Source organism: Ornithorhynchus anatinus, chromosome 19, assembly GCF_004115215.2.
Source record: "Ornithorhynchus anatinus isolate Pmale09 chromosome 19, mOrnAna1.pri.v4, whole genome shotgun sequence".
Classification (NCBI taxonomy): Eukaryota; Metazoa; Chordata; class Mammalia; order Monotremata; family Ornithorhynchidae; genus Ornithorhynchus; species Ornithorhynchus anatinus.
Genome location: NC_041746.1, coordinates 23,489,832 through 23,603,876, shown reverse-complemented (window position 1 = coordinate 23,603,876; position 114,045 = coordinate 23,489,832). Strand labels below are relative to the sequence as shown.

The following is a 114,045-nucleotide window of genomic DNA, read 5'->3' as shown; positions in this document are numbered from 1 at the left end:
AACAATAGATCCGGTACATACAAACCCCGCCCACAAAGAGCTTAGAGGAGAGAGACGTTTTCAGAAATTACTGATGGATTCATTCATTCACGCCATCGTATTTATTGAGCGCTCTGCACGTAGTGGCCGAGCAGAGCGCTTAGCACATACTACAGTGCTCTGCACCTAGTGGCCGAGCAGAGCGCTTAGCACATACTACAGTGCTCTGCACCTAGTGGCCGAGCAGAGCGCTTAGCACATACTACAGTGCTCTGCACAGAGTGACCGGGCAGAGCGCTTAGCACATACTACAGTGCTCTGCACAGAGTGACCGAGCAGAGCGCTTAGCACATACTACAGTGCTCTGCACCTAGTGGCCGAGCAGAGCGCTTAGCACATACTACAGTGCTCTGCACCTAGTAGCTGAGCAGAGCGCTTAGCACATACTCCAGTGCTCTGCACAGAGTGGCTGAGCAGAGCGCTCAGCACATAATCCAGCGCTCTGCACAGAGTGGCCGAGCAGAGCGCTTAGCACATAATACAGTGCTCCGCACCTAGTGGCTGAGCAGAGCGCTTAGCACATAACACAGCGCTCTGCACGTAGTGGCTGAGCAGAGCGCTCAGCACATAATCCAGTGCTCTGCAGAGAGTGGCCGAGCAGAGCGCTCAGCACAGAGTGGCCGAGCAGAGCGCTCAGCACATACTCCAGCGCTCCGCACAGATTAAGGGACTAGGTGGCAAGCGTGGCGCTTAGCACAGTGCTCTGCACAGAGTGAGCGCCTAAGACGGGCGCTTGGCACCCGGTGGCTGACTCTGTGCCAAGCAGCGCGCGGAGCACAGCGCTTGGCGCAGGGCGGTTGACTAGGTGCGGAGCGCGGCGGGAGGGGAGGGGCGGGGAGGGGCCCGGCCGAGGGGCGGGGCGGCGGCGCGGGGCCTTGTGGGAAGAGCGGGCGGAAGAAGGGCGGAAGGAGGGCGGAAGGAGGGCGGAAGTGGGCGGGGCGGGCGCGGGTTCGACTTCCGGGTGACCGGCCCCGTCGCTCCCGGCCGGCGGCGCCCCCCGAGCCTCCCCCCAGGACCGGCCGCGCCCGATGCCCGGTACCCGCTGCCCGCCTCCCTCCCTCCTTCCCTCCCTCCTCCTCCCGAACCCTCCTCCCACCCGCCCCCCCATCCTTCCCATCATCTCCATCCCCCCCCCCCTTGCCATCCTCCTTATCCATCCCCCCACTTGCCATCCTCCTTATTTATCCATCCCCCCCCTTGCCATCCTCCTTATTTATCCATCCCCCCCCCTTGCCATCCTCCTTATTTATCCATCCCCCCCCCTTGCCATCCTCCTTATTTATCCATCCCCCCCCTTGCCATCCTCCTTATTTATCCATCCCCCCTGCCATCCTCCTTATCCATCCCCCCCTTGCCATCCTCCTTATTTATCCATCCCCCCCCTTGCCATCCTCCTTATTTATCCATTCCCCCCCCTTGCCATCCTCCTTATCCATCCCCCCCCTTGCCCTCCTCCTTATTTATCCATCCCCCCTGCCATCCTCCTTATCCATCCCCCCCCCTTGCCATCCTCCTTATCCATCTCCCCCCCCCCCCACTTGCCCTCCTTATCTCCCCCGCCCCCCACTTGCCATCCTCCTTATTTATCTCCCCCCCCACTTGCCATCATCCCCATCTCCCCACACTTGCTATCCTCCTTATCTGTCTCCCCCCCCCCACTTGCCATCATCCTTATCTCTTTCCCCCCACCTTGCCATCCTCATCTATCTCCCCCCTCTTGCCATCATCCCTATCTGCCCCCACTTGCCCTCCTCCTTATCTCCCCCCACCTTGCCATCCTCCTTATTTATCTCCCCCCGCCTTGCCATCATCCCTATCTCCCCTCCACCCCTTGCCGTCATCCCTATCTCCCCCCCTTGCCATCATCCCTATTCCCTCCCCACTTGCCATCATCATCATCATAATAATAATGTTGGTATTTGTTCATTCATTCAATTGTATTTATTGAGCGCTTACTACGTGCAGAGCACCGTGGTGAGCGCTGGGGTAGATAGAGGGTCATCAGGTCGGCCCCCGTGAGGCTCACAGTTAATCCCCATTTTATAGATGGGGTCACTGAGGCCCAGAGAAGTGAAGTGACTTGCCCACAGACACCCAGCTGACAAGTGGCAGAGCCGGGATCCCTATCCCCTCCCCACTTGCCATCATCCTTATCTCCCCCCCGTCACTCGCCATCATCCCTACCTCCCCCCAGCCCCGGCTTTGCCCCCTTGCACACTTTCCTTGGGGCCTCCCCTCCCTTTCCCTGCTTTTTGGGGTATTTTCCCCCCCTCTCTCAAGCGTTTACTCTGGGCCAGCCACTGCATTCATATTTCATTCATTCGAGAGGGTTTATGGGGCCCTTACTATGTGCACACCACTGGGCTAAGCTTTCCTTGTGGCCTCCCCTCCCTTTCCCTGCTTTTTGGGTCCGTCCCCCCCCCCCCCCAACTCCTTAAGCGCTTACTACGTGCCAGGCACTGCGTTCATATTTCCTTCGAGGGGGTTTATGGGGTCGTTACCGCGTGCAGAGCACCGGACTAAGCGTTTGGAAGGTGCGATAATAATAACGTTGGGATTTGTTAAGCGCTTGCTATGTGCCGAGCACCGTCCTAAGCGCCGGGGGGATCCGGGGTCATCAGGTTGTCCCGCTTGGGGCTCACGGTCTTCATCCCCATTGTACAGATGAGGGAAGCGAGGCGGCCCCGAGAAGTCAAGTGACTTGCCCGGAGTCACGCAGCTGACAAGGGGTGGAGCCTGGATTCGAACCCGCGACCTCTGACTCCTAAACCCTGGCTCTTTCCACCGAGCCACGCTGCTTCTCACTAGAACAAGCGAGAGACCTGTCCCTGCCCACGACGGGCTCACAGTCTCAAGGGGGGGGGTGGGCGGATGTCATTCGTTCGTTCATTCAGTCGTATTTATGGAGCGCTTACTGCGTGCAGAGCACTGTGCTAAGCGCTTGGGAGAGTATAATACAGCAAGAGAGAGACAGTCCCTGCCCACAACGGGCTCACAGGCTCGGGGGTAGAGGGGAGAGAAGACACAGATATTCATAGGTTCATTCAGTCGTACTTATGGAGCGCTTACTGCGTGCAGAGCACTGTGCTAAGCGCTTGGGAGAGTACAGTACAGCAGGAGACAGACAATCCCTGCCCACCACGGGCTCACAGACTCGGGGGAGGGAGGCAGATATTCATTCGTATTTATAGTAACGTTGGTATTGGTTAAGCGCTCACTATGTGCAGGGCGCTGTTCTGAGCGCCGGGGTAGATACAGGGTCATCATGTTGTCCCACCTGAGGCTCACAGGCTTCATCCCCATTTTACAGATGAGGGAACTGAGGCCCAGGGAAGCGAAGCGACTCGCCCACGGTCACCCAGCCGACCAGCGGCGGAGCCGGGATTAGAACCCACGACCCGACTCCCAAGCCCGGGCTCTTTCCACTGAGCCAGGCGCTTATTGCGTACAGAGCACTGGGCTAAGCGCTAGCAAGTGAGAGACAGTCCCTGCCTACAACCTCGAGGGAGGGAGGCAGATATTCCTATTTATGGAGCACTTAGGGCGTGCAGAGCACTGGGCTAAGCGCTAGGAAGTACAATACAGTGAGAGAAACAGTCCCCGCCCACAACGGGCTCGCAGACTCAGTGGCCCGGGGGGAGACATAACATTCATTCGTATTTATGGAGCACTTATTGCGTGCGCAGCACTGGGCTAATCGCTTAGGAAATACAGTAAAGCATTAGAGAAGCAGCGTGGCTCAGTGGAAAGAACCCGGGCCTAATAATAATAATGTTGGTATCTGTTAAGCGCTCACTAGGTGCCGAGCACCGTTCTAAGCGCCGGGGTGGACACGGGGGAATCGGGTCGTCCCACGTGGGGCTCACGGTCTTCATCCCCATTTTACAGATGAGGGAACTGAGGCCCAGAGAGGTGAAGTGACTCGCCCACAGTCACACAGCTGACTGAGAGTCAGAGGTCGTGGGTTCTCATCCCGGCTCCGCTACCTGTCAGCTCTGTCACTTTAAGTCGCTTAACTTCTCTGGGCCTCCGTTACCTCATCTGTAAAATGGGGATGAAGACCGTGAGCCCCATGGGGGGACAGCCTGATTACCTTCTATGTCCCCCAGGGTGTAGAACAGTGCTCGGCACATAGAAAGCGCTTAACGGATACTATCGTCATCGTAAATAGACAATCCCTGCCCGTTAGGGGATACCAGTCTTGAGGAGAGGGAGACGTATTCATTCAATCATATTTATTGAGCACTTACTGTGTGCAGAGCACTGGGCTAAGCGCTTGGAAAGTACAACTGGGCAGTAGAGTGACTCTCTCTGCCCACCATGGGCTCTCTGTCTTGGGCTGGGGGGGGAGGAAGAAAAAAAAAGACATCATTTGTATTTGAGCACTTACTGCCTGCAGAGCACTGGACTAAGCGCTTGGAAATAATATAGCGATGGTAATCTGTTAAGCACTTACTGTGTGCCAAGCACTGTTTTAAGCGCTGGGGTAGATACAGGGTAATCGGGTCGTCCCACCTGGGGCTCCCACGTTTAATCCCCATTTTACAGATGAGGGAACTGAGGCCCGGAAAAGTGAAGCGACTCGCCCAGGGTCACAGCAGACCAGTGGTGGAGCAGATCGTGGACGTGATCCGTCCATGAGGCCCTGCTGCTTCCCACCGTACTAAGCACCGGGGTCCATTCCCCCCCCCCCCCCCCAGGTCCAAAGCACCCGTGGACGTATCTGTGATCTTGGTTGTCTTGATGTCTCTCCCCGACTCTCGACCGCGAGCTTGCAGTGGGCAGGGAATGTCATTGTTTATTGTTATATAAAATAAACAAATACGGTTGAAGGAATGAATGCAAGCGAATCAGGTCGGCCACCTTCCCTGTCCCCTACGGGGCTCAGAATCTCCGTTCCCACACAGATGAGGAAACTGAGGCACAGAGAAAGGCCCCGCCCACGGTTACCCAGCCAACGCGTGTCCAACGCGGCAAGGGACGCGTCTGTAAATCGTCGTGTCGGACTCTCCCGAGTGCTCGGCGCAGCGCTCGGTCCCAAGCCCCCCCACTCGTACCGACCAGGGGAAGCCTCGGGGTTCCCCAGAGAGCCAGAGCCCACCACCGAGGTTACGAGGGAAAGGTTTCCGGAGCTTTACCGACGGGCAAGGGAGCGACGCATCCTCACTCTCGCTCTTACTCCACAGTACCCGTCCGCTGGGCGAGGGAGCCCACCGTGCCAGTCCCGCGGCGGAGGGTCGAGAGAAGTTCCTGGCGATAAGGACGGCCGCAAGCCGCCTCCGCACGCTGCTCGTTCCCGCTCCCACGCTCTGCCGAACGACCGCCTTTTATCGGCCGTAGGCGTCACAGCTGTGGCCGGTCCAGGCCCCTTCCCCGGTGGGGCAGGGAGAGGAGGCTCCACCCCCGACAGGCCGGCAATCACCTGTCCTCAGGTACAGCCCGTCAGCGCCTTCGCCCATCTCTTCCTCCTCCTCCTCGTTCGCGGGATGACAGACGGTCACTAATCAGGCAGCCTTGTGCGGGCTGTCCGCACGATGATAATATCATCGGTATCTGTTAAGCGCTTACTACGTGCAGAGCGCTGTTCTAAGCGCTGGGTAGATACGGGGGCATCAGGTCGTCCCACGTGAGGCTCGCATTTCATCTCCATTTTACAGAGGAGGTCACCGAGGCCCAGAGAAGTGAAGTGACTTGCCCACAGGCACACAGCTGACAGCAGAGCGGGGATTCGAACCCATGACCTCTGGCTCCCAAGCCCGGGCTCTTTCCGCTGAGCCACGCTGCTTCTCACGTCCTCTGCGCACAGTAAGCGCTCAGTAAATACGACTGAATGAACCGAACGACTCGGGATGAGAGCCCCGGTCCTTCTGACTCCCAGGCCCGGCCTCTATCCGGTAATAATAATGATAATGGTATCTGTTCATTCAGTAGTATTTACTGAGCGCTTACTGTGAGCAGAGCACTGACCTAAGCGCTTGGAATTTAAGCGCTTACTATGTGCCAAGCCCTGTCGTACGTGCTGGGGTAGATGCAAGCCAATCAGGTTGTCCCACGTGGGGCTCCCGGTTTTTGCCCCCATTTTACGGATGAGGTCACCGAGGCACAGAGAAGTGACTTGCCCAAAGTGACACTGCTGACAAATGGCAGAGCGGGGATTCGAACCCACGATCTCTGACCCCCCCAAGCCCGGGCTCTTCCCATCGGGCCCCGCCGCTTCCACGCGGGATCCCGGCACGTCACGGGAACCCCTCTGTTGTTTTCTTTGACTCGTTTCATTTCCCACCATCCTAATAATAGTAATCGTGGGGTCGCGGCGCCGACAGGGTGCCAAGCGCTGTCCTAAGCACTGGGACAGATACCCGACAATCGAGTCAGGCCCGTGGGACTCAACGGTCTAAGGGGAAGAAAGAACAGGGTCAGCTGTGTGACCGTGGGCAAGTCACTTCACTTCTCGGTGCCTCAGTTCCCTCATCTGTAAAAGGGGGATGAAGACCGGGAGCCCCACGTGGGACGACCCGATTCCCCCGCGTCTCCCCCAGCGCTTAGAACGGTGCTCGGCACATAGTGAGCGCTTAACGGATACCAACATTATTATTATTATTATTATTACCTCTTCATTTTTACAGATGAGGAACTGAGACTCAGAAATTAAGTGACTGCCCCAGGTAGATCACTGAGTCGGTCCTATTTATTGAGCGCTTATCCTGTGCAGAGCACTCTGCTAAGCGCTTGGGAGAGTACCACGTAGCAAGCACTTGACGTACGTATCTTCAGTTTTATCTGTCTGTACTGATGTCTTTCTCCCCCTCTCTGGACTGTGAGTTAGTAGTGGGCAGGGAATGTCGCCGTTTATTACTGTATTGTACTCCTCCAAGTAAGCGCTCAATAAATACAACTGAAGAAATAGACGGAAACGTTCCCTGCCGACGGCGAGCCTACACTCTTTTCGTCCTCGTTAATGATAATAATAATGTTGGTAATAATAAGAATGTTGGTATTTGTTAAGCGCTCACTATGTGCAGAGCGCTGTTCTAAGCGCCGGGGTAGATACAGAGTAATCGGGTTGTCCCACGTGAGGCTCACACAGTCTTCATCCCCATTTTACAGATGAGGGAACTGAGGCCCAGAGAAGCGAAGTGACCCGCCCCCGGGCACACAGCTGACAAGCGGCGGAGCCATGATCTCTGACTCCAAAGCCCCTGCTCTTTCCACTGAGCCACGCTCCTTCTCTATTTGTTAAGCGCTTACTATGTGCCGAGCACTGAGCGCTGGGGTAGATACAGGGTAATCGGGTTGTCCCGTGTGGGGCTCACACACTTTTAATCCCCAGATGGGGTCACTGAGGCACCGAGAGGTGAAGCGACTTGCCCCGAGTCACACAGCTGACAGGTGGCGGAGCCGGGATTGGAACCCACGACCTCTGACTCCTAAGCCCGGGCTCTTTTCACTGAGCCACGCTGCCTCCTGTACCTACCCCGGCCCTTGGTACAGCGCTCGGTACATACCATTCCACTTGTCAGCTGTGTGACTTGGGGCGAGTCACTTCACTTCTCGGTGCCTCAGTGACCTCATCTGTAAAATGGGGATGAAGACCGTGAGCCCCACGTGGGACGACCCGATTCCCCTGCGCCTCCCCCGGCGCTTAGAACGGTGCTCGGCACATAGTGAGCGCTTAACGGATACCAACGTTATTATTATTATTACTATTGTAAGTAGGATTATTATTCAGCCTAGCTAATAGAGGCCTTACCGTTTCCTGGCATAGTTCTTTTTTCGCAGTTAGGTTGCAGTGCGACTAAGAAGATGATTATTGTCACACACGCTGACGGTATTACTCGATGTTCCCAGGGTGGTGCTAATAGATTATTAATTTTTAAAACGTTCCCTTTGTCCCAAGGTCCCGGGGTGCAATGTGCAATTAAAATTAATTAAAGCGTGTCAGTGATTAACATTTAACGGTCGATTCGATTCGCCTCAGTATAGGGTCATAAAACCCATCTAGGACCATTCGTGAAGATCGGAACCGTTAGAACGGGTCAGAAGGTGAATTCCAAAGATAGGCGTGCTACTGATTTGCAATTCTTCCCAAGTGCAAGTGAGAGGAAAGTTCGCCCTGAGGACCCCTAAAAATAGGCGCTCACCCTCTGCGCAACTGAATCTCGGAAACGGGCAAGTTGGTTTTACTCCCGGGTACGGTTTTAATGACGACTGTGGCATTTCGGCAGGACGGTGCACCGAACTAGGTACGATGATCATGTTGGTATCTGTTCAGCGCCCGCTATGTGCCGAGCCCCGTTCTGAGCGCCGGGGGAGATGCGGGGCCATCGGGTCGTCCCGCGGGAGGCTCAGGGTTAATCCCCGTTTTCCAGATGAGGGAACCGAGGCCCAGAGAAGTGAAGTTGACTCGCCCACAGTCACACTGCGGATAAGTGGCTGAGCAGGGAGTCGAACCCGTGACCTCTGACTCCGAAGCCCAAGCTCTTTCCACTGAGCCACGCTGCTTCTAGGTCGTACGCAGCTCCTGACCCACATTGGACTCAGTAGGAGGGAGAACCTATTTCATCCCCGTTTTACCCCTCATCATAACCGTGCTGATGATGATGGTGGTTGTTAAGCTCTTACTATGTGCCAAGCACTGTTCTAAGCGCAGCGGTAGATACGAGGTAATCAGGTTGTCCCCTGTGGAGCTCCCAGGCTTAATCCCCATTTTACAGGTGAGGTAACCGAGGCACAGAGAAGTGAAGTGACTCGCCCGAAGTCACACAGCTGACAAGTGATGGGGCCGGGATTAGAACCCAGGTCCTCCGATTCCCGGGCTCTTTCCACCAGGCCTCTCTCCTTCTCGATGTTGCCGTTTGGCTCAGAGGCTTAGTTCAGGACTAGCCGGGCAGAGGCTGCGCCCTTTTTCCACGCTCTCCCAACCTCCAATCTAGCCATCGATCAGTCGGTGGTATTTACTGAGCGCTTACTGTGTGCAGAGACTATACCGGACCCCTGGTAGAGTTGGTAGGCGGGATCCTTGCCCTTAAAGCAGCAGCAGCATGGCCTAACGAACAGAGCCCGGGCCTGGGAGTCAGAAGGACCTGGGTTCTAATCCTGACTCTGCCCCTTGTCTCCCGTGCGACGTCGGGCAAGTGATTTCACTCCTCTGGGACTCAGTTCCCTCATCTGTAAAATGGAGATGAAGACCCTGAGCCCGAGTGACCGTGGGACAGGGACCTGTGTCGAACCTGTTTAGCTTGTGTCCACCCCGGTGCTTAGTAATAATAATATTAGTGATGGTATTTGTTAATAATAATAATAATAATAATGTTGGTATTTGTTAAGCGCTTACTATGTGCACAGCACTGTTCTAAGCGCTGGAGGAGATACGGGGTCATCCGGTATTTTCCTATGAGGTAACTGAGACACAGAGAAGTTAAGCGGGTTGCCCAGGGTCGCCCAGCGCACGGATGGCGGAGCTGAGATTTGAAGCACGATCCTTCTCCCAGAATCTAAATCCTCTTCTAACGAGGGCCAAGCTCCTTCTCCATTTATCCTAGTTGAGGTCATAAAACTCTACAGACGCTGTCTGAATCCCAGCCTTTCGGACGAGGAGCCTTAAAATTGGGGTTGTCCCGATTTGTCCATTCCAAGCGCTTAGTACGGTGCTCCGCACACAGTAAGCGCTCAATACATACTATTGAATGAATGAATGAGTTTCTCTGTACCCTTCCACTGCCTCACGACGACAAGCGCTTGAAAAATTAAGGCCGTCCTATCTCGAATGAAAATCGAAGCGACTGACAAATGGATAAGATAGAAAACGCCGTTCCAATTACGAGAGCTAAAGCATTCCACGGCGAAACCTAAACGTCCGTCGATCTCTGTGTGATCTTCCATTCAATAAATGCTTCCTCCCCACAATTAGTCACTGCTTGCATTCGGTAAAGAGAAATGGTTCTCCTCTTTCCAGCAAAGGGGACACCGATTTTCGGTTGTTTCGCTGGTAAATTGAGACATTAAAGAGAGCCTTGTCGTTACTTGGGAACCCTCTTTCACAAAGTTAGAAAATTGTTCCTTTTTACGGGGTCGACCCGAGCTAAACCAGAGCGTTTTTATCAAATACCATTAGTAGTAGTAGTAGTAGTAGTAGTAGTAATAACCCACACAAATCTGCCTGGGTTTGTTTTGGTTTCGTTTCAACCTCGCCACTAATAAGCCGCTATTCCCCAGTCTCTGGGATGGGAGGGGAGTTTGGGGACAACTCTGGAGGTGCAGCCGGAAAAATATAGGAAAACCACAGGGATCAGAGAACAGGGGAGACCAGGTATGAAAAAATAATTGTTAAAAATTAACTAGACATGATTAACTAGACAAGCGTATGTAGGGTTACCAGATCCCGGCTCCGCCGCTCGTCAGCTGTGTGACTGTGGGCAAGTCACTTCACTTCTCTGGCCTCAGTTCCCTCATCTGTAAAATGGAGATGAAGACCGTGAGCCTCATGTGGGACAACCTGATGACCCTGTATCTCCCCCAGCGCTTAGAACAGCGCTCTGCACACAGTAAGCGCTTAACCAATACCGACATTAGTATTATTAATACTATTAGTGATAGTATTAACTGTGGCATTTGTTAACTCCTAAATAAATGTCAAGCACTGCACTGAACTCTGGGGTACATTACGAGATAGATCAGACGCAGTCTACGGGGGGTCTCAGTCTAAGCGAGGGAGAAGATGAATCGTACCCCCATTTCACAGGTAAACTGAGGAACAGAGAAGTGAGGTGACTCGTCCAAGGTCACGTGGCGGGCAAGTGGCGGAGTGCTTTTTTTTTTTTATGGTATTTGTTAAGCGATTGCTAGTGCCAGGCACTGTGCTCAGCGCCGGGGAAGATACGTGTTCTTCCCCTCGATTCTTATGTATTGCTATTGTTCTTGTCCGTGCGTCTCCCCCGATTAGACTGTAAGCCCGCCAGAGGGCAGGGACTGTCTCTATCTATTGCCAAACTGTCCATTCCAAGCGCTCAGTACAGTGCTCTGCGCACAGTAAGCGCTCAATAAATACTATTGAATGAATGAATGAACCTAAAGAGATGGGACACAGTCCCTGGCCCACATGGGGCTCACCGTCTTAATCCCCGTTTTACGGATGAGGTAACTGAGGCCCAGAGAAGTGAAGGGATTTGCCCAAGGTCCCACAGCAGACGAGTGGGGTAGCCGGAATTAGAACCCGGGCCCTTCTGACCCTCAGGCCCGGCCTCGGTCCGCTGGACGACGCTGCTTTAAGTTGTCTGTTAACAGAAATTAATCAAGGGAACTTTAAGCAGCAGCAAATGAGCTGCAGTGCTTGGTGAACTCCCGATACGGGGTCGCCACCGGATCCGCGACCGTGCAGAGCCTCAGCGCGGTACAGCAGTTTACGGCTCTTTCCCGGCAACGGCCTTCCCTTCTTTTTCTGTTCAGTTCTATCGAAATTGAGCTCTAAAACATCGTAGTGTGACAGGAATGTCCGCAGATGAGAATTGAAGATACTGAATTCAGGTAACATGCATCCCAAACGTTTGATTTTGTCCTGCGTGAAAAATATTATATATTTAATATGTTTTATATACTACTTATAAAGAAATGTAACATATATATCTCAGTCAAGCAAATTTATTTAGTGCTTACCGCGTGCAGAGCATTGCACCAAGCGCTTGGGAGCATGCGGTGTAACAATAAACAGACAGATTCCATACCCGCAATGAGTTTAGAGTGTGTCTGTCTCTCTCTTCTCTGTATGATGCCAGTTTCTCTCCGTAGAGTGCATGTCCTCTTGACCGAATATCTTTTGGTCAGTTACCGACTTTCACATCCAGGTAAAGAACTTCTGAACCTTAGCTGGCAACACGCCAGCCAGACAAGAAGCCCTAGCAGGGAAGAAAGGTTGAGTTATGAATTGAAAACGGGCTAGGGATCTGTGATGGGTTAAGGCAGTTCATTTGTGTAATCTGGATTAACTGTCAACTCCATGAGACACGGTTTCTTTTGTGTCTGGAAAGTCACGAGTTTCAACACAGTCGTGGAAACTCCGCAATTACTCTAAGACCGGAAACGTCTTGGGACTTGGATTCAAAAATAAATAAATAAATGCATATACAGCCGGGCCATGTTTTCTGCTAAATTATAATCACTCAGTGAATCAGTGGCATTTATTGAGCGGAAAAAATGTAAATGCATATACAGCCGGGCCATATTTTTTGCTAAATTGTAATCACTCAGTGAATCAGTGGCATTTATTGAGCGGTTACTCTATGCCTTGTTCTCAGCGCTTGGGAGAGTACAGTACAACAGTTGGCAAACCCGTTCCCCGCTCTTAACAAGTTTACAGCCTAGAGGACCATAAAATAATAATGCTTAAAAAATACATTTAGCCAAATACTGAAGAGGAGTCATTGGCTCACCGAGCTGCATGAATTCCAGTACATCCCTGTTTTCCTTCTACTTCCTAGGGCTGCAAAAATCTTTCCCTTTTTTCATTTTGAAAATATTAAAAGCTATTATATTGTCCTCTCCCAAGGATTTAGTACAGTGTTCTGCTCACAGTAAACACTCAATAAATACAATTGAGTGATTAAACAAAATGGCCGTTCATTTAGTACAGTACTAGTAGTTATCGCTTTCAAAAATAAAACTCCCTCTGTAAGCTCGTTGAGGGCGGGGACTGTGTCTGCCAACTCTGTTGTATGATAGTAATAATGATAAGGATTATTATGGATTTTTTTAAATGCTATGTGCCAGGCCCTGTTCTAAGCGCTGGGATAGGTACAAAATAATGGGTCGGACACAATCCCTGTCCCACATAGGTCTCACGGTCTGAATCCCCATTTTACAGTGAGGGAACTGAGACCCGGAGAAGTGATCTGTCCGAGGTCACACAGCGGACAAGTGGCGGAGCCGGGATTAGATCCTTCTGACTCCCGGGCCCGTGCTCCATCCACTGGGCCATGCCGTACACTCCCAAGAGCTTAGTACAGCGCTCTGCACGTAGTAAGCGCTCAGCGTATCACCGACTGATGACACTAGACTCCTCAGTCCCATTGCTCAGATGAGAGGGCTTTCGTATCCCACAAAGCAATTTCTGCGCTGTTATGTACATCTCTCTCATTTATCTCTATTAATACTTATCTCCCCCGTAGACCGTAAGCTGTTCGTGGGCAGGGAACGTGTCTGTCACTTGCTACCTTGTCCTCTCCCAAGCGCTTAGTAGAGTGCTGTGCACACAGCAAACGCTCAATTAATACGATGGAATGAACGACCGTCGAAATCCTTGTATCTCATTTAGCAGGAGCCATGTCTCAGAGCGTCCCGGAAAGAGTCCCGGCGCCTTACTGAGGACAGAGCCGTCGTGTCGAAGCGGCCCCCTCCCGCCGGCTGCTTCCGGCCTTCCCCATGTTCACGGTTCTGACCATGTTTTATTACATCTGCCTGCGGCGCCGGGCCCGGACCAGCCCCAGGGGAGAGACGCCCAACTGCCGTCGGACCGCGGACGCGAACCCCCGGCCCCCGCCCCGCAACGCGGAGGTGGTCCAGTACGCCAAGGAGGTCTTGGATTTCAGCTCCCATTACGGGAGCGAGAACAGCATGTCATACACCATGTGGAACCTGGCGGGGGTCCCCAACGTCTACCCCAACTGGGGGGACTTCACCCAGACGGCGGTTTTCCGCACCTACGGGTCTTGGTGGGAGCGCTGCCCCAGCGCCCCGGCCCCGTTCGCCCGGACGCCGCCGGCCTTCCGGAGCCAGGACTTCGTGGAGCTCGCCTTCCACGAGCCGGTCTATCCCACGGCCGTCCACGTCCTGGAGACCTACCACCCCGGGGCCGTCATCCGGATCCTGGCCTGCTCGGCCGACCCGTACGCCCCAAACCCTCCGGCCGAAGTAAGGTAAAATGACGACGACGACGACAACGATCGTGACGTTAGCTGAGCGCCTACGACGTCCCAGGCGCTGGACTCAGCGCCGGGGTGGAGACGAGCAAATCGGGGTGGGCACGGTCCCTGCCTCACGCGGGGCTCCCAGGCTTCATCCCCATTTTACAGATGAGGGAACTGAAGCCCAGAGACGTGAAGCGACTTGCCCGAGGTCACACAGCGGACGAGCGGCAGGGCCGGCATTAGAACTCATGACCTCTGACTCCCAAGCCCGGGCTCTTTCCACACAATCTTGATCCCCATTTTACAGATGAGGTAACTTGCCCACAGTCTCCAGCGGGACTCACCAGCAGGACGTAGGGAATTCATTCCGCGTGTTCACGGGTGGTACTGGGGAAATGTTACGTGCCTCGTGAGTACAGTGCCCGGCACAGAGTACGCGCTTAACAAATATCATTAAAAAAAAGAAATGCTTAAGGTGGAGGAAGAGCATTCTAGCTGTCCCGTTGGCCAAATATCAGCTTTTCCACCGTTACCCCTTTGACTAGATGTTACCACACAGAAAAGCCGGCAGAAAAAGGATCATTTGTCATCTTGAAGTCTTGAATAACTCAGAAGAGTAAACTAGACAGTAGCTCGTTGTGGGCAGGGAATGTGTCTATTGTTATTATTGACCTCTCCCAAGCACTTAGTACAGTGCTCTGCGCACAGTAAGCGCTCAATAAATACGATCAACTATTCCTGTGTCACGAGAACTCGGCCTAGTAATTTGGGTTGTGTTTGGGGAAAAAGTGAGTCCAAAAGTAATTTTAATCCACCTATAGGTCGTCTGCCAGGGAGTGAGGCTTTGCCTTTTAAACTAAAGAAGATCTAAAAGGGGAGAAAATGTTCACCTATCTTTTAAAATATTTAACAACAAATACTTTATGGTGTTTAGTAAAGCGAAGTTAATTAAGGTGAGTTTCTATGAGAGAAAATGGAACCAACCTCCAATCCTCCAGTGGTGATTTAATATAAATAATAAAGACTCTTAATGTAATCCATAGTGGCTTCTACCAAATGATTTATTAATTACAGCAGATTATGGCTTTAATATTGAAGGTTAAGGCTACAATTGTGGGAACTGTCCTAAATTTGAGATGAAATCCTATTGAGTTTGGCAACTCTCCCAGATTTATAGTGAACATCCAAGTTTGGGGTCTTTTACTAGCTCTTTAAAGTTAATGAATGTTTTAATAATGCAAGCATCCCGTACTGCCTTTATTTGAAGGTTGGCAATCCTTAAGAATAATTGTCCGCCTGGATCTCACAACTCATTTCTTCTTATGCTCTCATTTCTTCCATTTGCACTGGCAGCGTTTTCCTTCTACCGCCCCAGGAAAAGAGTTTCTACTTAAGCCTAGGACTGAGAATCCAAAACTTCCAAATTCTAATCTGTCTTTACCACCTAGTTTAATAAGCAAGAATAACATCTCTCTGCCTTTATTTTCTTCCTGTAAAATGGTTTTTTTTCCTCTTTATCCATATCTCCCAAGTGTTATAAGGCCTGGCAAGATCAGGGGGCTGGGAGTCAAGAGACCTGGGTTCAAATCACCGCTCTGCCTGCTCTGTGACCTTGGGCAATCATATAACTTTTCTCGGTCTCAGGTTCTTTGTCCTTAAAATGGGAATAGTAATTCCTTTCTCTCCCTACCTCATAAGGATGTTGAGAGGATAGGAAATAAAGAGTTGTTATCAACAATATTTGAATTACATTTCTTGTATCCACCCCTGTGCTTAGTACAGTGTCTGGCACATAACAGCCCTTAACAAATACCACAGTTATTATTAAAGATGATGGGGAATTCAGTAACATTTTGTTAATTCTCATTTAACTGGGGAAGTGATCATAAATAAATAGGAGGTTGGATATTATCTCTCTATAGCCAGGGTTAATCAGCTCATGGGCAGGGAATGTGTCATTCTTCTATTCTATTGTACTTGCACAAATGTACGTACATAAACGCACTCGAGTGATGGTGCAGGGCTTCCAAAGCCGATACTAATTCAATGGGTGGAAAAAAAAATCCTGCTTCCTAATTTTTTAATCTACATTATGCTAGGAAAACAACGCAGAAAATTTTGCAAAGCGTTTCTGTTCTACTAACTCTTACAAATGATTGAAAAAAGAATTTGGTGATTTTTCTCCTTAAGGTTTATACTCATGCAATCTTAATTAAATTACTGTTTCTTGAGATAGAAGGGGAAAAGAATCAAATGCTTTGATGCTTCTTTTTCTGTTGACTGCCGATAGCTGACAGTGAGGTTAAAAATTAGGGGGGATTTTGAGCTTTCATTCCTTCAGTCGTATTTATTGAGCACTTACTGTGTGCAAAGCACTGCACTAAGCACTTGGGAGAGTACAGGCTAATTTGGATTTGGGAGCTATCTTACCGGAGGGTGTAGCGGTGGTTTAACATTTTTGCATTCATGAATAAAGTATAAAACCCTCTGCCTCTTCTTTCGACACAACACATTCCTAACAGAGCCCGAATTTTAAACATTATGTTTATCTTTAATGCAAATGCAATGAAATACTGTTTTACCAGGAGTTAATTTCAAATGGCTAAAGGCCTATAAAATAATCTTGCTCTGCATCTTTCATTTTCCCCACTTAGAATTTCTTCATCTGTTGCAAAATAATATAAACAGTACTGTATTATTAATTAGTGCCGTATAATTTTTTTACTCTTCTGGTACGTAGCTGTCTATTAAAGTTCGCCATACTACTCTGTTTTCATAATCCGTAGACATTAGATGTATAATGTTCTTCAAGACAAAGGCATAGTGTTACATTAAAATGCAAAGTCGAGAAATATAGGCAAGGTTCTCAAAACAGCGCTTACCTTTCCATCCTGCATATTTTGAAGAGGTTGGAATTAAACCATTGCATTTGTGATAAGAATACAGCTCGATACTCCGTTAATTTACATTTGTAAACTTAACATCGCATTAACACAGGACTTGAATTAACTTCAGGATGTCCTAAAATTAATATAAAACACTAAGGCTGCAGTTGTGTAGAGTATATTTGTGCTATAATAATACAGTATTAAAGAAATGTGTTCAAATGGTTACATTATGCCAATGAACTTTTAATATGTATTGGCAGATATTATTTTTTTCCACTTTCGTTATTTTTAACTTTCCTCCTCAGTAAAATGATGTGAGAGATCATTTTTATGTATCTCGTAGGGCTTACTTTGGAAATCAATAAAAAATCAATCACTGAAAAACCCCTTGAGGGTAAAGAGTAGGATTTGAGCTAGGATGAGGGGCAGGGTTGAGATCTCGGGAAAGGTGTGATTGTGGAGTCTAGGCTTAATGCAGTTGAGAAAGTGGCTGTGTTTTTTGCCTATCCAGAGTCCCACGCCAACAATTTGACAGAATAAATTATGCTTTCTATATTATGATGTACAAATATCTAGTACAAATAAATGTTTTACCCGTCTGTGTAAAAGCCATTATTAAGTCCTCCTCTCCTTCCTGATCCACTCCCACTCTCCTCCTCTCCATTTTTCCCCTTTCTGAGCTACGCAAGCTTGGTTTCTTTAGTTTTTCTTCAAAGAAACCATTTCCCAACCCTATAAATGAACAGCACAGACGAATAGAACTTTAAAAGGATGGACTGATATTGGGAAGGGAAGAAGGAAGAAACACGGGGAGTCAGCTCCTGCCTCAATCATATTAATCGAGCGCTTACTGTGTGCAGAGCACTGAACTAAGTGCTTGGGATCGTACAGTATAACAGACACATTCCTTGCCCACGATGGGCTTTCGATGTAGAGGGGGAGACAGGAGTTAATATAAATGACATAAACGCCGTGGGGCTGGGAGAGGAGATGAGTAAAGGGACCAAGTCAGGGTGAAGCAGAAGGGAGTGGAAGAAAAGGAAAGGAGAGCATAGACAGGGAAGGCCTCTTGGAGGAGATGTGCCTTCAAAAAGGCTGTTGAAAGCGGGGGAGAGTCCCACATAGAGCTCACAGTCTTCATCCCCATTTTACAAAGGAGGTCGCTGAGGCCCAGAGAAGCAAAGTGACTTGCCCAAAGTCCCCGCTAGACGAGTGGCAGAGCCAGGATTAAAACCCAGGTCCTTCCGTCTCCCGGGCACTTGCTGTATCCGCTAGGCCACACTGCCCCCGCTTCAGTACGCACCGCCTAATCCCTCCGCTTGGGAGAAGCAACCCATCTGCAGCGCAACTTGTCTTTAAGATGATTTATTTTCTCTGCCGGACAGGTGGGAGATCCTCTGGTCCGAGGCACCTACCAAGATGGCCACACCCCAAGCTCGCCAGTTCTCTCCTTGCATCAAACAGATCGCGTTCCCCACCAACCTGATCCGCTTGGAGGTGAACAGTTCCCTCCTGGACTACTTCACCGAACTAGACGCCGTGGTACTGCACGGCGTGAAGGAAAGGCCTCTGCCGTCCCTTCAGGCGTCCCTAACCGACCGGAGCGATCCGGACGAAGGAGAGTACGAAGAGAAGGGTAAAAGTGGAATGGAGGGTCTGAACAAGCAGTTGAGCAAGGCCGTCCTCGGGGAATGGACAAATATCGGCTATTTCGATAAACTACCTTATGAGGTAAGTCAACCATCGTGGCCCGGCGGCGTGGGAGACAGGGGATCTGGGTTCCAATCCTGGCTCTGCCACTTACCTGCTGGGTGACCTTGGGGAAGTCCCTTCTCTGGGCCTCGGTTCCTCATCGGCGAAATGGGGATCCAGAGCCTGTGCTCTCTCTTGCTTAGACTGTTAGCCCCATTTGGGACCTGATTATCTTGTGTCTACCCCAGTGCTTAATTCAGTGCTTGGTGCATAGTAAACACTTAATAGATATGACTGTTTCTATTATTAGCATATCCGAAGCAAAATCAAACTTGACTTTTTAAAGGATTTCTTTATGAAAGCTTCCCAATTTCTGTATATCCGATGAATAGATTTCCTGTCCATAGAATATAGTTCTCTGTTTCCTGAGCACAAGAAAGTATCATCATCATCATCAGTGGTATTTATTGAGCACTTACTATATGCAGAACACTGTACCTCATACTGGGGATAGTACAACAGAATAATCAGACACATCCCTGCCCACAATGAGCTTACATTCTAGAGAGAGACATTAATATGACCTAATTTTTCATGTATAATGAATAGATAAGCTAGTTATTATCATCAAATGTCGGGTCGTTTCCCATTATGGCGACTTTATGGATGTATTTTCCTCAGAACGCCCTTCTGCCATAATTCATAACCTTGCTAATGGTTCTTCCATTATCACTGTTCGGGTTTCTATCCATCTAGCCGCCAGTCTGCCTCTTCCAAGTTTTCCCTGGATTTTTCCTACCATCAGTGTCTAAGAAAGCTGGTCGAGAAGCCTAAATCTTGTGTTTAGGTGTCATGACTAAATGGGGTGAAAAATGAGAAGTCACTGGGTATCGTTGAGAAGGAGAATACTGCGTTCTGAATAATGTTTTAAGAAAACGAAATGAGCAACTGTCTCCTAGAGCAGGCAAAAGTGGAGAGAAGTTTGAGGCGGAGAGATGATTGAAGAGGCATTTGCAGCTGTCCATTCACTTGTATTTACTGAGCGCTTGCTGTGTGCGGAACACTGCACTAAGCTCTTAGGAGAGTACAGTACAGACACAGCTCCAAATGACAAGCCTCGAGCCAAGCTAAGGTCCTGAGGAGCCATGAAATATTGTAAGGGAAGTAATCGGCAGAATTTAGCAAGCGATTGGATGTGGGAGATAAAAGACAAAAGATGTCAAAGATGAGACTAAGATTACAGGCTTCGGGGGAAGGGAGGATGGTGGGAGTGTCAACAGTGATGGGAAAATTAGGAGGAAGAGCAGGTTGAGGAGGAAAGATGAGTTCAGCTTTTGACATATTGAATTTAAAATGTTGGTAGGTCATCCCGGGAGAAATGTCACGGTTACAGGTGGAGAGACGAGATGGTGAAATAGGGGAGAAAGCAGGGCCGGGGTGGTCGAGTTGGGCGCCAGCCACGCAGAGTTGGTGGGAGAAATCACGTCAGCCAGGAGCTCCCAGGCAGAGTGAGTGGAGAGAGGGAAGAGTAAAATCCTCTTCTAGAGGCGCCCGCAGTTACAGAGTGAGGGAAGGATGAAGGTCCGATGAAGAAGGCTGAAACAGAGCAGTCAGAGGTAGTAAGAGCTAGGAGAGAACTGCACACAGAAAACGGAAGGTTTGGGAAAGTTTCTGGTGGAGAAACAGTGTGACTCAGTGGAAAGAGGCTTGGGAGTCAGAGGACGTGGGTTCTAATCCAGACTCCACCACTTGTCTGCCGTGTGACCTTGGGCCAGTCACCTCACTTCCCTCAACTGTCAAATGGGGATTAAGACCGTGAACCCCTTGTGGGACAGGGACTGCGACCAACCTAATTAGCTTGTATCTACCCCAGCGTTTAGTGCATTTAGCACTTACCGTGGTAAAACGCTGTACTAAGTACTTGTGCGGTGCCCGGCACATAGTCATCGCTTAAAAAAAAACCATAAATAAAACACACACAAACCGAGACGTTGTGCTAACACTTAGGCAACTTTCAAGCCCCACCCGAAGAAGGGAGTTTTCTATTCTGTGACTAACTCCTTTGCTTCAGGGGACAAAAAACACCTTATAAAGATGTCAACTGTCATAATGCTTCCTCAATAAACACCAACCTTCCATCAGATTTTTTTTTTTTTTAAGCCTTGCATGTTATGAGTAGATTAGTTTTCAAAGGCAGATAGCCCAACTGCATTTTTGGGAGTCATTTGCAACACATCACATCACATATTCATTATGGTATCAAATTGTGCTTTATGCTAGGATACCCACATATGAAAAGCAGGTTTCTGACAGATGCCAGACCTTGGACAAGCAGTGATTAATGGGTATTAGCCTGTAGTCGTGAAACCTGTTATCCACTCTGTCTACTCAAAGGCAAAAAAAAATAAGAACGAGAAAGTATTTCCCTAACATTTTAATGCTCTAATCTTAGTGACACTTCATTATACTTTTTTGTATTTTGGGGTTTCTATTTGGAAGTGGTATATCATAGGATGTATATCATAGGATGGTTTGTTTTTTTTCAGTCGGAGGGATGGATAAACAAACCGATTAGGGTCACCGGTTAGGATTCACGAAAAATATTTTAAACACGAACGGATAGCTCCGAGTTAAAGAAAAACTCACCGCTTAAATAAATGTGTTTTCCTTTATTGCCTGTAGTTTTTTGTTGCTGTTGCTGTCACTCCTTTTCATTTAGCGACCATAGGATTTTTCTGTATTTTGTTTTAGTTGGTATAAAGATAGCATTGCTTTGAAAAATACAGAAAATAGGGATGTAAGTTTCATTCGTTGTTCAGAAAAAAGGCCAACAAGGAAAACATTCCTTCAGAGGAAGCAAAAAACTTGAGAAGCAGCATGGCCCGATCGATAGATTACTGGCCTGGGAGTCAGGAGGGCCTGGGTTCTAATTCCGGCTTCGCAGTTTATCTGCTTTGTGACCTTGGGCAAGTCACTTGACTTCTAGGGGTCTCAGTTCCCTCATCTGTAAAATGGGGAGTAAGACTTTGAGCCCCATGTGGGACAGGGACTGTGTCCAACCTCGTATCTAACCCCAGCACTTAGAACGGTGCCTGGCACATAGTAAGTGCTTAACAAGTACCATAAAAAAAAAAAAAGGAAAACCCTTCAGATATTCTTTTTTGTTCCTAAGGTGGCAGCGTCTCTTTTTATTAATCCTTCTTTGATAACTCCGGACACGTTAAAAATATTTCAGTCACTTGCTTTGTGTGACTGGAATCCATTATGTCCTCTTAGGGTTTGAACTGTAACGTCTTTTTCGCTATTTCATTTCATGTTCATCTGTATGTTTCTGTGCTTAATTTAGCTCATCCAGCTGATTCTGAGTCACCTTCCCCTACCTGATCTGTGTCGATTAGCACAGACCTGTAAGCTACTGTTCCAGCACTGCAGCGATCCACTGCAGTATACCCACCTCAACTTGCAACCTTACTGGGCAAAGCTCAATGACGCGTCCCTGGAATATCTGCAGACCCGCTGCTCGCTTGTCCAGTGGCTGAATTTATCTTGGACCGGAAACAGGGGCTTCATATCGGTTGCGGGATTTGGCAGGTCAGTGTGCTAACACATCGTCATCAATGGTATTTGTTGAGCACTTATTATATGCCGAGAATTGGACTAAGCACTTGGGAAGGTAATAATAACAACTGTGGCATTTCTTAAGCACATACTATGCTCCGTACTAAGGGCTGAGATAGATACCAGATAATCAGGAACACAGTCCGTGTCCCACATGGGACTCACAGTCTCGATCCCCATTTTCTGGATGAGGTAACTGAAGCACAGAGACAAGGTCACACAGCAGACAAGTGGTGGAGCCGAGATTAGAACCCAGGTCCTTCTGACTCCCAGGCCTGTCTTCTAACCACCAGGCCGTGCTACTTCTCCGTTCGTGGTTGGCATGACCCATTCAAGGATTTATTTCCATTAAAATGAAATATCTTTGACCGTGCACTGAAAATCAAAGAAGAAGAAAAACGAGGAGAATGATCTTGACACACTGTCACTCCCAATGGCTTTTGACCCCGATTTTGAAACAGGTTATTTTTATTCCCATTCCCCAAGGAGAAAGTGATTTTTTTTTAAAAAAGTCTTTCCCGTATTATGTTGCATATATGAATAACGTATCTTCAAAACTATTTCCAAATCAACTCCATCCCCCAAATGTGATTTGTCAGAAATGGAAAACAATTTATTACAGAGCATTTTTAATTAAATCTTAATTACATGTGCAATGCATCGCCCAAATTTAGAAGCTCATTTAAACTAATTATATTGAAAATGCAATTGCACGCTTAAGTAGGCGACCACACTTTCAGACCTACCCAGGTGCTTCTTCCCCCATCTACTTAGACGCTTGGTTTCTTTGCTATTAAGTTTCACCTGTTCAATATTGAAAGGTTGCCCTAGTACACATTCATATGGGAATGTCGCCACCATTTTGTTTTCCCCCCTCCTATTACATACAGGTGTTTTTCACTGAACCTACTGATGTGTTTCTGGGTTCATTTGATAATGAAATCTTGTAATTTTCATTAAGGGAAATAAGGAAGGGTTACCGAGGTTAGAAAGTTTGGGAAAATTTCCTGGTTTGGGGATTTAAAGTATCGATAATAACAGCAATAATAATAATCGTGGCATTTGTCAGGCACCATACTGAGCGACGCTGGGATGGATACAAGCGAATCGGGTCGGACACAGTCCCTGTCCCTCGTGGGGCTCACAGTCTTAGTCCCCATTTTACAGATGAAAGAACAGAGGCCCGGAGAAGTGAAGTGACTTGTTACACAAGCAGACAAGTGACAGAGGTGGGATTAGAACCCGCATCCCAGGGTCGTACTCTAGCCCCTAAATTCCTTTTGAGCCAAATGCGAACTAATATATAGACTGTAAAATATGTGTATATATATGCATATAAATATATGTTTATAAACAGTATTTCATTCATTTAGATTATAATTTTCTCGAGTTTGAGGAGAGTGCTAGGTTTGGGCAGTTGTTTTCAGCACGTTTAAAGGCTTGGCAAAGGGTGCCTCGAGGAAGACTTAACCTCCCCAAACTATGTCGCTATTACTCAATTTCTAATCATTTCCCAGTAATAATAATAACTGTGGAATTTGTTAAGCGCTTACTGTGTGCCAGGCACTATGCTAAACACTGGGGTGGATACAGGCAAATCGGGTCAGACACAGTCCCTGCCCCCCCGAGGCTCACAATCTTAAATGTCTATTTTACCGCTGAAGTAATTGAACCACAGAGTAGTGAAGTGACTCGCCCAGGGTCACGCTGCAGACAAGTGGCAGAGGCGGGATTAGAACCCAGGTCCAGTAAATTAGTGAGGCCAGGGAGACCTAAGTGTGGGCCTCATGGGAACGTGAGTACAAACAGAGACCAGAGCCGGGATTAGCTGATTATCAGTTGCCAGAGTGATCTGAGGCAAACTGATTGAAATCCCATGGCTTCACTGGTATGTCCCATGATCTTTGCTGCAGCAACCCAAAACGTGCCCTGACTCCTGTTCTATCAATCGATTGTATTTATTGAGCGCTTACCTTGTGCAGAACACTGAACCAAGCGCTTGGGAGAATAAAATAAAACAGTGTCAGTAGACACGTTCCCTGCCCACAGCGAGTTTACGGACTAGAAGGGAAACCAGTCTCCCAACCTAAAACTGGCTGGGTTTGGGACTTTAAAGGCCTTTTTTCTTATAAAACAGTTTCCATGGACACTCAGTTTTTCCGTAATATATGTTTTCACTCGACGATTTGGAAAGAACGCTCTTAGAGAATTAGGATACATTGTTCTGACATTATATGTCCGTCTGAATAGAATGCAGTTATGAAGACAGGAGAAGCAGTTTTCTGAAGGAGCACAGATCAAACCAGGGGTGCATGTAAAATGTACCCCAGTTTTTCTTAGATGGGTTACATTAAGCTTGTGCCCCCCACATTATGAGAGCTAAATATATGTGCGAGGAGAAGATATTTTAGTAAATAATCTTCAGTACATTTTCAAGTGCTTTTATGGTTTTTGAAAGTTTTTACAACACTAGGTCTCCAAATCTCTATCCGACATTTTGTGGAAACATGCCTTTGCCGTAGATTATAAAAGTTGGGTTGTTGTTTAGTAAATGTGTGTCAATCGATGGTATTTACTGAGCGCTTACTGTGCTCAGAGCACTGTACTAAGCGCTTCAGATTGTACAAGACAACAGAGTTGGTCAACACGTTCCCTGCTCACAACAAGGTATCGAAAAGGTTCCAGGTTTTGAATGCAAATGCCTCTGAAATCTATTGGATTTACCAGACCCGTTGACATTCCTTCAACCATGAAGCCCCTGCCTTTAAAGCGAAATTAGAATTTTCTTTAAAAAAAAATCACTCAGAAAACATTTTTTGAAGGAACAGTTGTGCTTCCTGATTGCCGTTGGTCCTTTTTTCGTGACTACTCAACTGCTAGTTGGGATTTGTCGGCAGCATTCCCAGAATAAATAATAAATATGCAAAGCTTGATTATTAATGAATAATCTATGGGTAAGCCTGGTCTGCTTATGCTCATTACTGTGAACAAGATATATTTATAATAATTTTAAGAAAGAGGAGTACTTTTTCCCAACTGGAGGTATGTATTAGATGTTGTGTATTTCCTACAAGAGTGCTTGGCAAAGATTGGCGTAGCCTCTTTTTGTTAATGAGAATCCTTCGTTATGCAGCTAGAGTATGGTGTATTCACAGACTAGAACTCTTGAGAAGGGTATTCCTCCCTTTAACATCCCACTAATCCTAAAAATATATGAAGGAAACTTTCTGCTCTTTCTGATTTTGTATCCCCAGAAAAATTAGGTCAGTAATGTTTCATATAAATACTGGTTTAGTGACTTTAATGCTTCCCTTCCTGTGTCGGGATGGTGGGAAGCAGCATGGATTAGTGGATAGAGCATGGACCTGGGAGTCAGGAGGTCATGGGCTTTAATCCCGGCTCTGCCACTTGTCTGCTGTGTGTCCTTGAGTAAGACAGTTCACTTCTCTGTGCCTCAGTTGCCTCATCTGTAAAATGGGGATTAAGACTGTGAAAACTTTGCCCCGGATTTTGCTGAAGTCTGTTGCACCTAAGTGTCCACATCTCTACCACTCCCTTCTCCTTTTCCTATCCTGCCATTTTTGTTTTCTTTAAGTGGTTAAAAGCTTACTATGTGCCAGGCCCTGTACTATGTCCTGGGGTAGATTCATTCATTCAGTAGTATTTATTGAGCGCTTGCTATGTGCAGAGCACTGTATTAAGCGCTTGGAATGCAAGCTAGTCAGGTTGAACACAGTCCACGTCCCACATGGGGTTTATAGAATTAATCCGCATTTTACAGATGAGGGAACTGTGGCACAGAAAAGTGAAGTGACTTGCCCAGGTCACACAGCAGACAAGTGGTGGAGCCGGGACTAGAACCCGGGTCCTTCCGACTCCCAGGCCCGGGCTCTATCCACTAGCCAACTCTGCTTGCTCAATCTCACCTTCTGTCTCATTATACAGCTTCTCTGCTCTTGTATCTAGAAGATCTTCAGGTTTATTTAGGGCAGCCTCCGAATAAACTCTTCACTTCACCAATTCCCCATCTCATTTGAAATTTCATTTAATTTGGAAACCCTTTGGGGATACAGTTTGATTATAGATGTCGTGCCTAATATACAAGGCATCATCAAAAATAATATATGCTCGGAACAGGATGCACTGTGATCCGGAGATTGATTATATGTCACGGGCCTGGATCGCCTATCTGATTTCACCACTGGCTTCTTTAACCTTGATGAACTCTTATTCTTTGGAACTGTAAAGTTGTGACCTAGTGGATCGGTCACCGGCCTGGGTGTCAGAAGGACCAGGGTTCTAATCCGGCTCCGCCATTTGTGTGCTTTGGGACCTTGGCCAAGTCACGTCACTTTGCTGGGCCTCAGTTCCCTCATCTGTAAAATGGGGATTAAGACTGTGAGCTCCAAGTGGGCCAAGCGCTTAGTACAGTGCTCTGCACACGGTAAGCGCTCAATAAGTACGACTGAATGAATGACAGGGACGGTATCCCACTAAATTAGCTTGTATCTGTCCCAGTGCTTAGTACAGCGCCTGGTAGCGGGTCCACAGAGTTTTACGTTCAGGGAAATGGTATGAAAAAGTGTGGCTTAGTGGAAAGAGCATGGACCGGGGAATCAGAGGACTTGGGTTCTCAGCCTGGCTCTGCTACTTGCCTGCTGTACGACCTTGGGCAAGTCACTTAACTTTTGTCTGGGCCTCACTGTCCTCATCTGTAAAATGGGGATTAAATTTCTCTTCTCCATCGCTACTAGATTATGAACCCCATCTGGAAATGGGACTGTGTCCGAGCTGATTATCTTATCTCTAGCCCCGTGCTTGGTTTGGTGCTGAACACATAGTAAATACTTAGCACATAGCACGTGAAAATAATGATAATTTTATTATCGGTATTATTATCCTTTGGTGAACGCACTCTTATCTGAGACTGAATCGCTCCTATGAAGGGAATAACCCGGTACATTTAGTAAAATGACTTCTTCAGGTGCACTAATATTCTGAACAAATTCTAATTTCCTCTAATGTGTTTTCCATCCTAGAGACTTATTTAACGGAGCAAAAGCATCATTTTTAGCTTTATCGGAAGAAAGGTCTTCTGTAAATATCATCAAAATGAATATTTTATGAAAGGCAACACGATGCATAGCACTGTAGTACCTTCATTGTAGAAGTCAATATTTCCTGTAATCTGAAAGTTACGTTCCTGAAGAACGCCATGTTAAGGAAAATTCACATTTTATAACTCTTAAGAGCCTGATAATGATAATTATGGTATTTGTTAAGCTCTTACTGTGTGCTGGGCATACCATAAACATGCACACACTCATTTCTTCCAAAACCGGGTCACATTCTGTGCAGACGTAGTGTCAGCAGAATGTTCTCTGAACCTCCCTTCATGTCCTCTCCATAAGGTTTAGTTAAACGTATTTTTTTATGGTGTCTGTTAAGCACTTACTTTGTGCCAAGCACTGTACTAAGGCATTGTACGGCAGGTCCTGACCTGTTCAGAGGCTTGACCCAAAGGTTGCCTAATGACTTGTTCTGTGTTTAAGCGACACACAACACGTCTAGGCTGCGGACTGTAAGCTCTAGACTCTAAGCTCATCGTGGGCAGAGAACATGTCTGTTATTTGGTTAAATTGTACTCTCCCAGGTGCTTAGTACAGTGCTGTGCACACAGTAAGGGTTCAATAAATACGGTTGACTAGGAACCCCTAGTAGCTTCAGCAGAATAGAGTGGCTAAGTGCGTTTGCATCAGGACACTTCTCCACCAGTTTAAATGACGTAAGTTAGTGGAGTTTCTCAGATTTCGTTTCTAGAGGTTTGATTTAGTATTCTGTATCCTTTTGGTAAATATTATCTTCAGTATAGAATGTCATTTCCCAGGTGAATAGCAGTAGGAAAGGACATCTTCTAGATAATCATCAAAACATTATCTAACCAAGTAATGCTTACCTTCTAAGAGAAGATTGCTTCTTGCCTAGGAGAAAAGCGCCCCCCCCCTTTTTTTTGAGGGGGGGCATTTATGGTATTTTTTAAGCGCTTACTGTGTGTCGGGCACTGTACTAAACTCTGAATTAGATACAAGTTAATCAGGTTGGACACAGTCCCTGTCCCACATAGGGTTCCCAGTCTTAATCCCCCATTTTACAGATGAGGGAACTGTGGCACAGAGAAGGTAAGTGACTTGCCCAAGGTCATAGAGCAGACAAGCAGCAGAGCCGGGACTAGAACCCAGGTCCTTTTGAATCCCAGGCCCATGCTCTATCCGCTAGGCCACACTGCTCATCTGCTCAGTTCCAGCTTGCCGGTTTATAGAAGTGCAGGCATTAAATTTATTTCTTCAGGTCTATCAGACTGAACTTATTTTGGCCTAACTGGGCACATTTATAATATGTAGATAAATTCCAAGTTACTCATTTTCTCATATAAGAAATGCACACTTCTCCAGGCGTCTGCTTTAATTTGAGGATTCCCAAAGCCTTTACCCAAAACAGAAATGTATTTATCTTCATTAACATGGAAACTATTCCTGACAGATTCCTCAAAGTGTGTGGATCCGAACTCCTACGGCTCGAATTGGCTTGTGGCCATTTTCTCAATGAGACTTGCCTGGAGATCGTAGCTGAGATGTGCCCAAATCTTCAGGAATTAAATCTCTCCTCCTGCGATAAACTACCACCTCAGGCTTTCAACCATATTGCCAAAGTGCGCGCCCTTAAGCGTCTCATTCTTTATCGAACAAAAGTAGAGGTAAGAAGGCTGTTATTCACTTTTATAATTAATCTACTTAGCACGCTAGAGTAATAAAAATGTGCTTAACATTTGGCTCCCTGTCACTGCCTCTTTTTTTCCCATTTTTGGGTATGTAATTTCTTCTTTTAGTTAGCCATTCATTAAAACGTATCGTGCTGAATACAATTTTAGTGCTACTCCAAAATCTCGTTTGATCCAGAAATATTTATGCTGAATTGGTATAAACAATATGTTGCACTTTATTCATAACCTGATTTCCATAACAAAAGACAGTGTCACGGGATGGAGATATTATTTCTTTTTGCATGCGCATGAATTTTTTATGGTGTCACTCATGACACAGTTCAAGGGGTGTCAATTTTTCTGTTTTAAAAATCCCAGGGTAATGATATATCGTTAAAGCATTCAAACACATTGTGGAATTAGTCAGTGCAGAATTCCTCCAACTAGTGGACCTTTTTCTTCACCCTTCTGAAGTACTGAAGGAGTTTTAAAGGTGCTGAAAAATTATTTGAAACTATTTGGTAGTAAATGAAGACCCCCAAGTTTTGTGACACTTATATACCGTAATTTTTGGTGTGTTTAAAAACAACCCAATTAAGAAACTGTCCCTTTTCTAGAATCAAAAAAACATTTGATGGAAGTGTTTTTGCTGTTTATTTAGTGCCTCTAGTATGACTACAGAAAATTCACAAACTACCATCCTGCTATATTTCAATCGCAAGTTTGCAAGGTCTAGCAAAGCAGGATTTTACTTTTGAAATTAGGGAAAATAAATAAAAATAATTTAAAACGGGAGTTGCACCTATCTGCAGTGTGACCTTGAACAAGTCACTGAACTTCTCGGCACCTCGGTGACCTCATCCGTAAAATGGGGATTAAGACTGTGAGCTCCACATGGGACAGGGACTGTGACCAACCTGATTAGCTTGTTCCTGCCCCAGAGCTTAGTGTCCGGCACAGGTACCATTAACGAGCTCATCGGGTTGGGGACAGTCTGCGTCCCACAAGGGGCTCACAGTCGTAATCCCCATTTTACAGACGAGGGAACTGAGGCACAGAGAGGTGAAGTGACTTGCCCAAGGTCACACAGCAAAGTGGCAGAACGGGGATCAGAACCCAGGCTCTATCCCCTAGGCCACGCTGCTTCTCCAGGCACGTCCCGGTGCTCCCGTAGGAGAGAGAAGACTGAGGTAGGTGAACCGCTCATCTGCCGAGGAGTGGACATTCACCCGTCACCATTTATTTTTATTTATCACCCCCTTTTACCTATGCTCTTCTTGGAGTGCTTCAGCCCCTTTTGGGTGCCTAGGTTTCTCTCTTATGGAACCGCCTCTCGCCCCAAACCCTGTGGCCAGTGGAAGGTCTCCCTTTGTCATCCCAGCCTGATTCTGCTCCCGCAGACGAGCTCCGGCTGGAAATGGTGCCCGAGATCCAGTCAGCCACTGAAGCCGTGGCTGCCAATTAGCAAGTCCGGTGCGGGGGAGGCGCTTTCTGTTTGGAGTTGCTTTGCAAGCGAAAATTCCAGACTTAGGATCGACGTTTGGCAGACGTGTAAAACGGTCCTCAGTTTGATAGAGGGTGCTTCAAGTGATTGAAAGCGGGGGGATTTTTTTTTTCTCTGAGCAAGTATGTCAGAGAAAAGTGGTTTCAATGGGTTCAGAAAAATTATTTTCATGTCTAAATGAATGTCTAATAAAGGCTTTATAGATCATTTCCAATCTCTTTAGAGTGTAAAGCACCTTGAGGCCAGGCTACTAACTTTATTGTACTTTCTCAACTGCTTAGTGTAGTGCTCTGCACAGAGTAAGCCCTCAATAAATACTATTGATTGATTATATTTACCTTACCCTGGTACTGATAGATCCATTCTGAGAGAAATCATTAATGAAATCAGCATTTGGGAGCTATTATTATAATGGGAAATAGTAATAGTAACTGTGCTATTCGTTGAATGCTTAGTATATGTTGTGCTAAGCACTGAGGTAGATGATGCAATCAGGTAGAGGCACTGTCCCACTTAAGGCTCCCAGCCTAAGGAGGAGGGAGAACAGGTATTTAGCCTTCATTTCACAGTTGAGGAAATTGAGACCCAGAGAAGTGAAGCGACCTGCCCAAGTTGGCAAACCATGCAAGTGGCAGAGCCGTGATTCAGATCCCCTGCTCTAGACTATCAGCTTGTTATGGGCAGGGTTCGTGTCCGTTAATTCCGTTGTATCAAAACTCTCCCAAGCGCGTCATACAGTGCTCTGCAATGGTAAGCACTCAATAAATGCAATTGTTTGGGATTAATTTCCTGCCTGATAGGCCCATGCTGCTTTCATTCCGGGAAGTGAGAGGATGTTTTTCGACCCATTTCAATAATAATAGTAGTTATTATTGTTGTTGTAATTGCTAAGTGCTTACTATGTGCCAAGCATTGTAGTAAGCCCTGGGGTGGACACAAGCTAATCAAGGTGGGCATAGGTCCTCTACCCTATGGTGCTCACAGTCTGAACTAGAGGAAGAATGGGTATTGAATCTTCATTCTAGAAATGAGAGAACTGAGACACAGAGAAGTTAGTCACCTGTCCTATGTCACACAGCAGACAAGTGGCAGAGTCTGGATTAGAACCCAGATCCCCTGACTCCTAGACCCCTGCTCTCTTCCACTATGTTATGCTGTTCCAACTTTCCCTCTTGTCCCTCTTCAGTCATGTATTCAAGCAGCTGACCTAGTGGATAGAGCACGGGCCTGGGAATCAGAAGGACCCCGGTCTTATCCCAGCTCTTCTACTTGTGTGCTGTGGGACCTTGGGCAAGTCATTTCGCTTCTGTGCCTCAGTTTCCTCATCTGTAAAACAGGGATGAAGCCTGGAAGCTTCATGTGGGACAGGGGTTGTGTCCAACCCAATTTGCTTTTATTCACCCCAGCACTTAGTACGGGGCCTGGCACATAGTAAACGCTTAACAGACACCACAGTTATTATTAATAGGAGTAGTATTTGTGAAAATGCATTGTAGAAAATCTCTGGGTTGGGCTCAGAAAGTGTGGCGCCTCTCACCATCTCTCCTGGGTCCCATAGTGACCTGTTTGCCCCCATGGGCAACTATTCCTCTCAGCGGCTCCTCACATGAGACTCTGGGTCCGGCTTGGCCTCTCTCCCTCACTCATCTGCCCTTCCATCCCACTGCCCGCTCCTTCATCTCCCAGTTGAATTGTCTTAACTCAGTGAAGCTAAAGAACCTCGGAGAGTCCTCTGGGAAAGGTGCCTCTCTCTGCATTTCCAGCGCCCGGTTTCTTCACCGTCCCTAACTTTCCCCTCCCCAGGAGAGAGCGAACATGTATCCAAGCACCAGACTGCCTGAAAACAATGAAAACACGTTCCCCTCCAGCCTGCCGGCAGGGCTCAGGGAAATAATTTTCCTTTCACAAAGGAAGCAGCTCAGCACGGTCGAGAGGCGATGGAAACTCATGTGGGTCTGAGCGTTGAGGGATTTCAGAGGAGATTTACACTCTCTGTAGAAGGAGCTGGGTTGCTTTCTGTTTCCGCTTGAAGACTACCTGCGGCGGATTGATTACCTAGACGGAGGATTCATGATCTTTATCCCGAACCTCAGTGTTGGAAGATTTTGGTCTTTTAAAAAAGTGAGTCATTCAGATGCAAAACTGGGACTATATACCTGTTTTTGAGGTATTTTTATCCTTTATACCCTTTCACGTGGTCCAAGACCTCCCTGCCCTCCTTTTTTTTGTCCAGATCTGGCCCAGCTCACGTCTCAAAGACTAAGAATCTCTCTTCTCCAGCTAACGTCACGCAATAATTCAAAGTAAAGAATTGAACATCCATCTATTCTTTATTTTATTCGATAATGGCCTTTTAAAAAAAGTAAATTAATAGGTTCTTTTATTTGAAAATGCTTGCGACTTGGATCTTTCAGATAAGAAATACTAGTTTGGGTTCAGTTACCAGGTTTGATTTCCTTACAAAATTTGGGTAAAAATGTAGTTTATTTTGGAAAAAAACTAAGGTTCAGTTTGTCTTTCATTAATGATTTGTGTATCTCTATTTTTATTAATTTGCATTCCTGTCTCTCGGTTTGCACTTGGTCATCGTGACTACCTCTCATCCCAGCTTGGATTTATCGCTTTCCCTCTAAATGCACATTTTCATGCGTGCTATTGCATACGACCTGAAATGCCCCAAACTTCTGTCCTTCTGGTGGCAGGCGTGATCCTTTTGGAGCATTGGTGACACTCGGTATCAATCGAGGGTATTTACTGAGTGCTTACTTTGTGCAGAGCACTGGACTTGGAACTCTTTGGGGTGAGAGGAACCACTTAGATACTTCTCTTCAATGCCCTGGCCCCGATATGGATTAAATCGATTTCTCCCTGGCTGTTCACCTATAAGTGCTCTATATATACGATTGATTGATTGAGCCTACAGCGCCCTGGCATTTCTCCAGACTTGGTTAGACCGGAGTGTTAGGTCGTAGGCTCCTTGAGGCCAGGGATCTTGTCTTCTAACTCGATTGTACAGTGCTCTCCCAAGCACTTAGTTCAATACTCCGGACACAATAAGAGTTGAGGAAATATTATTGATTGGAGAGGCGGTGTAGGGGTCCTCAAGGAAGCAGTAATAGTAATAATTGTGGTATTTGTTAAGCACTTACTATGAGCCAGGCACTGTATTAAGCGCTGGGGTAGATACAAGATAAATCAGGTTGGATTCAGTCCCTGTCCCACATGGGACTCACAGTCTCAATCCCCATTTTGCAGATGGAGGCACAGAGAAGTGAAGTGACTTGCCCACGGTCTCCCAGCAGACAAGTGGCAGAGCAGGATTAGAACCCAGGTCCTTGGAAGTCCCAGGCCCTTGCTCTACCCATTAGGCAATGCAGTGATGAAGCAGCGTGAGCAGCAGAGAAGAAGCGTGGCTTAGTGGCAAGAGCCCGAGCTTGGGAGTCAGAGGATGTGGGTTCTAATCTCACGTCTGCCACCTGTCTGCTGGGTGACCTTGGGCAAGCCACTTCACTTCTCTGTGCTTCAGTTACTTCATCTGTAAAATGGAGATTAAAGCTATGAGCCCAATGTGGGACAGGGGCACTGGCCAAACTGATGATCTCCTATCTACCTCAGCGCTTAGTATAGTGCCTGACATGAGGTAAGTGCCTAAATACCATTTAATGAAAGATAGGGCAGAGAAGTGAGGGTTGGTGTCTATTTTGGGGTTTTCTGATTGAAATCTTAATTTGTGGGCCCTTGTAATTTCCTTTTTTGCATTTTTTCTGTCGTATCGCCAAACATTCTTGTGAGCGGACATGTTTTATCAGTTTTACATCTATCCAAGGCCGAGTTCCCTTTTGTATTCTGGCAGATTTCACCTTTCCTTTATTCCTTGTAAAAACGCCTGGATTGGCAAAGCGTCCCTTTGGCATCTTATTCTAGGTCCTTTAGCAAGGTGACCCTTGACTCCCAAAATAAATGAATCTCGTAAATTGGCATCCATCGTGCGGCAAGCTTGCCGTAATTCAGAGAGAAAGGTGTTGACCGAACAATTAACATATTCAAGGATGAGGTAAATGAAACTCTTCTAATGTATGCAAAAACAATAGGATCCGTCTAGAATTCAAACTGGTTTGGAGCTGCAGAACCCCTGAAAAATAGTACTAAGTAAGAAAAAGCTCGCGAAACTTCTGTCCTCAGAGATGATGTCACATCCTTAAATTCAGAGGTCACTGAGGAAGATGTTTCTGCTCAGTTAGGCCTAAGGGGTCAGCTCTCTCCTGGCCCCCAGCTTGGCAGGGTTTAACAAAAAGTATAATCTCCCAAGCGCTTAGTGCAATGCTTTGCACACAATAAGCACTCAGTAAATGTGCTCAAATGAATGCAATCATCCCCGCCCACCCAGCAAAATTGAGTTTGTCTAGCAAGATCAAAATTGGGGCCTGTGGACGAGGGCTAAAGTTCCTGACTACCCTCTATTTGGTATCATAATAATAATAATGATGACGATGGTGTTTGTTAAGCGCTTACTATGTACCAAGCATTGTTCTAAGCTCTGGGGTAGATACAAGGTAATCAGGTTGTCCCACGTGGGGCTCACAGTCTTAATCCCCATTTTATAGATGAGGTAGCTGAGGCACCAAGAAGTAAAGTGACTTGCCCAAAGTCACACAGGTGATAAGTGGCGGAGCTGAAAATTAGAACCCATGACCTGTGATTCCCAAGCCCGTGCTCTTTCATTCATTCATTCAATAGTGTTTATTGAGCACTTACTATGTGCAGAACACTGTACTAAGCGCTTGGAATGTACAATTCAGCAACAGATAGAGACAATCCCTGCCCAATAATGGGCTCACAGTCTAAACAGTCTAGTCTTTCCACTAAGCCACGCTAAGAAGGAAGGAGAACAGGCATCTAACCCCCATTTTACAGATGAGTAAAGGGAGGTACTGAGAAGTGAAGTGACTTGTCCAAGGTCTTACAGGAGGCAAGTGGCAGAGCCGGGATAAGAAGCCAGGTCCTCTGACTCTCAGGCTCTTTCCACAAGTCCATCTCCCTGCATAGGACTTGTTATTAAACCTCTTCATTATTATTATAAGTTATTAAGCCTCTAAATGTCTTCCCCTCTCCTGAAGAGTTCAAAGCATTTTTAATAGGGCAGCATATGAAAGCCTTGTAAAAACATGGGATAATAATAAGTAATTATCGTGGCCCTTACTATGTGCCAAGCACTTTTCTAAGCACTGGAGTAAGTACAAGTTAATCAGGTTGGACAGAGTCCCTGTCCCCCGTGGGGCTCAAATTCTTAATCCCCATTTTACAGATGAGGTAACTGAGGCCCAGAGAACTTAAGTGACTTACACAGAGTCACACAGCAGACACGTGGAGGAGCCAGGATAAGCTGTGCCTCGGCTAAAACACCCTCAACTAATCCTGCAAGTTTTTGAGTTTCCCATGTTTACATTTCTTGGAGAAAAAGATCTAAGGGGGGCCTTGCGGAGCCAACGGAGACAAGATGTCCACCTGTTATCTAGCAGCAGGCTAGAAAACCAAGCGAGTTTTTTGAAAGTCTCTCCTTAAATGGAACACCCGCATCTGCTTTGGATTGCCTCACTCCAAGAAAGATGAAGCCTAAATTGAAAGAATCTAAAGAAGTGACAGAACCAACTGGAGGTAATGCGGGAGCCTGGCGCGCCATAATAAGAGCGGTAAATATTGCCCAGCAAAAACATTTCTTTACATGGACGGCGAGTCTCTGCCCGAGTCCATCAGCTCAGAGGTTGTTGCTGTTATGCTACTTGTTATGATATTCATTAAACGCCTACTAAGTGCCAGACACTGTACTAAGAACTGAGGCAAAGACAAAACATGTCCCTGTCCCACATGGGGATCACCAGTCTTAATCCCTATTTGACAGCTGAGGAAATTGAAACCCAGGACTCCTCCCTCTCCTACGCACCACTTCCACCTGCTTCTTACAGTCCCCTCTCATTGCCTCTTCACTCCCTGTTAATAATAATAATTGTGGTATTTGTTAAGCGCTTACTATGTGCAAGGCACTGAACTAAGCAGTGGGGTAGATGCAAGCAAATTGGGTGGTACACAGTCCCTGTCCCATACACAGTCCCTGTCCCACGTGGGGCTCACAGTCCCAATCCCCATTTTACAGAAGAGGGAATTGAGGCACAGAGAAAGAAAGTGACTTGTCCAAGGTCACACAAAGTGGCAGAGCCAGGACTAGAACCCAGGTCCTTCTGACTTCTCGGCCAGCGCCCTATCCATGAGGCCATGCTGCTTTTCTATGTTGCACTCTCTCAAGCCTTCAGTACAGTGCTCTGCTCACAGTGGGGAATGAGAGATGAATTATTTGTAATTTATTGAGCATCTGCTCTGTTCAGGGAGTTGTACTAGGTAGTTAGGGATATATTTTAATCAATCAGTCCATCAGCGGTATTTTTGAGTGCTTACCATGTGTAGAACACTGCATTGAACTCATGGGAGAGTACAAGTACAGCCGAGTTCGTAGCCATTTTCCCTGCCCACAACGAGTTTACAATTTAGAGGGAGAGACAGACATCAATATATAATTTACATGTATGTGTATAGGTGCTGTGGGGCGAATACCAAATTTTAAGAGTAAAAGATATGGTCTCTGACAGTCAACCAGTCGGTAGTATCTATTAAGCACTTCCTCTGTGCAGAGCACTATCCTAAGCACTTGGGAGAGTACAGTAGAGTTAGACCTGAAGCCTGCCCTCATGGAGTTTATCACCATCATCCATGGCATTTATTGAGTGCTTACTGTGTGCAGAGCACTGTACCAAGCACTTGGGAGAGCACCATACAGCAGAGTTAGCAGACACGTTCCGTGCCCACAAAAAGCTTACAGGGGTGTGTGGGGGGAAGGCCGTTCATAATCTACTGGAGGAGAGAGATACTCAAAGGAATTACAAACTGGAGTAAATGAAGGGATTATGAATTGAAAAGGCCAAGGACACAGTAAGGGAAAGAGTCTTCTGAGTCCCAGATCCAGGCTTTTTCTTTGTGACTTAAAAAAATGTATTGTCCACAGTTGATTAGTTTACTCTTTACTAAATCTAAATTTACCGAATCCGACAGTCTTTCAGAAAATGTTACTTTCCACGAAAAGCACTGTTAATCTGAGGAATCTTTTCAAGTGTCGCATGAATCGCTTTTGAAAAATCCCATCAGGCTCTCCATAGCCTCCCAAAGCCCTCCCTGATATAAGGTCTTCATGGCAACATCTTTTAACATAGGTCATAGGAAACTTTTAAGATGGTAGCTCTAGAAGGCAATGACTTTTAAAGAAGAGCCAAAATGATCATCATTCAGTCTACCTAGATCTGTGGGCTTTTTTTTTTTTAAATTCAGAATTTGCAAATTGGTTCTTGAAGCAAGTGAAGATTTTTCTCCTCTATTTTTCTGTCATACATCTGCTTACTCTATTCATTTCAAAAAAGGGACATTTGGAAACTAGAAAAAAAAAATCAAGCAGCCTTCATGAATATCTGAATGGATATCTTTAATCTTTTCCCTGAAACCCTCAAGAACCACTTTTTCTGCTAAAATTTGCTCTTTGTTTAGATTAAATTACTGGATCAGCATCCTATATAAGGAGATGTAGGGTCCTGAAATAATTTAAAAAGAAAATCTTCTGAATGTGAGTTTAGTTCAGCCTTCTTTAAAAGAAATGATATTTATTAAGCACTTACTATGAACCAGGCACTGTACTCAGTGCAGGTGTAGATCCAAGCTAATCAAGTTGGACACAGTCCCCGTCCCACATGGGGCTCACAGTCTTATTCCCCAATTTACAGATAAGGTAACTGAAGCACAGAGAAGTGAAGTGACTTGCCCAAGATCACACAGCAGACAAGTGGTGGTGCCGGGATTTTCTAATCCTTCTGACTCCCAGGCCCATGCTCTATCCACTAAACCGCTCTGCTTGGCTTTTGCCGGGCAATCCAAAATGGCAAAATAAGCTCTCTATCCATATTTTCCTTCACTTCTTTAATCTCTTCACTTATTCTACTGCAAGGAGCTGCAGAAATTCAGAATATTCTTCTTTTTAGGCTAACACGGTGATTTTTAGAAAGTTTTAGAAATTCACTTGTATTCCTTTTCTCAGCCCTTAATGCTAATTTAATGTGCTTTTGTGTTGACAGTTTATTTTCCTTATGATCTATTTGTTTCATAACAAGGTAATTACACTTCTGTGCATTTCAAAATGACAAGGGAACACACATCTGACACCTGCTCTCCTGTTTCTAATAATTCCAAAGAATTCTGGGTGGGGGGTAAACTGAGAGAGGGGAACAGCAGGGGTAGAAAGGGAACCCCGTGGAATCTAGGTACTCTTGGAACATAATAATAACTGTGGTATATGTTAAGTGCATACTGTGTGCCAGGCTCTATATTAAGCACTAGGGTGGACACAGATCGGGCCGGACACAGTCCCTGTCCCACGTGGGGCTCAATCCCCATTTTCTAGATGAGGGAACGGAGGCCCAGAGAAATTAAGTGACTTGGTCACCCAGCAGACAAGTGGCAGACCCGAGATTAGAACCCATGACCTTCTGACTCCCAGGCCCATGTTCTATCCACTACACCAGGCTGCTTAGTGATTCAGGAAGGGATCCTTTCGAAGGGACCCGAACCTTTCAGATTGAGGCTTCCAATGTGCTCCAAGCTTTTCTCTCCTTCCCTCTGCCTCTAAAACACCTTCACTGTTGGGGGAAGAATTGAGAAGCAACGTGGCCCTAGTGAAAGGAGCACAAGCCTGGGAGTTCTCATCCCAGCTCATCCACTTGGCTGCTGGGCTGCCTTGGACAAGTCACTTCATTTCTCCAGGCCTCAGTTTCCTCATGTGTAAAATGGGGATGCAATACTTGTTCTCCCTCCTGCTTAGACTGTGAGTCCCATTGTGGGACAGGGACTTATTCTCCTGGATTTACCCCAGCGTTCACTATATTTGGCTTCCAGTGAGCACTTAATAAATGCCACAGTTATCATCATTATTACTCAAAGCAGCTGCTACCCTGTAGGACTTAGACTGGGAGAAGCAGCGGGCTCTAGTGGAGAGAGCCCGGGCCTGGGAGTCAGAAAGACCTGGCTTCTAATCCCAGCTCTGCCACTTGTCTGTTGCGTGACCTTGGGCAAGTCCCTTAACTTCTCTGTGCCTCAGTTCCCTCATCGGTCAAATGGGGATTAACACTATGAGCCCCATGTAGGACATGCACTGTGTCCAATCTGATAATCTTATATCTAAGTGCTTAGTACAGTGCCTGGCACACTTTTTAAAGAATTTTTTAAATGGTATTTGTTAAGCACTTACTATGTGCCAGGCATTCTACTAACAAGTACATAGTAAATGTTTCCCAAATATCAGTACAAGAAAAAAAAAAATAAGGAAAAAAGACTTACCCCTTCAGGGATTCCTGAATCAGCTCCGGAGCTACAAGTCAACCTCAGCTCTGCCCGGACAAAACTGACAGGATTTGCCATTTCACCTCTGTGGTTCAGCTGGAGATGATTTAATAAAGGAAAGGGAAGTGTTGTCCTGTCAGGGCAGAAGTGGAATCAGAGGAACCTAATTTTCTAAATTACCGTGGATTTCAGTTGTTGGAAATTTGCCTAATTGCATATTTTTAAAACCTCCTAGATGAGGCTTTTGGAAGTATGCAATAACATCTTTTGCTATACATACTAATATTCTTTGAAATACTTTGAAGATCCAACTTTGGCCTTGTGTTAAGAGCCTTCCCCAAACTCCCACTTCTCCAAGACATGGAGCTTTTAAGAACTGGAATTAGAAACAGCTGATTTCCTTCTTGGGGATTTTTTTTTTCCCCAGGAAAATCCTTGGGATGAGAAGCAGAGTGGCCTAGTGGATAGAACAAAAGTGTTGGGAGTTAGAAGGCTCTAATCCCACTTCCACTACTTGTCTGCTGTGTGACCTTGGGCATTTCTTTGCCTCGTTTCCCTCATCCATAAAATGAGAATCGAGGCTGTGAGCCCCATGTGTCCCACATGTGGATTGTGTCTAATCCGATTAGCTTGTATCTACCCCGGCACTTAGTACAGTACATGCCACATAGTAAGCACTTAACAAATGCCATTTAAAAAAAATTCCTCGGTCTTTATTTTCTAAATTAGATTCGGTGTGTTCAGTTTGCATGAAAGATTGTATTACAGAAGCCAGAAGCCAAATCAATCAACCAGTAGGCATTGAGTTCTTACTCTGTGCAGACCATAGTACTAAATGCTTGAGAGAGTATTATAGAGTTAGTAGATTTGCTCTCTACCCTCGAGGAGTTTACAGGGGAGGTAAGCAGCGAAATAAATTATAGGTAGGGTAAGCAACCTAGTGTAAAAATATGTATATAAGAAGTGCTCTCGAGGAATAGAGTACATAATCGCTTAAGTCCTAAATTTTTGAGTACCTAACTCCAGCGAATTATCCTTGGGGATTGCTTATCTGAATCTTGAACATCTGAAGTGAGAAGAAGGATGCTGTATTTTAAGCAAGATATTTATATATTCATAAAAGAGTGAATTTCAATTATTTCCAGCTCTGCTGAAAATTAAAAGAAGGTTCTACTGAATCACTTCAGTCCAGCCGCATTCTTTACTTTTGGAAGCAGGCAATAAGACATAGAGTATAGGTACTTTTTTTGTGGTGGGCGGTGGGAGGTTCAAAACTATGGGCCAGGCACTGGGGTAGATACAGGCAAATCGAGTTGGATACAGTCCATGTCCCACATGGGGCTGACAGTCCGGAGGATGAAGTGACCTGCCCATGGTCACACAGCAGACAAGCAGCATAGCTGGGATTTAGAACCCAGGTCCTTCAGACTCCCAAGCCTGTGCTGTATCCACAAGGCCGAGCCGCTTCTTTTGTTCCAAAATCACGATGACCTTGGGTTCCACAGAATTATTTTTAGGTAAATTTTCACTTGTGGGAGAGAGGAGTGTGGAGTAGAGATTTTCTCCCCAGTAGAAAATCTCTGTAAAATATAATGTTGGGATTAGGAGTAGTAAATTGGGGTTTTCTCTGAATGCTTCTCTCAACTTTTCAAAGCAAAAAGACTCATCTGGGGTAGGAATAGTTACCCCCACGTCACTTATTAGTGATTGGAATCAGAGTACAATATTTAGGGATGGCACTTTGGGGGCATAAGTTTTTTTCATTTTCATAAATACCAATTACCAATTCACAGCATCAGAGGATATAATTACAACCTTTTTTATGTTTTTAAAGCCTGTTAAAGTATCCAATCAAGCACCCACTGGAGAAAACATTCAAATAGGCTATAGTCTAACGTATTTTTTGCAATTGCGGGAGAAGATTTGATTTTAGTTTTGGAAAATACTCCCCTGTTATACGTGTAGCGCTTTTTCTGTGATAGTTCTCTTGAGATTTACAGTGCTCTCCCACTTTTCAACAAGGAAGCAGCGTGACTTGGTAGAAAGCGTATGGGCCTGGGAGTCAGAGGACCTGGATTCTAGTCCCAGATCCACCACTTGTCAGCTGTAGGACCTTGGGCTTACACTTACCTTCTCTCTGCCTCAGTTTCCTCATCTGTAAAATGGGGATTAAATCCTACTCCCTCCTACTTAGACTGTGAGCCCCTTGTGGGACAAAGACCTATCCAACGTGATAGTGTTGTATCTACCTCACACTTAATACAGTGCTTAGCACATAGTAACTGCTTAACAAGTACCGTGGCGGGGGAAAATAGCATTTTCTTCTTGCTATACATGCTCTGGTCAAGTTTCCTCCTCTGTAAAATAAGGATTCAATACCTGTTCTACCTTCCGTTTAGACTGTGAATCCCATGTAAGGCCTGATGATCTTGTTTCTATCCCAGCGTTCAGTGCAGTGCTTGGCACACAGTAAGTGCTTACAAATACCGTAGTAATTATTATTATTTTGATGAGGACAATTTCTATAATATAAATAACAGTGATGATAACTGTGGTATTTGTGAAGCAGTTATTGTGTAAATTCATAATGTAATTATTGGCATATATTTAAATTGCCACGGATCATGTAAGTTAATTGTGCTTTTATCACCTTTAAGGACTGTATTTATATCATTTTGGTCAGTTATTTGGGGGTCTTAACAACACATCAGTGCACGTTACATCCTCTGAGAGACTCCAGTGTGTTTAGCACACTTCCACTCAACGGTCTTTTGACAGAACCAATGAAGAGCTCCGACCAGGGGATTTTCGGGCACTGAAATAAAAACTGGCTTAATCCCTAGGTGGTAGCGATGTTCTTCAGATACAACCGCTGGCCGTTCACACTGTCACACAGATATGAAATGAAGACTCTTAAAATCAATCCAGTCGGCAGGTCCAGGGGCTCAAATCTCTTCGCCCGCTCCCGGAACCGGACAGAGCCAAGCTAGAAATCTCTCGCCGATTAATTCGTATCGACCCCAGCGTTTAGAACAGTGCTCGGCGCCTAGCGGCGGGGCCCGGATGGCTCCCGAAGAGCCTTATCAGCAAAGAGAACCCTTCGCCGTGGAAGTCAGCGACCCGGCCCCGGGATGGCCGCTGTCCTTGGGGCAGGTCACCGGCCCGCCCGACCTGGTTCAGACCGACCGGACTCGCAAATGGCCACCCGGCGGGAAATGAACCGAGAGGTCGTGGGGAATAGAAGCGTCCTCGAGGCGCGCGAAACCGTATCCGAGGGGACCGAACCCAGAGACGTGAAATGACTGACTCTGAGGCAATCAATGGGGCAGCCTCCCCTCCGGGGACTCATTAAATGGCATTAGCCGGGGCCGGAACTGGGGTTGGGAGCGTATTTCCGGGAGAGCGGTGACAGACTTTAATGTCTAATTGACCTCTTCTCTTTGTTTCACTTTCCACGTTTGCCTCTGATGCGATTCCCAATGGCAGCAAACCGCTCTGCTCAGCATTCTCAACTTCTGTCCGGACCTGCAGCACCTCAGCCTGGGGAGTTGTGTGATGGTTAGTGCCTGCCTGCTTCCTTCCTCACAGAGACAAGCTTTCCCTCTCTTTCCCCCTCACTCTTGTCCTCACGCTCATTTTTTTCCCTCTTTCTGCCTCTCCGCCTTTCTGCACCTTCCCCCCCGGGCCCCCCACACACCTCTCCCCTCCGTGTCCCTTCTCTCTCTCTCTCTCCGTGCCTCTTCTAGGCACAGCCTTCTTGAACAACTCCTTGAGCAGCACGACTCTGGTCACATATCACAATTGGCTAGAACCTCTGGCTTTAGTCAAGTTAATCCTGCAAAATAAAGCTGCAAAACTCCAGAGGTGATGGGTGGCCCATAACACACAGGCCCTGCTGTGTGACCTTGGGCAAGGCACTTCATTTCTCTGTGCCTCATCTGTAAAATGAGGATCATATCCTTCTCCCTCCTATGTAGATTGTGAGCCCCGTGTGGGACAGGGACTGTGGCCAACCTGATCAACTTGCCTCGAGCCCCGTGCTTGGAGCAGTGGTTGGCACATAGTAAACACTGAACGTTGTCCTCTTCCAAGTGCTTCGTACAGTGCCCCGCACACAGTAAGCGCTCAATCAATACGATTGACTGCGAACTATTATTATTATTATCATCACCTATGAAGAATCATCTATTTTTTTATGGCTTTGTTAAGCCCTTACTAGGTGCTAGGCCCTGTACTTAAGCACTGGGGTAGAGCCAACCTAATCAGGCTGGACACAGTCCGTGTCACACTCACGGCTCACAGCCTCAATTCCCATTTTACAGATGAGGCAACTGAAGCCTAAGTGAAGTGACTTGCCCAGAGTCACAGGGCAGACAAGTGGCACGGCTGCCTGCGTATCCGTAGATAGCATGGACAGAACACCTACATTAGTGTTACAGAGCCATTTTGGAAGGGTGTCACTGAAAAGGACATTCACGTTGAGCTAATTGGTCCAGTTTTCCAATGTATTCGTGATATTGCTAACGACAGGTTGGAGTGTTTTGTTAGTTCCAATATGGAAAGAATGCACATCCTTAACTGATCGAGAGTTACAGTGTCAAGCTTTCGACCTACCCTTTATTTTCTCTCTCATCAAGTTTGCAAGCTTTTTATGCTGTACTTACGATAGATCGTTTGTCCCTAAACCCACTTGCTTCCACGCTCATCTGTCATTGGCGGATGCTTCAATCAATCAGTCGTATTTATCGAGCGCTTACTGTGTGCAGAGCACTGTTCTAACTGTGAGTTCATTATGGGCAGGAAGCATGTCTGCAATTCTGCGGTACTCTCCCAAGCTCTTAGTACAGTGCTCTGCACATAGTAAGCGCTCACTAAATGCAATGGATGGATTGATTGTTGGAGAGAGTACAATACAACAGAGTTGGTAGACATGTTCCCCGCCCACCATGAGTTCACAGTCTAGAAGGAGCTTGCCTTATTGGAGGAAGAAATGGCCCACAAGAGAAAGCCACTTTTAATTTTGAAATTGAGAAGGATTTAAGGCATTTCAGTATATTAAGGTATCTGTGGCCCCGAAGCAGCATGGGCCAAGTCTGGGAGTCCCAAGGACCTGGTTCTAATCCCAGTTCCACCACTCGTTTGCTGGGTGACCTTAGGCAAATCTCTTCACTTCTCTGGGCCTCACGTTCCTCATCTGTAAAATGGGGATGAAGACCGCGAGCCCCATGTGGGACAGGCACTGTGTCCAACATGATCCACTTGTATCTACACCAGCGCTTAGCACAGTGCCTGGCACACAGTAAGTGCTTACCAAATACCACAGTAATTTCTCTTTTTATTATTACGTTAAAGCAAGAGGGCAACCCTAAGTACAAGCCCCTGACAGATTGGGCTTCTATTCACCACCATCACCATCAGTGGTATTTACTGAGCGCTTACTACCCGCGGAGCACTCCGTGGCTTAGTGGATAGAGCACGGGCCTGGGAGTCAAAGGACCAGGGTTCTATTCCCGGCTCCGCCACATGTCTGCCTGGTGACCTTGGGCAAGTCACTTCACTTCTCACTTCTTGAGAAGCAGCGTGGCTCAGTGGAAAGAGCACGGGCTTCGGAGTCAGGGCTCATGAGTTCGAATCCCAGCTCTGCCACTTGTCGGCTGTGTGACTGTGGGCAAGTCACTTAACTTCTCTGTGCCTCAGTTCCCTCATCTGTAAAATGGGGATGAAAACTGTGAGCCCCACGTGGGACAACCTGATTCCCCTATGTCTACCCCAGCGCTTAGAACAGTGCTCGGCACATAGTAAGCGCTTAACAAATACCAACATTATTATTCTCTGGACCTCCTGTAAAGTGAGAATTGAGACTCTGAACCCCACGTGGGAAAGAGACTCTTTCCTGCCCGATTTGCTTGTATCCACCCCAGCGCTTAGAACAGTGCTGGGCACAGATTAAGCACTTGATGAGTACGTTTATATGTGTGTATATACTAAGCGGTTGGGAGAATCCAGTCCGAAAGAGCGGGCAGATACGATCCCCGCTCACCACGGGCTGACGGGCGAGGTGGGGGGGAGACAGACACGACCTTAAAACTGTCAACCGCTGCCAGGTGGAGGACTACGATGAGATCACCAGCGTTATGGGCGCCAAATGCAAAAAACTGCGGACCCTGGACCTGTGGCGTTGCAAGAACGTGACGGAGAGCGGGATGGCCCAGCTGGCGGCCGGCTGCCCGCTCTTGGAAGAGCTGGACCTGGGTTGGTGCCCCTCTCTCCAGAGCAGCACCGGCTGCTTCGCCCGCCTCGCCCGCAAACTCCCCAACCTGCAGAAGCTCTTCCTCACGGCCAACAGGTCCGTCTGCGACACCGACATCGCCGAACTGGCCAGCAACTGCCCCCGCCTCCGCCAGCTGGACATTCTAGGTGAGGTGGAGGTGGGGGCCGAGGGCTCACGCGTCGAAGCGGGAGGGAGAGATGGGCTTTAATCCGAATTTCACAGGTGCGGAAACTGAGGCCCAGAGAGGCAGAGAGTCCAGCCCGGGGTCGGTCAGTCAGTCGATCGTATATATTGAGCGCTTACCGAGTGCAGAGCACTGGACTAAACGCTTGGGAGAGCAAAATACATTAATAGACACAGTCCTTGCCCACAACGCGGGTGCCATCTGAGTGAAACCACAGGTCCGGCACCAAGTGAGGACCCCCTTGTCGAAGGGAACGGGAGAAAAGGTCTTTAACCTGAGTTTCACAGGTGATGAAACCGAGGCCCAGAGAGGTGAACTAATCTGCCCTCTACTAAGTACCGGAGAGAGGACAAAAGAACAATAGAACAGGCACATTCTCTTCCCACAACGAACTTACGGTCTAGAGGGGGAGACAGACATGAATATAAATGCGTAATTGATGGTTATGGACATAAGTGCTGAGGGGAAGGGAGACGAATAAAGGGAGCAAGTCAGGGTGACGCAGAAGGGAGCGGAAATAGCCTAACGTTCTACTCCCGGGGGACTCGGCCGTGTGGCCAGAGCTTAAAGCCAAACCCTGGGTGGACCGGAAAATTCCCACCTTGCCAATAAACTCGGTTTCTCCAGCAATCAGGCCACGGAAGCTTCCCTTCCGGCCGCCAATCACGACAGAGGGAATCACTGAGAAGAGTCATTCCGTCAAGTTAATGTATTTACACAGCAGCAGCTGACCGGGCTGGAAGAAATAAAGCGGGAGAATAACGAGACAGCTTTCTCTGCGGTCACACTTGTCCCTTTCAAATTTTCTTTTCACTCAGGGACGAGGATGGTGAGCCCCGCGTCATTAAGAAAATTGCTGGAGTCCTGTAAAGATCTGTCTTTACTCGACGTGTCCTTCTGCTCGCAAATCGATAACAGAGTCGTCCTCGAACTGAATGCCAGCTTTCCTCATGTGTTCATCAAAAAGAGCTTCACTCAGTGATTTTCCCCGCAGCTGATCAGCTGCGGCAGAATTTATCTAAACAAGGTATTTTTGTACAGATTTGTGGTAAAAGAAAAACTATTTTTCAAAGAAAAAGAAGAAAACACAAAGTTTGTGAAGTCAGAGTCAAACTGTAAAGATTTATTGTAACGCTTCTATCGAGAAACATGAATTTGGTGGAAATTTTAATTCCCCTCTACCCGGCAGTTACTTTGTCCTTCGTTATTGGGTGATGTTGCATGTTTTTAACCATCAGCTACAAGTTCAGACTCAAATGGCGGAGCAAAATGGGAAGAGACTCGATTGCCCCTGAAAAAAATATTTTGTGCAGTTCCTACTCTGTAAAAAATAAACGTTAATTTTTTTAAATAATTTGCTAATAGGAGAATACTGGCTCTATTTCTCTATAGTGGGTTCTGACCTTTGGGAAATGGCCTTTAGAATAAGCCCTGGTGATTTGGTCGGAAACATTTTAAATGAAAATTGTTTGAGCTAACTGGGAAAAAAAAACTATTTTCCCTTCGTTGAGGAGGTGCATCTATTTTAAAACTAAAATGTTTGGTAAGAGGTATGAATTCTCCTATGAGTGGTGTAAAGGGATACCTAAAAGAACCCCTCAAGAGTTTGTAGGAAAAGACAAAAAGGAACAAAAATAGTCTTGCTTCTTTCCAATCTGGCTCACCGTATAATGTTGGGGTCAAATTCTTGCTGTCAGATAACTGAAAAGGTGTAGACAACCGAAGAGCGATTTCCTTCTCAAATTTCTGACACTTTGGGTTGTAGTGACTTGCTTCATCTGCTTATCCTCAGAAATTCCTTGAAAATATGTTCCAGGGCAAATGTTGATAACACTTCTTCAGACTGGGTGGTGTTCTGACAGACAAAATCAAGCTGCCCAATTGGGGAAAAACAACTATGGAGCTAGAATTTAGAAGTCGGTTTCAACACTCTGAACATAGTAAACGCTCAATAAATACCATTGGTGGTGAAGCAAAGAGAAGTTAAGGGCGCAGGAACACAGAGCAGGAAAGTGGCAGAGCTGGAATTCAAACCCAGGTCCTCTGACTCTGAGGCCAGGGCTCTGTCCACTAGGCTACGCGGGCTCAGGCTTTTCCTCCCCAGGTCTGGCCCAGCACTGATCACACCATTTTGAAAAGGCTCAATCAATCAAGCCTTCTCGGAGCAGGGCGCTGAAAAACGATGAGGAGAAACTGGAGACCATCACACAAAACTACTGCAAAACAGTGGGAAATGGGTACTAGAAGGAAAAGTGAAGGGAATTACGGACGTTTAGCCCTGGAAAGAGAGGCTGAGGTGAGTCGTGTCTGAGGATCTAAAGCACCTAGGGTGGCCATTTTTTTCCACGCCCGGAACTCCTTATTGTGCCAACTTCAAAAAAAAAATTGGTTTTTATTAAGCGTTTACTGTGTGTCCAACACTGTTCTAAGCGCTGGGGTAGATACAAGTTAATAGGTTGGACACTGGCCCAGTCCGGCGTTGGTAAATAAATGACTGCAAGCGTGGACAAGGCAGGTGGCTTGAACTGCAGAGCCAGTTGTACTAGTCTGAGAGCTCCCTAGGGGAGCCAAGCCCCCGGGGTGAGCATTCCGTCCAGGAATCCTCCAGAACTTAATATCCCTAAGTGATGGTAGTATATGTTCAATGCTTACTCTCTGCTAAGCACCACGCTAAGCACTGAAGTAGATGCAAGATAAACTATCTCTGTCCCTCATCAGGCTCACGGTCCAAGTGAATCCCCATTTTACGGATGAGGAAACTGAGGCCCAGAAAAGTGCAGTGACTTATCCAAGGTCACACAGCAGGTAAATGGCAGAGCTGGGACTAGAATCCAGACCTCTGACTGCCAGGCCCTTGCTCTTTCCAACGGGCCTCGCTGCTTCACGATTTAGCGTGTTTCCCCACTCGTCCCAAATCAGTCAGTCGTATTTATTGAGCGCTCACTGCGGGCAGAGCTCTGTACTAAGCGCTTGGGAGAGTACGACACAACAATATAACAGACACGTTCCGGGCCCACAGCAAGCTTACGGTCTAGAGGAAGAGCTAAATCCTCCGCGTTTCCTCCCAGATCCCTCTTGGTCACAGGGCGGCACTTCAGAGAGGAGGAATTCACCCTCGAGAGCCAAGGCGGGGTGAGGCCGAGAGCTTCAAGTGAAGAGACGTAAAAGGGGTTCCGAGCCGTGCCTGTCCTAGCCTGGGGGGGGGGGTCCAGCTGCAAAGCCTGACAAATAAACAACTTATTAACAACCTTCCAGTAACCCCTGCAATGGAACGTGGGCTCTGTGAGCAGCCCACGTTTCAGGCACCGAGAAGCTGTACTCACAAGAGGCCCGAGAGTATCCAAAGACATAATCCACTGACCACTCATCAGTCTCGTCTTAGGCCGTCGAGTCGTTTCCGACCCGTAACGACTCCGCCGCCACATCTCTCCCAGATCACTCCGCTCTCACGGGGCTCACGGTCTCAATCTCCATTTTACAAACGAGGTAACAGAGGCCCAGGGAAGTGAAGTCACTTGCCCGAGGTCACACAGCGAAGTGGAGGAGTCGGGGTTAGGACCCAAGTCCTCTGATTCCCAGACCCGTGCTCTATCCGCTAAGCCACACCATCAAGAAAGTAAAATCGGTCCTCTGGTTAGGAGGAGGATTCAAGCTCATCACAGTTTTTGTAGAAGATCCCTTTCAATATGCTCCTGAAGAAACGTCCTCTGTTTCTAAAGGTGGGTTTGTGGAGGGATGGAGGGGAGGGTGATGAGGAGAATACAGTGGTAAATGAGCATCCCTAGTAGTTACCTTTCATTTTGGGCTTCTCATCATCCCAGAAATCACGTATTTGGTTTTCAGAAACGCGATTCTTGGACGTGCGTTCATGCCGGTGAAGTAGAGAGTGACAGTCCAATTTGGTTCCTCTTTTCCACAACAAAATCGTTAAATACTGTCATTTAACTATATTAAGACACATCACGTCTGCATTCCAATTTATAATGGAATTGATCATTTGGAAGCACTTTTCATCTTCAGAACTCTCTCTAGCTGGTAAGTGGTAAGTGGTAACACTCATTTTACTGTTTAGCACTCCTGGGCGACTCGTGTTTCAAATCACCTCTTGTTGCTATCTCGGTGGAAAATATTGTCATCCAACTTGAGCGACAATACTTGCAGTTGTCTAAGATAATCACAGTAGCTAGCACTCTGCTCTCTATTCCTATCTGTAGTGCTCCCCCGATTTCATCATCAAACTCAATTATCATCATCACCTCTGAGCAAATGGTAAGAAAATAGAAGAGTAAATGCAAAAATGCATTTTAATCGAACCCTAGGAGATCCAGATGTCTTTGGACACAAAGACCTGATAATGTTGCAAAACAGCCACCTTCGGCATCTGTGTATTGTGTTTAGGGGAGAATAACTCAACCCCTAGAGAGGGGAAAGTTTCCTTTTACAATGTATTATATAAGCAACACCAGCTGAGCTTTTTTTAAAATGGTTTGTAAAACCCGTGGGAGGATTTGTGAGGGTTTTTTGCAAGTATAGTTTAGTCAACATATGTATTGGGGTGTTGTATTATTTGTCATTTCAGAAATGGCATTTGTCCACGTTTTTTAAGTTAAAATTGGAAGTCTGAAAAGTCTGATCAGTGCTCTGGCACATCTGGAGTCAGCTAACAGTAAATTTCCTTTCGATTGGTTAGTACCTACCTAATTTCAGCCCGGGGAAAATATTTTTCTCTCTGCTGGGTCCTGCCAGATTAGCTTCCACAAGGCTCCTGCTGCAGGCTAGGACAAAAAGGCCCTTGGGAGACTATTTAGGACAATGTAGGATTCCGAGACCGGGGTTGCTTTCTTCCCAAAACAGATCGCGCCACTGGCTGCTCTGAACCCAGGTTTGACTATGACAGCGGAAGAGAAGAAAGGATGAGATTCTTCGAAACGAGAGCCCGAGACCAGAGTTGAAAGCACTGAACAGAATAATAATAATAATGGTGTTAAGCACTTTCCGTGTGCTAGGCGCTGTACTAGGCGCTGGGGTAGATATAAGATAATCAGTTCAGACACAGTCCCTTGTCCTCTCTGGGGCTCACAAACTAAGAAGGGACTGGGTCTGAGTTTTCAAAGCCTTCTCCCTCCACCTACCTTGGCTCTTCCGCTTTGTCCGATGGCATTTAGAAGCACCTCCTTGTGTTTATCTTCTCCGTGCTTTGAACTGAAACAAAGCCCAGCTCCTCTGCGTATGTGTGTTTGTGTGTCTGTCTACATATTTTTTAAATTTATGCCTGCTGCAGATATCCAGTCAACCCAACCCTGACAGGATCAGAAGAGATGAAGTACAAGAATTCGAATCGCCCACTTTTATTTCCGTGTCAACCAACAGACAGGGGACGGTGACAGATCTCACTTTCGACATTTTTCCTCTGCTTTCCTACTCCCCACGAGAGTAAGGCTTGCTCAGCAGTCGGTCCACTTCACAGTTCCCTGGACTATAAGCTCCTTTTTCTTGATGGTATTTGTTAAGTGCTTAGTGTGTGCCAGGGACTGTACTAAGCAACGTGGTAGATACAAAAAAATCAGATTAGACACAGTCCCTGCCCTACAAGGGACTCACAGTACTAATCCCCACATTACAGATGAGATATCTGAAGCACAGAGAAGTGAAGTGACTGCCCCAACGTCACACAGCAGATGAATGGAGGAGGCAGAATTAGAACCCAGGTCCTCCTGACCCCCAGGTCCCATGCTCTATCTAATAAGCCACACTGCTGCTTCTCTTCCAGAGCCTCAAACTCTCCAACTGCCTTTTTCCGAAGGAAAGAATCTCTGAAGGTGATTCTGTAGGAATAAAACTATTGGAAGTCAGCTCTGATTTTGACTGGTTTCCTTGATGAACGCTCGTTCCCTCTTAGTGATTAGCCTGCACTTAACCATAATTATCCCGAGAACAACTTTTTGTTCATTAGCTACAAGAGAATCAAAAAGTGTGCGTTTGCTTTTGGTGTGCCCCTCTGAAGCCTTGGAAATATGAATTGTGACCTGCTATTCAGAAGCACTCAGATATTGCTAGACCAGAGACAAGAATAAAAGCCACCTGAGAATTTTCACTTGAGAGATCACGTAACCTCGGTACTCCTCCGATTGCTCCGATTTGTTTTGCTGTACGCTCCTCTTTCGTGAAATGGTTTAATTACTAATTACTCTTGAATGTGGAAAAAAGCTCACTAATTCGAGGTTAACCCTTGTTCAGTGGTGACTTTTGCGTGCACCTCTTTAGTACTTGATGCAGATCTGAATGCACACAGTATCTCTGCATAAGGCTGGGATATACCGGATGTAATTATCTTCCTCCCTGAATATTTCTAAGATTTCAGAGTCATTGTAATTGATTTCAAAACCATTTTCCTTCTCAACTGGTCAATCGGTAGTATTTATTGAGCACTTTCTCGGCGCGAAGCACAGTATAAGGATTTAGGATTTTTCAGTAATACTATGTAAGCTCATTATAGGGCATGCTAATTCAGTTGTCCTCTCCCAAGTGCTTAGTAGAGGGCTCTGCACACAGTAAGTGCTCAGTCAATAGCCCTGATTGATTGATTTCTACAAAGCACTCTGAATATCTGTTTACTCATTTAGCATTGTTTCCATCTTGGGAAAATTCTCACGTGCAGGATTGCTTTTAATTAAATTTTCTGCCCACTGAATTTAGAATGCTGCCCTGTTGCTTTGGCTAATTGAATAATAATTACTGTAATTGTAGTATTTGTTAAGGTTTGATTATGTGCTGAACATTGCACTAAGTGTTGAGGTAGATATAAGGAGATGAGGCACAGTCCCCTGTCCCATACGAATCTCATGGTCTAATTTTTTTATCCCCATTTTTACCGATGAGAAAACTGAGGCACAGAGAAGCTAAGTGACTTGCTCAAGGTCCACCCTGATTAGCTCGTATCTGCCTCAGCACCTAGTAAAGTGTCTGACTCATAGTAAGCGCTTAACAAATACCATAACAACTATTCCCTGGAGAAATCATCGGTGAGGAGTTTTGAGGGAGAAAGGAAGACTCGGGCCCGACCCCCTACCTCCCAAACCTTTTCTCATTGTCCTTTCATAATTCTATCTGTTGCCATCCCAACCCCAGCTGGTTTAAAATTATAATTATAGTAATAACAGTGCTGGGTGTCAAGCACTATGTGCCAAGCACCGGGGTAGATATAGGATAATAGATTGGACACAGTTCCTGGCTCACGGTTTAAAAGGGAGGGAGAACAATGATTCTATTCCCCGTTTTATTTGTGAGGAAACCGAGGCACAGAGCTGTTGAGGGACAAGGGCACAGAACAGGCAAGTGACAGAGCTGGAATTAGGACCAGGTCACCTGGCTCCCAGGCCAGGGCTCTTTCCACTAGGCCACACTGCTTCATCATCTAGATACTCTGTTCTCCTACGTCTTACATGCAAACATTCATTCATTCATTCATTCAATAGTATTTATTGAGCGCTTACTATGTGCAGAGCACTGTACTAAGCGCTTGGAATGAACAGGTCGGCAACATTCCCCGGGATTTCTGAGCTAATAGGTGGCTTGTGCTTTCTATGAATACGGTTATCCTTGGTTATTATCAATTCTCAATTCATTCACCTCTTTAGCAGGCATAAGTGAATAGATTTTTTCAATACACCTGTTCTGTCAGCTCATTATGCAAAGAATATGACAGTGTCTACAACACACAATTTTAAATCTATGAAAATACTGGATCTATTTAGTACTTTCAGACCAAGGGGTTAAGTGTGGTATCCTTAGCATCTTTTTATAGGATTGTTTGTGTTTGAAATGTCTGTTTTGTTCACTCACGTGGTGCCTTTCTTTTGCGACCACTGCCAGGCACAATATATCAAACTATGCAACTGTCACGTTTGGACTCTTCAGAATTAGGAGAATTGGGCATTTTCTAGGATGTCGGTTTCACTGGATTGTTTTGGGTGGTGCATTTTCCCACTGCTCTGATCTCTAATAATAATGATTGTGGTATCTGTTAAGCACCTATTCTGCACTAAGCGCCGGGGTAGGTACAAGATGATCAGGACAGACCTAGTCCCCGTCAAGTCTCACAAGACTCAAGGACTCACAAGTCTCAAGGAAGAGGGAGAACAGGTATCGAATCCTTAATTTAGAGATGACAAAACCGAGGCACAGAAAAGTTAAGTGACTTACCCAAAGTCATCCAGCAGATGAGTGGTCGAGCTGGGATTAGAACCCAAGTCCTCCGACTCCCAGGCCTGTGCTCTTTCCACTAGCCCATGCAACTTTAAATCGGGGTTTTACTTAATAGTGCCTTGGCCATTACTGTTTTTGAAGCTGCACCAAACACCCATGAGGGGCAAAGACTAAGGATCGACAATTTTTATCTTAATATTTAGACTAGCTAGAACTTCAGCACTTTAAAATGCAGTGGGCCAGGAGTATATCAATTGATTTCTCTGTGTGTGTTTTGGTTTCTCTTCTTTGTTTGCTTGTTTTATGGCAAATGTTAAGTGCTTATGATCTGCCAGGTACCGTTCAAAGTACTGCGATAGATACAGGTTAATCAGGTAGGAGCCACGTGGGGCTCACAGCCTTAATCCCCATTTTACAGATGAGGAAACTGAGGTCCAGAAAAGTAAAGTGACTTGCCCAAGGACACACAGCAGGAAAGTGGTGGAGCTGGGATTAAAACCCAGGTCCTTCTGACTCCCAGGGCCGTGCTTTATCCATTACGCCACACTGCTTCTCTATGCTTGTTTCTAACCTTGTCCCAGCAGTGATTTATTCCCGTGGAAAACACTGTTTCTCCTGAAGGCTATTTTCAGTGAGAAAATCTCCTTCCCTTTGGCAGATTCTCCCCTCTGTCTCCTTTTTTTCCTTCGTTTTTCCATCCCGAATCCTCCATGTTCCTCTTTGGCAGAAGCTTTAACTGAAGTGTGCGAAACAAACCCTGAATTTAATGATTGATGAGAGAGTCTTTCCAGAGGCTAGAAACAGGATTCTCCATGGTTCCTAACCCAAGAACTACCTCTGAAGAAGAACAAACCAATCAGTCAACTGTATTTAGCGAGCGCTTACTCTGCTACTTGTCGGCTGTGTGATTTTAGGCAAGTCACTTGACATCTCTGGGCCTCAGTTCCCTCATCAGTCTAGGGGGGGAAACCGACTGTATCAAACACTTATCCTTCAGTCCTAAGATTATGATCAAGACTATCAAATACTGCAGGAGGGTTTCTTTTGAAGGCACAGTATCCAGACTGGAAGCTCGCTGTGGGCAGCGACCGTCTCCATCAACTCTATTTACATTGTAGTCTCCCAAGCACTTAGCACAGTGCTCTGCACACAGTAAGCGCTCACTAAAAACGGTAGATTGATCGATTGAAGGCTTCCGTGGCTCAGAATGGGTCAGCCGGGAGCTAGATGGTCAGAACCAGAGGGTTGTGATGGTTGTTACCAAGATCCAGACTTGACCACTACATCAGTGTTAGTAGGACACAGACTTCCCAAGGTCAAAAAGTGTCGATTTTAGATTTCTCTTCAATTGGCCGAATAGCAAAACTCAGTATTGAATTGCCGACTGCGATATCAGCTGGGAATTGCCGACTGCGATATCAGCTGGGAGCCGATATCAAATTGGGTTTCTCTGCTTCTGATCTCTATTCCTCATGATTATTTTGATCTAACAGCATCACCTTCTAGACAGCTAGGGAGGGAAAAAGAAAGATCTTGGCTTTTTCTGGTGCATCCCAGGTTGGGTAAACTGGTTCAACTACATGGTGGATGGAGTGAAACAGAGATCCAAGCACAGGGCATAGATTTACATGTCACAGAGGGGAAATCTGAGCTTATTTCTACTTTCTTTCCAGTGACTGGGAAGGTCCTTAAATTTCCTGGGAGACAAAATAGTCTCATATTAAATTATATATTATAAATGACTTATTTATTGCATTGTCTGTCTCCCCCTCTAGACTGTAAGCTCATTGTGAGCGAACTGTTGAATTGTCCTCTCCCAAGCACTTATTACAGTGCTCTGCACCCGATAAGCGTTCAATAAATAGCACTGATGGAGGGATGGATTTTGCTTAGAAAGACTGAACGAAACAGAAGTGAGAAGTTAGAGAATAGCACTAATAGGTTTCCTTAGAAGAAAAGAAAGAGTAAATTTTGAAGTTCCTTCAAGGACAAAAGATAATGGATGTTTTTATAGTTTGCATCTGGACTAACCTGTATTAGCATCATTAGTGGTAAATGTATTCCAGGATCCATTTACTGTAATTAGGCAGGTAATATTTTTCGGTTAAGAATGTTACGGAATTTCAAATAAGTGCATCTTCATACAAAATATTTTCATCTACTTAGACGGACCCATAACTTTGGAAACAGGAAGTAAGGGGAGTGACGGTGATAAAACTGCTAGACTCCCTCTTTATCGTGGTGGAATCAGGATTCCCTTCAACGTTCTGGTCGCTTCAAGATTTCTCTGATGGTGAAATAGTCACAGACTCACTAGATCAAGCATCTCAGACTCTCTGCCACCAAACCTCTGGCATTCAGGGGAGAGAGAGAGAGCGATCAGGGAACGTTTCCGCTAACTCTGTTGTATTATGCTCTCCCAAGCGCTTTGTACAGTGTTCTCTGCACACAGTAAACGCTCAGGAAATGTCATCGATCGACTGATAAAGATAGGCCTTCTCTGCCCCTGACTCCAAGCAATGGTATATATTGAGTACTTACTGTGGGCAGAGCGTGGTACCGTGGCTCAGTGGAAAGAGCATGGGCTTGGGAGTCAGAAGTCATGAGTTCGAATCCCGGCTCTGCCACTTGTCAGCTGGGTGACTGTGGGCGAGTCACTTCACTTCTCTGGGCCTCAGTTACCTCATCTGTAAAATGGGGATTAACTGTGAGCCTCACGTGGGACAACCTGATGACCCTGTATCTACCCCAGCGCTTAGAACAGTGCTCGGCACATAGTAAGCGCTTAACAAATACCAACATTATTATTATTACTAAGCGCTTGGGAGAGTACGATATAACAATGAACAGACACATTCCTGCCCACAGCGAGCTGACAGTCTAGAGGAGGCCTGCCCCCAATCCACTGCTTCCCAGAGTTTTCCCTCCACTCCGGAAGGCAATCCATCAAACGTTCAGTCTAAACCAGGAATACACTTTAGATCTGCCGCCCCTGTTGGAGTGTAAGCTCCTCGTGGGCTGAGAACGTGCCTCCTTCTTTGGTTGAACTTCCCCAGGTGCTTAGTATAGTGCGTTTGCATTTACTGGACACTCAAAAATACCATTAGGACTCCCACTAAAGACTGCCAGCAAGGGCGGAGGAAGAACAGCCTCAGTTGTCCTAAAGGATGCTTGCACCTGTCACCCCTAGAGAAGTACCCACTCGTTCTTAACTCTGTCCTTCTGCTCTCCCTCTCTTTCTCTAATAATGTTGGTATTTGTTAAGCGCTTACTATGCGCAGAGCACTGTTCTAAGCGCTGGGGTAGACACAGGGGAATCAGGTTGTCCCACGTGGGGCTCACAGTTTTCATCCCCATTTTCCAGATGAGGGAACTGAGGCACAGAGAAGTTAAGTGACTTGCCCACGGTCCCTGCACGCGTCTCTTTCCTGCCTTTTTCTCTCCATCAGTCGCAGACCATCGTCCATTCTCCACGCAATCCCGACCCCCTACCTGCAAGAAACGATGACGTTTGCCAGCCCCATTGAACTCTTCCAAGCGCTTGGTGCAGTCCTCTGCACACGCTAAGTGCTCAGTAAATATCATCTCCCCCTCCTTTGTTGCTATGGAGATTCTTAATTCTGGGGGGAGGGAGGTGGAGAGGAATCACTTAGGATTTTGTGTTACAGTTTCTGAGCTGAAGCTCTGCAAGAAATGCTGGACTCTTGATCAGAACTTCCTGCCTTAGCACACACACAAAAAAACCCCACTTGATAGATGCCATATACAATTAGCTAAATCATCAATTATTTCTCAAAAAAAAGTGCTTTGGCCAAAAGTGAACAGATTTAGCACTGGATAATTAATCAATCATATTTACTGAGTGGCTTACTGTGTGCCCAGCACTGTACTAAGCACTCGGGAGAGTGCAGTATAACAGAGTTGGTAGAAACGTTCCCTGCCCACAACGAACTTAGAGTCTAGAGGGGGAGACAGACGTTAATATCAACAAATAAATTTCAGATACGAAGTTGCTTGCTGTGGGGCTGAGGGAGGGGTGAATAAAGGGTGAAAATCCAAGTGCATTCTAAGTGCGCCTTGGCAGGGCCGCCGATTTAACGATTCCTGAACATTTCAGACCTCAATATCCCTTAACTCTTCGGAAGCCAAATCGAACCTTCCTTCATCTACCCATGAAACCTTGAATTGTCAAAATACCCTCCTCTGTTAACCATTTCCAATCAGGAAACCGGGCAGGGGAAACAGAATAAAAGCTGAATTGTCGAAAGAGCCTTTTCTGTTAACCATTCCCCGTTAGACTGTAAGCCCGTCGATGGGCAGGGACTGTATCTGTTGCCGATTTGTACATTTCAAGCGCTTAGGACAGTGCTCTGCACATAGTAAACGCTCAATAAATACTATTGAATGAATCAGGAAACAGCAATTTAGGGTGATTATTTGCCAAATAAAATCCACTGTGACAGAAGGCACCACAGCTCTGTGGACAGCACCCAAGTCATTCAGTCAATCTCATCTATTGAGTGCTCACGGGGTGCAGAGCACTGTACTAAGCACTTGGGAGAATAGGATCCAACAGGCACATTCCCCGCAAACACCAATAGGGATAGCCTTTTTGGGCACTCCAAGTGATTAGGGGTCCCATTTACCAACGCCATTACACCTTAATAATAATAATGATAATGATGATGCTGATGGCATTTGTTAAGCGCTTGCTATGTGCCAAACACCGTTCTAAGCGCTGGGATAGATATAAAGTTATCAGGTTGTCCCACGTGGGGCTCACAGTCTTAATCTCCATTTGATAGATGAGGTAACTGAGGCACAGAGAAGTGAAGTGCTTAGAACAATGCTCTGCACCCAGTACGGCTCAATCGGCACCACTGACGGACGGATTCGGCCACCCAGGCCCTCATCGATGAACTTCACTGTGGGAGGTGTCTTCTTGGAGGATTAAGGACTGCCATCTACCTGTATATGTGGCAGAATGTGGGTGACTGCGTCTGTAGCATATCGTGAGTGGGAATGGGGGGGGGGGGGTGCCTGCGATGGGGGAGGTGGAGTGGGTGGGAGATGAAGGCCAACCACTGGATCTTGGCCACTGGTGGGATTCCCTGGCAAGGAGTCTGGCTCCAGCAAGGGAGAAGTGGGGGAGTGGAGCTCGTTGGGGGCAGGGATTGTCTCTCTATTGGTGTATTGTACTTTCCCAAGCGCTTAGTACAGTGCTCTGCACACAGTAAGCGCTCACTAAATTCGACCGAATTAAATCCGGTCGAAAAGAGCCGGTAGCTCCTTCACCGGCCTGGAGAGAGACCACCCTCGCCCGCTCCCCCTTGGCTCAACCCATTCTGGGAGTTTGGGGTGAGGGGAAGAGGAAGGAGTTCGAGGGAGGAAGGATAATGATAGTAATGGTAAAAACTGTGGTATTTGTTAAGCGCTTACTATGTTCCAGGCACTGAACTAAGAGCTGAGGTGGATACAAGCAAATCAGGTTGGAGGCGGTCCCTGTCCCACCTGGGGCTCACAGTTTCAATCCCCATTTTCCCGATGAGGTCACTGAGGCCCAGAGAAGTGAAGTGACTCACCCCAGGTCACGCAGCAGAGGAGTGGTGGAGCCGGGATGAGACCCCAAGACCTTCTGACGGCCAGGCCCCGGGCTGTAGCCTCTAGGCCGTGCTGCTTCAACGGGAGTCGGGGAGGAGGGGAGGGTGGTGGAGGGAGGAGGAGGAGGAGAGGGTGGAGGGGATGAAGGAGGAGGTGGGATGGAGGGGGGAGGAGGAGGAAGAAGAAGAGAAGGGGGTGGTGGAGGGAGAGGAAGAAGAGGAGGAGGTGGTGGGGAGGAGGAGGAGGAGAAGGGGTGGTGGAAGGGGAAGGAGGAGGAGGAGGTGATGGGGGAGGAGGAGATGGAGGAGGAGGAGGAGATGTGGAGGAGGAGGTGATAGAGGAGGTGATGGAGAAGGAGGAGGAGGAGGAGGAGGAGGAGGAAGAGGAGATAGGGAGGAGGAGGAGGAGGTGATGGAGCGGGGGGAGGAAGTGATGGAGGAGGAGGTGGGAGGAGGAGGAGGAGGTGGGAGGAGGAGGAGGTGGGAGGAGGAGGAGGAAGAGGAGGAGGAGGAGGAGGAGGAGGAGGAGGAGGAGGAGGAGGAGGAGGAAGAGCTGATGGAGGAGGAGGAGGAGATGTGGAGATGGAGGAGGTGATGGAGGAGGAGGAGGAGGAGGAGGAGGTGATGGAGGAGGAGGAGGAGGAGGAGGAGGAGGAGGAGGAGGAGGAGGAGGAAGAGCTGATGGAGGAGGAGGAGGAGATGTGGAGATGGAGGAAGTGATGGAGGAGGTGATGGAGGAGGAGGAGGAGGAGGAGGAGGAGGAGGAGGAGGAGGAGGAGGAGGAGGAGGAGGAGGAGGAGGAGGAGGAGGAAGAGCTGATGGAGGAGGAGGAGGAGATGTGGAGATGGAGGAGGTGATGGAGGAGGTGATGGAGGAGGAGGAGGAGGAGGTGAAGGAGGAGGTGGGAGGAGGAGGAGGAGGTGATGGAGCGGGGGGAGGAAGTGATGGAGGAGGAGGAGGAGAAGAAGGAGGTGGGAGGAGGAGGAGGGAGGAGGAGGAGGAGGAGGAGATGTGGAGGAGGAGGAGGAGGTGAAGGAGGAGGTGGGAGGAGAAGGAGGAGGTGGTGGAGGAGGAGGAGGTGAAGAAAGAGGAGGAGGAGGAGGAGGAGGGGGTCGGGGGGGGGGGGGGGGTTGCGGGCGCTGCAGGGCGGTCCGGGTCCGGCAGGGGGCGGCCGAGCTCCATCGGCCGGGCGGGCGGGAAGGGGCCGCGGCAGCACGTGGGAGGAGGAGGAGGAGGAGCAGGAGGAGGAGGAGGAGGAGGAGGAGGAGGAGGAGGGAGAGCAACAGGAGAAGGGGAAGAGGAGGAAGAAGAGGACAGGGGGAGGAAGAGGAAAAGGGGAGGAAGAGGAGAAGGGCAAGAGGAGGAAGAGAAGGAGGGAAGAGGAGGAGGAAAAGGAGAAGGGGGAAGAGGAGAACGGGAAGAGGAGGAAGAAGAGAAGGGGGAGGAAGAGGAGGAGCGGGGGGGTGGGAAGAGGACCTGCCGGGGGGGCCAAAGTTACCGATCGGAAGCCCCCAACCCTCTAATACCCCCAACCCCCAATCCCCCCAGACCCCCAATCCCCCAATGCCCCAGCCCTCAGCCCCCCAGCCCCCCAATCCCCCAACCCTCAGCCCCCCAACCCTTCAACCCCCCAATCCCCCAACCCTCCAACCCCCCAATGCCCCCAACCCTCAGCCCTCCAATTCCCCAACCCTCAGCCCCCCAACCCCCCAGTGCCCCCAATACCCCAACCCCCTATTCCCCCAATTTCCCCAGCCTCCCGCCCCGTGGACCCTCCTGGCGGGTGGGGACGGGGGCCAGGACGAGGGAGAGACCGGAGGAGGATGGAGCGCTTACCACAGTGCCCTGCACATAGTGGGAGCTCAATAAATACGGTTGATTGAGGGAAGAAAGGAAGGAGGGAGAGATGTGGGGGGGGGACGGAGGGCTTAGTGCAGTGCTCTGCACATAGTAAGCGCTCAAAAACTCCCAAGCGCTTAGTACAGTGCTCTGCACACAGAAAGAGCTCAATAAATACGATTGACTGAATGACTCAATAGGGTTGATGAGGGGACGAAGGGAGAGACGGGGGGAGGACGGAGCGCTTAGTACAGTGCTCTGCACCTAGTAAGAGCTCAATAAATACGGATGATTGAGGGAGGAAAGGAATGAGGGAGAGCCGGGGGGGGGGGGGGAGGGCAGGGGGACGGAGGGCTTAGTACAGTGCTCTGCACATAGTAAGGGCTCCAAAACTCCCCAGACAGTGCTCTGGACACAGTAAGCGTTCAAAAGGTCCCGAGCGCTTAGTACAGTGCTCGGTACACAGTAAGCGCTCAATAAATACGAGTGAATGAATGACTCGATACGGTTGAATGAGGGGCGGAAGGGAGAGAAGGGGGCAGGACGGAGCGCTTAGTACAGTCCTCTGCGCACCGTAAGCGCTCGATACGATGGAATGAATAAATAGCATCGATTGATTGATTAGAGAAGAAGAGGGGGTGGACGGAGCGCTTAGTGCAGTCCTCCGCGCACAGTAAGCGTTCGATAAATACGATTGAATGAATAAATAGGATCGATTAAGGGAGGAAGATGGGAGGGAGGGACGGAGCGCCTTGTACAGTCTTCTGGACACCGTAAGCGCTTAATCAATACGACTGAATGAATAAATAGGATTGATTGAGGGAGGAAAACGGGGCGAGGACGGAGCGCCTAGCACAGTCCTCTGCGCACAGTAGGCACTCAATCAATTCGATCGAATGAATAGATAGCATTGATTGATTGAGGGAGGGACGGAGCGTTTAGTACAGTCCTCTGCACACTGTAAGCACTCCATCAATTCGATTGAATAAATAGGATTGATTGAGGGAGAAAGACCGGGGGAGGACGGAGCGCCTAGTACAGTCCTCCGCGCACAGTAAGCGCTCAATCAATTCGATTGAATGAATAAATAGGATCGAATGATTGAGGGAAGGAGGGACGCTCAGTGGAAAGAGCACGGGCTGTGGAGTCAGAGGTCATGAGTTCGAATCCCGGCTCTGCCACTTGCCAGCTGTGGGACTGTGGGCAAGTCACTTCGCTTCTCTGGGCCTCAGTGACCTCCTCTGTAAAATGGGGAGGAAGACCGGGAGCCCCACGTGGGACACCCTGATTCCCCTGTGTCTCCCCCAGCGCTTAGAACAGTGCTCGGCACATAGTCAGCGCTTAACAAATACCGACATTATTATCATTACAGTCCTCTGCGCACACTAAGCGTTCGATGAATTCGATCGCATGAATAAATAGGATTGATCGAGGGAGGGACGGAAAGGTTAGTACAGTCCTCTGCGCACAGTAAGCGCTCAGTCGATTCGATCGAATGAATACATGGGGTTGATGGAGGGAGGGACGGAGCGCTCAGCACAGTCCTCTGCGCACAGTAAGGGCTCGATCCATGCGGTTGAGGGGCCGCAGAGGCCCGGGAGGGCAGAGGTGGGGGGTCTCTTCTCCCGGGACACGAGCCCCTTGCCCAATTCTTGCCCGATTTTCGCCCAGTCCCGGCCCGATTTTCGCCCAGTCCTTGCCCGGCCCAGCCCCCCAGGCGGGGGAAACCACGCGCCCCCGGTTTGCCGTGAAATACGAGTTAAAAGAAGAAGAAGAAGAAGTAATAGAACTAATCACTGTCTCCTCAAATCAAGTAGAAAACATTTCAATGCACTAATTAGAGTAATTAGAATAATAAGCCTCTGCCTATATGTGGTAAGACAATGTGTACAAACAACTTTATTTAATGTATACTGGCAATCAGCGATGCGTGCCTGCTTGAATGCTCAGTGCAATAAAACTAACCTCCGGCCGCCCAAACAATCAAATACAAATTAGTTTAATGATTGTGCCTGGCTGAATGTGCGGGCGGGCCGAGCCGATGGATGTGCGGGGGCCTCTCTGTGTGTCCGCATGGAGGTGTGTCTGTCTCTGTGGCTCTCTGTGGCTCTCTGTGCATCCATAAGGGGATCTCTGTGTGTGTGTGTCTGTGTCTGTGTGTGTGTATGGGGTACGTCTGGGTATCCATGCGGGAATCTGCGTGGGTATCTGTAGGAGAATGGGTGTATATGTGTGGGGTGTGTAACCTTATGGAAATGTGTGTCTCTCAAGAGGGGAGAGGGGAGTGTGTGTGTGTGTGTCTGTCTGTCTGTATGGGGGGTATGTCGGTGTTTCCATGTGGGAATCTGCGTGGGTAGCTGTAGGAGAATGGGTGTATATGTGTGGGGTGTGTAACCTTATGGAAATCTGTGAGTGTGACTGTAGGAGAGAGGGGAGTATGTGTGTGTGTGTGTGTCTGTCTGTAAGGGGGTAGGGCTGTGTATCCATGTGGGAATCTGCGTGGGTAGCTGTAGGAGAATGGGTGAGGTGTGTAACCTTATGGAAATCTGTGAGTATGACTGTAGGGGAGAGGGGAGTATGTGTGTGTGTGTCTGTCTGTCTGTCTGGAGGTAGGTCTGTGTATCCATGTGGGAATCTGCGTGGGTAGCTGTAGGAGAATGGGTGAGGTGTGTAACCTTATGGAAATCTGTGAGTATGACTGTAGGGGAGAGGGGAGTGTGTGTGTGTGTGTGTCTGTCTGTCTGTCTGGGGGTAGGTCTGTGTATCCATGTGGGAATCTGCGTGGGTAGCTGTAGGAGAATGGGTGTATATGTGTGGGGTGTGTAACCTTATGGAAATCTGTGAGTGTGACTGTAGGGGAGAGGGGAGTGTGTGTGTGTGTGTCTGTCTGTATATCCATGTGGGAATCTGCGTGGGTAGCTGAAGGAGAATGTGGATGGTGGGTCACCATATGGAAACCTGTGTGTCCGGAGGGGTGAGGGAGAGGGGAGTGTGTCTGTGTGTGTGCGTGTGTCCGTATGGGGGTATGTCCGTGTATCCATGTGGGAATCTGCGTGGGTAGCTGTAGGAGAACGGGTGTATATGTGTGGGGTGTGTAACCTTATGGAAATCTGTGTCTGGAGGGGAGAGGGGAGTGTGTGTGTGTGTGTGTGTGTGTCTGTCCGTCTGGGGGTATGTCGGTGTATCCATGTGGGAATCTGCGTGGGTATCTCTAGGAGAACGTGTGTGTGTGTGTGTGTGTGGTGTGTAACCATATGGGAATCTGTGAGTGAGACTGTAAGGGAGACGGGAGTGTGTCTGTGTGTGTCTGTGTATCCATGTGGGAATCTGCGTGGGAATCTGCAGGAGAACGTGTGTGTGTGTGGTGTTGTAACCATATGGGACTCTGTGAGTGTGATTGTAGGGGAGAGGGGAGTGTGTATGTGTGTTGTGTGTCTGTCCGTCTGGGGGTATGTCTGTGTATCCATGTGGGAATCTGCGTGGGGATCTGTAGGAGAACGTGTGGGTGTGTGTGGTGTTGTAACCGTATGGGACTCTGTGAGTGTGACTGTATGTCTCTGTCTGTGTATCCATGTGGGAATCTGAGCGGGTATCTACAGGGGAACATGTGTTTGTGTGGGGTGTGTAACCGTATGGGAATCTGTGAGTGTGACTGTAGGGAAGAGGGGAGTGTGTGTGTGTGTGTGTGTGTGTGTGTGTCTGTAAGGGGGTACGTCTGTGTATCCATGTGGGAGTCTGCGTGGGTATCTGTAGGGGAACGTGTGTGTGTGCGTGTGTGCGTATGTGTCTGTATGAGGGTGTGTCTGTGTATCCATGAGGGCATCTGGTGGGCATCTTAGGGGAACGTGTGTTGTCCGTGTCCGTGTGTGTAACCATGTGGGAATCTGTGAGTGTCTGTAGGGGAGAGGGGAATGTGTGTGTGTGTGTATCCTTATGGAAATAATGTGTGTGTGTGTGTATATCGTATGGGAATTTGTGTGTTCTCATAGAAGGGTGTATGTCCTCAATGGGAGGGGGAGGGCAGTGAGAGAGAAACAGAGACAGAGAGAGACAGAGAGAGACAAAGAGAGAGAGAAAGGGGGTGGGGGCGGTGAGGAGTGGGAGGGGAAACACCCTACACTCCAACACTCCCCCACACGCTCCGACTGGGCCACAAACCAGGGAGAAGCGATGCGATCCCTAGCCCGACACTGGCCTGGTTTTTTCTCTCCAGGCTGGGCCTTTCCCCTGCCTGTTCCTTCCCCGCTCCCTCTGCCCCGACCCGGGCCAGGGAGTCACAAGGACCTGGGTTCTAATCCGGCCCCCGCCACCTGTCTGCATGGCGCTTCACTTCTCCGGGCCGCGGTTTCCTCATCCGGAAAAATGAGGATTGCGTCCGTGAGCCCGGCGGAGGACAGGGATTGGGTCCAACCCGATTTGCTTGGATCCACCCCAGCGTTTAGTACAGCGCCTGGCACATAGTAAGCCCTTAAAAATGCCATCCTTATTATTTCTGTTCTATCGTACTTCTCCGAGCGCTTAGTACAGTGCGTTGCCCTCCTTTAAACACTTCAATAAACACGATTGAATGAATATCCCTTTCCCTTGCTTTGACATTTAAAAAAAAAATGGTACTTGTTAAGCACTTACTATGTAGCAGACACTGTAATAGTAATGATGACGGTATTTGTTAAGCACTTACTATGTAGCAGACACTGTAATAGTAACGATGACGGTATTTGTTAAGCGCTTACTATGTGCCAAACGCTGTTCTAAGAGCTGGGGTAGATACAAGTTAATGAGATCGGCCCACGTGGGGCTCACAGTCTCAATCACCATTTCACAGATGAAGGAACTGAGGCACAGAGAAGTTAAGTGGCTTGCCCAAGATCAACCTGCAAGAGGCAGAGCCGAGATTAGAACCCACGTCCTCTGATTCACTGTACTAACCACCGGGGTAGATCCGAAATAATCAGGGTGGGCACAGTCCCTGGTGATAACTGTGGTGTCTGTTAAACGCTTGCTATGTGCCCAGGCACTGTACTAAGCGCTGGAGTCGATCCAAAATAATCGGATTGGAGACAGCCTCTCCGTTAATGACGGTGGAAGCCCTTTTGTCCAGATCTGTAATTTATTTATTTCTCTAGATGTCCGTCTCTCCCCCTCTAGACCCTAAGCGCTCTGTGAGCAGGGAATATGTCTGTTTATTGTCGTATTGTACTCGCCCAAGCGCTTAGTGCAGGGCTCTGCACACAGTAAGCGCTCAATAAATACGACTGCCTGACTGAATGATAAATATGGTATTTCTTAAGCACCTACTATGTGCCAGAGGTAGACCCAAACTAATCGGGTTGGACGCAGTCCCTGTGCCACATGGGGCTCCCTGTCTTGAGCCCCATTTTACAGATGAGGAACCTGAGGCCCAGGGACGTTAAATGACTTGCCCAAGGTCGCACGGCAGACAGGTGGTGGGGCCAGGATTAGAACCCCGGTCCTCTGATTAACATGGCGCAGGCGATTGTACTAAAGGCGGGAAAAACTTCCGAGGAAATAAGATTCAGACAGCGTCTGGCCCACCGGTGCTCATCCTACAAGCCGGATAAATTCGATTTTAAGCGACATTTCACCAAGGAAAACAACTAACCGAGTAGTAGTGGATTGTGATCACTAGGCTTCTGCCATTCATTCATTCAGTCGTATTTATTGAGCCCTTACCGTGTGCAGAGCACTGTCCAAAACGCTTGGCAAGGACAGGACAGCAATACCTTGGCCTGACCCCCGCCCCTGCTTTTATCCCCCTTCCACGACCCCCTACCACGTTTTAGAGATGCGGGGACCAAAGCTAAGGAGACTAGACTTCTTTCTCTCTCCCTCCTTCCCCAGCAACCAATCTCTGGAATATAACTGAGCGCTTACTGTGTGCGGAGCACTGTACTGTGCACTGGGAGAGTATCCCACAAAAGAGTTGGAAGACAACATCCCTGGCCTTCTCTCCCCTTTTCTGAACAAGCTTTGCCTTGTAAATTGATCCAATTTTGAAGTTAAATTTCAGGGAGCAGCGACACCTCCCTTACCCCCTCACCATGCCAACTGGAAGGCAATGAATCAAACAGCGAAAACACAGTCAGTCGAGCCCCCAGGGAGCCCTTGGGTGTAAGGAGAGGTGAGAGGGAAGGGAAGGAGAAAGTAGAAAAGGGCAAGGAAGGGAAAGGGAGAGAAGGGGAAGGAGAGAGAAGGGAAAGGGAGATAGGGGAAGGGGAGAGAAGGGGGGGGGGGCAAATGGAAGGGTAGGAAAGGGGAGACAAGGGGAGACACGGGGAGAAGAGGAAAGGAGAGAGATAAGAAGAATAGGGAAGGGAAGGGAGAGAAAGGAAAGGAAGGGAAAAGGGAATAAGGGAAGGGGAGAGAAGGGAAGAGGAGGAAAGGAGAGAGAAAAAAAGAATAGGGAAGGGAGAGAAAGGAAAGGAAGGGAAAGGGGGATAAGGGAAGGGGAAAACAAGAGGTAGAAAGGAAGAGTTGGGAAGGAAAAAGGGAGAAGGGAAGGGGAGGAAAGGAGAGAGAAAGCAAGAGTAGGGAAGGGAAGGGGAGAAGGGAGGGGAAGGAGAGAGAAGGCAAGTGAAGGGAAGGGAAAAAGGGAGGAAAGAAGGGAAGGAGAGGAAAGGAGAGAAAGGAAGAGTAGGGAAGGGGCGAGAAAGGAAGGGAAAGGAAGGATGAAAAGGGACGGGGAGAGTAAGGGAGAAGGAAAAGTGGAAGACGGAGGGAGGAAAGCTAGGGAGGAGAAAGGGGCGAGGGGAGGAAAGAGGGAGGGAGAAGGGGAGAGGGAGGGAGAGTGGTTCTGGCCCGCTGAAAGGGCTCTTTCTGGAGCAGAGGCAAATGGGGAGGATGGGTCTGCGGGTCTCCCCTAAGAAGGGAGAGATGGGGTGGGAAAAGCGCACTACCGGAGCGCCCGTGGTGGTTGGGGGTGGTTACTGAGACTTAGCCAGGCCCCCCTCCCTCAGTGGGAGCCCCCCACCCTCCAGCTCCCACAGCCCAGGCCTTCCCGGGACCACCCCCGGCTCTGCAGGGTTGGGAGGGAATCTCCTTTCAGGGCAGGGCAACGAGGAAAAAGTTATCCACGCCTGAGTCCTTCCCTGGAAAGCGAGCCCCCCGAAGCCCATCTCCTTCCCTGTTCTCCCCCCAGCCCCCAAATCCTAGACTGCGGGTGGGAAATCCTCTCCAGGATGGCGAGAAATCTTCCCAAAGACCTTGGGAGAGGAGACGCCTCCCCGAGTCGGGGCTGACTTTCCACCGGGGGCCGAGAAATCCATTAGCACCCCAAAACTTGGACCAACACACTTTCCAACCGTGACGCGTTCACCAGGCCCCGGAGCAGGTCCTTTCCCCGTCTAAAACCGGGGCCGAGAACGTTTTCTGCGGGGCATGGATTGGATCCCTTTCCCGGCTTGGTTAGATCCAGTTCCTTTCCCGAGAGTCTACTGCCCCGGGAAGCGGGGGGGAGGAAGAGAGGGAGGGAATCTTAAACCTCAGAACAAAGAGCCATAAAGCCCCGGGAGACGTGGATGGAATAAACTTCAAATCGAGGTGAATGTATTAGACAGCCTCCCTTAAACAACCGGTCTTCTGCGCGGGGGGCCGGGTTTGGTCACCAAAGGCCGAAATTCCAGGACAACCCTAGCAGCGGCCAAGCCTCTTTTGTTGAAAGCTCTGCTAAGCGCTAACGCCGACCCGACCCAAGTGAGACGGGTTGGGTGGACAAACTGCGCCCCAACCGTGCGACTCGCTCTCGGGTTCAGACGACCCCTGACCGTAAAAGCCCCCGTCCCGGGTGGAAAATTCGCCTCCTAAATCTGAAAGAGAGAAAAATACCTGCTCCAACACCCAGCCAGGTGGCCTTGGAAGAGTATCCCGATGCGCAACACCCTCCACCAAACGCCGCGTCTCGCTGTAATCGACGCTGGGCCTCTACCGGTCTCCCAATCATCCCCCCCCCCTCCCCAATTTCATTTTCCCTCCCCCGTGGGGCTCCCTCAGAGCCTATCCCCCTCATCCCCTCGAGCCCTTTCCGAGGACTCTATTAGACGCCCCCCAGACCGAGGACCAGAAGCTGATTCGAAAAGACAGGCTGACCACCAAGTCCAAGGATAAAGAGATGTAAAGCGCTCTCCCCCGCGTCCTGCCCGGCAGATCGGTCACTGTTACAGATGAATGTGGAATGGCGTGGCCCTAGGAAAAAAGGGTGTCAGAGGCACGTGTGTGTGTGTGTGTTGTGTAGTGTTGTGTTTATTAGAGGGAGAGAGAAAGAGAGAGACTCTCTCTCAACTCGTGCTGCAACTGGCCAGTATCCACCACCTTTCCCAGGCGAAGAAGAGGGCAAAGATAGGATAGATTTCCTTGGGGTCGTTCCCCCGGAGAAAATGATTTTGCCAAGCAGATTCCCGCCACCTCGGGGGGTGGGGGGGGGGGGGGTTCGGGAGAGGGAAAGGAAAGGAGGAAAAGGAGGAGAGGGATTCCCACCACCTCTGGGGGTTCGGGAGAGGGAAAGGAGGAGAAGGAGAGAGGTGGCCAAGAAGCGGGAGAAGGGCAGAAAGGTCTGTAACTCTTTCCTTCCTCCCTATCTTCCTCGGGCCCCGGCTCCTTTTTTTGTCTTCCTCCCCCCCCTTCCTCGTTTGCAACTTTCCTTCTCTGTCACTTTTCTCCCAGGAAACACAAGCTCCTTTCACAGAGCTCTCGTGTCCCATTTTGCGCTATTGTCTGCCGGGGAAAATAGGGGGAAGAAAGAGCTTGTCCATCATGGCTCCTCCGGCGCGCACACACCCGTCCTTTGGAGCCAGCTTCTCCACCGACCTGGAAAAGACTTTTTTTGGGGGGGGGGGGGTGGGGAGGGCTCGGGAGAGCCCGGCCCCTCGGACACCCCAAACGGGACGAGGGGCGCTCTCCAAAGCGGCCTAGGGGCCTAGCTTGCCTCTTGCATCCGTTTCACGTCGCCTTTCGGCCGCTCCGTGGGGCCTGGTTTTAAGCATCCTTCCCACCCCCTTCGCCGCCGTTGTTGGGAAGCAGACCCTTCCCCTAAATGTCCAAGGAAATGTCCTGCAGAGGGCAGATGCTTCTCCTTTCCTTCTTTCCCATCGATGGGCCTTGGATGCCAGTCCTTGCCCAGCTCGCGTTTATGACGCTCGGGGTGCCTGCCACCCCCTCCAAAAAAAAAAAAAAAAGGAAAAGAAAAAAGCCCCTCTTCTTTCCGGCCTCTCCCGGGAAGGTCCTCGGCCCGGATCTGCCTGGGAAATCTGGAATTCGGACGAGGAGAGGAAAAGGACCGGTCCAAAGGATTAAACCCAGAAGAGTACCGATAGCAAGAGGCAAGGTACTCGAAGGCGCCGAAGCCTCCAAAGGATTTTTTTTTTTTAACCCCCGGAACGTGTAGCCTAACAAAGCCCACTTGGGATTTCTCCCACATCGGCCGTTTCCTTCGGATCGCCTTTTCGTCCCTCCGTTTCAAAGCCCCCCGTTCAATTCCAGCGCCTGGCACATCGTAAGCGCTTAACGCATAGCATTATTATTATTCCACAGTGGCAAATTCGAGGCATTATACGCTTCTTTCTGGACTCTCCCGGCGCACTCCCTGTCTTCCTAGTTCTGACTGTCAACACTTGAGGCTTATCACGATAATATTATAATACTATTATAACAATAACATTACCCCAATATCACCGAGAGCCCTCTGGGATGACTTCTTTTTTTTTTTTTCTTTTTTTTCTTCCTAGAAGGAAAGTTCCTCCTTTTTGGAAGACGGGTCTCAAATCAAGACAAAAGATGAAGGGAAAGGATAAACGCCCTGAAAAAAAAAAAAACAAACAACAAAAAACAACCACCCAAAACACAGCAACAGAAAAGGAAAGAAAAAGATGCATTCAGACCCTGGAGCGGAGAATCCGGCGTGAATATCTCTAGGAATCTCTCTGTACTGTCCATGTCCGTGTGTCTTTCTGGAGTCAACAAACGACGGGCAAAACCAAAGAAAGACACCCCTGTGCCCATTTCACGGAAAAAGACAAAATTGCTAAAAGCGGGTTGATTGGCAGAGCCGCGTTGATAGTCCGAGAGAGAAAAGGCAACGTGGATGCGGCTAAGAGTTGGGAAGTTATCAACAAGAAACCTGCCAGTATGTGCCTAAAATTGATTCCCCAAACTTCAAAGTATAAAGGCAGGGAGGCGTTATACATCTCACTCAAAGCTCAGTCGAGAGCGGCACTGGTTTTCCTCTCCCCCCTGAAAAATGGACGAGCTAGGCCATTTGGACATATTCTTTAAAAAAAAATAAAATAAAGATTTTTTTCAATAATTAGAACAAACGATGAAGGTATTGTGCATTTCTGTTTTATGTAGATAATAAAATATTACTTTAACATAAATATATAAGGATCTCTGCGTTTTTATTTTTTCCCCACAAGCACATCCAAATGTACCAAAAACAAAGTATTTTTAAAGAGACCGAACCAAAAGAAAAAAAAATTACATCCCATATAGATTTTGTTCACCTACTCATTTAAAGCTACAGAAAACAGTTTCCAGAACCTTTTTTGCTTTAAAAGAAATAAATATACATTGAGGCAGGCCACTTCAAAATGATATGAAAATATTTCCCTGGGTAGCATTTAAAAAAAAAGAAAAATAGACAAAGGAACATTTGAACTATTTTTGCGTTTCAAAAGACAAATATTAAACATATATATATTTATATATATACAGTGGTAAGGTTTGAGTGGTAACTTTTTTTTTTTTTTGAGTAAACCTGTTTTAAGTTCAAAGATCTACAGACACATCCCCTGAACTCCATTTTCTGACCTTACCCACATATTAATAAGCGTCTGAAAGTTAATTTCCTCCCTTTACCACTGGACCTTTGCCCTGCTCTGGTATTACTTCACTAAGAACGAGTCCCCAAAATCGAAATAACAAGCAGCTTGATATATCCCAAAGCTCAGTGTCCGTACCATTTTGACAACCGTTGGGAAAATGTAAAAAGGGCAAATAAATATGCCTCTTAAAAACCATAATTCATCTCGCGAAAAACATGTAGAAATCAAACGACAGAGGCGTTTGAGAAGACAATAAAAAGCGTAGCGTCTCAGACCCTAGCAATCGAATGCAATGTTAATCTGATGCTGGACCATGATTTTACGGGAGTGAAAGGGCGTCTATTGTTTTTTTTCTTTCTTTTTTTTTTTAAAAAAAAACCACCCCAAAACAAAAACTTGCCTATCACTCAACTAGGAAAAACAAATCAAACTTTTTTAGTTTCATAAAAACGATCATTTTCCGTTGGGGGGGCCTTTTGTGCTGAATTCGGTTTGTTTTTTGTTTTTCTTGAACATCACAGTTTGTTGCGTCCCGTCCCCCCCCCCCCCACCCCCAATAGTTTCAAGACTCGCTCCTAAAATTCCCTGTGGAGTCTTTTGTTTGGGGAAAGTTAACCGTTTTCCGCCAAGATAAGGTCAAGAAACGCACCGAAATCTATTAACAAAAGGGAGAAAGGGATGGATTGAGAAAGGGCTTCTTCTTTTTTTTTTTTTTTTTTTTTGCTTTCTTTCTTTCCACTTCATTTGGCTCCGCTAGTGAAAGAGAAAAAGCGATCTAAGTCAAATGGATGGGAGACGGGGTGTGTGTGTGTGTGTGTAAATTGGGAAAGAAAACCCCGGGAGAAGCGACACAAAACCAAGGCGTTATAGGGGAGCGAAGGCGCGCTCTGTCGTCGTCCCCTCCATCCGCTTCATCCCTGTGCTCCGGGGGGATGTATCTGGGGGGAGAACGATGGAGGTTTCGGGAGGATGTGTTACGGTGGATCTACGGGTGGGGAGGGTGAGGTGATTTTTGACGACTAAAGGCACACGGAGAACTTTCGATGGAGGGTCTGAGAAGTCACTAACATAGGACCCGGCGCTCCATCCCTGGCACATTTAACCAATCCCTCTCCTCCCAGGGTTTTCCAACCGGGTCCTGCAAAGATGAAGCTCTCCATTTCCCTCCCCTCTTGCCCCAGAACCCTTCCCTTCAAAGAAAAACAGGAAATATGAAGTTTACGTGGCCGGTGGCAATAAAATGCGAGCTCGGTTGTTTTTGTTCTTTTCGTATTTGCCTGGGCCAGGACCCGGCCCCGGATGAACCGGCCACTTTTCTGGAGGGAGGAAAGGGTTTATGCTGAACGAAGCCACTCGTCACTCTGCCAAATAAACGTTACACCGGTGTGGGAAGGCCTCCCGGGGGGTCCACCAAAGTTTTAACCAACGTCTAAGGAAAAGTGGCGACCTTGGGCATTTTCTCTCTAGCGGTCGGTCACGGACTAGGAAACCTCTCTGACTAAAAACGCAAATCGGTCTCCAAAGGAATGTCGAAGGGGTAGGGAGGGGAAGAGCAGATTTTCCCCGATTTCTTCCCGTCCACTTTTATTTGGGGGGGGGGGGGGAAGGGAGAGGGGAGCGGATTTTCCTGGATTTCTTCCCGTAAACTTTTATTTTTCTTGCAGTGCAAATCCATACGGCTAAATCCATCAAAATCCACACTAGAGAGAGAGAGAGAGAGAGAGAGAATGTGTGTGCCTGTGTGTGTGTGTGCGCGTATCTTTTTCCTTTCCTGATGGGGCTCTCCCAGAAATAAAACACGACAGCATGGGCCAGCTCTGAGCATCTTTCCAGGATGGGCGCTGCTTTGTGTCTGCCTGATTTTGGGGGTCATTTTTTGGAGGGGAGAGTTGAATTTAGTTTGGCCAAGAACTTAACCCGGGTGCCTGTGCGGATGGGGGCTACTCACTCCATCGTACTTTCCAAGCCCTTCGGACAGTGCTCCGCACACTGCCAGCGCTCAGTAAAAACGATCGAACGGATGCACGAATAAATAATGATGATGGTATTTGTTCAGCGCTTACTCTGTGCCAAGCACTGTTCTGAGAGCTGGACGATCATTCTCATATTTCTTAAGCGCCCACTGTCAATTCCCCCCAACCCCACCCCCCCCCCGAAAAGGTCAAAACGCATCCTTACACCTGCTACCGTGCAGAGCATCCAGGGCTTCAGTCGCTTATTATTATTATTTTCTTTTTTAAGGGGGAGGCGGGGTAGGATGATACGGTGTGCGTGCGTGTGTGCGTTTGGGGGCCAAAGGATAGGGAAAAAAAGTTGGAGGGGGAGGAAGGGACTTGGGAATGGGGGGGAAAGAGAGGGGGAGGCGGTGGGGACGACGCGGGGTGCGTTTTGGGAGGGGAAGGAGTGGGAAAAAAAGTCGGTGGGAAAGGAGGGGACGTGGGAAAGAGGGGAAAGAGAGGGGGTGGAGACGATACGGTGGGCGTTTTGGTGGGGGGGAGGAGTGGGAAAAAAGTTGGTGGGAAAGGAGGAGAAGGGGAGGAGGCGGGGATGAAATGATGTGCGTTTTGCTGGGGGGAAGGATGGGGAAAAAAGTTGGAGAAGGGAGCGTGGGAAAGAGAGGAAGGAGGTGGGGATGATATGGTGTTTTGGGGGGGGAAGGACGGGGAAAAAAGTCGGTGGGAGGGGATGGGGGAAAGAAGGTGGGGATGACATGGTGTCCGGGGGGGAAGGATGGGGGAAAACGTTGGTGGGAGAGGAGGGGGCGGGGGAAAGAAGGTCGGGATGCCACGGTGTTTGGGGGGGAGGGACGGGGAGGAAAAGAGTCGGTGGGAGAGGTAGGGGACGGGGGAAAGAAGGTGGGGACGATACGGTGCTTGGGGGGGAAGGATGGGGAAAAAGAGTTGGGAGAGGAGGAGGAGGAGGAGGGGGAGGAGGAAAGAGAGGGGAAGGAGGTGGGGAGGAGACGGTGTTGGCGGGGGAAGGATGGGAAGAAAAGTCGGTGAGAGAGGAGGGGACGGGGGAAAGGAGGTGGGGATGAGATGGTGTTTTGGGGGGAGGAGGATGGGAGAAAAAGTTGGTGGGAGGGGAGGGGACGGGGAGAAGAGGAGGTGGGGATGAGATGGTGTTTGGTGGGGGGAGAAGGATGGGGGGAAAAAGTTGGTGGGAGAGGAGGGGACGGGGAAAAGAGCAGGTGGGGATGAGATGGTGTTTGGGGGGGGGAGAAGGATGGGGGGAAAAAGTTGGTGGGAGAGGAGGGGACGGGGAAAAGAGCAGGTGGGGATGAGATGGTGTTGGGGGGGGGGGAGAAGGATGGGGGGAAAAAGTTGGTGGGAGAGGAGGGGACGGGGAGAAGAGGAGGTGGGGATGAGACGGTGTTGGGGGGGGAGAAGGATGGGCGAAAAAGAGTGCGGGGGAGAGGAGGGGACGGGGGTGCGCGCGTGTGTGTGTGTGTGTGCGTGTTGGGGGGCCAAAAGTTGTCGGGGACGTGGGGGAGGGGGGCGAGGGAGGGGGGCGGGCGTCTCGGTGCCTCTGTCCGTGGGGGGCGGGGGGGAGGGGAGGGCGGAGGACGAGGAGGAGAGCGGCGTCACTGGACGGGGGTCTGCACCCCGTGGTGGGGAGGGGTGTCCCTGCCGCCGGGCCCGTAGACCTCGTCGGGGCCCGGCAGGGTCCCCCCGGGGGGGGTCATCCTTTTCTCCTTCTGTCTCCTGTTACAAAACCAGACCCGGACCACCTCCTTCTCCAGCTGCAGGCTGTCCGCCAGGGAGGTGATCTCCTGGGCCGAGGGCTTGGGGCATTTGAGGAAATGGCTCTCCAGGGCCCCTTTGACGCTCACCTCGATGGAGGTCCTTTTTTTCCTCTTGCGCCCCTGGGCCGCGATCTTGTCTATGCTGGTGGGGCTGCCGGAGGAGGAGTCGGCCTCCTCCAGCCACTTGTTCAAGAGGGGCTTGAGCTTGCACATGTTCTTGAAGCTGAGCTGCAGGGCCTCGAAGCGGCAGATGGTGGTCTGCGAGAACACGTTCCCGTAGAGCGTGCCCAGGGCCAGCCCCACGTCGGCTTGGGTAAATCCCAGTTTGATCCGCCGCTGCTTGAACTGCTTGGCGAACTGCTCCAGGTCGTCGGAGGTCGGGGTGTCCTCGTCGGAGTGGGGGTCCCCCAGCGGGGGCGGCGGGGGCGGCGGGGGCGGCGGCGGGGGAGGGGCGTGGGGGTGCGGGTCCTCCCGGCCGTCCCGCAGCCCGTGGTGGTGCAGCCCCCCGCCCCCCAGCATGCCGTTGACGGTGAAGCCGGGCTGGGGGTAGAGCAGCCCCCCGTTGTGCCCGGCCTGCAGAGGACCGGCCGAGCCCCTCCACCCTCCCGGGGGCCCGTGGTGGCCGGCGGGGTGATGCACCAGGTGCGGGGCTCGACCCTGCTGCTGCTGCTGCTGCTGCTGCAGCCCCACGCCCCCGTGCAGCTCGTCGCCCCGTCCGGGCGGCTGCTGCTGCTGCTGCTGCTGCTGCTGCTGCTGCACCGAGGGCTTGATGTCCGGCTGGCCCAGGGGGCTCCCGGCCCACGGAGACCCGTCGCCCCCGGCCCCTCCGTGCGACAGGGCGGCGATCCACTGGTGCGCGTGGCTGAGCGGGTGGCCGTTGCTCTGCAGAGAGTAGTCGGCCTGCACCAGGCCGGGAGGGGGGTCTCGGTAGGCGGCGGCGGAGCCGGGAGGGGGCGGCGGCGGCGGCGGGGGCTGCTGCTGCTGCTGCTGCTGCGGTTGCATGGGGCCCGGCGGCTCTGCGTGCACCAGCGGGGCCCCGGCGGGCAGCAGGCTGTAGTGGTTGGAGGCGGCCGTCGCCATGGCTCCCGCAGCCGCCGGACGGACGGGGGCATGGGACGGAGGGACGGAGGGACGGACGGAGGGACGGACGGACGGCCGCCCCGCACTCCCGCCGCCCGCCCGCCCGCCCTCCCGCGCTCTGCCCGCCGCCCCGCGCTCCGCCCGCCGCCCCGTCTCCCGCGGCCGCCGCCCCGCCCCCGACGCGCGCCCCCATTGGCTGCCCCGGCCGTGATTGACGGGGAGGCGCCCGGAGACGCTCCGCCCCCGACTCCGCCCCCTCCCCCCCCCCGCCCGGGCTTTGCACCCGGCCCGCTCCCTCCGCTCCAGGCCCCGCCCCCCTCGACGCGCGCTCCTCCCCTCCCGGGCCCCGCCCCCTCCCCCCCGCCCGGGTTTTGCACCCGGCCCGCTCCCTCCGCTCGAAGCCCCGCCCCCGACTCCGCCCCCTCCCCCTGCCCATGTTTTGCACCCGGCCCGCTCCCTCCGCTCCAGGCCCCGCCCCCCTCGACGCTCGCTCCTCCCCTCCCGGGCCCCGCCCCCTCCCCCGCCCGGGTTTTGCACCCGGCCCGCTCCTCCTCTCGAAGCCCCGCCCCCGACACTCGCTCCTCCCCCTTCCCCGCCCCCTTCCGAAGCCCCGCCCCCTGGGCTTCGCTCCTCCCCCCGCCCCTTCCGAAGCCCCGCCCCGACTCCGCCCCCTCCCCCTGCCCATGTTTTGCACCCGACCCGCTCCCTCCGCTCGAAGCCCCGCCCCCCGACGCTCGCTCCTCCCCTCCCGGGCCCCGCCCCCTCCCCCCGCCCAGGTTTTGCGCCCCGCCCGCTCCTCCTCTCGAAGCCCCGCCCCCAGACACTCGCTCCTCCCCCTCCCCTTTCGAAGCCTCACTCCCTGGCCCCGCCCCCGAGCCATCGCCCCTCCCCTTGCCCCGCCCCCGACGCTCGCCCCTCCCCTCCCGGGCCCCGCCCCCTCCCTCGCCCAGGTTTTGCACCCGGCCCGCTCCCTCCGCTCGAAGCCCCGCCCCCGACCTTCGCCCCTCCCCTTCTCTCCGCCCCTTCCCGAAGCCCCGCCCCTGGCCCCGCCCGGGCTTTGCACCCGGCCCTCTCCTCCTGGCGGAGCCCCGCCCCCTGACTCCTCCCCTTCCCCCGCCCCTCCCGGGCTTTCCACCCCACCCTCTCCCTCCTCTCGAAGCCCCGCCCCCGGGCGTTCGCCCCGCCCCCTCCCGAAGCCCCTCCCCCGACACCTCCCCCGGACCCCGCCCCATCGCCCCTCCCCTTGCCCCGCCCCTCCCGGCTTTGCGCCCGGCCCGCTCCCTCCTCCCCCTCCGAGGCCCCGCCCCTTCCCGAGGCCCCACCCCTTTGCGAAGCCCCGCCCCTGACCCCCGCCCCTCCCGGCTTTGCGCCCGGCCCGCTCCCTCCCCCCGAAGCCCCGCCCCTCCAAGAAGCCCCGCCCCCTCCCCCCGCCCATCCCTGACTTTGCGCCCGGCCCCGCCCCCTGACCCCGCCCCTCCCCTACTTTGCGCCCGGCCCGCTCCTCCTCGGCCCCGCCCCTTTCCGAGGCCCCGCCCCCTCCCTGGCTTTGCGCCCGGCCCGCTCCTCCTCCTCCTCCTCGGCCCCGCCCCCCTTCCTCCCCGCTCCCGGGCGAGTGCGGGGCGAGCCGGGCGCCTCGCTATCTGCAAGCCCACATCCCGGGACGAGCGGCGACGCCCCCAGCCCGGGAGACCCCTCCCCCTCCTCCCCCGTCCCCCTGCCGCCCCCCCCCTCCCGGACCCCCGCCCACCTCCCGACCCCGCGCTCTTCCCACTGGTCCCCCCGCCCCCTGGCGGGGGCAGGATTAGAACTCACCTCCTCTGACTCCCTGGCCACTAGGTCACGTTGCTTCCCTGGACCGAGCTCCTTCACTCCACCGGATTGACCGAGCGCTTCCTGTGCGCAGAACGCTGGACTAAGCGCTCGGGAGAGATTGAGAGCTCGTCCCTACCAACAACGATAATAATCATAATTGAGGGCTAAGCGCTTACTCTCTGCCAAGCACTGTGCTAAGCCCTGGGGCGATACAGATGAGGTCACTGAGGCCCAGTGAGGGGAAACGGCTTGCCCGAGGTCACACAGCAGACCAAAGAAAAGGCATCTGTTAGAGCACGGGCTTGGGAGCCAGAGGTCATGGGTTCGAATCCCGGCTCTGCCGCTTGTCAGCTGTGTGGCTGTGGGCAAGTCACTTAACTTCTCCGGGCCTCAGTGACCTCATCTGTAAAATGGGGATGAAGACCGGGAGCCCCACGTGGGACGACCTGATGACCCTGTATCTCCCCCAGCGCTTAGAACGGTGCTCTGCACCTAGTAAGCGCTTAACACATACCAACATTAATTCCTACTATGTGCCAAAAACCGTGCTAAGCCTTGGTCGATACAAGGCGAGCAGGTTGGCCGACCTGGTGCTCGCAGCCTTCACCCCCATTTGACAGATGAGGTCACTGAGGCCCAGTGAGGGGAAACGGCTTGCCCGAGGTCACACGGCAGACCAGAAAACGGCATCCGTTAAGCTCTTACCATGCGCCGAGCACCGTGCCGAGCCTTGGTCGATACAAGGCGAGCAGGGTGGCCCATATAGGGCTCGCAGCCTTCACCCCCATTTGACAGATGAAGTCACTGAGGCCCAGTGAGGGGAAACGGCTTGCCCGAGGTCACACGGCAGACCAGAAAAAGGCATCCGTTAAGCTCTTACTATGTGCCGAGCACCGTGCTGAGCGCTGTACCGAGCGCTGTGCTGAGCCCTGGGGCGATGCAAGGCGAGCAGGGTGGCCCACGTAGGGCTCGCAGCCTTCACCCCCATTTGACAGATGAGGTCACTGAGGCCCAGTGAGGTGGAACGGCTTGCCCGAGGTCACACGGCGGACAAAAGATAGACATGATGGCATCTGTTGAGCGCTTACTACGTGCCACTATCAGCCCACGTGGGGCTCACGGTCTTCATCCCCATTTTACACATGAGGTCACTGAGGCGCAGAGAGGTCAAGTGACTTGCCCAAAGTCACCCGGCTGCTGGGTGGCAGAGGGAGATTAGAACCCACGACCTCTGACTCCCAAGCCCGGGCTCTTTCCACTATGCCACATGCGGCGGAGGCGGGATTAGAACTCACATCCTCTGACTCCCAGGTTCCGGGCCCTCGCCACTAGGCCTCGCCGCTTCTCTAGACCGAGGGCTCCTTGGGGGAATGTGTCTCCCAAGCGCTTAGAGCAGTGCTTTGCGCACAGTGAGCGCTCAATAAATAGGACTGGATGAATAAATGCAATATAAGAATTTATCAGACACATTCCCTGTGCTGCTCTGCTCCCGCCTCCTTCCCTCCCAGGGACACTGAGGCTGGGGAACCGGGGAGGGTCCCTCGCCCACTCCGGGAGACCCTCGATTAGACTGTGAGCCCTTCGAAGGGCAGGGATGGTCTCTCTCTGTTGTCGGACTGTCCGTTCCAAGCGCTTAGCACAGGGCTCTGCACATAGTAAGCGCTCAATAAATACGACGGAGGGAATGACGGAATATCCCAGTGTGAGGTGTGGCCGGGTGTGCCCGGGGATCCCTCCGCTTTAAAACCCTCCAGCCCCTCGCCCCCTTCCTAGCGTGGCTCAGCGGAAAGAGCCCGGGGTTGGGAGGCAGAGGTCATGGGTTCGAATCCCGCCCCCCCCCCCCCCCCCCCCCGGTCAGCTGAGTGGGGGCGAGTCACTTCACTTCTCTGGGCCTCGGTGACCTCCTCTGGAAAATGGGGATGAAGCCTGGGAGCCTCCCGTGGGCCGACCCGATGACCCTGGATCTCCCCCAGCGCTTAGAACAGCGCTGCGCACACAGTAAGCGCTTAACGAATACCGACATTATCATCATTGTTACAACCCAGCTCGCACTCTCCGCTCAGGTGCACAAGTGTGCCCACACTTTTGTGTCATTTTATTTATTTATCTCGATGCCTCTTTCCTTAGACCGATGCCCTTTTCTCCCCCTTCTAGACGGTGCCCTCGTTGTGGGCGGGGATTGTCGATCTTCATTGTTGCACCGTCCTCTCCCAAGTGCTCAGCACAGTGCTCTGCACACAGCAAGCGCTTAAGAAAGGCGACCGAATGAACGCGTGGGCCTTGTGTGCGCTTGGGCCTCTAAGCGTGTCTGTGTTTGTGCTTGGCGTGTGCCTGGGCGTCCTAGCGTGTCTCTACGTGTGCCTTGTGCGTGCACCCTTGTGAGGGCTTCATTCATTCGATAGTGTTCATTGAGCGCTTCCTAGGCGCAGAGCACTGTACTAAGCGCTTGGCTTGTAATAATGATAACAGTAATAATGTTGGTATTTGTTAAGCGCTCACCAGGTGCCGAGCACTGTTCTGAGCGCTGGGGGAGATCCGGGGTCATCGGGTCGGCCCACGGGAGGCTCACCTTTAATCTCCATTTTACAGATGAGGGAACTGAGGCCCAGAGAAGTGAAGTGACTCGCCCACGGTCACACAGCTGACGAGTGGCAGAGGCGGGATTGGAACCCAAGACCTCGGACTGCCAAGCCCGGGCTCCTGCCACTGAGCCGCGCTGCTAAGCGTGTCTGTGTACGCGCTTTGTGGTGTGCCTGGGCGTCCTAGTGTGTCTCCGTGTGTGCCTTGTGTAGCAGCGTGGCTCAGCGGAAAGAGCCTCGGGCTTGGCAGTCAGAGGTCGGGGGTTCGAATCCCGACTCTGCCACTCGTCAGCTGTGGGACCGTGGGCGAGTCACTTCGCTGCTCTGGGCCTCAGTTCCCCCATCTGTAAAATGGGGATGAAGACTTGGGAGCCTCACGTGGGACGACCCGACGACCCTGCCTCTCCCCCAGCGTTTAGAACGGTGCTCGGCACCGAGTAAGCGCTTACCAAACACCAACGTTATTTAGCGCTTAGAACAGTGCTCTGCACATAGTGAGCGCTCACCAAATACCAACAGTACTTAGCGCTTAGAACGGTGCTCTGCACGTAATAAGCCCGTCAAAGGGCAGGGACTGTCTCTGTTACCGATGTGTACCTTCCAAGTGCTCTATACATAGTAAGCGCTCAATAAATACTATTGAATGAATAGTAAGCGCTTAACAAATACCGACATTATTATTATCAATTCAATGAATACCATCAGCATGATCAACCAGAACAGCGTGGGAGGGCCCTGAACTCACGGCTCAGCGGAAAGAGCGTGGGCTGCTTGGGAGCCCGAGGTCATGGGTTCGAATCCCGGCTCTGCCACTCGTCAGCCGGGCGGCTGTGGCCGAGTCACTTCACTTCTCGGTGCCTCAGTGACCTCATCTGTCAAATGGGGATGAAGACGGTGAGCCTCACGTGGGACGACCCGATTTCCTTGTCTACCCCAGCGCTTAGAACAGTGCTCGGCCCCGAGTGAGCGCTTAACAGATACCAACGTTATTACCGTTGAGAGCTTACTTCCTCCAGGAGGCCTTCCCAGATTGAGCCCCCCTTTCCCTCTGCTCTTCCCCCTTCCCCTCAGCCCCGGGGCTCATCCGTCTAGATTATCTATTACCCTCTTTATTTTCTTAATTAGGTGTATTTCTCCTTGATTCTATTTATCTCGCTGCTGTCGTTTTTTGTTTTGTTGTCTTCGCCTTTGCCGCCTCCCCCGTTTAGACCGTGAGCCCGCCGTTGGGCAGGGATTTGGGTCTCTCTCTGTGGCCGAATTGTCCATGCCAAGCGCTCAGCACAGTGCTCTGCGCATAGTAAGCGCTCAATAAATACGATTTGAATGAAGAAATGAATCTCTTTTTCTCTCCCGCCCTCCCCAAGCCCCTCTATAAAATCAGCTCGTTAGGGGCAGGGTAGGTGTAATTCTGCGGTGTTATACTTGCCCCAACCGCGCAGAAGCAGCGTGGCCTGAGAGTCCGAGGTCGTGGGTTCTAATCCCGCCTCCACCCCCCTCCTCTGCTGTGTGACTGTGGGCCAGTCACTTCACTTCTCTGTGCCTCAGGGACCTCATCTGGAAAATGGGGATGAAGACTGGGAGCCTCACGTGGGACAACCTGACTGCCCTGTATCTCCCCCAGCGCTTAGAACAGGGCTCGGCACGTAGTGGGCGCTTAACAAAGGCCAACATCATAATTATGATTGCAGATTGGCCGCAGTCCCTGTCCCACCTGGGGCTCCCAGTCTCCATCCCCATTTTCCAGATGAGGTCATTGAGACAGAGAGAAGTCAAGCGACTTGCCCAAGGCCACACAGCAGCAGGTGGCGGAGTTGGGACTGTGAGGCCCCACGTGGGGCAACCCGATGACCTTGTATCTACCCCAGCGCTTAGAACAGTGTTTAGCCCATAGTAAGCGCTTAGCAAATACCATAATCATTATTATTAGCAGTAGTAATAATAATGTTGGTACCTGTTAAGCGCTGACTAGGTGCCGGGCACTGTTCTAAGCGCCGGGGTAGACACAGGGGAATCGGGTCGTCCCCCGTGGGGCTCCCAGTCTTCGTCCCCATTTTACAGATGAGGGAACTGAGGCCCAGAGAAGCGAAGTGACTCGCCCACAGTCACCCAGCTGACAAGGGGCAGAGGCGGGATTCGAACTCACGACCTCTGACTCCACAGCCCACGCTCTTTCTACTGAGCCACGCTGCTTCTCAGTACAGTGCTCGGCACATAGTACGTGCTCAGTAAATAACATTAGAAGAGTGCTTGGCACATAGTAAGCGCTTAATAAATACTATTATTATTATTATTATTGTTATCTTGAAGGCGGCAGGCCCCGATCGGTCAGGAGGAAAGGATTTAGCCCCCGTGGGGGATGAGCAGACGGAATGAGCTCGTGGTGGACAGGGAATAGGTGGGTTTATGGTTGGATCGCATTCTCCCAAGCGCTTAGTACAGTGCTCTGCACACAGTAAGCGCTCAATACATGCGACTGAATGAATGAATGGGCCGCTGGGCAGGAAGGATTTAGCTCCGGTCAACCGAAGCTGTCCGCCGGGTTACTAGAAGGCATAATAATAATAATTATACGAAAAGCCCCGGCTTGGGAGTCAGAGGTCTTGGGTTCTAATCCCGCCGCCGCCACTTGTCTGCTGTGTGACTTGGGGCGAGTCACTTCTCTGGGCCTCAGTGACCTCATCTGGAAAATGGGGATGAAGACTGTGAGCCCCACGTGGGACAACCTGATCACCCGGTATCTCCCCCAGCGCTTAGAACAGTGCTCGGCACCTAGTAAGCGCTCAACAAATACCAACATTATCATTATCTATCCCAGCGCCTTGGCACATAGTAAGGGCTTAACATTCATTCAATAGTATGTATTGAGCGCTTACTAGGTGCAGAACACTGTACTAAGCGCTTGGAATGGACAGATAGGTAACAGATAGAGACAGTCCCTGCCCTTTGACGGGCGCACAGTCTACAAATACCATCATCATTATTATTAAGCGTTTACTATATTCCAAGCTCTGTTCTAAGCCCTGGGAAGGTGAGGATGGAGAGGAGAGGGGGGTGGGAATGTTGGCTGGTCCCTGCCCACCTACAATAACAATAATAATGATAAAGATGTTTGTTAAGCTCCTACTATGTGCCAAACACTGTGAAACGACTATCCACGAAGGCAGGCGTCGTTCTTTTCCTCCGAGTGTCCGGGATTCGGGGTTCGGGGGTGCTGATTAGGGCCCATTCAACGGTATTTATTAATAATAATAATGATAATAACGTTGGTTAAGCGCTTACTAGGTGCAGAGCACTGTTCTAAGGTCTGGGGTAGACACAGGGGAATCAGGTCGTCCCACGTGGGGCTCACAGTCTTCATCCCCATTTTTCAGATGAGGGAACTGAGGCCCAGAGAAGTCATGTGACCTGCCCACAGTCACACAGCTGACAAGTGGCAGGGCTGCAATTCGAACTCCTGACCTCTGACTCCAAAGCCCGGGATTTATGGAGCGTCTACCGTGTGCAGAGCACTGTACTAAGCGCTTGGAGGAGTACAACGCAGCAAGAAACAGACACGATCCTTGCTCCCAACGAGCTGAACGTCCACTCTCCCGGATTCGTTTTTGGGGGGTTTGCTCCTTGCGAACCCCCTGGGGCTGTTTTGGACCCCCAAACTGGGGGGTGGGGAGGCTGACGGGACGGGGCAGCTTCGAGAGTTGGGAGGCAGAGGTCGTGGGTTCTAATCGCGCCTTCGCCACGGGCCTGCTGTGCAACCTTGGGCAAGCCGCTTTGCTTCTCCGTGCCTCAGTTCCCTCATCTGTCAAATGGGGATGGAGACCGGGAGCCCCACGGGGGGCAACCTGATGACCTCGTCTCTACCCCAGCGCTTAGAACAGTGCTTGGCACATAGTAAACTCTTAACGGATGTCATCATCATTATTATTAAAACATTCCTTTAATGAGGGAAATACTTCAAATCAAAACTAATGCCCATGCGAAGCTATTTTAGTAAAGAAATTGCTTTCCTCAGCAGTGATTCGACGCGGAGAATAGCGTTAAGGACTCCGATTTTTGTCAGGTGGTGTGTTCAAGACGGTGAGAAATTCAGGGGCTATTTGATAAATGGGTGGAGGGGGAAGGAGAGGAAAAGATAACAATAATAAAATAATAATTATGGTATTTGTTAAGGGCTTACTAGGTGTCGGACACTGTACTAAGCGCTGGGTTGGGTACAAACAAAATTGGGGTGGACATAGTCCCCGTCCCACATGGGCTCAGTCTCAATCCCCACTTTACAGATGAGGGAACTGAGGCCCCGAGAAGTGAAGCGACTTAATAATAATAATAATACTAATGTCGGTATTGGTTAAGCGCTTACTATGTGCCGAGCACTGTTCTAAGCGCTGGGTTAGACACAGGGGAATCGGGTCGTCCCACGTGGGGCTCACAGTCTTCATCCCCATTTTACAGATGAGGTCACTGAGGCACCGAGAAGTGAAGTGACTTGCCCCACCGTCACCCACCTGACCAGTGGGCGAGGCGGGATTCGAACCCATGACCTCTGACTCCAAAGCCCGGGCTCTTTCCACCGAGCCACGCTGCGACTTGCCCGAGGGCGCACGGCTAGACAAGTGGCAGAGCTGGATCAGAACCCAGGACCTTCTGACCCCCCTACTACGCCCCGCTGCTTCTGAGGGAAAGAGAAAGTGAGAGGAGAGGTCACTAACCTCCTCTTCTTCCCTGTCCTAGACACCTCGTTGCTACCGTTATCCACCCTGTAGCCTCCGGGAGCGGCGGCGTCCAGTAGATAGAACCGGGCCTGGGAGTCAGCAGGACCTGGGTTCCAATCCCGCCGCTGCCACTCGTCTGCTGTGGGACCTTGGGCAAATCACTTCACTTCTCTGGGCCTAAATTACCTGGAAAAAGGGGATTAAGACTGTGAACCCAATATGGGACGGGGACTCATTCATTCGTTCATTCATTCAATAGTACTTATTGAGCGCTTACTATGTGCAGAGCACCGTTCTAAGCGCCGGGGGAGATACAGGGGAATCAGGTCGTCCCACGTGAGGCGGCTCACAGTTAATCCCCATTTTACAGATGAGGGAACTGAGGCACAGAGAAGTGAAGTGACTCGCCCACGGTCACCCCGCTGACAAGTGGCAGAGCCGGGAGTCGAACTCATGACCTCTGACTCCGAAGCCCAGGCTCTTTCCACGGAGCCACGAATGCCAACTCAATGAGCTGGTTTCTCCCCCCCCCCCCAGCGCTTAGTACAGTGCCTAGCACATAGTAAACGCCTAGCAAATTCCACAATTATTACTATTATTTTTACCTCTGCCCTCTCCGGCGGCCGGGGATGGCAGGGGACGCACCACCACACCTGCATCTTTCGCCAAAGAACAACCCAGCGTCGTTCATTCAATCCTATTTATTGAGCGCTTACACTGTGCCAAGCACTGTGCTAAGGGTGCCGTCCCCTGGAAAATCACCCTAAGGTCAATGGCGAGGGGTCCTCACAAAGAGAAGCGGCGTGGCCTAGTGGACAGAGCACGGGCCTGGGAGGCAGAAGGAGCTGGGTTCTAAACCCGCCTTCGCCACTTACCTGCTGAGTGACCTTGGGCGAGTCACTTCTCGTCAGTTCCCTCGTCTGTAAAATGGGGATGGAGACTGTGAGCCCCACGTGGGACAGGGACTGTCTAACCCCATTTGCCTGTATCCACCCCAGCGCTTAGTACAGTGCCTGGCATTAATAAATGCCATGATGATTATTATTATTAATTATTAAAACCTTGGTCAAGTCGATTCCCTTCCCCTGCGTCTCAGTCCCTCATCTGCAAAAAAAACCCACCGAGGATGAAGACCGTGAGCCCCATGTGGGACAGGGCCTGGATCCAACGCGATTCCCTTACATCGACCCCAGCGTTTAGGACAGTGCTTGGCACATGGTAAACCCTTAACCGATGCCCTGATGATCGTGGCTCAGTGGAAAGAGCCCGGGCTTGGGAGTCAGAGGTCATGGGTTCGAATCCCGGCTCCGCAGCTGTGGGACTGTGGGCAAGCCACTTCACTTCCCTGGGCCTCAGTTCCCTCATCTGTAAAATGGGGATGAACTGTGAGCCTCACGTGGGACGACCTGATGACCCCGTATCTACCCCAGCGCTTCGAACGGGGCTCTGCACCTAGTAAGCGCTTAAGAAATACCAACATTATTATTAAAGCCGCCTCGGCCCCTTGTCTGCAGGGTGACCTTGGTCAAGTCATTTCCCTTCCCCTGCGTCTCAGTCCCTCATCTGCAAAAGAAAACGAGGATGAAGATCGTGAACCCCATGTGGGACAGGGCCTGGTTCCAACGCGATGACCTTGCATCTACCCCAGGGTTCAGGACAGCGCTGGACTCCCAGTAAGCGTGTGAACACAGATATTTTTTAAAAGTCAGAGGTCATGGGTTCGAATCCCGACCCTGCCACTTAGCTGGGTGACTGGGCAAGTCACTTGACTTCTCTCTGCCTCAGTTACCTCATCTGGAAAATGGGGATGAAGACTGTGAGCCTCACGTGGGACAACCTGATGACCCTGTATCTGTCCCAGCGCTTAGAGCAGCGCTCGGCACATAGTGAGCGCTTAATAAATACCAAATTATTATTAAAATGGGGAATTAACTGTGAGCCTCACGTGGGACAACCTGATAACCCCGTGTCTACCCCAGAGTTTAGAACAGGGCTCTGCACAGAGTAAGCGCTTAACAAATAGCAACATTACTATTAAACCCGCCTCGGCCCCCAGTCTGCAGGGTGACCTTGGCCAAGTCATTTCCCTTGCCCTGCATCTCAGTTCCCTCATCTGCAAAAAAAAAACCCACAAAAAAACAAACGAGGATGAAGACCGTGAGCTCCACGGGGGACAGGGATTGGGTCCAACGCGACTACCTTGCATCGACCCCAGCGTTTAGGACGGTGCTTGACGCCCCGTAAGCGTGTGAACCCATATTTTTTAAAAGAAGAAGAAAAGTTCCAACAACTTTGCCAGCAGCCCCTCAATTCCTCCCGGCATTGGCGCTCGAAACCCCCGCTTGACAGAAATGAGGCTAATGAAGAGAAGATTTGCAGTAATTTGGTGCTAATTAGCCGAATTAGCCAAGAACGCGGCGGCTGCGGCCGAGCCGTGTCCGGAGCGCGGCAGAGCCCATTACCGTAATAGTCCGACACGCACCCCGCGCGCCGCCCAATTAGGCGCGGGCGGCGCATGCGCGGTCCGGCCTGGGAGGGGGCGAATTAGCGGTAATTACGGCCCCGCCCGCTGCGCCCCTCGCATTTCTCCCGCTCTGATTGGACGACGGGTCGCCCCGCGCGTCGCCGGGCAGACTTTGCTCCCCGGACCCCGACCTCTGACCTAGTCACTGCGGGATTCGTTCCACGCTTACTAGGTGCCGGGCTCTGTAAGCGTGGGGTGGAGACTGGTTGATCAGAATGGATACAGTCCCTGTCCCTCATAATAATAATAACAATAATAATAATAATAACAGTAATGATAACGGTGGTGTTTTTTAAGCACTCACTAGGTGCCAGTCACTGTAGAGTAAATGTTGGGGTGGATACAGGTTGATCAGATTGGATACAGAACCTGTCCATAATAATAATAACAATAATAATAATTGTGGTGTTTGTTAAGCACTCACTAGGTGCCAGTCACTGTAGAGTAAATGTTGGGGTGGATACAGGTTGATCAGATTGGATACAGTCCTTGCCCATAATAATAATAATAATAATAATAACTGTGGTGTTTGTTAATTCATTCATTCATTCAATAGTATTTATTGAGCGCTTACTATGTGCAGAGCACTCACTAGGTGCCAGTCACTGTAGAATAAATATTGGAGTGGATACAGGTTGATCAGGTTGGACACAGTCCCTGTCCCACATAATAATAATAATAATAATTGTGGTGTTTGTTCAGCATTTACTAGGTGCCAGGCACTGTATTAAATGCTGGGGTGGGTACCGGTTGATCAGATTGGATACAGTCCCTGCCCCTCATAATAATAATAACAATAATAATAATAATGATAATGATAACTGTGGTGTTTTTTAAGCACTCACTAGGTGCCAGTCACTGTAGAGTAAGTGTTGGGGTGGATACAGGTTGATCAGATTGGATGCAGTCACTGCCCCTCATAATAATAATGATAATAATAATAATAGTAATAATGATAACTGTGGTGTCTGTTAAGCACTCACTAGGTGCCGGTCACTGTAGAATAAATATTGGGGTGGATACAGGTTGATGAGGTTGGACACAGTCCCTGTCCCACATAATAATAATAATAATAATTGTGGTGTTTGTTCAGCACTTACTAGGTGCCAGGCACTGTATTAAGCGCTGGGGTGGATACTGGTTGATCAGATTGGTTACAGTCCCTGTCCCTCATAATAATAATGATAATAATAAAAATGATAATCGTGGCATTTATTAAGCACTTTCTATGTGCCAGGCACTGTACTGAATGCTGTGGTGGATACAAGGAAATTGGGTTGGATGTAGTCCTTCCCTGTCCCACATGTTGCTCACAGTCTTAATCCCCATTTGACAGATGAGGGAACTGAGGCACAGAGAAGTCAAGTGACTTGTCCGAGGTCACACACAGCGGACAAGTGGCGGAGCCAGGATTAGAACCCAGGTCCTTCTGACTCCCAGGCCCATGATCTATCCATTAGGCCATGCTGCTTCTCTGAACGGTAGCACCTAGGTGAGCAATTCAGGGACTTTGGATGATTCTTTTCACCTGTTGAGTTGTTCTTAATAATAATAATGTTGGTATCTGTTAGGCGCTTACTATGTGCAGAGCACTGTTCTAAGCGCTGGGTAGACACAGGGGTTTTTCCTAGGGGACACTCTTTTAAGCATTTCACGCAGTGCTCTGCACACAGTAAGCACCCAATAAATACCATTGCGTGATTTGATAGATTGAAGGAAATCAACATCTTGCTTCTTCCACCATCCTGGCTCTGGCAAATAGGTGGAAGAGGACCAGACCTTACTCCTTTGGTGACTGGGGAAAAGATAATGAGGGTGGTATTTGTTGAGCAGTGTACTAAGCACTGGGAGAGATACAAGATCATCCATTTGGGCACAATCCCTGTCCCATATGGAGCTCTCAATTCTGAAGGAGGGGCCATGGGTATTGAATTTTACAGATGAGGAAACTGAGGCACAGAGAAGTTAAATGATTTGCCCAAGGTCACACAGTAGGATTAGAACCGGGATTAGAACCCAGGTCCTCTGACTCCCAGCCCCGTCCTCTTTCCGTGAGGCTTTTCAAAGATATTGCGAGCTCCCTCCAACTCCAACCAGAGAAGCAGCGAGGCTCAGCGGAAAGAGCGCGGGCTTAGGAGTCAGAGGTCATGGGTTCGAATCCCGGCTCCGCCACCTGTCAGCTGGGTGACTTTGGGCAAGTCACTTCGCTTTTCGGTGCCTCAGTGACCTCATCTGTAAAATGGGGATTAAGACTGTGAGTCCCACGTGGGACAACCCGATTATCCTGTATCTCCCCCAGCGCTTAGAACAGTGCTCGGCACATAGTAAGCGCTTAACAAATACCAACATTATTATTAACTCCGCTACACCAGCCGTATCATTTCAGAGTCATCAGATCCCGTCATCAAACAGGCCGGGGTTTGGGAAATCGTGAAATAAAGTCTCTCCGCCCGAGGAGTTCTTCCTAAATCTTTAGGCTGTCACACGATGGGATGGTGGATCGAATTAGAGTTGAAGGGGTCCCCTTCTGACTTTTTCCCCATCCCCCTGTGATTCATTCAATCGTATTTACTGAGCGCTTACTGTGTGCAGAGCACCGTGCGAAGCGCTTGGATGAGTCTACGTCAGTTTAGACAGTTGCCTGCCACCTACTCCGCTTGAGGCTCCCTTGTAAACTCGTCTTTAGACTGTAAGCTCGGTAGGGGCCGGGAGCGGAGTCTGCTAATTCTGTTGTACTCTCCCGAGCACTTAGTACAGTGCTCTGCACACAGTGAGCATTCAATAAATACCATTGGTTGAGGTGCAGAGAGGTCTCCAGCGCTCTGAACAACGCCTGACAGAGGGTAAACGTAAAATAAGTACCATTATTATTATAAGCTGCCGTCAAAATACTCTTCCAAGCCACTGGGACACTCTTCTCAAGTCCAAACGTCCTTGAGACAGTGATTCAGGTATTGCTTAATAAAGATAATGGCTCTAGGGCACATTTATGCAGGAAACTGCTCCAACACACAAAAAGACGCGTAGAGGTTGGTGACTCACTTTGCAGATAAAGCAGCGCGCCATGGACTGACATAAGGGAACAAAACTGACGTTATGGATGGGAAGCGGTGTGGTCCCGTGGGAAGAGCACAAGCCTGGAGGTCAGAAGACCTGAGTTCTAATCCCAGTTGGGCCACTCCGCCGGCTTGGGTGACTTTGGGCAATCCACGGAACATCTCTCTGCCTCAGTTTCCTCATCTGTGAAAGCGACTTTAAACTTTCAAAGCAAATGCGCACTAGCGCTAGAAGCAGACATCACAATTAGCGAGAAGTGATCATCTGGAAGAAATGTACAGTGTATATTAGTGTCCTTTTTTAGTGCCCTTTTTTTTTCTTATGGTACTTGCTAAGCTTACCTTATGCCAGGCACTGTAATAATAATGATTACGGTATTTGTTAAGCACTTATTATGTGCCAGGCACCGTACTAAGCGCTCGGGTGGATACAAGCAAATCAGGCTGGACACAGTTTCTGTCCCATGTAGGGCTCACAGTCTCAAACAACTCTCATGTGCCAGGCAGCGTACTGAGCACTAGGGTGGATACAAGCAAATCGGCCTCAGTTTCCTCATTTGTAAAATCGCACGGAGACGTTAAATGGCTTTTCCAACATCACGTGACAGACAAGCGGCAGAGCCTGGATTAAAAGAAGCCAGGTCCTCTGGCTTCCAAGCTCAGGTTCTTTCCACTAGGCCATGTTTGCAAATCTCAGTGTGGTTACTCACCCACCGACTGAAGCCCTGACCAATCGATCGTATATATCGAGTACCTACTAACTGCAGAATTACTATTCTGAAGCACATGTTTTTTAAAAATGGGAATTCTAGGAAATCTGGTAAATTGTACAATCCTGCCTTGCTTGCAATGCTCACTTCACTGTTTCTGCTATATTCCACTGGTATTTTAGCATCACTTTTCTGGGCCACGCAGAATTAGCATCTCAGGGCAATCAGTGCTCCCGTGCTGGCGTTCATGTCTTTCTCGAACAACCTGGTGAAGGAGAAACTCCTGTTTGAAGAACACTCTTATTTGCTGCCGAGGATATTTCATAAATTCAGTTTCATTCCTCTAATTCAGAATCATGGACTCTGCCTAGAGAACATTCCCTTAATAAACCCCACATTTCTCAAGAAAATGGAGCCGCACTAAAAGACACGTTTCATCGATTGGCTTTATTCCACTCACTAAGTGGGAGATGTATTGTTTTATTATATATAAAAAATGGGATGATGTGGGATGATGTCTTCTATGGATGTCAACCGATGAATACCACCTTTCATTTCTGGCTCATATCTGACTGTAGATCATTTTAGGCTCCGGGGGAATTAGTTAGTGAGATGCCGGAGCCATTTCAGACTGCATCTAGGCATTTCTGTAGACTGTACGCCCGTTGTGGGCAGGAAATGTTCCTGCTTCTTGTTGTATTGTACTCTCCCAAAGGCTTAGTACAGTGCTTTGCAAACCGTTAGTGCTCAATAAATGCGATCGAATGAACGAATGAATTTCAAGTCCTTGGGGGTGGAAACAAATCATGGAAAGGACGATAATGACGACTGGGGTATTCGTTAAGAGCTTACTTTGTTCTGAGCACAGTTCTAAGGGCTGGGACCAATACAAGATCAGCAATCAGTGGTATTTATTGAGCGCTTTCTGTGAGTAGAGTAACAGACTTGGAGAGTGCGACAGAGTTGATAGGCCTGTTCCCTGCCCCAGAGGAGCTTACGGTCTAGAGGGAGATGAGAACGGGGGCTTGCTGACTCCCGTCCTGAAATTATACCCTATTTGCACTTTACTGAGGTGATTTTTGGAATCGGGTTGGAAATAAAAAACAACAACAACCTAATCAGAAACTGCTGAATAATAATCACGGAATGCCATTCGGTGTGTTCTTTTTTGCATAAAAGATCCTCAGCGTTTCAGCAGGGGGCTCTAGCTCGATGTGTCAGTAGGAAGAAGGAAATTCATTTTTTTCACCAGCCTGTCAACCGCCCTTTATGACCCAACCGTATTCCATTAGACAATCACAAACAATGATGGGCTTTTGCTACACAGGGACTCTCATATTTGTACTGGTTGGCTAAAACGCAAGACTGGAAAACGTTTGAGAGAACAAATGCACGGCTGCGCACCACATTATTATTTGGGTGTTTAATCTGGATATTTAAAATGTTGCCCTAGGTTCACTCTAGTGATTTATAAGATTCTGTTGATGGTTTTTTTTTTTTTTTCAACAAAAACCCTATAAAAAAGCCCAGATTAAGGAAGTGTCTTTTCTGGTCTCAACAGTCCTTCAGAATTGAAACCAAGCAAATCATCGAAAGGCTTGAAAATACTCTGTTGTCAGTTCCGTCCGAGGGGAGGAAAAAACCATCCACCTTAATGCCCCTATTCCCTCTGCCGCCTCAACTCACGTTTCCTTAAAGTCACATATGTTCCCAGCCACGCCTTCAATCAATTAATCCAGCCGTGGTATTTATTGAGCATTTACTGCATGCAGAGCACTGTACTAAGCACTTGGGAGAGTACAATACGAGACAGCTGGTAGACACAATTCCTGCCCACAAAGAACTTACCCACTACAAGGTCACCAAAGATGAATTGGAAGCCAGGATTTTTTTGGTCCCCATATTTCAGGGTTTTCTTTCTAAGGCATTTGTTAAACACTTACTATGTGCCAGGCACTGTATTAAGGGCTGGAGTAATGTTGGTATTTGTTAAGCGCTTACTGTGTGCAGAGCACTGTTCTAAGCGCTGGGGTAGATACAGGGTCATCAGGTTGTCCCTTGTGAGTCTTAATCCCCATTTTCCAGTTGAGCTAACTGAGGCACAGAGAAGTGAAGTGACTTGCCCACACTCCCACAGCTGACAGGTGGCAGAGCCGGGATTTGAACCCATGATCTCTGGAAGGTACAAGCTAACTAGGTTGGACAGAGTCCATGTCCCACATTGGCTCACAATCCCTTATCCTTATTTTACAGATAATAATAATGTTGGTATTTGTTAAGCGCTTACTATGTGCAGAGCACTGTTCCGAGCGCTGGGGTAGATACAGGGGAACGAGGCTGTCCCACGTGAGGCTCACAGTCTTCATCGCCATTTTACAGATGAGGGAGCAGAGGCACAGAGAATTGAAATGATTTGCCCAAGGTCACACAACAGTCAAATCGCTGTGCTGCGATTAGAAAACTGGTTCTTCTGAAGAACTGTCAGGCCCGCACTCCACCTACTGCACCACGTTTGACTAACTAGGTCAGCCGAGGCCTAGAGTTTTGTTTTTTTTAACTACGTCATCGTGTTGTTCTGCCCAATCTTTTCCCCCTCTTCCCAGCCTGCCTGGGCTTCTCCGGCGGAGGGATTGGAAGTGTCCAAGACGCTATCCATCCACCAGGCTAATGTTGAAAATATTGTCACGCTCGTCTCTTCCATCAGAGTGAAAACTCCTTTGCTCCTTGGGAGCGTGTTACTCCTTTATTCTGCATTTCCCAAGCACCGAGTACAGCTACGAATGGATTCCGCTTGGACTCTCCCTCCCGTAGCCAGGACTGGTAGATACTGGAAACCCTTCAGATGTGATCCAGAGAGTGGAAATGAAACCATTACCTGGATTTATTCCGTTGGCATATGTTTCCTTCAGCCACTTTTCGGGGCCCGAGGGTGACACGCTTCAGCGGATGGGGAAACTTTCTACTGTCAACCCGATTATTCTCCTTTACTCTGCAACACCCCCAACCCTACTCTGATCCACGAGAGGGACATAGACTACATCTCCTACAATGAGAAGTTCTATCTAGTGGATAGAGCAAGGGCCCGGGAGTCAGGAGGACCTGAATTCTAGTCCCCGCTCTGCCACTTGTCTGCCGTGAGACCTTGGACAAGTCACTTCACTTCTCTGTGCCGCAGTTACCTCAGCTGCAAAATGGGGATTAAGACTCTGTCGAGGCCCACGTGGGACATGGACTGCGTCCAACCTAAATATCTTTAACCTACTCCAGTGCTTGGCACATAGTAAGTGCTTAACGAATAGTGACACAGGGACTACGTCTAATCTGATTTGTTTGTATCTATTCAGTGCTTAGTACAGTGCCTAGCACATAATAAGTGCTTAACAAATACCACAAAAAAGGAAAGCAATATGTGACTCTCTCCCAGTGTCCTTGCTGTTGGTTTGTCTTGGGCAGATGCTGGTTATCTTTTGAAAACTACACCCTGCGCTGCAGATTCAACCTCGGTCGGGTGTAGCAATAAAAAGGCATATTTAAAGTCCCTGCAATGCTGAGAAGGAATTCTTAGATATTCCTAGAGGAAGAATCCACCTAGAGAAGTACAGCGGATGTGAACCTGGCCTCGGTCTACCTTTCCAGTGATTTACAAAAAGTAATCAGAACCAAATGGAAGACGCACTGTCCATTTATATATTCTCAGACCTGAAGCGGTAATTTTTTTTTCTGCATACTAAAGCAAGAAGGAGATCTTTTACATTATCTCTGGCCCCTTGTAACTCCTTGAGTAAGTGTATTGCAAATAAGCACATTCATCACGGAAGATTGTCGGTAAAGAACGCCGTATTTATTCAGACAGTTCTGATATACCACAAATGAAGAGTTTTTAAAATGCTTATTTGGTTGGGAGCCATGTACGCTACTTGATCGAGGTTTTAAGCGATGAAAGTTAGAGAGCATATCATTTCCCCGATTTCTGCTGTATAAAAACATGAAATAAGAGTGATAAAGTAAAAGCAGAATACATTTATAATTGAATAATGAGTTTTAATGCCAAAATTACAAGAAAATTTAATACTGTAAATGTATTCCTAAAGTGAATTTTTCAAGAATAATTGCATTTTTTAAATAAACATAAACTTTCTGAAGAGATTCCAGCATACTAAATTAGAATATGACTTTTCCCAGGGAATAACTAAGCACCAAATAGTAGGACCATTGAGACATTTAATCTTGAATACATCAATTGGGAGGTTTTGAAAATGTATTTGGTTGAGAAATCAATATTTATATCAATAAAATGATTGCTGTTAGATGGTTTTACGTATAAATCATTAGTTTATCAGACTTTTTTTGTACTGGATCACGCTACTATTCTCTTGTTAAAAATGAGTCTATTATTTGAAACGCCCATTATGTAGGAGCCATTTATATTTTTCCGAAATGAGTTGGGTGCATTCTGTGCAACTGTTTTGATAGTTACATGATTTTATTAATTCTCATTACAGTTCAAAGCCTACAATCACTTTGCAGATTGCTCTTTTTGTAATTAGAATGTTGCATCTTCACTTTGTTTTGGTTTTAGTGGATTCACTAGCACCATACTTCATTAGCAAATTCAGAACAGTGTTTCCTAATATAATTAGATAAGTGTTTGTTAGGTTTCACAGGATTTTCATCTTCATTATAGAAAGAATCGAAAACTTATGAGGCTCTTTCATCACTTTCCAGAGTCTGTTGTCCAGTAAGAAGAATAATTTTACAGAAGCAGCGTGCCCTAGAGGAAAGAGCACAGGCCTGGGAGTCAGAAGGACCTGGATCTAATCACGGCTCCGTCACTTGTCTGCTCTGTGACCGTGGGCAAATCTCTGTGCCTCAGTTATCTCTTCTCTAAAATGGGGATAAAGACTGTAAGCCCTGTGTCTAACCTGATTTATTTGTATCTACACCAGCACTTAGCGCAGTGTCTGGCACCTAGTAAACCCTTAACAACTACCATAGAAAAAAAAGATTGCCACTATGGTGTGTCCCTAGGGCCTGGAGATGAAGTCATTTAGTTTACAGTGTCAAATTCCTACCTTTTGTATTGTCTCCCAGCACTTAATACATTGTTCTGCTCACGTAATTATTACTACGATTATGACTTTTTAGCATGCATGTTACATAGAGAGCTGCCCTATATATATTATATATTATGTCTTTTTAGTGTGTCTATTATATAGAGAGCTGTCCCCTTTCCAAGAGGACAAAACTGGTAATAAGATCCTATCTCAGTGTGTGGATGTGTCTTAAAAGACCGACGTGTGACCAAGAATCCCTTCCACAATGGTTTCATACCTAGATGTTGATCTGTTCACGGATTTATCCCATACAGGGCCTGCTTTTGTTTTAGCACCTGCCCTTAGGAATTCCACTCTTTGAAAAGGCTATACTGAAGAACAGCCAACCAACTCCCAGTCAGGGACTATCGGATTGGCCTGCCTGGACAGACCTGGGAGTCAGAAGGACCTGGATTCCAATCCCGCCTTCGCTAAGTATCCTCTGTGTCACCTTGAGCAAATCACTTCACTTTGAGTCTCAGTTTCCTCATCTGCAAAATGGGGATTAAGACTGTGAGCCCCATGTGGGATATGGACTACGTGAAACCTGATTTGTTTTCCTCTACCCCAAGGTTTACTACAGCGCCTGACACAAGGTAGATGCTTAACCAATGCTACAATTATTATTATTATCAACATTGCACCCCACGCTTCAAGTTCACCAGACTTGGTGAGATAGACGATGCCTAGGGCATCTTCCTGGCTCCTTTCTCATTTGGAGTAAATGATATTTGTTAAGCGTTTACTATGTACCAGGCACTGAACTAAACAACGGGGTAGATACAAGATAATCAAGTCGAACACGGTCCATGTCCCACATGGAGCTCACAGACAAAGTACGAAGCTTGGAGAAGTTAAGTGACTTGCCCGAGGTCACTCAGCAGGCTTAGGTTGTATTCAATTTTCAAAATAGTTTTTTTCTTTAAACCATTTATCTCATTATTATCTGAGACATGTTTGTATAAACAGAAAATGTATATGTTGACTAATAATATAGTTTATTCTAACAGTCTTAATTAGCGTTACCAACTTACCCCTTGAAAAGAGAAACGTTCCTTACTGGTGGTGGAGGTCTTTTCCTTCTTGTAGGATTAGAGCTATTCAGCTACAATTAGGTAATGCAAATCACCTGAAGCAAATTCATCCTTTAGTTGCCTGGTGAGCACTGGGCTAATATGGGTCTTCTCTCTCGCTGTTGAACGAGAAACTAGTTTGACCTTTCCAATGAAACATCCAACCTACAATGTGCCCCCAACTAATGTATTCTACTGCAATTAGGTCACACAAAGGGCTTGTTAAATTTGCAATATCTGCTTTCACCTTTATAATAATTGCTTTTGATCCCCAATCCAAAACGGATGACATTCCTCAATATTTCCTTTAGTATAAATTTTATAAAGTTCATTAGGAAAGCTCCTTTAGTGAGGTTTCAAGTAAAAACTTGTTTTCGCTTTGAAAATAATATTTTTGTTTCAAGGAAGAGGGTCAGAAAGAAGATGGTTAATTCCTACGGGTTACTGACATGCTTCTAACAAGGCCACACTATCATTTAGACTTTTTTGGACTTCTGCTTGAAGTAGAAAATTGTTTAATTAAAAAAAAACTGCCTTTGACATTTTTGTTTGTCATAATTCAATTCGAGGGGTTAAATCAGGAAAATCAGAAAATAATTACCTCCTTGAAAGCAATCGTTTTTACCAGAACATTGACATTTGGGACAAATCGCGTAGAGGTTTCCGGTGATGAAAATCTAACGATATGTTGAAAAATTTGACAGGGTAAAGAAGGACGCTTAATTGTGTCCACTTGCGACTGTTTATTCAAATAGAATTCATATGATTTAAAAAAAATCGATTGTTCCGTAGCGAACCCACGTGGGAAGGGGATTGTATCTGACCTCACCTATTTCTCTGTGGCTGACCTAATGCTTAGTTCAGTGCTTGGCACATAGTCAGCACTTTTAAAATACCACTGACAATTATCATTACTTCTCCTCTCCTTCTCCTTCTCCTCCTCATCTTTCTCCGCATCCTCTCCCTTCTCCTCAACCTTCTCCGACTTCTTCTCCTCACCCTTCTCATTATCCTTCACCTCCTTCACCTCTTCCTCTTTCTCCTCCTTCTCCCTCTTCAGTGGATAAACCACTAGAGATAGGGATCTGCTGCTTTTTGGTAGGAATTTCCAGAGCAGAGTAAACTTCTACGACCCCGAGTTATTGAAGGTCGAGATTCAACCGAGCTCTGGAAGAGAGATCATAAGGAGGATCGGAAGTGAGTGAGCCCAGGGAAACAGCACACACAGCCGGCTTCTTCGGGCTAGGCCAGGCTTGGCTTGACTAAACCGTCTGCCACCAGCGGACATTGCCATAGGCATATATGCATCACATAATTTACTAGAAGAAAGGAGGTGAAGACACAGGGAAGGAAAACGGTATAAAAAATTCATCGCATCAATTAGAAGTGCCTCATGTAGCAAAACTAACAATTTTAGGGGAGTACGAATTCTACAGCTTCTCCTTGTTAAACGCCTGAAGGGATCGCGCCTCATAATATACAAGATAATGATTCAAAATGCAGAGCGAATCTTGTAGGTACAAAAAGTTGAAACTTGTCTCCCAAAAAACATGAAAATGTTTGCACATGTCCCCGAATTTCCCTCTGTTTGCTTTTAACAGCTGCTATTTTGGGAACTTCCGGGAGAACGTTCAGACAACAAGTTTTGGGATCTGAGGTGCTATTCCAGGTGGGACCCAGAATTCTGCTGGAGTCTGAAGTCCAGTGGTTTGTTTTCTAATAATTATTCTAATTGCGGTGTTTGTTAAGCGTTTACTAAGTGCCAGGCATTGTACTAAGCTCAGGGATAGAGACAAGATAATCAGGTTGGACATAGTCCCTGTCCCACCTGGGGCTCACCGTCTCAGCCGGTGGGGAGAATAGGTGTTTAATCCCCATTTTACAGATGAGGTAACTGAGGCTCAGGGACGTGAAAGGACTTGTCCAAGGTCACACAGCCAGCAAGTTGCAGAGCTGGCATTAGAACCCAAGTCCTCTGACTCTTAATCCCATATTCTTTCTTCCAGGCCACACTGCTTTTCAAGGGTAAGGTAGCACGCACATGCTGGTCCTCTAGACGTCTTCACGCAAAGCCTTTGTTGATTCACTAGATTGAAAATTCCTCACTTACAATAATGGAATTTTTTAAGTCTGTCAAGCACTATACTAAGCACTAGTGAAGATACAGATAGCGATCTGGGGGAAACAAGAGAACAAACCACCCTCGTTCATTTCCCCTTCACGTCTAAACACTGCACACACCTATATGTTGACAATGTCAGAGATGGTAAAGACCCTGGTCAGTTTTAAAACGCTTTTTTCTTCCCTCAAAATATCCCGCAACTGGAAGCAGCATGGTCTAGTAGGAAGACCACGGGCCTGGGAGTCAAAGGACCTGGGTTCTAATTCCGGCTCTGTCCCTTGTCTGCTATGTGACCTTGGGCAAGTCATTTAGCTTCTCTGTGCCTCAATTTTCTGATCTGTAAAGTGGGGATTCAATATCTGTTCTCCCTCCTACTTAGACTGTGAGCTCCATGTGGGACAGGGACTGTATCTCACCTGATCATTTCTTATCTACTCCAGCTCTTCGTACAGCGCTTGTCTCCTAATAAGCTCTGAACAACAAAAACAACAGCAATAATAATAATTATCTGTTTCTTCAGCACCATCTGTAATTGATTTCTTCATCCCTACTCACACACATAGATAGCATCCAACCATCATTCCTGTCATCTTTGAACACAATGAAAACTTCAACATATTCAATTTGTGGGCCGAAAAACAGAAACCAATTTTAATGCTTAAAATCCTGAGAAAGAAAAGCATTCCTGGTGAAAAAAAAATTTGAACTCCTGATAAACAAGGTGATCAACTGGCAGAGAAAAATGTATACCAATTTTTCTGAGAAACCACGTGTTTCTCATCACTTTCCTTCAAAAGAGGCAAATTGTGCCCAAATAACCTTAAAAAATTCATTCCCTTTGATGTCGTTTGGTTAGTATTTTCTTGGTAAATTTTCTCTTGGTATTTTGTGGACGTGTTTGAGGTTCAAAAGAGATATTCAAAACTTGTATGCTTGCAAATTTTTAAAAATAAACGATACAAATATCTACATATTTTAGAAGGTTTGTTTGTCTGCTCTCTCACATATTTAGTCCCTATGGGAGTCAGGGCTCTAAACTTTGATTCAGCATCCCTTGGATGTAGGAGAGGGTTTGAGGCTAATTCTAGATATTCATCTTTTTGCTTTTCTTATGGTCAGTTTAATTTTGCCTCTTTATGAGCTGGAATTGGGTATCTTTTTGTCTTTGCTCCCAGTGGAAAAGTGAAAACTGATTTACCAACTTGCTTTGAAATGAAACAGAATGAGCAAGTTCGTCATTGTCTTTATTTCTAGGATCAATAATTCTATACATACACTTTAGGCAACGCTTACAATCTATTTAATTTTCCTGGACAACTCCAGGTAAGGCAGCTAAGTAAAGGTAAATTTGAATATATCAGAGACCAAAAAATTACTTCTACTTTCCAGAGAATTCTGGAAAATGTGGCAGAGTTATGTTTTGGGTTTCAGCTGAATTATATCTTTTGGCGCTTGTGAATACTCTCTGGACTGCAAATTTGCCCTGCAGTGTCATGTGAGTTAAAGAAAAGGGAACTCTGAACTACATCATTGCTTCTTCCAGGTAAACTTTGTCTAAGTCCCATAATCAAAATTTCTTGGTTTAAAAAGTGAGCCGTTTAGGTTTTTTGTATATAATCCCGGTATTCTCTTCTCTTACTGCATTAGTTTATATGACTCACCAAGAGTCTTCAATGTTTAGAAAATCTTTCTTCCATATGAAAACTCTTTTGCATACTTAAGATCTGTAAAATGGGGATTAAATGCCATTTAAAAAGAGAAGCAGTGTGGCTTAGTGGCTAGAGCATGGACCTGGGAGTCAGAAGGACCTGAGAACTAATCCTGGCTCTGTTGCTTGTTTGCTGTGTGACCTTGAGCAGAACCCTTCACTTCTCTGTGACTCAAATACTTCATCTGTAAAATGGGGATTAAGACTGTGAGTACCAAGTGGGACATGGACTGTGTCCAATCTGATCAATTTACATCTACCCCAGAGCTTAGTATAGTGCCTGGCACATAGTAAGCACTAATAAACACCACAGGTATTCTTGTCAAGTATTATGTTCTATTTAAACACAGAAATTCCACCCCAGCACTTAGTACAGTGCCTGCCACATAGTAAGCGCTGAACAAACACCATTAAAAAAAATACCACTGATCGACTGATTACTTGCTTGGCTGAAATGGCCAATCATTCACAACCCCCCAGAACCACCCAATTCCGACCTCATCTTTATAATCAAACTTAATCAGAGATTTATTTAATTTCAAAACAATTATTTCCTTCAAAGAACGATGCAAATTAAACATTCCAAGAAAAGTCCCATTAAAATAGGCCACTGACAGTAATTTCATGCTGTTTTAGAAAGTTCTTTGCTCTTTCATACTGACGAGTCTATTACATCTAATCTTCAGATGACAGTGGTTCTCAGAGTCTACCCAAAACTCAGCTTTTCATGACAAAGCACATCAAGGATACCAAGTGAGGAGCCAGTAGAGGAAAAGGCTGTGTGCATATGTGAGCAGAAAAAGTTTAGGAAATAATTCTTATTATTACAAATAGTTGTACTGATATACTCTACCTCGATGGCAGAGGCAGCGAGATACCCTAAAATGCAGACAAGAAAATGAGAAGACATAACAATCTTGGCTAGAAATAGTGGAACTATTCTCATAAAAGCCTTATAGAGGGAAATATGGCTTTCAGTTCAGGGTATGGGTTCATAGATCTTGCTCAAAGCACTATAGACCACCGCCCCTCTCCCCCCACCAGTTTCTCCTCCTCTTTCTCCTTCTGAACTCTGGATAGAACACCAGTGTTAGTCGGAAACAGACATATTTATGGTTTATAAATGTGTGGAAAAACTGAAAAAGGCCAAAGATATGTTTTAGACTGGGTGCCTGATTTATTACGGTTCCTGGTTGCAGGTTAACTTGCATACTTGCATTGTATACATAAAATACAATGATGTACCATTAAATAGCATTTCAAATAAAAAATATCTTGAAAAGTGCTGAATCTTGGCTGGTGGAGATTAGCATAAATTTACCTAGGGAAAAGATAACTAGCTTTCTGAGTTCAGATTCTATTTTTTCTTTCTTTCATTCCTTCATTCAGGCAATTATTTCTATTAAATGCTGTGTGCAGAGCACTGTACTAAGTGCTTGGGAGAGTACAGTATAACAATAATCAGACACATTCTGAATCCCCTTATGCAGGAGGGAATCCTAAAAGAGATCAATCACGGCTAGCTTTTGTATTTGTTAGGAAGTATGGTTTTTCACTACTTTCACAGACTCCCAAATACCAAGGACACATTTTTCTTCTTCCTTAGTACTGAAGGGAGGCCCAATGGAGAAGAAAAACATTTCTAACAACTTTAAATTAGCTTATTATCCAGAAAACCCCACAAAATCAACACTAAAGATGACTTCCCGAAAGCAAGCTAGAAAGCTGTCTGAACTAGGAAAGTCAGTCTGTAAATCACATTTATTGAGTGTTTAATGTGTGCACAGCACTGTTCTAAGCGCTTGGAGAGTGCAGTATAACAATAAAACAGACTCATTCCCTGCCTAAAACGAGTTTACAGCCTAGAGGGGGAGACAGACATTAATATAATAAAGTACAGATATGTACATAAGTGCTGTGGGGCTGGGAGGAGGGATGAATTAAGGGAGAAAGTCAAGGCGAAGAAGAAGGGAGAGGGAGAAAAAGAAAGGAGGGCTTAATCAGGGAAGGCCTCTTGGTGGAGATGTGCCTTCAGTAAAGCTTTGAAGGAGACAAGCGTGATTGTCGGATGTGAAGCGGGAGAGCGTTTCGGGCCAGAGGAGGGATGTGGGTGAGAGATCGGGGCAAGATAGATGAGATATGTGTATATACTGTGTCCTGCTGCTTCATCGGGCACTGACAATTTCATTTTTTAGCAAGACAGTTCATTCCAGAAGGGGATGCAACACAAAACAGGCTGTATTTTTTGACTTGAGAACAGAACCACAGATTGGGACCATAATGGCACCTTAAATGGCATCCAGAATGATGATTAAAATCCTTAGCCCAGATCAGGCATTGTCTGAGTTCTACTCAAAAATATATCAGCACACTAATCCCACTGATGGGCAACATCGTAATTAGAGACTCACAGTTCGTAAGGTCCAGTTAGTTGCATATATAATAAAAAGGGTGGCATCCAAGCACAGTTTCTTGGAATCCCATGCAGCAGCAGAAGGAATTTTCTCCGGAGAACAGGGAGCAGCAGAGGGTCATGGAGTTAAAAATGCACACGTGATACCCATCTTATTGTACTGTATGCTCCCAAGCACTTAGTACAATGCTCTGCACATAGTAAGGCTCAATAAATACAATTGATCAACTTCCGGCAAACTTGCAATAACTTTGGCACCATTAACGTCATAGTCGATTTTCAAACCAGCTTCTGGGTAATCAACAGTTGAATGTAAAGGACCCGCGGGCTTCTGGTAAATTTTTTTTTCAACCTTGTCCTGCAAACTTGCGTTTGTGAGAGCACAATTCGGGCAAAAATGAACACTTAGAAACTTCATTTTACAGTTTCCCTCGACACATTCATCTCCGACGTTACCAGAAAATCTACTTGTGTACAGTGGGAAGGACACACACCTGAAGGAAGCAGGAACAGAAAGAATTTAACCCCAAGTAAAGAATGTGACTCAATCCAATGAAAGTCATTTGTTTCAGGCACTGAACAATTTCACTGGTCATTTCAGTTTTAGTTGAACTTCAAAATAAATTTTGTTTCTTTCCATGAGGTGATTCTTTCGGAGATCAGTACTTGTTATTAAAGGTGAAGTCAGAAGGGAAAAGCTTCTTTATCCTAGAGATGTTCTAAGAAACTTTCTCCAGTGAGAGCAGCTAAACTTTTTTTGAGGGTTCTTCATCTGAGGAACGATTTGCTGCCCTTTTAGAACTAGCAATTTTCTCATTTGTTTCAGCAATTTAGATTAGTAATAGAAATCACCTTCTTAGATGGACCAATCGTCTGCTAAAACAATTTCTTCTCAATTTTTTTTTGTACTTTAAAATATGTTTGTCAAACAGCAGGTGCCCAAATTGAAAAGTACAGATTAGAATTTCAAAGCACTTTATAACTAATCGGTCTTAACTGAAGTTGAAATGTTATGACTCAACGTTGGCTAAACATTCGTATGAAAACAGAATTCCACTGTTGCACAAACAAGGAGACAACATAAAACTAAGAACGATAAATTGGTAATGCATCTGACTTGTTAAAAATCAGATTTTCAGAGCAGGATCTCAGTTGTAGTTAAAACCAAAATATTCACATCACTTGATAAAAACGGTCTTGATTCTTTCCCATTACTAATTTTGTTCTCAGTAAATTTTCCATTAAAACTGTCTTGGAAAGAACATTCCGTACCTGATTAATAGATACATCTCTGTCCTAGTTTCGTAGTACATTCGTTCTCTTTTGCTTTATTTTTTATTCATGGTAATTATTAATTAATTAACTTATTAATGTTATTTAAAACGTTTCTAGTGTTTGATTTTCATTGGACAGAAGTCTCGATTAAAACCCCTACCTTCATTAATAGTGCTCTAAGGAAGGTTCCAGGGAAAGAGAAGCTGAGATCCCCAGGATCCAGTTGCGGGGGGTTGCTGAATCAAGGATGGTGATGGGCAGAAGGGAGAGACCTAGAATTCTTTTTTTTGGATTCCCCCTACTTGCCTACCTGCCCCTCTTCTGGCGAGTTTCTCATTGCAGAGAGGGTACACACGATTGACTCCTGGAAACCATTAGGAGAACAGTAATCTCAATCGATCAGTGACATTTATTGAAAATGTACTGCGTGCAAAGCTCTGTACTAAGAGCTTGGTACTATATCAGCCTCCTTGCTGACCTCCCTGCCTCCTGTCTCTCCCCACTTCAGTCCAGAGAGAGGAGAGGCCCGATCGAACATCCTGAAGTCAAAGGGCAGGAGTTTCTCCTCGATGCGGGGAGGAATCGGCAGCTTCGGGCGATTTTTGAGGAAGGGGGAGATGTGGACTGAACTGTTCTTTTAGAAAAATGATCTGGATAGCAGAGAGAAGTATGGACTGGAGAGGAGAGAAGCCAGAGGCGAGGAGGTCACTGAGGAGGTTGGATCAGTAGTAAAATTGGGATATGACAAGTTCTCGGACCAGCATCGTGGCACTTTGGCTGGATACGGGATCAGGATGAAAATGAGCTTGTGAGTCACCTTTGTCACCCTTCTCTCATCCCCCCTTCAGCCTCACAGCACTTATGTCCAGATCTGTCATGAATTGATTTCTACTGATATCTGTCTCCCCTTTTAGACTGTAAGCTCGTGTGGGCAGGGAACGTGTCCGTTTATTGCTGTATTGTACTCTCCGAAGCGTTTAGTACAGTGCTCTTCACACAGTAGGCCCTCAGTAAATATGACTGACTGAACGAATGAAGTGACACCAGAAGTTAAGACCCTCCAGAGCACAAGGAAGCAGCCGGGAAGTCTCCCTGGGGGAAGAGGACAGTTGTGTGAGGAGAAGAAGAGGTAGGGGAGAGAGAGGGTAAGTGTGGAGATTGTGGTTGGAGAATGAGAATTCAGACTCGGTGATGTGAAGGAGCAGGGTGGCCTGGTGGAAAGAGCACAGGCTTAGGAGTTGGAAGAACTGGGTTCTAATAATAATAATAATAATGTTGGTATTTGTTAAGCGCTTACTATGTGCAGAGCGCTGTTCTAAGCGCTGGGGTAGACACAAAGGAATCGGGTTGTCCCACGTGGGGCTCACAGTCTTCATCCCCATTTTAGAGATGAGGTAACAGGCACCGAGAAGTGAAGTGACTCGCCCACAGTCACACAGCTGACAAGCGGCAGAGCCGGGATTGGAACCCATGACCTCTGACTCCAAAGCCCGGGCTCTTTCCACTGATCCTAATCCTGACTCCACCTCATGTCTGCTGTGGGGCCTCGGGGAAGCAGCTTAACTTCTCTATGTCTCAGTTTCCTCATCTGTAAAACGGGGATCAATACCTGTTCTCCCTCCTTCTGAGATGGGGAGCCCTGTGTAGGACAGGGATTGGATCTGATCTATTTTTTAACTTCCCCAGCATTTGGAAGAGTGCTCAACGCATAGTAAGCCCTTAACAAATGTAGCAGCATGATCAGTAATATTATTATTGAATTTAGGAATTCAATAACCATTTTCCCTCCTTCTTAGACTGTGGGACGGGGACTGAACCTGACTTGATGAACTTTCATTCATTCATTCAACAGTATTTAGTGAGCACTGAGTGCAGAGCACTGTACTAGGTGCTTGGAAAGTACAATTCAGCAATGAAGAGAGAAAATCCCTGCCCATATCAGCCTTACAGTCTAGAAGGGGGGAGACAGACATCCAAACAAGTAAACAGGCATCAATAGCAATAAATATAATCTTAGATATATGTACATCAAAACAAGTAAACTGGGATCACTATAAATAAATAGAATCATAGATATGTAAGCACTTAACGTTGCTTAGTGGATAGAGCTTGGGCCTGGGAGTCAGAAGGACCTGGGTTTTAATCCCGGCTCCGTCCCTTGTCTGCTGTGTGACTTTGGGCAAGTCATTTTACTTTTCTGGGCCCCACTTCCCTCATCTGTAAAATGGGGATTAAGACTGTGAGCTCCACGTGGGACAGGGACTGTATCCACCCCAATTTTCTAATACTTAACCCAGGGCTTATTACAGTGCCTGGCACTTAGTGTGTGCTTAAAAAATACCAGAATTATTATTATTATAATTATTATCTCCCAGGCTCCCAGTTCCAGTGGAAGGGCAACCATCGTACCTAAATTGGGATACCACTTTCCATTCATCTCAAGACAAACCAATTCACCAAAAAGTCACAGAGCATATAACAAAGATCTGTATTTTAGAACGCATGACTCCTCCCAGGTACAGATTTATTTTTACTATAACCCTCTCTGTCCACTTTCTATTCTTCATTCAACTGCATTTACTGAGTGCTTAATGTGTGCAAAGCACTATACTAAGCGCTTATTATTTATATTAGCTGACAAAAGCAGCACCCTGATTCTCTTAATTCCTCCAAGCAGAAGATGATTTTTAAATGTGCTCTGTACAGTTAGGATGCTTGGGGATGGTCTCTGAATTTTAATTCTAACCTGAACAGTGTGTTTCAAGACATAGCTGTCAAAACATAGAATCCAGGGTTAATCTACATAACACTGTGAGATTTAAAAAAAAAAAAAGATCAAGGGCAATATTTCCCTTTCTAATGGATAATCACACAGTTAAAATTAAGTTAGTGACATGGCCATTATTAAAAATTAATCTCAAATTGATCTTTACATTTGCATGGTCAAGGGATTACAAATATATATATATACCTTTATGCATCTAAATATTTTCAATAATTGGCTCAGTTCTAGACTATTTAGAAACCTCAGGTTCTACAGGTTTTCCTGCAGAGGAAAAGCACAATTTAAGTGGTAGCCACCTAAACTCCCCTAAAAAAGATAAAAACAAATCGATTCTCATAAAATTTCCATAAATTGCTTTTAGAAATCTGAGTTCAAGGCTTGATTAAGTTAGCCATTCAAATAACTTTAGTTCTTCCTTTTACTTTTGCTTTTATTAGATGGAAACGCTCCCTGGAGAATTTGGTCTTATCAAGGAAGTCTACAAAAGGAGACTAATGTACTATTTCCCCTCTTTTTAATTTATTTGGAGTCTATCTCCCCCTGCATCTTTCCCTTTGTGGGCAAGGATCGCCTCTTCTAGTTCTCTTATGTTGTACTCTACCGAGCTCTACGCACAGTAAGAGCTCAACAAGTACCATTGATTGACTGGTTGATTCATTCATTCACTTGCATTTATTGAGTGCTCACCGTATGCAAAACACTGTATAATGGGACATTACCATCAACCAGGACCTACTTTCTAGTTTCTCAACTTTTAAATTGATCATGTTTTTAAGTACAGGATAAAACAGTAAAACATACATATACATAATCCTGATAAAGAAAGGGTTAAGCTAAGGAGGGAGAGATAACAGATATTATTTTCAATTTCTGTACTGGACAGAAGGGAAGTCGAAAAGATAAACTCGTTAAGGGCAGGAAACATGTGCACTAATTATGTTGAATTGCACTCTCCCAAGCATTGAGCACATTGTTCTGCGCGAAGCGCTCAATAAATACCATTGATTGATTGATTGATCACTGAGTTTAGACTCAGGAACTACTCCTTATTTATGTGGACAGCTTCTTTTGCACTGTGAGTTTAGACTCACATTTGATTCTTTTTTGTTGTTTCTCACTTTTCTCCAGGACATTACTAAGCCTATTGTTTTTTCTTTGCACTGAAGCAGGGCTGAAAGCAATTCTCATTCATACCTCTAAGCCACAGAGTTGGTAATAGTGATGATGACACTTATTGCAGTATTCACTCTCCTTTCCACTACTTGATCACTATTAGTTATCGAGTGCTTAAGTGTGTGCAAAGTACTGTACTAAGCGCTTGGGTGAGCACAGTGTAACACAGTTAGCAGGCATGTTCCCTGCCCACAAGATGCTTAGGGTTTAGAGGGGGAGACAGACATTAGCAAAAATTATGGATATGCACATTCATTCATTCATTCAATAGTGTTTGAGTGCCTACCGTGTGCAGACTACTGTACTAAGCGCTTGGAAAGTACAATTCAGCAATAAAGAGAGACAATCCCTGCTCAAGTCGGGCTTACAGTCTAGATAAGTGCTATGGGCCTAAGAGGGAGGTGGATATCTACTGTTTATGGGTACAGATCTTAGAATACAGTTGGGAGAGGGAGTTGGGGAAAATAGGGCTTAATCAGAGAAGGCCTTTTGGAGGAGATGTGATTTTAATACGGCTTTTAAAGCGGGGAGAGTGGCAGTGAATTAGGTACGATGGGGGAGGGAATTCAAGGTAAGTTGGCTTTAGAGGAGTGAAGTATCTGGGCTGGATCGTAGTAGGAAAATACCGAGGTAAGGTAGGAAGGGGTGAGCTAATTGAGTGAACCTTCCCAGTAGACACAAAGAAAGCAGTTGGCATTAGTATGGGTGTTAGTTTATGGCTGCCTTCATTCCTACTGATCAAGAATTCCCGTGTCCCGAAAGTCGGCTTCTCTGAAAAGAGAAGTTCAGCTTCTGAAAAAATCATAAATAAATCAGTGTAGCATTTAGACCAAGGGCTAGGTTTCGGGCAGGATCGTAGCCTCGACCTACTGTTAGATAGGGCTTGGGAATTTATTTGGCTGATTTTCGATGTCGATTATTTTGCTTCCAATGATCGGATGTGATGAACCCAAATCATCCGATCTTTGACTTTCAACATTTTTCACGATTCTGCCCGTGACCGCTAGCAGAGATTCTTTTTGAGGTTTCCAGAACAGTTCAAAGGACTTCTTCAACTAGAAAACTGGACACGTTTCTAGACACCGGGCAATCTATCTATTAAGTTACTTTTAGGGAAGTTCTGGCAAATGGAAATAATTAATCCTACTAATTGTCATCTGTTAATGCCATTAAAGAGCTAGCAATCTAGTCATCCATCTATTCAGATACCAATCTATTTTTAGGGTACCATTACTCTAGTCTCTAGATGTTCAGAAAATCAAGAGAAACACCAGAAAGTTTCAGTGTTAATCACCTATGGGGATCAAAATTGATGCTATTATATGTGACATTGGGTTGATTTTATACAATTCATTGGAAGAAGAGTTTATGAGCTCTAAATATGAGCTTTTAGAAAAAGAGTGTGGCTTAATGGATAGAGTTTGGACCTAGGAGTCGAAGGGCCTGGGTTCTGATCCCAGTTCCGTCCCTTGTCTGCTTATCTGTGCGACCGTGGGCATGTCACTTCACTTCTCTGTGCCTCAGTTCCCTCATCTGTCAAATGGGGATTAAGACTGTGAGCCCCATGTGGGACAAGGGACTGTGGACAACCCGATTAGCTCGTATCTATCCCAGTGCTTAGTACGGAACCTGGCACATAGAGTTTAACAAATACCATTTAGAAAATATGAATCAAGTGACTCTTACTGATTTCAAGTTTTTTCTGTAAAACAGTTATGTTGGGCCAGTGGTTTAAAATTGCTATAATCAACACGGGCATGTCCTGTCCGTTCCAAGCAGTTAGGTTTTTCATTTTTATGATTTCCTCGTGGGACGGAGAAAAACATTTGGAGCGACGAAACGAAAAATCCGCTTCTCCTATTTTTCTCCATACCTTTAGTCCCCTGGATAATTAACTTCACACACAGAGCTGCCGTGGCTAACCCTTCCAAACCAGCGGCTCCCACTTGAGAATGATTATCCTTTTGTCATCTACCTATAAAAAGGCAGCTCAGAACTTCAAATACCGCAGGCCTTCTCCTTCTCAGCAAGATTAATTAGAGCAGTCGGTCAGACTCCGGTGACTGAGATGGAAAGTCTCCTCTTTGTTGATTTGCTTGAGGTGGATCCTCGTGGGCAGATGGCAGCAGAACAGAAGAATTTTCCCAATAATTCACCTCTCACCATAAATGTCCGGCAGCCGTGGATAATGGAGACCTTCAAAAGAAGGGGGAGGGGGGTGTGTGCAGTGATAAGCCCCAAAAGAGAGTGGATCGTTATATAGAACTTCAATCATTCAATCTATCAGCGTGGGCGAGTGGAAAGAGCATGGGTTTGGGAGTTAGAAAATCTGGGTTCTAATTCTGGCTCCACCGCTTGCCTGCAGTGCGACTTCAGGCGGATGACTTAACTTCTCTGTACTTCTGTTTCCTCATCTGTAAATTGGGGATCGAATGCATGTTCTTCCTCCTACGGCTCAGTGGAGAGAACACGGGCTTTGGAGTCAGGGGTCATGAGTTCGAATCCCAGCTCTGCCACTAGTCAGCTGGGTGACTGTGGGCAAGTCACTTAACTTCTCTGTGCCTCAGTTACCTCATCTGTAAAATGGGGATGAAGACTGTGAGCCCCACGTGGGACAACCTGATTTCCCTGTGTCTACCCCAGCGCTTAGAACAGTGCTCGGCACATAGTGGGCGCTTAACAAAAACCAACATTATTGTCTGCTGTGTAACTTTGGGCCAGTCACTTAATTTCTCTGTGCTTCGGTTGTCTCATCTGTAAAATTAGTACTAAGACTGTAAGGCCTACGTTGGAGACGGACTGTGTCCAACCTAATTCTACCTGGGGTAGATAGAAGATAATCAGATCAGACACTGTCCCTGTCCCACATGAGGCTCAGAGTCCTTTTTCTTATGGTATTTGTTAAGCAATGTGCCATTCACTAATTCATTCAACGTATTTATTGAGTGCTTACTGTGTGTAAAGCATTGTACTAAGCACTTGGGAGAGTATAACAATAAACAGACACATTCGCAGGCATTGTTTTAGGCACCGGGGTAGGTACAGGTTAATCAGGTTCGACACAGTCCCCGTCCCACGTGGAGTTCACAGTCTTAACCCCCATTTTGCAGATGAGGTAACTGAAGCCTCAAAGACCTCATGGTTTAAATAGGAGGGAAAACAGGTATTGAATCCCCATTTTGCAGATGAGGGAACTGAGACACAGAGATGTCAAGTGACTTGCCCAAGATCACACAGCAGACAAGTGACTCCCAGACCCATGCTCTATCCACCAGGCCACACTGCTTCTCTAAAGGAGTCTTAGGGAGAGGGAGAACAGGTATTCAATCCTCATTTTACAGATGAGGGGACCAGAGCACAGAGAAGTTAAGTGACTTACCCAACGGGAAAGGACCAGAAGAGGAGCCCGGATCTTCTGGCTCCCAG

The 114,045-nt window shown here is 48.0% G+C and overlaps 2 protein-coding genes across 3 annotated transcripts; one reads left to right on the top strand and one right to left on the bottom strand.

Moving 5' to 3' along the window:
- The first annotated feature begins 1,020 nt into the window (after positions 1 to 1,020).
- FBXL4 (F-box and leucine rich repeat protein 4) lies at positions 1,021 to 47,637 on the top strand. Of its 2 annotated transcripts, XM_029047288.1 has the most exons (10): positions 1,021 to 1,074; positions 5,226 to 5,471; positions 11,485 to 11,562; positions 13,346 to 13,946; positions 18,211 to 18,556; positions 21,864 to 22,108; positions 28,676 to 28,889; positions 43,315 to 43,386; positions 45,933 to 46,245; positions 47,102 to 47,637. In XM_029047288.1, exons 4-10 carry the CDS (start codon positions 13,453 to 13,455, stop codon positions 47,263 to 47,265), a joined length of 1,848 nt encoding a protein of 615 aa, XP_028903121.1. In that variant the 5' UTR covers positions 1,021 to 1,074; positions 5,226 to 5,471; positions 11,485 to 11,562; positions 13,346 to 13,452; the 3' UTR covers positions 47,266 to 47,637. The 2 variants fall into 2 exon arrangements, with proteins under 2 accessions (XP_028903121.1, XP_028903120.1); XM_029047287.1 differs by lacking the exon at positions 11,485 to 11,562.
- Positions 47,638 to 76,302: 28,665 nt separating this feature from the next.
- Positions 76,303 to 77,624, bottom strand: POU3F2 (POU class 3 homeobox 2). Its single transcript, XM_029047290.2, has one exon. The coding sequence runs from the start codon at positions 77,585 to 77,587 to the stop codon at positions 76,346 to 76,348; it is 1,242 nt and encodes a 413-aa protein (XP_028903123.1). The 5' UTR covers positions 77,588 to 77,624; the 3' UTR covers positions 76,303 to 76,345.
- Between the last annotated feature and the right edge of the window lie 36,421 nt (positions 77,625 to 114,045).

Coding starts and splice junctions, on each gene's coding strand:
- FBXL4 (XM_029047287.1), top strand. CDS start 13,453: ATGTTCACGGTTCTGACCATGTTTTATTACATCTGCCTGCGGCGCCGG. Junction 22,109..28,675: donor TCGGTTGCGGGATTTGGCAG/GTCAGTGTGCTA, acceptor TATTCCTGACAG/ATTCCTCAAAGTGTGTGGAT. Junction 43,387..45,932: donor GCCTGGGGAGTTGTGTGATG/GTTAGTGCCTGC, acceptor AACCGCTGCCAG/GTGGAGGACTACGATGAGAT.
- POU3F2 (XM_029047290.2), bottom strand. CDS start 77,587: ATGGCGACGGCCGCCTCCAACCACTACAGCCTGCTGCCCGCCGGGGCC.